A 144179-nucleotide genomic window follows, 5' to 3' on the forward strand; every position below is an offset into this window, starting at 1 on the left:
GTAGCTAGGTTCTGAATGTTCAATGGATTCCTGGTTCTATATAAATGTAGACTTTGCTGACCAGTTCACTGAAAGTATTATTTTACTAGTAGACGGTATGCTGTTAAATATCCGAATGTAAATAAATAATATGTTGTTAATTGACTTCTTTTAGTTTTTGTGTGCTGAGTGGAGCCTAGTAGACTGATGGAAGTAAGTGGGGAGATTAATGTAGAATGGAATTGTGTTGATGAATATGTTGGTGACCCACAGTATGTGCATAAATCGAATGCTAGTGGTATGATAATATTTTGGGTTATTTACGAAGATATTTATCGATGTGTGCTATGAAAAGCTTAAAAATGTCTAGTAAAATTATAGAGTAGGTCTCTTGTTTCGGAGACTTTTGTCGTAAGGCTTAACAAGGATCGACCCTGAAGGGTTAGGATTTTGAAGATGTGTGGTACTGAGCATGTCTTGGCTGTAGCTATATCAGCACTGAAGCTCCCCTGAACTGTAGATGAGAGGTACAAAAAATAATTGACTTTGGACCTATCCTGGTATCGGATAAAATAATTTAGTCATGTGATGTAGAAATTTGGAGTCAGTTGGAGGTTATGTGTAGCTGTACATAATAAAATTTACATTTGAGTAGTTTAAATTTTGTTTGGATTCTGAAAGTTCCATTGATTACAGACTCTTGCTCCTCTTGTAGGTCTAAATGAACCTTGTATGTATGATGTGCGATTATTTGTTTGAATATATAATTTAAATTCTTATTCCTTGAAATTCCTAATTTTTTTAAAGTAATAACAATGAATGATGTATTGACTTGTCTGCATATAAGTCTGGTATATGAATATTGATGTGTATCCGAACTCAATGGTAGCAACGTCGAAATCGGTACAAATCCCAATTGTGGCGGGCTCAACGGTTGCAGAGATCTTGGCGGAGGGTCTCGTGTCTTCACCGGGGTCCCTGACGACGGAGGCGATGATGAAGAAGCAGATCCCTATGACAACGATGAGGGAAACTCCAGAGATTCCGATGGTAACGAAGCTACCATCTCCAGAGATCCCGATGATGGCTGTATCTACTGTCTCTTCACTCCAAGAGACTTCATTGTGTTCATTATCGAACGCAGAGGAGACTCCGATACCTGCAAATACACCGCATTTCGTAAATAAAACATTTTGTGAGCAATTCCCAGCTTCTGCATCAGTCGTGTATACTTCAGATTCTTTGACAACCAGTACAGATGATCTGTCAATGTCGACTGGGAAATCTCCAGCTCATGCAACATACGGGACTTCGTCGCCTACAACGGCAGTGCACATTGAAAGTAATATACTTTCCGAGCCGTCGGTGACTAACGGTCTAACGACGAGACATCTGTGTACGTACTGTAGAAAAAGTTTTAAATACCGACAACATGCAAGAAGACATGAAAATCATGTCTGTAGAAGAAACGTTAATCGTTTGACATTTCCGTGTGAGCCATGTGGTGTACATTTCACAAACAAAAGTAATTTTGATTAGACATTGTAAAAGCAAAGTTCATTTGCAAGTTGTACATCGGGGAAGCGATGGTAATTGCGATGAGTATCTGTATCAGTGCCGCTACTGTGGTAAACGTTTTGAACGAGTACGAAGTACACGCATCCATGAAAGGCATGGCTGCAGAAGAAATCTTGACCGTGTAAAATTTCTGTGTGAGAAGTGCGGTGTACAGGTTACACGAAGATTTTACTTGAAAAAACATTATAAATTTTGTAAAGGAAGGTCTCTAGCATCAACATTTCTGGTCCTCTAAGGTCTTAGAACTGATGTATCGTGATCTGTATGAATTATTTGTAATTCTTCACTCTTACTACGAACTATAATAATTTATTTTAATAATATTGAATGTCGCATGGACTGAGAAATGTAAAATATATATATATACAGTGTTAGATTTTAATGTGTATAAATGTACAATTTAAAATAAATTATAGAATTAAAGAATTTTTTATTTATTCTTCTTAACCTGCATCGTTTATCTTAATGTAATAAACTACATGTGACACGTAATTTAGGTCTGGTTTGTAATGTCCGTTTTGGCTTGTTTGTGTGTATTATTTTTTTAACAATAATGCTGAAGACAGTTTATTTTGCTAAAATTATTTTTGTCTGAGTATGTCATCTGCATTCTTAGGACTTTGTATGGGAGATGTTTTGGTAAAGTGCTGGTGTATGTAATACCGTAACATTAGAGCAAATCTGATAGGAACTTGACTTATTATTTCTGAGAAATAATTTATTACTTCCCGAAATAAAACTAACAGACTTGTGGGAAATTTATGGTCTTAAATCGCAACCTGTCATACATTGGCGTACACTACGGAGGTGATATTAAAAAATTAAATAATGTTAATCAATTGATCATACTTCGGGGTACTCTGGTGCACTGTATGGGCTGTATCAGTAAGATTCTAGATACTTGGTAAGCGGTTCTTCGTCAAAGTTACTCACTCCTTCGTTGCTGATTACTAACATGAATTTTTACAACATGGAAAAAAGAATGTATACTGGCCGAGGTCTTGATTTAAAATATTTTGCTGCATATAATTATCAGAGTATCGGCTTTTACAGTATGGTATGTAGGGAACGACTCCTCTCATATATGTGCTACAAAGTTTTTTTTTTGTTGGTAGCAAGTTATACGTACGTAGGCTGATTTTCTGCTCTGGTTCAGTGATGCATACTTTAAACTGATTTCTACAAGTACTTTACATGAGCTTGATTATGATTTCAACCATGTGTTTCTTTTACGGAATGCCGTCATGTCTAGGCGAGTAGGGCTGTGTGTCTCGTGCGAACATCTGCCGGCCGTGACAGTCTGCTGGCTTGTAGGTCTCTCCCCGCACGCGAGGTTTCAATGTTAATTTGCAGGTGTCTGTTTCCATATCTCATTCGACAACCTCTGTCTCTAGCCTCGAGAATTTTTAAAAATCTTTGAAGTTAACGAGCTTGGATTTAAATTCTTTGCCTGGTCGTACGTGAATAAGTTTAAATTCGTATGCATTGTAAGATATTTTTCTACATGAGGTAAGAAAAATACATAGATGCTACATTGACTGAGATAGGTATCGAACTCTTGGTTATTGCCCTATGGGTGTTTAGCACTTGTCGTTTGACCTATCTCATCTAACCCTCTTTTACTATGTAATATAGATGGGACATGGTTGTTTTCAGAGGTGATGGTTAAAATATCTTGGGTAAAGAGTCCTTTGTAGAAATTACTAGGTGTGGTAATTATTTTAGTCGAAGTGATAATTTAGTAAAACACGTAAAAATAACGCGATGATTTTTTTCTCTATTGAGTAAACAAATTATTGGTAAGATGGATTTGTATGTAGAACTGGTAGTATACCACATCTCTTGAAGAACACTGCATGTAATATAATGAAAGACTCTTGGGCTCAAGAAACTATACTATAGGTGGAAAGGATGAAGCGGTTCCTATGATTAAATGAAAGGAACTTTGTTGATGTTTTTTTTATATACTATGATGATTTAATTTTGTTTGGGATGATGGGTTGAAGGATTAAATAATAAAACTGAACATATAGGCTTTTACAGAAAATGAGAATGGAGCTCACAAGATCATAGATTGTGGTTAATCTCTGACAACTGAAATGTGGAAACGATATCATAAAATGAGTGATATTGATGCAGCTCATGATAATATTGATGACAGCTACGATGATGATACCTTTACGTCTGTGATAGTGACACGAATGCGGAGATTTTAAGACAAATAATATATCGAGTTCTTGCAGTAATCTGGGTGAAGACGTTGTCTTCTACGGTGATTGCTACAGTGACTCTGAGGCTGTTTACAAAGGCATAGACTGTGATGCAGAACCTAAAGCTGACAAGATCGAAGAATGTGGTGGTGTCCTGAGACCGAAGCGATGGCAACGTCGTGTTATAATAAATAAATCTGATCAAGCTTGTGATGATCGCTGGCTAGATGATGAAAGTAACCCTGAGGTTGGTGTTAAAACGGAAGACACCAGAGATCATAATATTTATAATAAACAAGCAATGAATATGGTGGCAGAAGAGATTGATTCCACGACCAAATCCGAAACGCAGCTACAATGGTAGCACCAAAAAGAAAAGCATATACAAGTAACGAAGAATTGGATCAACTAATAAAGCAAATAAATAAAATCAGAAGACAAAATCAAGCATACAATGACCCTATATCTAAAAACCGAATAAAATAATTAAACAGCGAAGTAAAACAAAAGGCAGCTGATCACAAGAACAAAAGTTGGGAAGACATGATAAAGGAGCTAATGAAAGACAGAAACATCTGGAAAATCAACTGTAAATTAGCAGGCAGAAAAATAAAAACACACACTCCAGTAATACATGGGGAAAATGGTCTATGTTATGCACCACAGGACAAAGTGGAAGCCATAGCTGATACTCTAGAAAAACAGTTTGAACCAAATTATGAGCTAGTAGATGAAGAGCAATTGGACGAAGCCAAAAAAATAATAAAAAGAGCAGAGAAAAACCTTAAACATGAAAAATTCAAGGGAATAACATTAAAAGAACTTCTCACCATATTTAAAAAAATCCCAAACAAGAAGTCACCCGGAATCGACAACATTCCTAACGAAGCAATCAAGAAACTGCCACTCGAAGCGATTGAACATCTATCGGGAATCTACAACAATATATTGGTAACAGCAGAATCCCCAACCGCATGGAAGCAAGCAAAGATAATAACCATACCAAAACCAAATAAAGATCCCAAATTCCCACAAAACAGGAGGCCAATAAGTCTTCTGAAAACTATGGCCAAAATAATGGAAAAAATAATCGTACAAAGGCTAGTTAAAATAGCAAGAAAAAGAAAGCTACTACCTAATCAGCAATTTGGTTTTCGACTAAACCACTCCACTATACAGGCAATTACTAAGGTAGCAAAATACATTTTGCTAGGACTAAACAGAAAGAAAACAACACTAGCTATGTTTGCAGATATAGAGAAAGCAATTGATAAGGTTCACCATACCTACTTAATACAGAAGCTTATTCAAGCGAACATACCAGAACCTTATTGGAGACTGCTGCAAAACTACCTAAGGGACAGAACCTTTCAAGTGATCCTGGATGGTCACAAATACACAAGCAGGAGCCTTATCACCATTCCTCTATACTTTCTACACAAGAGATATTCCAAAAGGAGAAGGGACAAAGGAAATTAAATACCTAGGAGTGTATCTAGATACAAAACTAAAATGGATGGAACACCTCAAGAAAGCATCGCAAACTGCCAAAGGAAAAATGCTCAAGCTATACCCATTAATTAAGTCAAGCAATATAAAACTTCAAACCAAACTGTTATTACATACAGCTATCATAAGAACAGCCAAGCTATATGGATCAGAAGTATGGGTAAGGGCTGCAAGGAGCCACATCCAACCTCTCCAGATAAATCAGAACAAGTATTTAAGAGTTATACTGCAAGCTACAAGATAATACAACTAACGAAGAATTACATGCAAAAACCAAACTGAAAACAATACACCAAATGATTGAAGAGGGAAGGAAAAAGTTCTACCAGAACACTAAAGACCATACAAACCCTGCTGTCCGCAAGTTAGGGATTTATAACAGAAAGGACAAAAAGAAACTCAGATAATACATCACACCCAACAAGGACGATCTGGAGGGAATAACCTAAGTAGGGGACTGCCTGGCAGAGCCAGTGCCGGTGGTATCACCCACGAGCGCCACGCTAGCCGGAGGGGCCTGCCAGGAACCCTGAAAAAAGGGGACAACCAACAGGCACAGGGCACAAACCACAAATAAATAATATTCAACCACTTCCTTAAATTAATAAATAATGTTAATTGTAAATAACTAGCTAGTAGGATTTTTATTTTCAAATAAAAAATAATAATAAATTAACAAAGCAGCACCCCATATGTAGGTTTTAATCTCTATATCCTGACGCCGCCAATAGAGCCCAGTAGGAAAGCCCCATCTAGGTGCATTATTACCTAGGTGGGGGTAGGCATAGAGTAAGGTATCGTTTTGTGTAAGCATATAGAATTTAAGTATTATAGTAAACTAGGACACAGGGACATACTTACCAAAATGGTAAAAAGGAGATATAGGTATTTATTTAAAAAAAAAAAAAACATGGTATTATATTCAATAAATATATGTAGTAAGTTGACTACTCGATGGCCTGCCAATCAAGAGAGTGGTAGGCAGCAGAGTATGAGACTAATTAATTTCAAGTAGGCATAAGCCATTAATAGAAGCATAGGAACCTTTTAAGTTAAATTCAATCACACAGGCAGGAGGTAAAAGTCCAGTGGACCAGGTACTCCAAAGCAAAACTGCACGAGTCTCTGGGCGGCACTCTACACGAGAGCTGGCACAGGACTGAAGCAAACAAGCAAAAAAAAAAAAAACCCTTCCACGTCTTACGCGGAAGCCACCTCAAGCGAAAGCGCACCGTGGCGCTCAGCGGCGGAAATTGTGCAGGCTCGCGTAGAGAAAAGCCAGAACAGAACCGCAACTGCGCCAGAAGCACACCAAACAAACAACATTTCCAGTCTCGCGGAATTAGCTGAGATTCTTCGCATGTGCGATAACTGGAATCTGGTTAAGGCCCTAGAACCGTACTACACGCGCATCCGCTCCACCGAGAGCATTAAACAACGTCAAACCATTTTATTGGAAGCACTAGCGACAGTGCTCCAGTAAATAACCGTGAAAATGGGGAATACACTATCAATCCTAAACTTTAATGCATGTGATCTCCGCCTTCGGTCTTACGAGTTGGAACAGTGCCTTTTAATATATGGGATTGATGTGGCATTCATTACCGAGACTCACCTATCACCGCACCATCGTTTTAATATTTGTGGCTACACCACTTACCGCACTGACCGCGCCACTCGTGGGGGCGGCACAGCCATATTAATTAAACACGGGATTCATCACCATCCAATAGAAATAACTGGCTTAGAGCACCTAGAGGCCACCAGCATTAATATTCGAAACAAAAAAGCGCATGTCTGCATGTCGGCAGTTTATAAACCTCCAGATAAGCCACTACTTTCTAGGGATTTAAATAAATTAATTAACCCACAGCAACACTTTTTCATAGCTGGCGATGGCATGCCTGACATTTTAGATATAGCAGTTACAAACATACCAGGTGCGCAGGTTACTTCAGAAAAATTAGATGAGCTCGACTCAGATCATTTTCCGGTACTAATTCAATTAACTTTCAATGCTCAATTTTGCGCAGCGATATTCAGCCGAACTTTTGGTATCACCAACAGGGGCAATTTCCGCGAAGACATGGAAATAACTTATTCAGAAACTCCAGAGGTAGCTACAGCTGATGAGCTCGACACTCACGTACAACTTTTCACTGACACAGTTACAGACGTGCGCAAAAAACACACGAAATTCGTAAATAAAAGGGAATGTACAAGAATAAACTACCCAGATGTAGACATGCTAATCGTTTTAAAAAGTCAGGCGCGGAATACTTTTCAACGAACGAGAACACCGCAGGCTAGGGCAGAATATAATCGCCTTAAAGCACAAGTATCGCGAAAACTTAAAGATTTAAAAATAGAAAAATACGGAAACCTAATCACAGAATGCGAAACTCAACCTCGACAAATGTGGCGGCTCACACGGAATTTACGAGGAAAAAATTAATTTATTTCTACACCAGCCATTGTTACAAATGCGGGCATCAAATACGACGCGATAGATAAAGCCAATGCTATAGCCGACATTTTTGAAAAACAATTTTCGCCAAACGAGGACATTAATGATACAAATTTTACTAGGACTACGACCGTAGCTGTTAATAATTATTTACAAATCGTTACACAAGCCGAGCCGGAATTCGTAACAATTAAATAGCTCTAAGAAGCAATTCACTCCCGACCAAAAAATAAAGCAGGCGGACCTGACGTAATCAATTACCTTTTCAGGGTATTCAATATTTTCTTAAAATGGTAAATGCAATTTTTCTTTTAAAATCCTACCCATCGTCTTGGAAACTCGCTTAAGTTATAACCATTCCTAAACCGGGATAAAATGCGTCCCTACCACAAAACAGGCGACCTATTTGCCTTTTAAATAGCATGAGCAAAATTTTCGAAAAAATCTTACACAAACGACTTCAACACCATGCGGATCAACACAAAGGCATTCCAGATAACCAATTTGGTTTTAGAAGTGGCCACTCTACCTCTCACACCTTAGTTAAGCTCATTGAAGAGGCCACTGACGGTTTTAATTCAAGAGCGAAATTTACGGTCGCAACTATGCTCGATGCGGAAAAAGCTTTCGACAAAGTTTGGATACCTGGCTTAATTCAAAAACTTATTACATTTAACTTTCCAGATATGTATATTCATCTGGTGGCCCACTATTCATAGCGTCGCAAATTTTTTTGTGTCAATAGAGGGGGCGAAATCATCCACTCGGGAACTGACAGCAGGAGTGCCGCAGGGATCCCCACTCTAGCCCTTTTTCTATAATGTTTACACAGCTGACATCCCGCGGGAACATGCTTATGTACAATTATATGCAGACGATAATGCAATAATTTATCAATCCCCGAATCTAAAGTTCACTTTAACCAAAGTTCAGAGGCAGCTTACCTCACTCGAACAATGGTACACTCGCTGGCGCATTAAAATAAATGGAGCCAAGTCCACAACTATAATTTTAACTTTAAAAAATACACCGCACACGATCGCGAATTAAAAATTTTTAATCAAGCCATCCCATTCGTCAAATCGGCTAGATATTTAGGATTAACCCTTGACACAAGGCCCATCTGGAAATTTCACACCACAAAGATGGCACAGATTGCGCAGGACACTCTGCGCAGCCTACATTCAATGTTTAAGGCCCCACAATTCCCTAGAAGGAAAAAATTACAACTATATTTAGAAATAGTTCGCCCCCAAATATTATACACTTGCGAAATCTGGGACTATGCAGCAAAATGTCATATCAATAAACTCCAGGTAACCCAGAATAAATTTCTCCGAGCCATTGCAGATTGCGGCTGGTACACCAGCACTCTAGAAGTACACCAGCTACTCAGAGTAGAATATGTAGAGTATTATATTAAACGGCAAAACAGGTCTTTTTATGGCCAGCTCCCTGAACATGCCAATGTTTTTATGAATTCAATTCCTGATTATGACCCATCTTCACGACGACTGTTTAAAAAACCGCGACTTGCCTAAGCCAGGTTTAACTAGACTCCACACATCCCATGTACGCAGGACAACTTAGCGAGAATATTAGTCGTGTTTTGGCCTCGATGTGCATGTCTACGTCCTGCGGTGCAAATAAGCAACATTGGACTAGCCAATGATTGACATGCCCAGGACACATAAAAAATTGCGTCAACACTACTTTTGGCCCAGCGGGTCTCTAATATCAGCGACAACTCAACCACAGACCCAAATTCCTTGGAATTACCAAATATTTCCTTCCCCCACCTCCTCAACTAGTCCTTGATAGTTGTTTTCCCCAGTCCTAATTAATTAATTAATTCAATGTAACTTTTATTTTTATTTTGCTAATTCAAAATGGTGCGAAGCGCGCAGGTGTATGTGTTGACCCCCGGCGGTTCACTGCCTGTGCTGTTAGGGCCGACTCCCTATGCCTGAAGGACATGGCCCGCCTGACAGGCTTCACATTCAGTGTCGGTTGTGTTTCGGTAAGACATGGGATTTTGAATTGCAAACCTATATTTAAATTCTTGAGACTATAACCAACCTACGTTCTCTCCTAAATCGGAAAACTTACACGATGATATGCCTCCGAGTGCGACTGGCCGGGTCCAGGCTTGGTGTGTCTGAGAATTGACACTACATGTTGTCAGCCTGACTGTCGAGAGCGGCCTTGGAGCTTTACACTAAACGCACGAGTTTAACTAGGCCATTTTGACACAGAAAATACTACAAGCCTCTAAACACCGACAACACGACACTCACATGCATCAGTTACTTCATGTAAGTTTTTGGACATACGCCATTGCAAAGCACTTATTCTGTAAAAGAAAACTAAAAAAAAAAAAAAAAAAAAAACACAGACTAAAAACGCAAATTAAGCAAAAAATTGCTGTTGTCAACAAGATATAAACTCCACAAAATATTCCGTAACAGGAATATGGTCAACAAACAAAGAAAAACAAAGAAAAATGTACTAAGAGAACAAAAAAAACACAAATGATGACGACACAAATATATTGAACCCAAAAAAATTCAGTAAAACGGTTATAATGAGAAAAAACACGACAAAACGAAAAGACGAAACAAACACAATAGTATTCCAAAACAGAATATAACGATAAAAAACCCCACAAATGATGACAGCACAAAAAAAATATTGAACCCAAAAGAATTCAGCACAACAGTTGAAACGAGACAAAAACACGACAAAACGAAAAGACGAAACGTTATGGGAAGTTATGGGAACATAATAGTTCCTGGTATCGCTGTCACACGCTCCCAGCCGAGCATATGAAGTAACGGCGGCGGCCAGTGTCCCACCGAGGGCAGACGATTCAGGGATTGGCAGCCGACCAGACAACATGTAAGCTCCGGTCCTCAAACAAACAAAATCCCACCAAGTAACCCTTGTTTTCAGTTTTGAACTACCGCGCGCGACGATGCTTCGTAGGGTCTAAAACTGAGTGTGTGACACCCGAGGCTCAGAGCCTCTTGCCTAGCCGCGAAACCCTGGCTAACTCAGTCCCAGGGCGGGTCGGATGTGGGTGCTCCACTCCCTTCTCTTTTGTTAGGAAACTCGTAATTGCCATTCAGCAAAACTGTCAACGAGTGTATCAGATGACAACGATATTGGAATGGCGGCCATATTGGATTATTGCGCTCCCGTAGAGTGGTAGACTCCTATCCATCGTTTTTATAATGTATTTTTCATTGAGAACCCGTTGACAGAAATTCTATTACAATTAGTTCTAGGTTAAATGCTATTTGGCCTGGACTAAAGGACAACATGTTGTTCCCACCGAGCTGCCAGTCAGCTCGCGTACCTAAATTAAAGGAAGAATGTTATATGTAGTGTACGCACGATGATGTTAATTGCGTTAATTAATCGCAAGTATTGGCACTGGGTCGTACTCCGGAACAGACATAGCTTCAGGTCGCCTGTCGCTAAGATGGCAGTCGGCAGATAGAGAAATTGCCTGATCCGTCATTGCAAAACCCTAGCCGCAACATCTACGCTATGAAGCTACGAATAATTAATTTAAATTGTGTTACCCGCAAGTTGATGTGTCGGGACACACTCTGGAGAGGACATAGTTTCAGGTCGCCTGTCGCCAGCAAAATGCAGTCGGCAGTTAGAGAAATTGCCCACTCCTTCATCGCGGGTCCCTAACAACAACTCCTACGCTTTAATTTTAACGGTGTTGTACGAGCGGTGTGAGTGCTTAATCTAAGGGTTTGAACTGCCAGCATACTTGTGTATTATGTGCTGAGGTATTTAAATACGAGCACATTTCCCCAGCGGCATGGCCGCCGCCGATTCATCATATTGCTATCCGGGGCAGTAAGAGTGGGCGAGGCCAGAAACCGAACTTTCTATAACTCGCTAAGTGCATAGTAAATCAGGTCCACTCCACACTGGTGAAGAATCATTTGAATCGACGGCGGGGGTGCGTGTCTTGTGGGATAAGTTTGGCATACGGGCCTGTGTGTGCGCTGTTAGGTTGTGTAATGCTATAAAAGTTACATGTACCTAATTCGGCGGGGGAGTGAATCTCCCCACCAGTTAGATCGGCTAACTGGCGTGATGTAGAGTCGTGATGGTGTGTATTAGAGGCTTCTCTGTGTGCTGTAATTTCAAGTGACCTAGTTAAACTTGGGTGTGGCGTGTAGTGTAAAGCTGTGCGAGCCGCTCCTACGAACCCCTGGGAACACAGAACATGCATGGGTATTTAGCCCATTAGTGCATGTAAAAGGTAGTTCAGGCCGACACTCGCACAGGCATATAATCGTGTGGTCGTGTTCGTAAAACGGTAAAAGAAATTACATGGATTAGTAAACTTCTGGCCGCCTTAGGGACCAACATAGCTCGGTCAAAGTTAGGCTAAGCCAGTGTTGCTGTAGTTAGCCCCCTGGCTGTTGTCTGCTAGAACCTGTAAAATAGAGTGTGCAGTTAGTGGATTGTATTCCCAATGAAGGTCGTCCTATTTTATTATTATTAGGGCGGAGAAATGGTAGGCAACAGATATGTCACGGATAGGACATCAAAATCCGTTCCCTAAATATAAGGGACTTTCCGTGTCCGATCGTGCACTATGAATACGGTTATTGTAGGGTACAGGTGTAGCATATTTAACACCTAAACCCTTATTTTTATGTCTTGGCATACCACCCTTAAGTTTACTTGCAAATACACCTAAATATAAATGTCAAAAGGAGTGCGATTTGCATCTGGTGAAAGTATGATGATCATGGTAAACATAAATACACACTATATACACATTAAAAAAAAGTAGACTATTAAATCAAAAATAATAATTCGAGCAGCACAACCAATACTTCCTAATAATGAATAATTGTAATTGTGGAGCCCAAGCCTCGTCCAGAAGATTTTTGTTTTATTTTATTTTTAATTTTTTTAATTTTATTTTTTTAAAATAAAATCTAGACTTAAAGCCACTGTACATGCCCCCAGAGCCCTGCCCTGACAGGCATGCATGCCTCTCGGCCCGGATCCCCAGCAAGGGCTGGGGCAGCTCCCTCTACCAGTTCACCTGCATGATTCTGCCTTGACAAGGTGCTACGACTTGTGTGTGGATTGTCGCGCGTGTTGTAGTGGTGCGGCTGTAAAATTTTACGTACCCCGGGGAAGGGAAAGATATTTATTAGGTGATGAGAAGTTTACGGAACTAGCTTTGTTAATTCAAAATCCCATGCCTTCCGAAACGCGGCCGGCACTGGAGGTGTAGCCTGCCAGGCGGGTCGCGCCCTTCAGGCATATGGAGTCAGATGTAACAACACTGGCAGTGAACCCGAGGGGGCCGTACATACACCTGCGTGCTTCGGACCATTTTAAATTGTATAGGCAGTGTAATCTTTAAACTTTAAACTGTAGGCTCCGCGCGGTGTAAACACGCCCGGAGCTGGAGTGTGACTTTCCTGGGGACAGACGGAAAAATAGTTTTGTTTGGCGACCCTCGGCAGCCCGGCCAATCAGCGCGCTCCAAGGCCTGTGATTGGTCGGTCCCCCGCAGGCCAACGCACGAGGTGTTCGGAATGCTATTTTATGAAATTTTAAAGTTATTTAAGGCCTTTTAATTACTGAATCCAAGTCGCCATTCTTTACCGAGCACTGGTTGGAGTAGGTAGTCCTACTCTTAGCCTAGCCTGGTTTCCTACAAAAGAAACTCAGATCAGTGGCCAGTGTGTAAGGTGTTAGGTCGGGCAGGCAGTTGCGATAGTGAGTACTGTAATTGCGACGCGAGACACCGCGGACGAGACAGGAACGGTGGTCCCTGCTTTTTTCAAAGCAGGGTGCCAACCTTCAGGGATGGAGGAAGGGGAGGAGATGGATTGTGGCGAGCCACAAAACGCGCACGAGACGACAGTGACTCGGATGTCACCGCAGCGAAAAAACCTTCAGGGACCCAGATCCCACAAAACTCAGACTCGGACTGCGAGAATGATTTTACAACCGTCAAAAGCCGCAGCAGTAGGCGCAACAATGCACCGCGCGCGAGCACTTCTAACAACTTTCAAAGCGCAGAAGCCCCAAAATACAAACGGGTCCCATTTGTTATTCGTGATTCGCAGGTCATCGGCAAAATAGGCCCTGTTTTTGCTCAAATTGGCGTCAAACACCGAATGAGCCTAAACAAAAAACAGGAAGTTAGCACAACTTTCGACGCCAAGTCAGACCAGGGCAAGGGTGTGGCCTGGCTGAATGCAAATGGAGAGCCACACCACACTTTCTCGCAGCCCAGCAAAAGGGGGGAAAAGGTGGTGATTCGGGGCCTCAGTAAGTTCACGCCAGTCGATTCCCTCAAAGAGGAGCTAACTTCACTCGGCTTTGAAGTTACGTTCATTAAGCAGCTGAATGCGAAACTCACGGACAGGTCTACAGGCCAGGTATACTACGAGCTTTCTCCCTCATTCATTGTGAATGTTGCGCCGAGCGCACGGGATATCTACTCCGTCACGCACTTGTATTATACAAGCGGCATCAAAGTGGAAAAGTATGTGAACCACGCGGAAGACATTCCCCTGTGTAAGCGATGTGGTGTGTTCGGGCACACAACAGGAAACTGTAGGGAAACCCCGAAATGTATCAGGTACTCTGGGGCGCATCCCAGGAGCGAGTGTCAGGCTTCGGAGGAAGCGCCGAAAGTTTGCCTGAATTGCAAAGCCACAGGGCACACCGCGGCGTGGAGACAGGCCGCAGGGTAGAGGCCAGGAAGCGAGTCGAGGCCGAGCAGGCAGCCCAGAAGGCAGCCCGTGTACCTCCGCGAGCGCCCGCGCTGACAACTGAGCACTTTCCCCCCCCCCCCCCCCCCCCCCCCGCGCGGCCGCAAACCTACCAGACAGGTAGCTCGTGCGACCTTCGCTTCCACTGTCGCTGGGCCCAGTGCACCGCGCCGCACTGCCGAGGAAATCGTGCAGGCGCGAGTCGACAAAAGTCAGCAAAGAGCGGAGACTCGTACAGACGCACACAAAACTTCTTCACTGTCAGGCCTTGGGGAACTCGCGGAAATTCTCCACTTATGCGATTATTGGAATCTTGTGCAGGCCCTCGAGCCATTTTACGTTCGCATCCGCGCCGCGTCGACAACAAAGCACCGCCAGACCATTTTGTTGGAAGCCCTTGCGAAAGTGCTCCAATAAATGGCTGTAGACATGGGGAAAACACTGCAAATTCTAGATTTTAATGCAAATGGCGTCCGTTCAAAATCCTACGAGTTAGAACAATGTTTAGTCGTGTACGGGATAGATGTGGCATTAATTTCGGAGACAAAATTAAAGCCTCACCATCGTTTTAATATAAGTGGTTATACAACCTATAGAACCGACCGCGACACTCTAGGGGGCGGCACGGCCATCCTTATTAAGCACGGAATAAATCATCACCCTATAGAAATAACTGGCTTAGAGCATATTGAGGCCACCAGCATAAATATTCGTAACAAAAATGCGCACGTCTGTATGTCGGCAGCCTATAAACCACCGAACAAGCCTTTATTGTTTAGGGATTTAAATAAATTAATAAATCCAATGCAGCACTTTTTCATAGCAGGTGATCTAAATAGTAAAAACGAAGACTGGGGTTGCAGAAATACCAACCCAGCCGGGAGAAATTTAACTGAGCATGCGGCTCGAAATAACTACGAAATTTTTGCTCCAAATTCGCCGACTAGCTACCCAACTAATGGGGGCATGCCGGAAATTTTAGATATAGCCATTACCAACATTCCGGGAGCACAGGTTACTTCCGAAAAATTAGATGAGTTAGACTCCGATCATTTTCCTGTATTAATACAATTGACTTTTGATGCCCAGTTTTGCGCGGCAATTTTTAGCCGAACTTTCGGAGTTACCGACTGAGACAAATTCCGCGAAGATTTAGAAACAATTTTTATTGAACCACCACCGATAAATACTCCAGATGAATTTGACACACAGGTTAAGTTGTTTACTGACACGATTACAGATGTGCGCAAAAAACACACGAAATTAGTAAACAAAAGAGAATTTACACTGATTCACTATCCAGATGTTGATATTTTAATCATTTTAAAACGTCAGGCGCGAAATAACTATCAACAAACACGAACACCGCAGGCTAGGACTGAATACAATCGCCTAAAAGCCCAAGTTACTCGAAAACTTAAACAATTAAAAATAGATAAATTCGGGAATCTAGTCACCGAAGTCGCAACACAACCTCGTCAAATGTGGCGCCTTACGCGCACACTAAGAGGCAATAATAAATTTATTTCTACTCCCGCGATAATTACAGACACAGGCATAAAATATGACGCAGCTGACAAAGCAAATGCTATAGCTGATATTTTTGAAAAACAATTTTCGCCAAATGAGGATGTAAATAACCCTCAGTTTACTAGAACCACTACAATAGCAGTAAATAATGTAGTCGCAACGTTTATAGACGTAGAAAAAGCCTTCGACAGAGTTTTTCATGCGGGGCTGATTTATAAACTCTATCAAACAGGATTTCCAGACTGCTACATCAAGCTAGTCGCGTCCTACCTAGCAGACAGAACATTCGGAGTATTCACAGAAGGAGCTCTATCAGACATCAAACAAATACGAGCAGGAGTACCACAAGGTAGCATTCTAGGCCCTGTCCTACTTAACATATACGTAAGCGATATGCCACGCCCAACACACCGACATGTCAAACTAGGCTGCTATGCAGACGACACGGTGCTGTATAGCAGGTAGTAGTATAGGAATGGGCATACTGGGACATGGCGCTGGCGCGTGGATTGTGATTGTCGGTCCGCCATCTTGGATTGTGACGTCACGGCGGCCATCTTGGATGGTTGTGACCTTGACCTTTGACCTTTACCTTGAATTTGATCCTCAAAACGGGTCAAAATTTGCCAAAATTGGGCAAAATTTGCCCAAAATTCCTCAAAATTTCCATTTCTGTGAAAAAAAATTCCGCCAAAAATTTTTAAAAAATTCCACAAATTAAAAATTTCTCTTTTAGAGGGAAAAATTCCCGTTTCGAGGGAAAATTTCTCGTTTTTAGTCCTTAAAAATCCCGGCGGCTAGAAATGTCCATATGTAGGCTTAAGCATCCATGTCGACAGCCTCCGATAAGCCTCACATCATCATGAAATATGTCATCTTGGATGATGACGTCACCGTTGCAGTTTCCGTTACGGCCGCCATCTTTAAAATCTTCATTTACTATCCGATTTCAAGAAAAAAAATTTAAAATTTATTAAAAAATCAATTTAATAAAATTTTAATAAAAAATATTTTAAAAATATACTTTTACGACACGGAGTTCGGAGTCCACGGTTCGAACCCGGTGAGGGCAAAAAAAAATTAAAAATGGCAACCGATCCTTCCCTCACTATGGACACAGGCAGACTGACCCCCACCACTTTTCTTAAAGCATATATATCGTCACCTAGTATGACGTCATGTCCGCCATCTTGTCTTCGTTGCTGGAGACCACCATCTTGTTTTCGTCGGCGAGAGTGCGCTGACGCCATGTTAGTTTAGTTCTTATCCGCTAGAGTGCAGTAATCATTTATTACTGTGACACCCGCCATCTTGAAATTTGGCCGCCATCATGAAAATCTGTAATTATTTAGCTATAAATACGGGAAAAGTTCCAAAATTCATTAAATAAATCACTCATTTATTTACATATTGATTCGATCCGCTCCTGTCCTCGGTTCGATACCCGATCGATGCAAAAAAACTTTAATTTTATGTAAAAAATAATGATTTCAATAAACCATGTTCAACATTCGTAAAGAGACTTTAAATCCTCTACTACCATCATCATATCAGACATCAAGTCCACCATATTGGAAATTCGTAATTTTAATGCTAGAGATTCGGGAAAAAGTTCAAAATTCATTAAATAAATTTGTAATCTATATACTGATTGATTAGATCGAATAAGGTCCTTGGTTCGATCCCTGGCCGATACAAAACAACTTTAATTTTAAAAAATACCACAAAAGCGACAGGTTTGAGAAAATAAAAACACCGCAAGTTCTTATAAAAAATTTTATTACATAAATCCAATACACTACAACAAGTACAAAAAAAAACACTGACAAATTACTAAAGCCTTTTTGGATTCCTCGATTCAAACAGTCTTCTTATTGTACAGACTAAGCCTTTTACATGACTTTAAATGTCTATCCGATCCGTTCATCACCGCAGCCAGAGACGGACTGAAGTTCATATCACTTATATAGTCTCATTAGCCGGTACAACACATGAGTCAAATAAATAACCATGTTCATTATACGTCTCGGAGCATTTTTTATAATGACAATGTAAGCTATCGAGACGTGAAATTAGTTTATTGCACTTATTGCACTGAAATTGTATTCTTTGAACATTATTAGAACAACCGCTTCTTTCATGTCTGCGAGCATTTGATGTGATAGTAAATGATGCACCACAGTATTTGCACTGATGCGAAGTACGCTCTTCATTAATTGAAGTATTCAATGCTGATGAAACTTCAGCTGATGGCGGAACAGCACATATCGAAGTCTCCTCCAGTGTTGTCAGAGGCGTTGCCAACGGGATCTGCTCCAACATCGTCGGCGCTGACGTCATGGTTCCCGTAGTCGATGGTACATCCTCCATCGAGTTCGACGTTAAAGTCGGTAAAGATGCCATCGAAAGCCTCAAGAACAGGCAATTATACGACTTATACACCAGAATAAACAAACTAGGTGATCCGTACACCGTCGACGGCAGTAACAAACTAAGCATCCTGCTGTCTAGGACTCGCTTATATACATGCACCGGATGGAATAATACGCTAGTCAAATCAAGAACAATTTATTATAATACTAGAGTCAAAACAACATTAAAAAAATAGAAGCACCATCAACAAAAAAAGGAAGCACATTTGGAAGCACCGACAACGAAAAGGCAGCACATTTGGAAGCACCGTCAACGAAAAGGCAGCACATTTGGAAGCATCGACAACGAAAAGGCAGCACATATGGAAGCACCGACAAAGAAAAGGCAGCACATTTGGAAGCACCGACAACGAAAAAGGCAGCACCATCATCGAAAAGGCCGCACATTTGTCATTGGCTCCAATATTCATTGGCTCCAATATTCATTGGCTCCAATATTCATTGGTTCCATCAGTCTATTGATTCTATCAGTCTAGTGACTCCAACAGTCATTGACACCAACAACCTTTTTCTTCATCAGCTCCAATGATATTTGGCTAGAATGCTACGAGTCTAAGAGACTATGAGGCTACAATTCTACGAGTGTACAAGACTCCTCCAACTACCTTCAAGTGTATAAAGCTCCAAATGCTCCATAAGCTCCAACACATAATGTACGCAATGTACGCGCAATACATGCAATTTACACACAATAAATGTAATGATTACACAGTACACACAGGAAACGGAACGTACACACCGTACACACACAGGAAACGAAAACGTACACACAGTACACACACACAGGAAACGGAAGTACACACAGTACACACAGGAAACGGAACGTACACACAGTACACACAGGAAACGGAACATACACAGTACACACAGGAAACAGAACGTACACACAGTACACACACACAGGAAACGGAACGTACACACACACAGTACACACACAGGAAACGGAACGTACACACAGTACACACAGGAAACTGAACGTACACACAGTACACACAGGAAACGGAACGTACACACAGTACACACAGGAAACGGAACGTACACACAGTACACACACAGGAAACGGATCGTACACACAGTACACACACACACAGGAAACGGAACGTACACACACACAGTACACACACAGGAAACGGAATGTACACACAGTACACACAGGAAACTGAACGTACACACAGTACACACAGGAAACTGAACGTACACACAGTACACACAGGAAACGGAACGTACACACAGTACACACAGGAAACGGAACGTACACACAGTACACACACAGGAAACGGAACGTACACACAGTACACACAGGAAACGGAACGTACACACAGTACACACAGGAAACGTAATGATCACACATACAGTAGCGGAAACACACACAGGCTTAGTTGGAAATCAGAATACAAGAAATAAAAACATTAAATTTTTACTTTCAATATTTTATTACTTCTCAACATTACACAAATACAAGTATAAGAAGCCATTATTGTATGTAGCCATCTTTCCTTAGTTCTTTGAGTATGAAGGATATTTCTTTGATGCACGGATAGTTTCCTGCACAAAGCGAGCCATGTAGAAGTCTTAGCCGGTCAACCAATATGTTTGGATCTTTCCATGATGTGTAATCAATCTCTTCTACCACCATCTTACTTGCTTGTTTATTATAAATACTTTTAATATCACAATCGTCCCAGTGATCATAATAAGCATTATCAGATTTATTTATTATAACACGACGTTTCCATCGTTTCGGTCTCAGGACATCGTCACATTCTTCGATCTTGTCAGCTCTAGGTGCTTCATCATAGTCTATGCCTTTGTCAACAGCCTCAGAGTCACTGTAACAATCACTGTAGAAGACTATCGATCGCAAAGGGAGGTTGGCTTCGATAGTATCCAAGGAGAAAAAAGTTCGTCCTTCCTGCTAGTGCTTCTCAGATTTCTCACGGTCCGCCATCTTGGATTACGTCGTCACGGAGGCCATCTTGGATGGGTGTGACCTCGACCTTTGACCGAAACCGCAGGAATGATCGCAAGCACACGGATTAACCATCAAATAATTGATAAGAATAATCAGAAGCACACGGAGAAAACCATCATAATATTGGCAAGAATAATCAGGAGCACACGGAGAAAACCATCATAATATTGGCAAGAATAATCAGGAGCACACGGAGAAAACCGCCACAAGTTTTCTTTGATATCATTAAAATACAAAAAAAAATTAATAGAAAATTAAAAATAAAAACGAAAAAAAATTCAAACATTCTGCTAGCTTGTGAACTTCTCATTGTTGAGCAAAGATAGAGTTCTAGTACAAGCCAGAATGTTTGAATTTTTTTTCGTTTTTATTTTTAATTTTCTATTAATTTTTTTTTTGTATTTGAATGATATCAAAGAAAACTTGTGGCGGTTTTCTCCGTGTGCTCCTGATTATTCTTGCCAATATTATGATGGTTTTCTCCGTGTGCTCCTGATTATTCTTGCCAATATTATGATGGTTTTCTCCGTGTGCTTCTGATTATTCTTATCAATATTTTGATGGTTAATCCGTGTGCTTGCGATCATTCCTGCGGTTTCGGTCAAAGGTCGAGGTCACACCCATCCAAGATGGCCTCCGTGACGACGTAATCCAAGATGGCGGACCGTGAGAAATCTGAGAAGCACTAGCAGGAAGGACGAACTTTTTTCTCCTTGGATACTATCGAAGCCAACCTCCCTTTGCGATCGATAGTTAGCGTTCCGCATCCCACATTAATGAAATAGATATTATTTACCTGCAAGCAACATGTGGCGCCATCTGTTGACGACAACCGGAACTACTTGCATCAATTTGCTTTGCATTAGATAACTTAACTCTCGCTGATGTAATATTTCAAAAACTCTATTTAAGAAATGGTTCCAATTGGAGAAAACTGACAGTTTGTATCTAACATTAGTCACAGAAGCTACCATGGATCGTGGTTTGTTATCTGTAGCTGAATCGGAAGGAAGCCGCTGTAGATACTGTGACAAGGATTTTGTCATGAGAAGGAATGCTAGACGTCATGAGAAGAATGATTGTGTTAGAAACCCACTACGCAACATGTTAAGCTGTAATCGTTGTAGCAGGTTGTTAACACGAATTGACAGCTTAAAAAGACATGGTAGAACATGTAAAGTCAAGACTACTTACGGCATAGAGGACACCGATGGATCCACTAGACTAAAGAAGAGTGATCTGCATTATGACAATAATTTTCCTTGTCTTGAGTGTGATGGTATTAGCTCACCCGATCGTGAGGAAGAACATAAATTGAAGGATGCTAATGGCTTCGGGAAGACTGAAACTAATGGAAGTATCAACATCGTGAACAGTGAGAATACATTCAAGCCTATATTCAGTAGGTCCTCCATTCTTTGTAAAAATGATGGACTCCTAAAAAGGAAGCATGAAGACGATGAAGACACTTCGACATCATCGATAGCGAATTCATACGGTAATCTGGGTGAAGAGGATGTCTTCTACAGTGATTGTTACAGTGACTCTGAGGCTGTTGACAAAGGCATAGACTGTGATGAAGCACCTAGAGCTGACAAGATCGAAGAATGTGACGATGTCCTGAGACCGAAACGATGGAAACTTCGTGTTATAATAAATAAATCTGATAATGCTTATTATGATCACTGGGACGATTGTGATATTAAAAGTATTTATAATAAACAAGCAAGTAAGATGGTGGTAGAAGAGATTGATTACACATCATGGAAAGATCCAAACATATTGGTTGACCGGATAAGACTTCTACATGGCTCGCTTTGTGCAGGAAACTATCCGTGCATCAAAGAAATATCCTTCATACTCAAAGAACTAAGGAAAGATGGCTACATACAATAATGGCTTCTTTTACTTGTATTTGTGTAATGTTGAGAAGTAATAAAATATTGAAAGTAAAAATTTAATTTTTTTATTTCTTGTATTCTGATTTCCAACTAAGCCTGTGTGTGTTTCCGCTACTGTATGTGTGATCATTACGTTTCCTGTGTGTACTGTGTGTACATTCCGTTTCCTGTGTGTACTGTGTGTACGTTCCATTTCCTGTGTGTGTACTGTGTGTACATTCCGTTTCCTGTGTGTACTGTGTGTACATTCCGTTTCCTGTGTGTACTGTGTGTACGTTCCGTTTCCTGTGTGTACTGTGTGTACGTTCAGTTTCCTGTGTGTACTGTGTGTACGTTCAGTTTCCTGTGTGTACTGTGTGTACGTTCCGTTTCCTGTGTGTGTACTGTGTGTGTGTACGTTCCGTTTCCTGTGTGTGTGTACTGTGTGTACGTTCCGTTTCCTGTGTGTGTACTGTGTGTATGTTCCGTTTCCTGTGTGTACTGTGTGTACGTTCCGTTTCCTGTGTGTACTATGTGTACGTTCAGTTTCCTGTGTGTACTGTGTGTACGTTCCGTTTTCTGTGTGTGTACTGTGTGTGTACATTCCGTTTCCTGTGTGTGTGTACTGTGTGTACGTTCCGTTTCCTGTGTGTACTGTGTACGTTCCGTTTCCTGTGTGTACTGTGTGTACGTTCCGTTTCCTGTGTGTACTGTGTGTACTTCCGTTTCCTGTGTGTGTGTACTGTGTGTACGTTTTCGTTTCCTCTGTGTGTACGGTGTGTACGTTCCGTTTCCTGTGTGTACTGTGTAATAATTACATTTATTGTGTGTAAATTGCATGTATTGCGCGTACATTGCGTACATTACGTGTTGGAGCTTATGGAGCATTTGGAGCTTTATACACTTGAAGGTAGTTGGAGGAGTCTTGTACACTCGTAGAATTGTAGCCTCATAGTCTCTTAGACTCGTAGCATTCTAGCCAAATATCATTGGAGCTGATGAAGAAAAAGGTTGTTGGTGTCAATGACTGATAGAATCAATAGACTGATGGAAGCAATGAATATTGGAGCCAATGAATATTGGAGCCAATTAATATTGTAGCCAATGAATATTGGAGCCAATGACAAATGTGCGGCCTTTTCGATGATGGTGCTGCCTTTTTCGTTGTCGGTGCTTCCAAATGTGCTGCCTTTTCGTTGTCGGTGCTTCCATATGTGCTGCCTTTTCGTTGTCGATGCTTCCAAATGTGCTGCCTTTTCGTTGACGGTGCTTCCAAATGTGCTGCCTTTTCGTTGTCGGTGCTTCCAAATGTGCTTCCTTTTTTTGTTGATGGTGCTTCTATTTTTTTAATGTTGTTTTGACTCTAGTATTATAATAAATTGTTCTTGATTTGACTAGCGTATTATTCCATCCGGTGCATGTATATAAGCGAGTCCTAGACAGCAGGATGCTTAGTTTCTTACTGCCGTCGACGGTGTACGGATCACCTAGTTTGTTTATTCTGGTGTATAAGTCGTGTAATTGCCTGTTCTTGAGACTTCGATGGCATCTTTACCGACTTTTAACGTCGAACTCGATGGAGGATGTACCATCGACTACGGGAACCATGACGTCAGCGCCGACGATGTTGGAGCAGATCCCGTTGGCAACGCCTCTGACAACACTGGAGGAGACTTCGATATGTGCTGTTCCGCCATCAGCTGAAGTTTCATCAGCATTGAATACTTCAATTAATGAAGAGCGTACTTCGCATCAGTGCAAATACTGTGGTGCATCATTTACTATCACATCAAATGCTCGCAGACATGAAAGAAGCGGTTGTTCTAATAATGTTCAAAGAATACAATTTCAGTGCAATAAGTGCAATAAACTAATTTCACGTCTCGATAGCTTACATCGTCATTATAAAAAATGCTCCGAGACGTATAATGAACATGGTTATTTATTTGACTCATGTGTTGTACCGGCTAATGAGACTATATAAGTGATATGAACTTCAGTCCGTCTCTGGCTGCGGTGATGAACGGATCGGATAGACATTTAAAGTCATGTAAAAGGCTTAGTCTGTACAATAAGAAGACTGTTTGAATCGAGGAATCCAAAAAGGCTTTAGTAATTTGTCAGTGTTTTTTTTTGTACTTGTTGTAGTGTATTGGATTTATGTAATACAATTTTTTATAAGAACTTGCGGTGTTTTTATTTTCTCAAACCTGTCGCTTTGTGGTATTTTTTAAAATTAAAGTTGTTTTGTATCGGCCAGGGATCGAACCAAGGACCTTATTCGATCTAATCAATCAGTATATAGATTACAAATTTATTTAATGAATTTTGAACTTTTTCCCGAATCTCTAGCATTAAAATTACGAATTTCCAATATGGTGGACTTGATGTCTGATATGATGATGGTAGTAGAGGATTTAAAGTCTCTTTACGAATGTTGAACATGGTTTATTGAAATCATTATTTTTACATAAAATTAAAGTTTTTTTGCATCGATCGGGTATCGAACCGAGGACAGGAGCGGATCGAATCAATATGTAAATAAATGAGTGATTTATTTAATGAATTTTGGAACTTTTCCCGAATTTATAGCTAAATAATTACAGATTTTCAAGATGGCGGCCAAATTTCAAGATGGCGGGTGTCACAGTAATAAATGATTACTGCACTCTAGCGGATAAGAACTAAACTAACATGGCGTCAGCGCACTCTCGCCGACGAAAACAAGATGGTGGTCTCCAGCAATGAAGACAAGATGGCGGACATGACGTCATACTAGGTGACGATATATATGCTTTAAGAAAAGTGGTGGGGGTCAGTCTGCCTGCGTCCACTGTGAGGGAAGGATCGGTTGCCATTTTTAATTTTTTTTTTTTTGCCCTCACCGGGTTCGAACCGTGGACTCCGAACTCCGTGTCGTTAAAGTATATTTTTAAAATATTTTTTATTAAAATTTTATTAAATTGATTTTTTAATAAATTTTAAATTTTTTTTCTTGAAATCGGATAGTAAATGAAGATTTTAAAGATGGCGGCCGTAATGGAAACTGCAACGGTGACGTCATCATCCAAGATGACATATTCCATGATGACGTGAGGCTTATCGGAGGCTGTCGACATGGATGCTTAAGCCTACATATGGACATTTCTAGCCGCCGGGATTTTTAAGGACTAAAAACGAGAAATTTTCCCTCGAAACGGGAATTTTTCCCTCTAAAAGAGAAATTTTTAATTTGTAGAATTTTTTAAAAATTTTTGGCGGAATTTTTTTCACAGAAATGGAAATTTTGAGGAATTTTGGGCAAATTTTGCCCATTTTTGGAAAATTTTGACCCGTTTTGAGGATCAAATTCAAGGTCAAGGTCAAAGGTCAAGGTCACAACCATCCAAGATGGCCGCTATGACGTCAAAATCCAAGATGGCGGACCGACAATCACAATCCACGCGCCAGCGCCATGTCCCAGTATGCCCATTCCTATACTACTGCAGGTCTCATAACCTCCAGTTAGCCACAGACAGACTACAAGTCGCACTCACAGAGTTCCAACACTGGTGCACGACCTGGCGAATCAAAGTAAATACAACAAAGTCCGAAGCAATTGTGTTTACCCGCAAACGCATTACTCCTGCCGACAACAGGCCACACATTAGTTTGTTTGACGAAAACATCCCTCACAAAGACGTAGTTAAATATCTAGGCGTACATATGGACAGGAAACTGCTTTGGCGCAATCACATAGACGCCAAACGAACGCAAGCGCAGGCTAGAATCAGTGCCCTATACCCAGTCATGAGTAGGCGACGCGGCAGCACAGTCAAAAATGGCTTGCTGCTTTACAAAGCTCTTATCCGCCCCATCATAACATATGCAGCCCCTGTCTGGGCAACCGCAGCTCGCACACACTTGCTGAAACTACAGCGAATTCAAAACAAATGTATTCGAATCGCTACAGACGCCCCAGTGTACTGTCCTGTAGAAGCTTTGCATCGCGAAACGGAATCGAAAACTTTGCAAGACTTTTACATTCGTACAACACAAACATTTTACGATAAATGCGTAAACAGCTTAAATCCGCATGTTTCATCACTTGGAAATTATGATCCAGACATAACACAAAAATACAAACGCCCGAAATCAATCCTCGCGCATCGCCCCCCGTAGCGATGCGCGATTGGCTGAGCAGCCGGCCAATCACAGCTGCCTGCGACGGCCGAGGCCAGACCCCAACTACGTGGTTGCGGACTGGTGGGAAAATTTCGCACATACACTCGTGCTACTGGCAGTACGTCATAGATAGATTTAGTAACTAGCTGTAATCACACTAAAAATTTCGCGTTAAACATGCGAAACTCCTCCCCTACCCCTGAAAAACACACACAATTTAGATTATAGGTGCCAAATATATATATATATAATAGTTTTAGGCATTTAGCTTTAAGTACATAACATTCTGCGTTAAACATGCGAATTCACACACCACAACACCACCAGCGATAATAAGGACACACAGTGCCAATTCAAAATAGTGTGAAGCACGAAGGTGTATGGTCGGCCCCTGGGGGTTCTCTGCCTGTCGTGTTAGTGCTGACTCTCATGTCTGATGGCATCGCCCGCCTGGCAGGCCTCACCTCCAGGGCCGGTTGTGTTCTGAAAGGCATGAGATTTTGAATTGCAGCTTTAATAAATTAACTAAAATTTCCTTCTTCGTAATATTAAGTGGGCTGGCTGGCAGCCTGGCGGGAAACGACTATGTCGCCCCCGAAACAACCAGTGCCACCCAAAACAATGCGGACAGCAATGTCCAAGCCCCCAACCCCCCCCCCCCCCCCCCCCCCCCCGCATGGTAGACTCTTTTCTACTCTGTCCAACTCTTCTTCCAGATCCATCCTTCTGTTTTCCCGTAAGCCTCCTGCTTGATATTAATGCATGAAATTTTGCATCCCGCATGTCTGAGCCCAGGGTTTTCCCTGTGTCTATGCAGGTTTTACCTGGGCCCAACTTATCTAGTTTTAGTCTAGTATAGTCAGTGAGGGGAGTTAGTCATGGCGCCAATCGCTGCCATGGCTGGCCAATCCCCTCCTAGCACATGATGCATCTACCCCTCCTGCATGGCTAATACCCTGCATGATTAGAGCGTATGGGCTTCGGCCTGAGACGCACTTAGTCTCCCTCCCTAACCCGGAACCCTCCCCAACACACTTAGATTTAATTTAGGTTAGGAAAAAAAAATTGTTAGAGGGAAAAAGTTTTCGAGCTGCGCTGCCGAGGAGAGAGGTCGTCTGACGGAGCTACTCTGCCAGACCATCCAGATCTTCAAGGAGCTGCACTGGAGTAACGTGCGAAGAGAATCAACAATTTGTGCTAGCACTTATTAGTGCTACACAGCCACCAAACACAGTTCCTGTGCGCCCAGTGCGCACAGGTGAAAGGTTTAAGCTGCTGTTAACTACAGACTAAGACTCAACAGTGCTAGCAACACTGATTACACCCGGGGCTCAGTCCCCCTTGGCCTAGCCGCTTGCGGTCAGTGGGTGATTCGGTGCGAAAGGCAGCGACGGACACGGACAAAGGAGCACCGAAATGGACACTTCGGAGACGGCTCCCATGATCTCAGGCGACGACACGAGTGACTGCCCATGGCAAACGGTCCAGGGCAAGCGGCCGAAACGGAATCATGACGATATGACAGACAGGCGTGGCCGGGGGCCCCTCACCTCCCGCGCCCTCCGCAGCGCCCTCAGCGCCCGGCGCGCCCGCAGCGCCCGCACAGCCGCAACAGGCAGCGACCAAACCTGGACTGAACCAAATCAAGCCGTTGTACGCGATTGTGGACGCCACCCACAACTACCCGGCAATTTACCGTGCCTTGAAGGGGTCCCTTCAGGACAAGTTCACGGTGTACAACCGTGAACGCGACCAGCTACAGATCCAGACCGCGAGCGTGCCCGAGTACCAAACCACGATTAGGGCCCTTAAGGCCATCGGCGCCCAGTTCTCCGTCCTGTTGCAAAAGGACGAGATACCAAATAAGTTCGTGTTCAGGGGTGTCCACAGGGAGACCCCAGCCGAATTCCTCGCCGAAACGTTCCAAGACATGCGGCTGCCCGTGCAGTCGTTCTGGTTCTTAGAAAACCGGTACTCGCGTCAGAAATGCGATAAGCTCGTAGTCGAAGTCCCTCAGACTTGCGACAGCAACCAAATCCTTGCCATCCGGTAATTCGCGGGTATGAGTATCCGTGTTGAAAGCTACCGCCACCCGGAAGGGCCAATTCAATGCAGCAATTGCCAGCGCTTCAACCACGTGGGCAAGGGCTGCAATTCCAAATCTGTCTGCCGCTGGTGCAGCGGCCCGCACCGCGCTCCAGACTGCCCACACGGGGGCAGCCGCGAATACGTACGCTGCGCCAACTGCAAAGGGCAGCATGCAGCTAACTACCGGGGCTGCCCGGTCTACAAGGCTGAATCGCGCCGTCACCTTCCGCCACAGACACGACGCGAGCGAGAGCGGCAATCGAAATACGAAATGAGGGCAAATCGGCGTGCTGCAGCGGCAGCACAAACACCGCCCCAGCCACAAGGCCCCTCAAGCCAGCAACCTGGCAACCCGCGCCAGTACTCGGGCCCACCGGAACCACCCAGGCACTGCCCCTGGGGGCCCCCTGCGCCCCCCAATTGGGGCAATACTTCCCCCAACCAGCACAAAACAGGTTCGCGCCCCTTGCGCAGGATCCAAACTACCGCGAAAAGGAATGGCCAGTCTACGCGAACGACTACCGGCCACGTCGACAACACCATGGCCAGCCCGTGCCACACTTCAAGAAGCACCCGAGCGGCCACAAAAATGGCAAGGGTGCTTCACGCCAGCCACGCAACACACCTGCGCCACCCGCAACGCAGACACCCCGCCAAAACTCGCAGCGAGCCGCAGAAGGACCCCCTGCTCAGCCGCAGCAGGCCTCACCTGCACCTGCCGACGCAATGGCAGTCGACGCCACCCCTGGCCCGTCACTAGCACCCCAGCCCACCCCCGTGCCCACACCAAAACAACCAGTGCTGGAGGACTTCCTGCAGGTCTTGGAGAAATCTGAGACCTTCAAGTCAGACCCCAACCTGGCAGCGACCATCATGCCAATGTGCCAACTCATGGCCATATGGTGCAATCCGCAAACGGAGCTGCCAGATAAAATACAGGCCACAATGGACTTTGTAAAGCTCCTGACTGCTCGCCTCAATGGCAGCAAATAATTCCGGACCATACCAAACACAATCGGCTGGAAATACTAATAATAGTTGTGCACTTGTTGTGTGGGCATGCGCCCATTATTGCTTATATGTTGTTTAATTAAATGCAAACTGGGAGGCTACTTTTTTTATTATATCTTATTGCAATACCTAATTGTTTATTTTTAACTTTTTGTTTATTTGAAGTATAATGAAATTATTATTATCTTAAGTATCAAGTTGTAAGAAATAATTGTTTTTGTATAAAAATCTTTTTTTTTTGTTAAAATATATTTATGTCTTTGTTAAGCTTTGTGGATTTAAAAGAAAAACATATGGACTTCAAAAGACTTTAAACATCATAAATTAATTTTTCCTTTTGTTTATATTAATATTGTGGTTAAGATTAATTATTGAGCTATTGCACTTAAGTGCAGGAAAGAGTAACATTTTAAGTTTCTCATCTCTACGTATTGTCATATCTATGGTCATCTTCTTATTGGAAAGGAAAAGGTAGTACTTTCCTTTCTGTTTTTGTCAGCCATAATGTAGACTTCAAAATTTTTGTGCTCGTCACGTATCCATCGACATCCATGTCGAAAGTTGTGTATTTACTACCGCATTAGCGGTCCGGGAGTTGGCGACCTCTCGCTGCCCCATGCCTGAGGTGTGATCCATAAGCTTCGCCCATAACATCTGGGCACCCCAGGGCTTGTCCCGTGGTTCTACGGCGATGGGAGCCGCCAACAAATATCCCAGGAAAGTTTTCGACGACTAAATCCTAAGCATGCAGCATGGGTAGTTAACCTGTTTCGGCCACGCGTATCTTGCAATTTCATCGACTATTTCATCAAACTACCCCTTTGGCATCGTAATCTACATTTAATTCCTGAGCAATATTTTAATTCTTTCTGTATCTTAAATTTACGTTAATTATTTTGAAAATGTAACTAAGTAATAATTTTTTTTTGAAAATGTAACTAAGTATAATTTTTTGTTTGGGGCCCCATTTTTGTTTTGACTGTACGAATACTCAATTAATACTCTTTATTGTGTTTTAAATAAATATGTTTTGTTATGGCTGACCCGATATCTGTGTTTTTTATGTTGCATTTACCTAACCTTTTTATTTAATTTCTTACCTATATAAATTCTTAACAGGTTATCAACTTTTGTTCAGTAGTTTTCCCAGTCGGCATATTTCCTCTCTACTCATTATTTATTCAATACAACAAAGTGCCGTGCCATTGAGCCTAAGGTCCTGGAGTCTTCCGTTGTGATTTACCTTGGTGAGGTTTGGTAAACTGAGCCAAGAGTAAATAACGGCTCATAGTCTATACAAAATCCTTTTCTGGAATGCACGTGGAGTTATAAATAAAATATCAGAATTTATTCATCACCTGAATAACTTTAAAATCGATATCGCGGCAATAAATGAAACATTTTTGCAACAGGCAGACCGACTTACTATATTAAATTATGTCATTTATAGGCACGATCGGGATAACGGCGCCAGACGCGGAGGCGTAGCTCTAGCTGTGCATAGGCGCATTAAACATACAGAATGCCAGCTCCCACAGTTCCCTAACTTAGAAGCTGTAGGCATTAACGTGGTCATTAATAGACAACAAGTTAAAATAATATCCATATATGCTAAACCAGGCCGATCACTTACCGTAGCAGACCTGGAGGCTTTATACAATATAGGCCCATGTTTCCTGGCTATCGGGGACATAAATGCTAAGCATATAGAGTGGAACTGCAGGCGCACTACTACGAACGGTAGACTGCTCTATACGCATCAACTTAACAGAAATTACCATGTGCATGCTCCCTCAGAGCCTACTCATGACACAGGCCGAATAAATTCTTTTCCTGACATACTGGACATAGTTATTAATAAGCGTTTTAATACAGGTTTCGAGCTGGAAGTGGTACATGAAATGTCCTCAGACCACTTCCCAGTTCACATTCTATTTGATAATGCGAACACAGAAACCAACACGCCCCGAAAAAGTAAAGACTATCACCGCGCCGATTAGAGGGGCTTTAAAAAACATTTAACACATGCCTTGCATGACGCTACAGAGCTTAATATTACAACAGGCAATGAATTGGAGGCAGCAATAGCTGACCTCACAACAAAAATACAAGACGGGATAACCGCGTGCATACCAGAAAAGGAGATTAGGTTAGAGCATGACGAGCTGCCAGCATACATCTCGCAATTAATAGCACAAAAAAGCCGCCTACGTAGAAGGTACACGAGACATAGACAGGTCGAAACCAAGCGCCGAATAAATGAATTAAAGATGGTAATATCGGAAGAAATAGACCTCTGGCGAGCCCGCACATGGGAACACAAAATTTCTAAACTTAAAATCCAGGACAATAGCGCCTGGACTATGACGAAACGCATACTTAATAAGTTACAGAAAATTCCTCCCCTACAAACTGACACAGGAATAGCATTCAAACCCGCGGACAAGGCAGAAGCCTTTGTAAAAACACTGGAAACTGCATTCCAGCCGCACAACGAGCCTTGCAATAGGCAATTCACTTCCCATATATACAGGGAACTACGCACTAAACTACAACAACCAGTGCTAGTGGAACCGACACTCACCTTCGCACAAGAAATTAAACGGGTCATTAAGCGAATGAAACCCAGAAAAGCCCCCGGAAACGATAGCATCTAAGCTATTGTTTTAAAACAACTCCCAGACGAAATGCTGGAATACATAGCTGCGTGTATTAATGCAATTTTAGTATTACAGCACTTCCCTACGCAATGGAAAGAGACAAATGTCATTGTCTTTCACAAACCAGGGAAAGACAAATCCCTCCCGCAAAACTACAGACCAATAAGTCTCTTAAGTACGCTGTCAAAAGTAGCCGAACGTATTATATTACATAGGTTAAATATACACATACGTGAACATAACATCCTGCTCAACGAGCAGTTTGGTTTTCGCGCAGCGCATTCCACAATACAGCCACTAGTTCGCCTCACAGAGGAAATAACTAGCGCATTCAATGTCGAAGATTATGTAATTGCTACATTCCTAGATGTTGAAAAATCATTTGACAGTCTTTCACGCAGGTTTAATACACAAGCTGTACGAAACAGGTTTCCCTGACTGTTACGTAAAATTAATAGCATCATACCTGGCCAATAGAACATTTAGAGTAACTGCGGAAGGCACTAAATCTACACTCAAACACATACATGCCGGCGTACCACAAGGCAGCATTTTAGGGCCAGTATTATTCAATGTGTATGTAAGTGACATACCCAAACCAGAACACCGCCTCGTGAAACTAGGCTGCTATGCAGAAGACACGGTTCTGTATAGCAGATCACATAATCTGCGCCTAGCTACGACTAGACTGCAAACCGCGCTAGATGCAATGCAACAGTGGTGCACAAAATGGCGCACTAAAATTAATACCACCAAGTCAGAGGTAGTAATATTTACACGCAAAAATCTACCGAAACCAAACAACAGGCCACAGCTCACCTTATTTGGCGAAAATATACCGCACAAGGATGCAGCTAAATACTTAGGAGTCATTATGGACCGTAAACTACTATGGCGAAACCATTTAGACACCAAGCGCGGCCAAGCATATGGGAGAATGAGCTCACTCTACCCAGTAATTAGTAGGCGCCTGGGGGGCATTGTGTACAATGGCCTGGCCCTGTATACTGCCCTCATCAGACCTATAATTACATATGCAGCCCCCGTGTGGGCCAAAACAGCCAAAACACATTTACTAATTTGCAGCGAATACAAAATAGATGCATTCGTATCGCCACAGACACCCCCAGATACTGCCCAGTAGAGGCACTCCATCGGGAAACAGACATGGAGACATTACACGATTTCTACATTCGAACTACACAAACATTTTACGATAAATGTGCGACAAATCAAAACCCACTTGTTTCATCCCTCGGACAATATGACCCGGATGAAATAATTAAGTTTAAGCGACCGAAAATGGTACTCGCGCACCGACCACCGTAGTGACCTGTCATTGGCCGGACCCTTCGGCCAATTACAGCGCGCCTACGCGGCGACTTGGCCACGCTCGACGCGGCTTTCCCGAAAATGCCATACCCCGACCAAACGGTTGCGGACTGGCGAGAAAATTCTGCCCTATCCTTTAACATAGCGAGGGCAGGCGTGTTTTTAAAATGCACAGTTCTCCTAGCGCACTTCACACAAGTATGCTGGCAGCTCTTAAACACATCTACAGTTAATACTACACGCGCACAAAACCGTAGAAAATCAAGCGTAGAAGTTGGGGCTGAAGGGCTCGCGATGAAGGAACTGGATAGTTTCACGACCGACCGACTGCCCTTACTGGCGACAGGCGACAAGCGCTGTGTCCTTTTCCTGAGTGATTCCTGACGCGCCAACTCGCGGAAACACTATTTAAATTAATTACTCGTAGCTTTGAAGCGTAGATGCTGTGATAAAGGGTTAAACAATGACGGACGAACTAATTTCTCTAAGTGCCGACAGCCATTGACAGGCGACAGGCGACCTGAAGCTATAGTTTCTCCGGAGTAAGGACCTTGTCTCAGCTCGCGGGTAATTAACATATTTAAAAACATTTAATGCCCACACATGCGCTACAACACATGTCAAAATAGTATTAAGATTCAGCTGGCTGGCAGCTGGGGGGAAACGACTAAGTCGCCCCCAAAAAAACCAGTGCCCCTAAACACCACAAGCGGACACAACCGTCCAAGCGCCCAACCCCCGCATGGTAGACTCTTTCTACTCTAAAAAAACTCTTCATCCTGAACCATCCTTCTGTTCCTGTAACCAACCTGCTCGTAATTAATGCATGAAATTTTGCATCCCGCATGAAAGTGCCCAGGGTTTTCCCTCTGTCTATGGAGGTTTTACCTGGGCCCAACTTATCTAGTTATAGTCTAGTATTAAGAAGGGGAGTTAGTCATGGCGCCAATTGCAGCCATGGCTGGCCAATCCCCGAACAAGCACACGATGCATGCTCCCTTGTCTGCATGGTTTAAACCCAGCATGAATAGGCGTAAAGGCTTCGGCCTGGGACGCACCTAGAGTCTTCCCTAACCCAGACCCTCCCAAACAAAATACAGTTAGTTTTTAGTTAGGTTTGGAAAAAAAAATTGTTAGAGGTCGCCTGACGGAGCTGCTCTGCCAGACCATCCAGATCTTCAAGGAGCTGCCCTGGAGTGACTTGCGAAGAGACTCGACAAGTTGTGCTAGCACTTATTAGTGCTACACAGCCACCAAACTCGGTTCCTGTGCGCCCAGTGCGCACAGGTGAAAGGTTTAAGCTGCTGTTAACGACTGACTCAGACTAAACAGCGCCCAACACACTGGTTACACCCGGGGACTAGTCCCCCTTGGCCTAGCCGCTTGCGGTCAGTGGGTGAATCGGTGTAGATAGGCTGTGACGTACTCAGACGACAATGGAAGTGACGTCGTCGGCACACATGTCCCGCGCGGAAAGCGACAGCGACGAACCATGGCAGGAAGCGCGCGACACGAGGGCCAAGCACACTCACGACCAAATGGCAGGTCCGGTGGCGGGCCCCCCGCCCCCCGCACCAGCAAACTACAGCAGGCAGCAACCAAATTGCAAATCAAACCATTGTTTGTGTTTCTCGACAGCGAGCACAACTACCCCCGAATCTACAACCGCGGACGATATCAGCTGCAGGTGCAGACGGCTAGCAACGCCGAATACCATGCAGCCATTAAGGCCCTTAAGGCCATTGATTCACAACACTCGATCCTTCTCCAAAAGGATGAGATCCCACAAAAATTCGTTTTTCGAGGCGTCCACCGAGACACACCGACCGAATTTATTGACCAAATCTTCTCCGACATGCGTTTGCCAGTACAGTCCTACTGTTTTCTGACCAACCGACAGACACGTCAAACGTGCGATAAACTAGTAGTAGAGGTCCCTCAGACCTGTGACATGGAAAAAATCCTCGCGATTCGCGAATTCGCAGGACTCACCATCCGAGTGGAGGACTATCGCCACCCTGCGGGTCCCTCTCAATGCAGTCACTGCCAGCGCTTCGGCCATGTTGGCAAGGGCTGCAGTGCCAAAGTCGTGTGTCGCTGGTGCAGCGGTGCACATCGAGCCCCTGACTGCCCACACGGCGGAAATCGGGACTTCATCAAATGCATCAACTGTGGCGGACCGCACAGCGCGAACTATCGGGGCTGTCCTGAGTACAAGAACGAGACAAGGCGACACCTGCCACCGCAGATCAGGCGCGAGCGCGAACAACAATCCCATCGCGCGATACGAGACAACAGGCGCGCTGCAGCCACCGCTCAGTACCAGACACAGGCCCCTGGCCCCTCTGGCCCGCGCCCTGGCCCGCCAGGCAAACAAGGACCACCGAGGCCCCACCAATGGGGACCTACTGGCTATCCACAGCCCAGCTGCTATGGTCAGTATCCAGCACAGGCCAGCAACAACAGGTTTGCACCCCTCGCTGACCAACCGGGCTACAATGAACTCGATTACCCTGTGCTGGCCAACACCTACAAGCCACGCAGGCAATTCCAATCGCAACCGAAACCGCACTTTAAGAAACATCACAGCGGCCACAAAAATGGCAATACAGCTAAAGATGCTCCACGCACGCAGCCAGCCCGCAAACAGCAACAAACCACTCCCCCTAAGCAGGCTCCCCCAATGCAACCTGCCCCCGCAACCATGGAGAGCATGGCCGTAGATGTGACTCAAATGCAGTCATCCGCGCCCCACGCCCCACTACAAGCCGCGCAATCCTGCGCGCCTGCGACCAAACCCGAACTGTCCGACTTCGTGAAAGTACTGGAGCAATCCTAAACCTTTAAGTCTGACCCGAAACTGGCCGACACTATTGTGCCAATGTGCCAGCTCATGGCCATTTGGTGCGACACAACAGCTCAACTTAAAGACAAAATTCAAGCCACAATGGGCTTCGTCCAACTGCTTGTCGCCAGTATAAATGGCGGCAAATAATCAGGGACCCGACACAACACACTCGACCAATAACACCAATTTACACAAAATCCTTTTCTGGAATGCAAATGGAATTAAAAATAAAATGAAGGAATTTATTCATCACCTCGACAAATATAACATAAATATTGCGGCAATAAATGAAACTCACTTGCAACAATCCGATCGGTTCACAATTTTAAATTACGTCACAAACAGATGCGATAGGCAAAATAATAGAGGAGGAGGCGTGGCCTTAGCAGTGCATAAGAGTATAAAACACTCGGAATGCCAGCTTCCTCCCTTTCCAAATTTGGAAGCAGTAGGAATAAATAAATAAATAAATTTCTATTTATGCGCGACCAGGCAGATCACTAGAAGTAGCAGACCTAGATTTACTATTTGACCTAGGCCCTTCGTTTTTAGCTATCGGCGATATAAATGCAAAACATATAGAGTGGAACTGTAGGTACCAAACAGCGAATGGTAGGCTACTCTACATGCATCAATTAAATAGAAACTATCATGTCTATGCTCCTTCAGAGCCCACGCATGATCCTGGTAGACAAAACACGCGACCTGACATTTTAGATATTGCGCTTAATAAAAGAGTAACTACCGGATTTGAACTTGAAGTTGTACATGAAATGTCTTCCGATCACTTCCCGGTACACATTGTATTTGATGACGCAAACATAGAGTCAAACACGCCTCGTAAAATCAAAGATTATAAAAAAGCCGACTGGGGGGGTTTTCAAAATTATCTCCGCAATAATCTACCGGACGCGGCCGAAATAAATATAACAGACAGTGAAAATCTCGAGGCAGCAATCACTGAATTAACAACAAAAATTCAAACCGGAATAACCAGGTGCATTCCAGAAAAGGAGATTAGGTTAATGCATGACGAGCTGCCAGCATACATAAGCCTATTAATCACACAAAAAAGTCGACTGCGCCACAAATACACACGACGTAGAACGGCCCAAACCAAGCGCCGAATAAATGAATTACGAATAGTAATATCAGACGAAATTGCCCTTTGGCGAGCGAGCACATGGGACGCAAAAATATCTAGGCTCAAAATCCAGGACAATAGCGCATGTACTATGACCAGATGTCTCCTAAATAAAACAGAAAGAATACCACCACTACAAACATACACTGGTATTGCCTTCCAACCCCATGATAAGGCTGAGGCCTTTGCTAACACACTTGAAACTGCGTTTCAGCCACACAATCAGCCGTGCGACAGGCGATTTACAGCCCACATTTACAGGGAACTGCGCCTAAAACTACAACAACCTGTAGTGGCGGAACCAGTCCCTACACTCGCGCAAGAGGTCAAGCGAGCGATTAAATGCATGCGACCTAGGAAAGCCCCGGGAATGATAGTATACAGGCTATCGTCCTAAAACAACTTCCCGATGAAACACTCGAATACTTAGCTGCATGCATAAATGCAATTCTAACACTACACTACTTTCCGACACAATGGAAAGAGGCAAATGTTATAGTATTTCACAAGCCAGGGAAAGAAATCCTTACCGCAAAATTACAGGCCAATTAGCTTACTAAATACACTCTCTAAAGTAGCAGAATGTATACTATTAAACCGACTTAAAACACACATACGAGAAAACAACATTCTGCCCAATGAGCAATTTGGTTTTCGTAGTGCACACTCCACTGTACAACAGCTAGTCCGCCTAATGGAAGAAATAACTAGCGCATTTAATGTCCGGGACTATGTAGTAGCTACATTCCTGGACGTAGAAAAAGCCTTCGATCGAGTTTTTCACGCAGGCCTAATCTATAAAATGTATGAAACAGGCTTCCCTGACTGTTACATCAAGTTAATTACGTCATACTTGGCCAACAGGACATTTAGAGTCACCACAGAGGGCTCTAAATCAGACATCATACCTATTAATGCAGGCGTACCACAAGGCAGCATTTTAGGCCCTGTTTTATTCAATATATACGTGAGCGACATGCCAAAACCCGCACACCGCCTTGTAAAACTAGGCTGCTATGCAGACGACACAGTCATATACAGCCGATCACATAACCTACAATTAGCCACAAATAGACTACAAACCGCACTCAGCTCCATGCAAGATTGGTGCACAAAATGGCGCATAAAAATAAACACTACAAAGTCTGAAACTGTAATTTTCACGCGTAAAAATCTACCACCACACGATCGCAGGCCTGTTCGGCGACCAAATTCCCCATAAAGACGTTGCTAAATACTTAGCTGTTCAAATGGACCGCAAACTACTATACAGGATTCACATAGATTCGAAGAAGGGACAGGCACATGGCAGAATGTGTGCATTGTACCCAGTAATGAGTAGGCGCCTCGGAGGCACAGTTAAAAACGGACTGCTGCTCTATAACGCCCTCATCCGCCCAATAATTACATATGCAGCCCCTGTGTGGGCTATAGCAGCAAAATCACACCTAACAAAACTACAGCGAATACAGAACAGATGCATTCGCATCGCCACAGACGCTCCCCGATACTGCCCAGTCGAGGCTCTCCATCGGGAAACGAACACAGAAACATTACATGATTTTTACGTCCGAACCACACAGACATTTTATGACAAATGTGCAACACACGAAAATCCACTTGTTTCATCACTAGGACAATATGATCCAGATGAAATAATTAAATTTAAGCGACCGAAATTGGTACTTGCGCACCGACCACCGTAGAGCACTATGATTGGCCGGACCCTCCGGCCAATCACAGCGCGCGCGATTTTTTTTCCTAGCCTAAATTAAATCTAAGTGTGTAGGGGAGGGTCCAGGTTAGGAGAGGACCTAAGTGTGTCTCAGGCCGAAGCCTATACACTCTACCATGCGGGTTTTTAACCATGCAGGACAAGGGCGCGTGCATCGTGTGCTTATTGGGGTTTACTGGCCAGCCATGGCTGCGATTGGCGCCATGACTGACGCCCCATTGGTCGCCTAGCTTAAAAGCTAGCTAATGTGACCCAGGTAAAACCTGTATAGACACAGGGAAAACCCTGGGCCGGTTCATGCGGGGATCAAATAACATGCATTACGCAAGCAGGTAACTACTGGACAAGAGGAAGAAGGGTCCAGGTAAGAAGAGTTGGAGGGAATGAAAAATCAACCTTGGTGGAGTTGGGTGCTTGGGCCTTGCGGCCCGCATTTAAAGTTGGGAGCTCCTGGGTTATTATTAGCCAGGGGCGCATGCGCCCCCAAGGGCGGGCGACTTCACGTCAGCCCAGCCACAGCTGCCCAGGCAGCCAAAGTTAAGACAGAAGTGGGCAGACGAGCCAGTAAACCGGCTCGAACTGCTGGCTCTCGGAGCGAAAGGCAGCCTGACATTGCACCATCTTCATCTTTCATCTTCCTTCTTCCAGTCAACAGCCAACGACCTTTCAAGCCAGGGTGGGGGTAAGTCGTTCAGGCGAATGAAGTATCTGGCGAGTCGGACCCTCTTGCCCCCCAAATTCCCGGGTCGGTTGAAGGTCGCGCCGCCCAGGCTACCACTGGCTCCAACAGGGCCCAAACTTGAAGGCGCCGCCATCTCTTCCTTCAGAATTCCGATGCTGTTCAGTTCCGTTGCGCGCGCGGCAGTCCACAGCTACGCAAGTTCGAGCCCGCAGTTCGTCTACACTTCGCATCCAGGGCACATCGAGCTCCCCTGCGGTGCCTTCGCCGACGAAGCTGCTTTCTGCCGCGTGCCGAGCTACATTCAGGCTACCTTTCTCCCCGACAGCCGTGATAACGACTCCACAGGCCGGCCATTGGTCCGCGGACTGCTATTGGTTATTCACAGCCACCCTAGCGAGATTGAAACTCTCGAGCTGGGCTCCCATATCCGCCACCAGCGGGACGCGGTCGGTAGCAGTTGGCGCTGCTAGGCCGCCCCCAGCACGCACACAAAACCCACACGCACTGCCAGCCTTCGGTTACCCAATAGGTCGCAGGGAACTCCCAGCCAACAGCCCGCGAGAGATATGCGCACGCCCCGAGAGACGACCACCGACCAAATGGTTGCGGACTGTTCAGAGAATTCCGTCCAGCGCCGAGTGTGGCTATACTGTAATGGGTGGCCATGCCGCTGGGCACAATACACGAGCCTGCTGGCAGCTCAAACACTTACATCAAGCTCTCACACAGCCCGTACAACACCGTTAGAAATAAAGCGTAGAGTTGTTGTTAGGGACCCGCGATAAAGGAGTGGCCAATTTCTCTAACCGACCGACTGCCTTTTGCTGGCGACAGGCGATCTGAAGCTATGTCCTCTCCAGAGTGTGTCCCGACACATCAACTTGCGGGTAACACAATACAAATTAATTATTCGTAGCTTCATAGTGTAGATGTTGCGGCTAGGGTCTTGCAATGACGGATCAGGCAATTTCTCTAACTGCCGACTGCCATCTTGGCGACAGGCGACCTGAAGCTATGTCTGTTCCGGAGTACGACCCAGTGCCAATACTCGCGGTTAATTAATGCAATGAACATCGTGCGTACACAACATATTACATTTCTTCCTTATTTTAGGTACGCGAGCTGACTGGCAGCTTGGTGAGAACAACAACATGTTGCCCCTAAAGACCAGTACCCACGAAAACAAATGCGGACAAAAGGTCCAAGCTCCCAAATTGCTTAGTAGAATTTTTCTATCTGCCCAACTCTTCTTCCAGGACCATCCTTCCATTCCTGTACTCACCCTGCCTGCTAATAATGCATGATATTTTTGCATCCCGCATGAAAGTGCCCAGGGTTTTCCCTCTGTCTATGGAGATTTAACCTGGGCCCAACTTATCTAGTAATTAGTCTAGAATTAAGATAGGGGAGTTAGTCATGGGCACCAATTGCTGCCATGGCTGGCCAATCCCTGTGCAAAGCACACGATGCATGCCTCCCTTTCTGCATGGCTTAAACCCAGCATGATTAGGCGTAAGGGCTTCGGCCAGGGACGCACCTAGATTCTTCCCTAACCCAGACCTCTCCCAAACAAAATACACTGAGTTTTAGTTAGGTTAGGAAAAAAAAAATTGCTGACTGAGGATCACAAATAGTTCGAAGATTTTCAGAGGAGTTCCAGCTGCGCTTCGGTCGAGGACGGACGTGTCCCGGAGCTGCTCTACCAGATCTTCAGTTGTGGCTCGCACCTAGTGCAGCCCATACAAGTGATGTCAGACGAACTCAGCAACACCCGGGAAGTTAGATCCCCTATAGCTTAGCCTGAACCCGGCTAACTAGCCCCGGGGGACGGTCAGTGGGTGGAACTGAGCGGCAGGAGACTAACCAGAAAAAGACAATGACCAGCGAAACAATAGACATGGTAGTGAGCGAGGCCCCTTCAGGGCCGAGCTCTGACAACGCATGTGGGTGGACAATGGCCACAGGAAAGCGCACGAAACGCCTGCACGCGGAGGTGTCCGGTGCAAGCAGTGACGACGAGGCGGGCCCCTCACCCCCCTCGCCGCCAGCCAACTACATGCCATGCCGCCGGAGCTGCGGCACTGCCCAAAAAACACAAAGTGAAGCCCCTGTTCGTCTTCTTGGACAAGGGGCACACGTACCCAAGGGTGTACACCGCCCTCAAGCAGGCCCTGACAGAGAAGTTCACCTGCCAGAACCGCGGCAAGAACGAGATCCAGGTGAATCCTGCGTCCGTCCCTGACTACCAAAGGGCAGTCCAGGCCCTGAAGGCAATAGGCGCCCAGTACTCCGTCCTCCTTCAGAGTGACGATGTGCCAAAAAAATTCGTGTTGTTCGGAGCACACCGCCACACCCCGGCCGATTTCCTCCAGGAGGAATTTGCAGACCTGAACCTGCCTGTTCAGAACAACTAGTTCTTGGAGAACAGGCAGCGCAGGGAGAAATGTGACGCCCTAGTGAATGAGGTGCCTCAGACATGCGATTCTGAGCGCATCTACACCCTGACCGAGTTCGGCGGCATGCTGGTGCGTGTCGTCGACTACAGGCGCCCCTCAGGCCCCGCCCAATGCAGCGTCTGCTAACGCTACAATCATGTTGGCAAGGCCTGCCACGCAGCCTCAGTGTGCCGGTGGTGCAGCGGGCCACACCGCGCCCCAGACTGCCCTAATGGGGGCAACCAAGAATACAATAAGTGAGCGCACTGCAAACAGCAGCATAGCGAAAACTAAAGAGGTTGCGAGGCCTATAAGAAGGAGACTCGCCGTCACCTGCCCCCCGACGTCCGCAAGAGGCGCGAGCAGCAGTCTCGCCGCGACGTGCGGGATAATAGGCGGGCTGCACAGCAGCAGCAAGCCCAGCCTCCACAGTCAGGCCCCTCAGGCCACCAGGGCCCCCCCCCCCCCGCAGAATCCCTGCCCCCCCCCCCATGGTACCCACCGCCCGCCACTTTCGGCCAGTACATGGCCCAGGCTGGCGTCAACCCCTGGACACCACTGCAGCAGTGCAGCCAGGGGTACAACGAGCTGGAGTATCCAGTACTGGCCAACATCCCTTGGTTGTGCAAGCCAAGGGGGCCACAGGCGCCCAAGAAAAATGCCACTGGCCACAAAAATGGCCAGGGCAAACCACAGCAGCCCCCCCAGGAGAGGGCACAGCAGCCTGCTCGCGATAAGCAGCCTGCCCAGCCCAAGCCGCTGGCCACCAGACTGGTTCCAGCAGCCCCGGCGTAGCGAACGCCCCCGCCCAGGCAGACTCAGGTAGCACCTGCACCCGAGGCTGACATGCTGATCGACCTGGCCCCAGAGCAGCAGTCAGCCCCGCCCATGCGCACGCAGCAACCAGCCCAACCTGGCATGGCTGACTTCATGCAAGTGCTGACAAAGTCGAGTACCTTTAACAAGGATTCGACTCTGGCCGAAACAATCGTCCCCATGTGCCAGCTGATGGTAATATGGTGCGACCCAGCCATCTCCATGCCCGACAAAGTCCATGCATTGATGGGCTTCGTTCAAACACTAGCTGCCAAACTTAATGGCAGCTCATAATCAGGCCCAGTGTTGCATACCAACCGCGGCCCATAGTCTTAAGTCCCTCCTATTCTGGAATGCACGCGGCATTAAAAATAAACTACCGGAATTAATTCACTACTTAGATAAATACAAAATAAAAATAGCTGCGATCAATGAAACCCACTTAACTCCGACTGATAGAATTACTATATTAAATTATGTAATCTATAGGCGCGATAGAGAGAATAATAGAGGCGGGGGAGTAGCCCTTCTTGTTCATAAAAGTATAAAACACACAGAGTGGCAGCTCCCCGTTTTTCAGAATCTAGAAGCGATAGCCATTAACCTAACCATTAACAGGCAAAACGTAAAACTTATTTCTATGTATGCGCGACCAGGCAGGTCCCTAAGTGCGGCGGATCTGGACGCCCTGTATGGGGCGGCCCCGACCTTCCTCGCAGTAGGAGACATAAATGCAAAACACAGAGAGTGGGGCAGCAGGCGAGCCACACCAAATGGTACAATCCTTTACAACCACCAACTAAATCATAACTACCAAATTCACGCTCCCTTAGAACCCACACACGATACAGGGCGTGTGGGAGTTCTCCCAGATGTACTAGACATCGCTATTAATAAACGTGTGAACTCGGGATTCGAACTCGAAGTTGTACACGACCTAACGTCTGACCACTTCCCTGTTCACGTAATTTTTGACGACGCAAATGTCGAATCAAACCCACCTCGTAAAGTTAGGGATTACAAAAATGTGGATTGGGCCGGTTTTAAAAATTATGTGTCACTAAATCTTACAGAGATTGATGAAATAAATAATAGTGATAATCTAGAAACCGCTATAAACAATTTTACCAAAAAATTCTAGACGGAATCAGCCGGTGCATCCCAGAAAAGGAGGTTAAGTTAGTGCATGACGAGTTGCCAGCATACATTTGCGATATGATATCGCAAAAGAACAGAGTCCGCCGCGAATACACACAGCGACGCACGCACATTATTAAACGCAGAATCGAGCTTCAAACTGCTATATCAGATGAACTCTCGTTGTGGCGAAGCAGCCAGTGGGAAGCCAAAATCACAAAGCTCAATGTACAGGATGGGAGTGCCTGGGCAATGACTAAGCGAATTTTGAATAAAGTAGATAAAATTCCACCCCTCCAAACAAATAATGGACTTGCCTTTCTTCCCCAGGACAAGGCGCATGCTTTCGCAAGCACCTTAGAAACAGCATTCCAGCCCAATTTGCAGCCTTGTGACAGGCCATTCACTGCGCAAATCTACCGCGAACTCCGCGCTAAACTGCGCCAGCCCTCAATCTCTGAGCCTCTCCCCACCAAGGCCCAAGAAATTAAGCGCGCTATCAAGAATATGAAGCCGCGAAAAGCCCCTGGGAACGACGGCATACAAGCAGTTGTTCTCAAACAGCTCCCAGACGAAGCCTTAGAATATCTGGCTGAATGCATTAATGCAATGCTCAGACTGAATATTTTTCCCTCCCAGTGGAAGGAAGCTTATGTAATAGTCTTCCACAAGCCGGGCAAGGACAAAACACTGCCCCAGAACTATAGGCCAATAAGCCTCTTTAGTACTGTGTCTAAAAATGCAGAGCGCATAATTTTACACAGACTTAACGTACACATACACGAACAAAACTTGCTGCCAAATTAGCAATTTGGCTTTCGCAGTGCTCATTCGACTACCCATCAACTGGTCCGTCTTACCGAAGAGATAACCAGCGCATTTAACGTCCAAGACTACGTTGTTGCTACGTTTCTCGATGTAGAAAAGGCCTTTGATAGAGTTTTCATACAGGGCTCATACATAAAATGTATGAAGCAAACTTCCCGGATTGCTACACTAAACTCATAGCATCCTATCTATCAGGCAGAACCTTTAGAGTGTCAACTGAAGGGGCAACGTCTGATCTCAAATTAATTAAAGCCGGAGTGCCACAGGGCAGCATCCTAGTCGCTGTACTATTTAATATATATGTGCGAGACATGCCTCGCCCCGCACATAGACTAGTCAAGCAGATGACACTGTACTGTATAGCAGGTCTCATAACCTACAACTAGCCACTACCAGGCTCCAGGCTGTGCTCACTGCAATCGAACAGTGGTGTACAGCCTGGCGCATAAAAGTAAACACGACCAAGTCTGAGGCGACTGTGTTTACACGCAAAAACCTCCCGCCAGCCGACAACTTGCCACAACTACGCCTATTTGATGAGGTAATCCCTCACAAGGACGTAGTTAAATACCTAGGAGTCCACATGGATAGGAAACTCCTGTGGAGACAGCACATTGACATCAAACAAACCCAAGCTCAGGTTAGAATGCGCGCATTATATCCTGTAATGAGCAGGCGATGTGGCAGCACAGTTAAAAATGGCTTACTGCTCTACAAAGCTCTCATACGCCCGATAATCACATATGCAGCCCCAGTCTGGGCCACTGCAGCATACTGCCATCTAATAAAACTGCAGCGAGTTCAGAATAGGTGCATTCGAATCGCTGCAGACGCCCCGAAATACTGTCCAGTAGAGAACTTGCACAGTGAAACTAACACTGAAACTTTGCAAGACTTTTATATCCGCACAACCCAAAATTTTTACGATAAATGCGTAAATAGTTTAAATCCGCATATTTCCTCCCTTGGAAACTATGATCCAAATGATACACAGAAGTATAAGCTGCCGAAATCAATCCTGGCGCACCGCCCGCCGTAGCTGCGGGCGAGGCGCCCCCTGATTGGCCGAGCCTGACAGCCTATCAGCGCGCGACCCCCTCCAAACAAAACTAGTTGCCGGCATTCGTAGCAGCGCTGAGGAGGGAGGACTGACAGTCGTCAGAGCAACATGTATGTGCTTCGCTCCCAGACAAATTTCCGCCAAGTCACCCTAGTTTTTCCAGTTTTGTACTACCGCGATTCTCCGAGCTACGTAGGCAGTAAATAAGAGTGGCACACACCCAGAGGTGCAGCACCTCGCTGCCTAGCCACGGTCCTGGCTAACTAGTCCCAGGGCTGTTGGTCAGTGGGTGTAGTCACTCCCTTCTTTCTGTTAGGCGAGCCGTAATTGCCCCTCAGGCACCCCCCCCCCCCTCACCAACATGCACGAGGGCGCGCTTTTGCCCCAGGCGGGGTTGAATGACCCACAACCCAGCACGAGCACCACTCCGATGCACACGGACGGCCCAGCCGACCGCAAGCGCAAGGCCACAGACCTTTCTGTCCAGGTCACAAAAATCCCCGGACTCGACCACCATGTAGTCGCGGACACACCTGCCCCAACAACTAGCGCGCACGACGTTCCCGCGCCTGTGACGCAGCAAAACGATGACGAAAATGAAGGGCTTGCACAAGAACTGCAGCCCGGGCGCGCGGCGTTTCAGTCGGCGCCTATTACTGTAAAACACAATGCCAACTTGCCCTACGAGGCTCTCTACAACGCCCTCCAGGCACTCAACATACCATTCACGCCCCGCGATACTGCGCGCGGCACGCAATACACATTCACCAGCATCGCGCACTACCATGCTGCGTTAAAAATAGTGCAGGCAGGGAAATATGAACACTTCCTGACGAGGCACATCACCGAGAAGCCCACCAAGCTTGTCCTCCGCAACATACCCGCAGGCACGAACACCGAGCGGATAATGGCCGACTTAAAGAGGCAGCAAGTGCCTGTCATTGTCGTACATCAGATGTACGACAAATACAAATATCCGCTCAAGATGTATCAGCTTGATGTACCGAACAGCTACACCGATTACAATACAATCATGCACGTCCTAGGACTGAAAGTTCAAGTCGTGGCGTACCAATATCCAGCAGGCCCACTTCTCTGCGGCCACTGTAATCAATTCGGCCACATCACCCAACAATGTGGCTTCGCGCCAGTGTGCAGATACTGCGCCGGCGCGCACCGAACTATCAACTGCACAGCCACTACAAAGAGGTGTGCCCACTGCGGCGGCCCCCACTGTGCCAATCACAGTGGCTGCCCCAAATACAAGGAAGAGCTGCAGAAACGTTTCCCGCAGCAGTCACATGACCAGCGACCACCAAGGCAGCAACAACGCCCAGAACCGCTGCGCCACCAGCAGCAGCGAGCCCCACAACCTGGCGAATGGCGAACAGTGCCACCGAAGCCTCGCACGAATTACTGGCAGCAAAGGGGCCCGTCACAACAGGCACCACCAGATCATCAGACCCCCAGTGTCCCGCAGCACAACCGCTTCGAGGCCCTGTCAACAGATGATTACGACTACCACTACCCCAGTCCAGTCGACCCGCGCCTTCGCCGCGCCCCTCGCACTGGACAACAAGTGCGCCAGCCGAGAAGGGCCCCCAGGCAGCAAACGCACCTCCAGCAGCAGCAGCAACCACAACACCACCAGCAGCAGCTGCAACAGCACCACCAGCAGCAGCACCAGCTGCAGCAGCCACAGCACCACCAGCAGCAGCAGCCACAGCACCACCAGCAGCAGCAGCCACAGCACCACCAGCAGCAGCAACCGCAGCACCACCAGCTGCAGCAACACCAGCAACAGCTGCAGCCACAGCACCAACAGCAGCAGCCGCAGCACCACCAGCCACAGCACCAACAGCAGCAGCCGCAGCACCACCAGCCGCAGCACCACCAGCAGCAGCACCACCAGCCGCAGCACCACCAGCAGCAGCTACAGCACCAGCAGCAGCGACAACACCATCAGCCACAGCCACAACAGGCTGCCCAGGCGCCTGCACCACGACCCACATCGCAGCAACCACGCCTCGAGAAGGCCCAGATGCAGTACCACACACAAGAGGACACCAGGACACACCACGACACCAGGGACACCATCGCCGACGACACCACCGCCATGGACACCGCCATGGACACCGCCATAATGCCCCAGGAGATGATGGCAGCGACACCACCACCAACAGCACCACCAGCGCAGCAACCACGAATGGCACAACGAGGGATCGCGCTAACTTTACCGAAACCACCAGCACTTAGCCAAGAGGAAGCCACCACTGCCCTCAACAGCAGCAACACACTCTACAATGAGCTCCAACACCGACAGGAAGCCAACCTGACAGACGCCAGTCGCCAGTTCGCCTTGGACCTCTGCAATCTCCTGGCAGCATGGGCCGACCCCGCAATACAACAAAAACACAAACTACAGATGGCAACTGACCTCGCCATGAACATTTTCGGTATCATCTCCCATGCGCAGACAAACCACTAAGACACCAAACACAGCACCACTTCACACACTGGCGACATGGAATGCGAGAAGCATCAAGACAAAAACACTAGAAACACAAGACTTTCTCCGCAGACCCAATGTACAAATACTCGCCATACAGGAAACACACCTGCATCCCTCTGACACACTGACACTTCCAGGCTTCAAAATATACCGCACAGACAGACCACTTACAGTTTCGCAGCAGACAACACCACAGCCCCCTCAACCACAACCCATCCGAGGTGGAGTAGCACTAGCAGTCTGCCATGATATCAAGCACCATGAAGTCAAACTCCCTGATATGGGGAAAATTGAGGCTGTCGCTGTGTCCACCACAATAAATGGCCGGCCGTGCACCATCATGTGATTGTACGCCCCCCCAGGAAAATCTATCACTGCAGCCAACCTGAGGAACTTTGCCAAAAGCTCCGCCACTTTCCTGGCCCCAGGGGATCTAAACGCCAAACGCCCCTCCTGGAACTGCAAGGCAACAACACAAAATGGCCGCCTCCTCTACAACCATCAACAGAGGAACACGTACATGGTCTGCGCCCCCTACAGCCCCACACACTATCCTGACATCGCCAATCACACCGCCGATGTGCTCGACTTCACCATCTACAAGAACACCACATTCATCTATGAACTGGATGTCATCAATGAACTACACTCAGACTACCTCCCAGTCTTCGCAACACTCGAAGACGCAAATGCTACCATCGAACCTGCTACACCAACATTGAACTACGACAAGGCAAACTGGAAGAAATTCAACAAGCATATGGAGCAGCACCTCCGCCTCCCAGACCCACTAACTACACCACAGGCCGTCGAAGAAGCAGTGCAGCACATCACAACTACACTCCAACAGGCCATCAAGATTGCAATCCCCACGAAGAAACCACCGAAGACAACCGGATACTCTTCCAGCACACATAGTAACACTCATCACCACCCGCAACCACACACGCCGCCTGTGGCAGCGCTATCGTCTTCCAGCCTACAAGACAGAAGTTAACAGCCTACAAGACCGCATAAGGACAGAATTGGCTGCACACAGAGCCACAGAATGGGACACCACAGTTGCGGACCTCTGCTCTGGTGACAACACACTCTGGCACATGACCAAACGCCTAACTAAATCAAATGTAAATATCCCCCTTCTCCAGACTGGGGACACCAACTCACCAACTGCATATACACCACAGGACAAAGCCAACACTCTCGCGGACACACTACAGCAAGCCTTCTGCCCCAACGACACGCCCTCGTCTCCAGGCCACACCACCATGGTGGAACAGCGACTCAGGGAATTACTACACCAACCACCTAAAGACATACCAGCACCAACCTGCAACAGGGAAGTTGCCAGAATTATTAAACACATGAAGCCACGAAAAGCACCTGGGGACGATGGCATACAGGCGATCGTCCTGAAGCAGCTCCAGGACCACTCCATCAATGCCATCACCACATGCATCAATGGCATACTCACTACACACACCTGGCCAGCACTCTGGAAACCAGCCAAGGTCATACTGTTTCCAAAGCCTGGGAAAGACCCCACCTCCCCTCGCAACTACAGGCCGATCAGCCTACTTAGCACCATCTCCAAAGTGGCGGAGAAAGTGCTACTGTCCCGCCTGGAAGCACACCTGAAGACACACCACACCATCCCGAACCAGCAATTCGGATTCAGGGCACACCACTCCACCACTCACCAACTCGTCCGCATTGTCGAGCACATCACCACTGCGTTTAACAAGAAGCAGTACACCGCCGCAGCATTCCTGGACATCGAGAAAGCATTCGACAGAGTATGGCACCAGGGACTGCTATACAAGCTACATCAAATCACACTACCAGACTGCTACAACAGCTCCTCGCATCGTATCTCACAGACAGGACATTCTACACAAGTCTCCCCGGCGCAGAATCCACCAACAAGCCGATTCTCGCAGGTGTACCACAAGGCAGCATTCTTGGCCCAGTTCTCTTCAACATCTATGCACACGACCTGCCTGTTCCTGTCAGAGCACACACGGCCTGCTACGCAGATGATACCATGATTTTCGCAAGCTCCATGTGGCTGTATCTTGCAGTCCGCAAAGTCCAGGAAGGACTACGACTTGTGCAAAAATGGCTGACAAAATGGCGAACAGCTGGCAACGTAAGTAAATCAGAAGCGATTTTATTCACCAGGCGTAGAGCACCAGAACGTCTACACCGACTACACCTCCTCGGCGAAGACATTCAGTACAAATCCAGCGTAAAATACCTTGGCATCTTCATGGACTCGAAGCTGACCTGGAAACTCCACATCTCGAACCAAATGGCGGCCTCATACGCCCGCATGGCGAAACTCTATCCACGAAGCACACTAGACCATCACACTGCCACTCAACTCTACAAGACATGCATACGCCCAATCTTCACATACGCAGCCCCAGCGTGGGGCTACGCAGCTGCACAACACCTCAAGAAGTTACAACTGACACAGAATAAAGCCTTAAGACGCATAGCTAAAGTCCTGCGCTACGTGCCGACAATCCCACTACACAGGGAACTGAAAATTAACACAGTACGAGAAGCAATTCAAGCTCAAGCAGAGAAATTCTACAAATCTATTCCAGCCCACGAAAATCCACTCATTCGTGCCCTAGTACAATACAACACTACAGCAAAGTGTAAACACCGAAGACCGAAGCACCTGCTCGTCCCGAAGCCACCATGAATACATCAACTACACCACTCCACATTTCTGCCTCGCAGCTCAAGCGCAAGACGGACCACACACTGCGCACCACCGCGAAAGCTACACGACAAACAGCATTGATATGCAAATTAACCTTCACCTGCTCACACCACTACTTTCAACCGACACGAATCGACGCACTGAACTGACAATCACCGATTCATTCACGAATCACCTGGCTCAGACTCGCATGGACACCAACCATAGTGCCTGCTCATCAGATTCGCTCTGTTTCGCACCAAATCCCCTCACCTAATAATGGCTTATGCCTCCCCTCACCTAATAATGGCTTATGCCTCCCCTCACCTAATAATGGCTTATGCCTCGGCAGTGCTTACAGTGATAAATCGATTATATAATTTCCTTTTTAGTGTTAATATGTATGTTTTTTCGCTACCTAATCCTTCACCACAGAGCACAAACTAGCACCTATTGCTCCTCACGTACTATTAACCCCCACCCAGAGACACCAACCGCAGTGCCTGGACAAGGCAGCAAACATAAAAAATAAAAAATAATAAAAATTAGCTAATAGTATTAGTTTTAGAGTTCTTTGTTGCAGGTCGCGGCAATCAAACCGCAGCCCTTGAGTAATCTCGGGGCAAACCAACACGACGTTCGGCAAGCCTGCTGCCTCAACTGCCTAAATGGCGCAACAAATGCCTCTGCGACACATATCCCTGTCGCAGAGGCACAAAACCTATCCTATATTCCTCGCTCCCGCCTTCTCCGGTCTGCTGGGCGCGAACCGCGTTTACAATCGAGCTACATGTTTCCTCCAGTGCGTTCGCTGGTTTACTGTAGCCATCCCACTTTGCAACTTCCATATGGCTGCCGGGGCGCTAATTGCCGCGCCCCTGCAGCCTTATTCTAGCGCCAGACGCACGGGGGCCACTGAGTCCTCACCCACGAGAGTGAGGGAGGGCTCAGGCCATTGTTACTTTCTACGAAACGCGTATAGGCTTCGGCCTGGAACGTATTAGGAACCTCCCGTAACGTAAAATCACTCCCATTTTGTTAGGAGGGCTCGCAATCACTTCGGTTGTGTGAGACTGACTTCAGCGTGGAGGGGCTGTTGTCAAAAAAAAAAAAAAAATTCGTAGCAGCGCAGTACAAGTCGCGACTCGAAGCGGCAAGGAGGAGGTCGCGGATTGAAGAGAAGGCGAAGACGAGGTGTAGCGAAGAAGGGGAGAGAGAAGAAAGGAAGACAGAAGAGAAGAGTGGATCCAGATTAAGGAGGAAAATCGAAGGAAGTGGAATATCGGAAAAACAGTCAATACAGGATACTCCCTGCCAAGCAGGGAGTACAAAAGGCAAAGTCAACAACGAGTTTACCTCACAGTGGTTTCACAGGATATGTCCCAGGAAGTATATTAGATAGCACAGGGAAAATGAGAAAACTGACAGGAGAAAAAAAAGGAACTTACCATGACAGCAAGAAAATCTGTTGAAAAAGCTGTTCGGAACATGAATGCAAGCAGTAAACAACAAACGGCAGTCAGCAATCAACAACGCCAACAGCAAGGACAGAAAAAATCACAGCAATCACCACCAAAAAAGGACCAATGCCATTCAAAGGACAATCAAATAACTGCTTCGGCTAATTCCACTCCTCCTGGAAACCTTGCGGTGTTAACGAAGGAGGCAACAACAACACCTGTAGAAACCCAGTCGGGGCCAGGCCCCCTTGACATAGCCTCTGAATGGTCAGTGGCTGGGCGAAACAGGAAACAGAAAGGGATATGCAGTGCTCAGACAGACAAAGTACAGTCTGAACTGGGCCCCACTCTGGGTGCTACGCCCTCTGCGGGAATAGCCCCTCTGCACTCTGAGGGCCCCTGGAGTGGTACAGGCAACACACAAAACTCGGTAACACAGGTAGCCGGGAACCTCGGGCAAGGGGCGACAGCAACACAAAAACGGAAACACAGCCCTCTATTCGCAACCAATAAAAAATTGGATAACAAAGCCACACCACCCATTAAAACTGTCACAGAGCCCATAGTGGCAGAAGAAGAAGCAGCACCACTACCAAAACCACGGCGACCACCTCCAATCATTGTGACATCTTTGGCACTCTTCAAACGCTTTGCCAAAGTAATAGCAAGTCAGGATAAAGAAATACAATTAAGCTACACAAAAGAGGGAGGTAAAATCATCTGCCCTACAATAGAAAGCTTAGAGAAATGCAGGGAAATACTTAGCAACCATGACATTCCCCATTTCACATACAGGCCAAAAACTGACATGTACACAGCGGTACTGAGAGGGCTCCATTCCTCATTTCCAGCCCATGAGGCCCAAGAAATGCTTGAAGAGGATTTCACATCAAGTCCATTGTCCAACTAAAGAATTCAGCAACATCCCAGCCGTATCCCCTATACAAGGTGGAAATTCCTACGGCACAAAAAGGACAATTCCTAGCACTCACAAGTCTTCAAGGAGTCAGGGTGAAGATAGAAGAGTACAGAAAACCACCACGGCTGCTACAGTGCTACAAATGTCAGGCTTACGGCCATCACAGCCACTGTTGTAGCCAACCCGAAAAATGCGTCAAGTGTGCGGGCAACCACCACACAAATGAATGTACAGCAGGGGAAAGACAATACACATGTGCAAACTGCAAAGGCGCTCACCCCGCCAATGCCCCCATCTGCCCAACAAGAGTAGCTAAGCAACAAGAGCTAAGATCAAGGACAAATACCACTCAAGAGGATAGAACAAGCTCAGCACAAAGACTGGACATGCCTCTTTCAAATGATCGAAATAACTTTCCAGCTATACCACTACGATGGGTAAAAGCACCGACAGAAACTAATCCATCAGAAAAGAAAATAAAACAGACAACAACACACCACTTCAACAGTGAACCACAGCGAATGAACACAACAACAATATATGGCCAGAACAACACAACTATGGAACAAGTACAAGAAGCTATTGAATTTTCACATACACCTGAGTTTCAACAGGCCATACAATTAATTTTCTCCATTAAGAAGAGGGTGCAGACATGTACTACAACCCAACAAAGAACTAATGCAATAGCAATGGAACTCATGCTGCTATCACAAGATACGACTAAAGAACCGGAGGCCAATATTCCAATCACACAACAACCGAAGATCGCACCTGCAATAACAACCAAGCAGCCTGAGAGACAGATCACCAAGGAAACATTACACAAAATGGACGAACAGGGCAACAACGACACACCAGGCATAACAGAGAAGAATAAATCTATAAAAGAACAAAGCACGGTTGCGCACCTCGAACACAGGGCAACCCCAAGAAGACTACTCTCTCTTTCACCACCAAGGAAATCATCATGGGTCATGTAAACAGCCCAGCTAACACACCGAATGAAATGAAAATCATGATATGGAATGCCAATAGCTTTCGCAACAAAGACTACGAATTTGCACGCTTCATGTTGCAACATGATATAGATATTGCACTACTACAAGAAACCAAACTACAGAAGAAGCATAGGTACACACTCCAGAATTACATTACATACAGAACCGACAGGGAAGACAATAATGGAGGAAAGACAGCAATAATAATTAAAGAAAATATACCACATACACCTATAGGAGCCAAACCAGATACCACTAGCCTCCTACTACCTACACCAAATGGAGATCCCCACATTGCATCCCTGTACAGTCCACCAGGGAACCACAACTTAATCGAAACTATTGAACACCTAATACAGCAGGCAACATCATACATAATAGCAGGAGACTATAACAGTAAATCCCCAGCATGGGGAAACAGGATTTATAACAAAAATGGGAGGGACATAGAAAATTTGGCAGAAGCTTATGATTACATTATCAAAGCACCTACAGAACCCACTTTCTATCCCACTCAAAATGACTTCCTACCAGACATCCTAGATTATGCCATCACCAACACTCAGATGATCATAGACATGGAAGTCATACAAGACCTCACTTCAGATCATTTACCTATCATTATGACAATCAGACTGCCACAATCCCAAATTCAACAGAAAGCAGGAAGGAAAAGATTCATTACTGACTGGGACAAATACAAGCAATATATAAGTGAGTACCCCAAGGTAGACGACTTGCCAATTGAAGACATAGAGCTCGAAGTTCAATTAATTACAAACACCATACAAGAAAATTTAAAAAAGGCAACTACAGTATTGAAACAAACCTCAAGACGCTTGAACAACAACCCAGAACTAGACGAACTAATCAGAGAAAGGAACCACACCCGGAAGCAATACCAGACCACACGAATTCCGGCATACAGACACAGAGTAAACCAACTAAACCAACAAATACAACACAAGACAGCTCAGCACAAAAACGAACAATGGGCTGCAGCCATATCTGAGGTAACACAAGACCGCAATAAAATGTGGAAATTACAATGCCGACTGGCAGGTAAAAGAATAAAAATTCACACACCTATAATTCATGGCGAGAGGGGATTGGTGTATTCACCCAAGGACAAGGTCGACGCAATAGCTGATACATTAGAACAACAATTCGAACCGAACCATGCATTAATAGACGAAGACCAGCAACAAAACTCCAAGAGAATCATCCAAATTGAAGACAGGAAACAACCTACGACCAGAACCAAAGAAATAACACTAAAGGAGCTCAATCAAATAATTAAAGCACTACCTAAACGTAAGGCCCCAGGGCCCGACAAGATCGCGAACGAAGCCATAACCGGCCTACCACTGGATGCACGTCTCCACCTCCTGGCCATATACAACAAAATATTAGACACCTCCAGCTTCCCAAAATCATGGAAAGTCGCAAGAGTGATAACACTTCCCAAACCAGGGAAAGATGCAAAATTTCCACAAAACCGACGCCCAATTAGTTTACTCAACTCCATGGCAAAAATTTTTGAAAAACTGATATGCAACAGAATGACCAAAATAGTAAGAAATAACAAACTTCTACCCAATCAACAAATTGGATTCCGGGCGCACCATTCCACAATTCATGCTGCTACAAGAGTAGCCAAATATGGCATCAAAGGACTTAATAGGCAACAAACCACGGCGGCAATGTTCATGGACATCGAAAAAGCTTTCGATAAAGTACACCATACATTTCTAATACACAAACTAATTGATGCAGGCTTTCATCACAACTACTGGCAGCTAATTAGAAACTACCTATCCAACAGGAAATTCCAAGTTGCACTTGATGGTAAAACATCCACCACAAGAGAAATTCCAGCAGGAGTCCCTCAAGGAGGTGCTCTTTCACCACTTTTATATGCTCTGTACACTAGAGATGTGCCAACTACAAACCAAACTAACATAACTCTCTACGCTGACGACACAGCAATCTACGCTAAAGATGCTAAACCATACCTAGCGAAAGCAAAACTACAGCAACACATTCGAAAACTGGAGCAATACTGATATAAATGGGCCATAAAGGTGAACCCTACTAAAAGCGCATTTATCATGTTTACGAATAAAAGGAAAGTAGGCAATGCACCAGTAAAAATATACGAAGAAACTGTGCCCCAGGTACAGATGTGTAAATACCTCGGAATACATTATGATTCAAAGCTAAGATGGCATGAACATGCTAAAAAAGTGGCAAATGCGGCAATGGGTAAATTCATTAAATTGTACCCACTACTTAAAGCACAGGAGCTTTCCACAAAAAACTAAATACTCATCTATAAAGGTATAATAAGGCCAGCTATGCTATACGGCTGCGAAGTGTGGGGCAACGCGGCCAAAACACATCTCAAACCCATGCAAGTTATCCAAAACAAGATACTGAAAAGTGCACTTAACAGGCCACCAGACACACCCACGCAAGTCATCCATGCAGAAACAGGTCTCCAGTTAATCACGGAATTTATTGCAGAGGCGAACCAGAAGTGGTACACAGCACTTCCAGTTCACAAGAATCCTGTACTCAAGACACTCGGTACTTACCATGCAAGAGATAAAAGGAAGCTAACACTGTAGGAACACTTTACAAGGACAGTCGGGTTGCGCGCACTAAAGTAGGGGACTGCCTGGGGGGGACAGTGCCGGTGGTGAGTATCACCCTCGAGCGCCACGCTAGCCGGAGGGGCCCCCCAGGAACCCTGAAAACTAGAAAACCAAAGCCCGACTACCAAAGGGGAAACATAGAACAACAATTTAAAAATCTACAAATGAAATTTGTCTTTTATTTTTAACCTCAGATTCATTAACCTAGATAGGCACACACAAAAATTGAGAAAGGGCTATAAAAAAACCTCACACAAATGAAATCACTCACTCATACTCAATACTACATACACACAAATACCATAAACTGTACAAATACACAACAAACATAAAAATAAAAATCTGATGGAGACATTGCAGTACAGCAACCCGAATTTTTAAGTAGGCTCATGCTGTTTTAAAATCAAGAAGGGAAGCCCCATCTAGGCGCATAATTACCTAGGTGGGGGTAGGTATAGGTATAGGTATAGAGGTTAAAAATACAAAAAAAAATTTAAAAAAAATTAATAAATAGGACAAGGGTAACACAAAACAAAGAAAGTGCATGTTTAGATATTAAGTTAATATTCAATTAATGGAACAAGTATTAACAAAACATATGTATATGCAATCAGGTAAAAAAAAAAAAGTGCAACTAAGGTAAACTTATCACATTAATTAGAGCAATTAACAGAGGTAACCAATTCTTACATCCTATATCAAAAGGTGTAGGCCCAATTAGGCAGGAGGTACGACCGCAAGGTCAGGTACTCCATATCAAACTGCAAAGGTCCCTCGGGAGCCAATCGATAGGTTGGTTCTCGGAGGACCCAGGCAAACAGAGTTCACTCACTCACTCAGCAGCGCAGTACCTCTCCGGCTCCGTGCGTGCATCCTCGCGCGCGGAGCTCGCGTCACCCAAGCAGCTCATAAAACATATGAGTAGAGCCTTCCCACTAGGCTTACACGGCGCCCACCAGTCAACACACAATTACACGCACGACCAAACTGTTTGAATGCTAATTCAAAATGGTCCGAAGCATGCGGGTGGTGGTTCAGCTCCCAGGAGTTCACTGCCTGACATGTTAGGGCTGACTCTCTATGACTGATGGGCATGGCCCGCCTGGATGGTTTCACCCCCAGTGCTGGCTGTGTTTCTGAAAGACATGAGATTTTGAATTACTGGCTACTGCTTTCGCATAGGCATTTAACCTGCGAGGTTTCATTTCAACTCATGGCTTACTTAAATAATTGAATTATTTAAACCCACACAAGGCAGCTCGAAACGTAATTTAAAATTTATTTAAATAATCGGGGGGGCTTGATTAATTTAAATAATAGCAATTAGGTGCTACCTTCCTGTGCCTGCCAGCTGCCAGTGCAAAAACACACCGTTGAAGCTGACCTTGCCAACGAGTGGAATGCTGCAGCAATGGTGGGTGCAGTTGGGTGGTATATTACATACTATTTTATTTTTAATTATATAAGTGAGCAGACTCACCAATGGTTTATAGGTGTTTGACCGTGTGTCTGACCACGCCCAGAGGTGCAAATAAGCAACATTCGACTAGCCAATGATTGACATGCCCAGGCTGGCAGCACAATGTGTCGGCATACATGGCTGCGGCAACTGGGGCAACCTGGGAGCTGCGGACATATAATTATGTTATATAATATTATTAAGTGAGCAGTTTCACCGCCGTTTAATAGGTGTCTGACCATGTGCCTGACCACGTCCTGCGGTGCAAATAAGCAACATTGGAATAGCCAATGATTGACATGCCCAGGCTGGCAGCACAAATTGTCGGGCATACATGGCCGCGGCAACTGGGGCAACCTGGGAGCTGAGGCCATATAATTAAATTTAAAATTTTTTTCACTTCCTTGGCTGGCTGGCTGGCAGCCAGGTGGGAAACGACTAAAGTCGCCCCCGAAACAACCAGTACTGCCCGAACAATGCGCACAGCAATGTGCAAGCCCCCAACCCCCGCATGGTAGACTCTTTTCTACTCTGTCCAACTCTTCTTCCTGAACCATCCTTCTGTTTCCCGTATACAACCTGCTTGCCAATAATGCATGAATTTTGCATCCCGCATGTAAGTGCCCAGGGTTTTCCCTGTGTATATGCAGGTTTTACCTGGGCCCAACTTATCTAGTTTTAGTCTAGAATAGTCAGTGAGGGGAGTTAGTCATGGCGCCAATTGCTGCCATGGCTAGCCAATCCCCCTCCTAGCACACGATGCATGCTCCCTCTCCCGCATGGCTAACCCCTGCATGTATAGAGCGTATAGGCCTCGGCCTGAGACGCACTTAGAGTCTCTCCCTAACCCAGACCCCTCCCAAACACACTTAGTTTTAATTTAGGTTAGGAAAAAATATATAAATTGCTGACTGGGGGATGGAGTTCGCCTTCGGCAGCGGTTGGAAGCGGACGCCTGGGAGAAGCTCTGCAAGATCTTCATGCAGCATTGAAGAAGTTGAAGAGATCTACAAAGCTGTGTGCACTTTTAAGTGCTACTCAGCCCGTCGAGTTTTCCTGTGCGCTTCTAAGCGCGCAGGGGGTAACTACTGCTGATAGCTGACTGACACAGACAACACAGCGATCATCAGTACTTCCAACACCCAGGCTGTAGCACCCTTTGGCCTAGCCGCGACCCTGGCTAACTAGTCCCAGGGAAGCGGTCAGTGGGTGTGGCAGTGCAGTTAGGCTGTCCCTGACCACAGACAACGACATGAGTGAGGCCCCTTCAGGGACAATGGAAAGTGACCATACAAACAGCGAACCGGACACTTGGCGCAAAGTGCCGGACAAACGGTTCAAAAGGAACCACGAGGAAATGGTGGACCAGGGCCGGGCCCCTCAGGCCCCTGCGTCCACAACCGCGACCAAACAGCCGCAGCAGGCCACTCAAAAGCCCAGCAAGGCTCAAATTAAACCGCTGTTCGCCCTGATCGACAGCCAGCACAAGTACCCCGACATCTACCGGGCACTGAAGGCGTCCCTTAAGGACAAATTCACTGTGTACAATCGGGGACGCGATCAACTTCAGATCCAAACTGCGAGCATCGCAGAATACCATGCCGCGATTAGGGCCCTTAAGGCCGCAAGAGTACAGCACTCGGTCCTCCTTCAGAGGGACGAGATACCTCAAAAATTCGTAATCAGGGGTGTCCATCGCGAGACACCGAACGAATTCTTGTCAGAAATATTCCAGGACATTGGACTGCCGGTGCAGTCATTCTGGTTCTTAGAGAACCACTTCTCGCGACAGAAGTGCGACAAGCTTGTAATCGAGGTCCCTCAGACCTACCACGCGACCAAAGTGTTCGAAATTCGCGAACTCGCAGGCATGGTAGTGAAAGTAGAGGACTACCAGCACCCATCGGGCCCGAACCAGTGCTGCCACTGCCAGCGGTTCACGCACATTGGCAAGGGCTGCGAATCCAAGCCAGTGTGCCGCTGGTGCAGTGGCCCACACCGCGCCACAGACTGCCCACACGGCGGCAACCGGAAGTATGTGAAGTACGGAAACTGCAAGGGAGACCACGCCGCTAACTACAGAGGCTGTCCCGCCTACAAGGAGGAATCGCGTAGGCGCCTCCCGCCCCAAACACGGCGAGCTAGGGAAAAGCAATCCAAATTTGACATGAGGGCAAATCGGCGAGCAGCCGCGGCGGCACAAACGCTACCCCAACCCCAAGGCTCCTCAGGCCAACAAACTGGTAATCCACGCCAGTACCCAGGACCACAGGGACCCCCCAGGCACCAACCCTGGGGCCCCCCACCGCCCCCGCAACTAGGGCAGTACTTCCCGCAGGCTGCCCAGAACAGGTTCGCGCCACTGCCGCAGGAGCCGACCTATAATGAAACAGAATGGCCTGTATATGCCAATGACTACAGGCCACGCAGGCAATACCAGGGGCAACCAAAACCAAAACCCCACTTCAAGAAACACCCTACAGGCCACAAAAATGGCAATGGTGCCTCCCGACAACAGCCTGCGCCCTCAGCGCCGCCACCACAGGCCAAGCAGCGCAGCAAGCCCCAGCAGGACCCCCCCCCCCCCTGCTCAATCATAGCAGGCCCCACCTGCACCTGCCGAAACGCCGTTCCAGGGCCGTCATCGGCACCCCAGCCGACGCCTGCGCCAGTACCCAAGCCACAACCAGTGCTAGAGGACTTTCTGCAGGTCCTAGCGAAATCTGAGACCTTTAACTCAGACCCCAATCTGGCTGCGACCATAATGCCTATGTGCCAACTCATGGCCATATGGTGCAATCCTAACACGGAGCTGACAGAAAAAATACAAGCCACCATGGGCTTTGTTAAACTACTCGCTGCTCGCCTTAATGGCAGCACATAATTTAAGACCGAATGTAACACAATTGGCCGATAATCTTAATCTACACAATATCCTTTACTGGAATGCACGTGGAATCAAAAATAAAATATCAGAATTTATTTATCACTTGAATAACTATAAAATTGATATCGCGGCAGTAAATGAAACATTCTTGCACCAGGCAGATAGATTTACAATACTAAATTATGTCATACACAGGCACGATAGAGACAATGGCGCCGGTAGAGGTGGCGTTGCACTAGCTGTACACAGGCGCATTAAACATACAGAATGCCAGCTCCCACAGTTCCCTAACTTGGAAGCTATAGGCATAAATCTAGTCATCAATAGGCAACAAGTCAAATTAATTTCCATATATGCTAAGCCAGGTAGGTCACTTGCAGTGGCAGACCTGGATGCATTGTATAACATAGGTCCTTGTTTCTTGGCCATCGGGGACATAAATGCCAAACATATAGAGTGGAACTGCAGGCACACTACAGCGAACGGCAGGCTGCTCTATATGCATCAACTTAATAGAAACTATCATGTGCATGCTCCTTCAGAACTCACACATGACACAGGCAGAATAAACAGCATCCCAGACATTTTGGACATAGTTATTAATAAACGTTTCAATACAGGCTTCGAGCTAGAAGTGGTACACGAAATGTCCTCAGACCACTTTCCTGTTCACATATTATTTGATAATGCCAACACAGAATCGAACAAGCCTCGTAAAGTTAAAGACTATAACCGCGCTGATTGGAGGGGTTTACAAAACCACTTAATACATGCCTTACCCAACGCGACCGAACTCAATTTAAATACAGGTGGCGACCTGGAGGCAGCGATAACTGATCTAACAATAAAAATACAAGACGGGATAACCGCGTGCATACCAGAAAAGGAGATAAGGCTAGAGCACGATGAGATGCCAGCATACATCTCACAACTAATAGGACAAAAAAGCCACCTATGCAGAATGTACACAAGACACAGGCAAGCAGAAACCAAACGCCGAATAAACGAATTACAGACGGTAATTTCTGAAGAAATAGCCCTATGGCGCGATCGCACCTGGCAAAACAAAATTTCAAAACTCAAAATCCAGGACAATAGCGCCTGGAATATGATGAAACGTATTTTAAATAAATCACAAAAAATCCCACCCCTTCAAACTGACACAGGAATAGCATTCAAACCAGCGGACAAGGCGGAAGCCTTTGTAAAAACACTGGAAACCGCATTCCAGCCACACAATCAGCCATGCGACAGGCAATTCACTGCGCAAATATACAGGGAATTGCGTACTAAACTACAACAGCCAGTGATAGCCGAACCGGCTCCCACTTTCACACAAGAAATAAAAAGGGTTATAAAACGCATGAAACCCAGAAAAGCCCCCGGAAATGATAGCATACAAACTATCGTCTTAAAACAACTTCCAGATGAAACACTGGAATATTTAGTTGCGTGTATTAATGCGATTTTAAAATTGCAACACTTTCCCGAACAATGGAAAGAGGCGAATGTAATTGTCTTTCATAAACCTGGGAAAGATAAAACCCTCCCGCAAAATTACAGACCAATAAGCTTATTAAGCACACTGTCAAAAGTAGCCGAACGTATAATTTTACACAGGTTAAATATACACATAAGAGAACATAACATTCTGCCCAACGAGCAGTTTGGTTTTCGCGCAGTGCATTCCACAATACAGCCACTAGTTCGCCTCACAGAGGAAATAACTAGCGCATTCAATGTCGAAGATTATGTAATTGCTACATTTCTAGATGTTGAAAAAGCATTCGACAGAGTCTTTCACGCAGGATTAATATACAAATTGTATGAAACAGGCTTCCCTGACTGCTATGTAAAACTAATAGCATCATACCTGGCCAACAGAACATTCAGAGTCACTACGGAAGGCACTTAATCCACACTAAAACACATAAATGCTGGCATACCACAAGGCAGCATCTTAGGTCCCGTGTTATTTAATGTGTATGTAAGCGACATACCTAAGCCAGAGCACCGCCTCGTAAAATTAGGCTGCTATGCAGACGACACGGTTCTGTATAGCAGATCACATAATCTTCGCTTAGCTACGGCTAAACTGCAAACCGCGCTAGACTCACTGCAACAGTGGTGCACAAAATGGCGGACAAAAATCAACACAACTAAGTCTGAGGTAGTGGTATTTACAAGAAAAAATCTACCGCCTCCAAACAACAGGCCACAGCTCAGTTTGTTTGGCGAAAACATACCGCACAAGGACACAGCTAAATACTTAGGAGTCATCATGGACCGCAAACTACTGTGGAGAAATCATATTGAAACTAAGCACGGCCAAGCATATGGTAGAATGTGCACACTCTATCCAATAATGAGTAGGCGCCTAGGAGGCACAGTATATAATGGTTTGGCCCTGTATACTGCCCTCATTACTGACTGGACTCGAGCAGCAGCAGCGATAGGAGCAGGAGCAGCAGCAGCAATCGAGGAATTAGCAAAGTGCAGAAGAAAGTTCTTGTGCAAACAAGAGGCAGGTTGCCATTGGACCTGGGAAGGGGGGTGGCCTCCTCGGAGGCTCGCTCGCCTCCCTCGCGCACAAGAGTTGGGAGGGGAGTGAGATACTACCGCGCGCTGGAGGGGGGGGGGGAGCGCCATGATTGGCCGAGCCTCTCGGCCAATGGGGTGCGACCACCCACCTATAAAGAGAAGCAGCACCCTCGGGGGAGGGGGGATTCTGAGCTGCGCTGCCGAGGAGAGAGGATGTCTGACGGAGCTGCTCTGCCAGACCTTCCAGACCTTCAAGGAGCTGCACTGGAGTAACGTGTGAAGAGACTCGCCAAGTTGTGCTAGCACTTTAGTGCTACACAGCCACCAAACTCAGTCCCTGTGCGCCCAGTGCGCACAGGCGAAAGGTTTAAGTTGCTGTTAACTTGACTCAGACTAAACAGCGCCCAACACACTGGTTACACCCGGGGACTAGTCCCCCTTGGCCTAGCCGCTTGCGGTCAGTGGGTGAATCGGTGTAGATAGGCTGTGATGGACTAAGACAAAAGAGCACCATGATGGATTCTATGACGAAGGCTCCCATGCCCTCCGGCGACACCACGAGTGACTGCCCATGGCAAACTCTCCAGGGCAAGCGTCCGAAAAGGAACCACGATGACATGGTAGGCGTGGTGGGGGCCCCTCACCCCCCGCGCCCTCCGCAGCGCCCTCACCGTCCGGCGCGCCCGCAGCGCACGCACAGCCGCAACACGCAGCGAACAAACCTGGCAAAAGCCAAATCAAGCCGTTGTACGCAATAGTGGACGCCACCCACAACTACCCGGCAATCTACCGCACCCTGAAGGGGTCCCTATAGGAAAAGTTCACGGTGTACAACCGTGGCCGCGACCAGCTCCAAATTCAGACCGCGAGCGTGCCCGAGTACCAAAATGCGATTAGGGCCCTTAAGGCTATTGGCGCCTAGTTCTCCGTCCTGCTGCAAAAGGACGAGATACCCAACAAATTCGTGTTTCGGGGAGTCCACAGGGAGACCCCGACAGAATTCATAACCGAAACTTTCCAGGACATGCGGCTGCCAGTGCAGTCGTACTGGTTCCTGGAAAACAGGCACACGCGACAGAAGTGTGACAAGCTCGTGGTCGAAATTCCATGGACCTGCGACAGCGAACAAATACTTGCCATCCGCGAATTCGCAGGTATGCACGTTCGCGTAGAAAACTACCGCCACCAAGAAGGACCGTGCCAATGTAGCAATTGCCAGAGGTTCACCCACGTGGGCAGGGGCTGCAATTCCAAATCTGTCTGCCGCTGGTGCAGCGGCCCGCACCGCGCTCCGGACTGCCCGCACGGGGGCAATCGCGAGTACGTTCGCTGCGCCAACTGCAAGGGGCAGCATGCGGCCAACTACCGGGGCTGCCCGGTCTACAAGGCGGAGTCACGACGACACCTACTGCCGCAAACACGACGCGAGCGAGAGCGTCAGTCAAAGTACGACATGCGCGCAAACAGACGTGCTGCGGCGGCAGCTCAAACACCGACCCAGCCACAAGGCCCATCAGGCCAGCAACCTGGCTACCCGCGTCAGCACTCGGGCCCACCAGAGCCACCCAGGCACCGCCCCTGGAGCCCTCCAGCGCCCTCGCACCTGGGGCAATAATTCCCCCAGCCCACGCAAAACAGGTTCGCGCCCCTCGCGCAAGAGCCGACTTACCGCGAGACGATGTGGCCTGTCTACGCGAATGACTACCGGCCACGTCGACAACACCATGGCCAGCCCGTGCCACACTTCAAGAAGCACCCGAGCGGCCACAAAAATGGCAAGGGTGCTTCACGCCAGCCACGCAACACACCTGCACCTCCCGCGCCGCAGACACCGTCCAAAACGCACAGCGAGCCGCAGAAGGCCCCTCCTGCTCAGCCGAAGCAGGCCACACCTGCACCTGCCGACGCAATGGCAGTCGACGCCACCCCTGGAACTCACTGGCACCCCAGCCCACCCCCGCGCCCACACCAAAACAACCAGTGCTGGAGGACTTCCTGCAGGTATTGGAGAAATCCGAGACCTTCAAGTCAGACCCCAACCTGGCAGCGACCATTATGCCAATGTGCCAACTCATGGCCATATGGTGCAATCCGCAAACGGAGCTGCCAGATAAAATACAGGCCACAATGGGCTTCGTAAAGCTCCTGACTGCTCGCCTCAATGGCAGCAAATAATTCCGGACCGTACCAAACGCAATCGGCCGGAAATACTAATAATAGTCTATACAAAATCCTTTTCTGATCACCTGAATAACTTTAAAATTGATATCGCGGCAATCAATAAAACATTTTTGCAACAAGCAGACCGACTTACTATATTAAATTATGTCATCTATAGGCACGATCGGGATAACGGCGCCAGACGCGGAGGCGTAGCTCTAGCTGTGCATAGGCGCATTAAACATACAGAATGCCAGCTCCCACAGTTTCCTAACCTAGAAAATGTAGGCATTAACCTGGTCATTAATAGACAACAAGTTAAAATAATATCCTTATATGCTAAACCAGGCCGATCACTTACCGTGGCAGAACTGGAGGCTTTATACAATGTAGGTCCGTGTTTCCTGGCTATCGGGGACATAAATGCTAAGCATATAGAGTGGAACTGCAGGCGCACTACAGCGAACGGTAGACTGGTCTATACGCATCAACTTAACAGAAATTACCATGTGCATGCTTACTCAGAGCCTACTCATGACACAGGCCAAATAAATTCTTTTCCTGACATACTGGACATAGTTATTAATAAGCGTTTTAATACAGGTTTCGAGCTGGAAGTGGTGCATGAAATGTCCTCAGACCACTTCCCAGTTCACATTCTATTTGACAATGCGAACACAGAAACCAACACGCCCCGCAAAACTAAAGACTATCACCGCGCCGATTAGAGGGGCTTTAAAAAAACATTTAACACATGCCTTGCATGACGCTACAGAGCTTAATATTACAACAGGCAATGAATTGGAGGCAGCAATAGCTGACCTCACAACAAAAATACAATACGGGATAACCGCGTGCATACCAGAAAAGGAGATTAGGTTAGAGCATGACGAGCTGCCAGCATACATCTCGCAATTAATAGCACAAAAAGCTGCCTACGTAGACGGTACACGAGACACAGACAGGCCGAAACCAAGCGCCGAATAAATGAATTACAGATAGTAATATCGGAAGAAATAGACCTCTGGTGCGCCAGCACATGGGAACATAAAATTTCTAAACTCAAAATCCAGGACAATAGCGCCTGGACTATGACGAAACGCATACTTAATAAATCACAGAAAATTCCTCCCCTACAAACTGACACGGGAATACCTTTCAAACCCGCGGACAAGGCAGAAGCCTTTGTAAAAACACTGGAAACTGCATTCCAGCCGCACAACCAGCCTTGCGATAGGCACACATATATAGGGAACTACGCACTAAACTACAACAACCAGTGCTAGTGGAACCGACACTCACCTTCGCACAAGAAATTAAAAGGGTCATTAAGCGAATTAAACCCAGAAAAGCCCCCGGAAATGATAGCATCCAAGCTATTGTTTTAAAACAACTCCCAGACGAAACGCTGGAATACTTAGCTGCGTGTATTAATGCAATTTTAGTATTACAGCACTTCCCTACGCAATGGAAAGAGGCAAATGTCATTGTCTTTCACAAACCAGGGAAAGACAAATCCCTCCCACAAAGCTACAGTCTCTTAAGCACGCTGTCAAAAGTAGCCGAACGTATTATATTACATAGGTTAAATATACACATACGTGAACATAACATCCTGCTCAACGAGCAGTTTGGTTTTCGCGCAGGGCAATCCACAATACAGCCACTAGTTCGCCTCACAGAGGAAATAACTAGCGCATTCAATGTCGAAGATTATGTAATTGCTACATTCCTAGATGTTGAAAAAGCATTTGACAGTCTTTCACGCAGGTTTAATACACAAGCTGTACGAAACAGGTTTCCCTGACTGTTACGTAAAATTAATAGCATCATACCTGGCCAATAGAACATTTAGAGTAACTGCGGAAGGCACTAAATCTACACTCAAACACTTACATGCCGGCGTACCACAAAGCAGCATTTTAGGGCCAGTATTATTCAATGTGTATGTAAGTGACATACCCAAACCAGAACACCGCCTCGTGAAACTAGGCTGCTATGCAGACGACACGGTTCTGTATAGCAGATCACATAATCTGCGCCTAGCTACGATTAGACTGCAAACCGCGCTAGATGCAATGCAACAGTGGTGCACAAAATGGCGCACTAAAATTAATACCACCAAGTCAGAGGTAGTAATATTTACACGCAAAAATCTACCGAAACCAAACAACAGGACACAGCTCACCTTATTTGGCGAAAATATACCGCACAAGGATGCAGCTAAATACTTAGGAGTCATTATGGACCGCAAACTACTATGGCGAAACCATTTAGACACCAAGCGCGGCCAAGCATATGGGAGAATGAGCTCACTCTACCCAGTAATGAGTAGGCACCTGGGGGGCACTGTGTACAATGGCCTGGCCCAGTATACTGCCCTCATCAGACCTATAATTACTTATGCAGCCCCCGTGTGGGCCACAGCAGCCAAAACACATTTACTAAAACTGCAGCGAATACAAAATAGATGCATTCGTATCGCCACAGACGCCCCCAGATACTGCCCAGTAGAGGCACTCCATCGGGAAACGGACATGGAGACATTACACGATTTCTACATTCGAACTACACAAACATTTTACGATAAATGTGCGACAAATCAAAACCCACTTGTTTCATCCCTCGGACAATATGACCCGGATGAAATAATTAAGTTTAAGCGACCGAAAATGGTACTCGCGCACCGACCACCGTAGTGATCTGTCATTGGCCGGACCCTTCGGCCAATCACAGCATGCCTACGCGGCCTCCCGGCCACGCTCGACGCAGCTTTCCCGAAATGCCATACCCCGACCAAACGGTTGCGGGCTGGCGAGAAAATTCTGCCCTATACTTTAACATAGCGAGGGCAGGCGTGTTCTTAAAATGCACATTTCTCCTAGTGCACTTCACACGAGTATGCTGGCAGCTCTTAAACACAAATACAGTTAATACTACACGCACACAAATCCGTAGAAAATCAAGCGTAGAAGTTGGGTTAAAGGGCTCGCGATAAAGGAATTTGACAGTTTCACGACCGAACGACTGCCCTTACTGGCGACAGGCGATAAGTGCTGTGTCCTATTCCTGAGTGATTCCTGACGCGCAAACTCGCGGATACACTGTTTAAATTAATTATTCGTAGCTTTGAAGCAAAGATGCTGTGATAAAGGGTTAAGCAATGACGGACGAACTAATTTCTCTAAGTGCCGACAGCCATTGACAGGCGACAGGCGACCTAAAGCTATAGTTTCTCCGGAGTAAGGCCCTTGTCACAGCTCGCGGGTAATTAACATCACTAAAACATTTAATGCCCACACATGCGCTACAACACATGTCATTTAGTTTTAGAATACAAAATAGTATTATTTTCAGCTGGCTGGCAGCTGGGGGGAAACGACTAAGTCGCCCCCAAAAAACCAGTGCGCCTCAACACCACAAGCGGACACAACTGTCCAAGCGCCCGACCCCAGCATGGTAGACTCTTTCTACTCTGACCAACTCTTCTTCCTGAACCATCCTTCTGTTCCTGTAACCAACCTGCTCGTAATTAATGCATGAAATTTTGCATCCCGCATGAAAGTGCCCAGGGTTTTCCCTCTGCCTATGGAGGTTTTACCTGGGCCCAACGTATCTAGTTATAGTCTAGTATTAAGATAGGGGAGTTAGTCATGGCGCCAATCGCAGCCATGGCTGGCTAATCCCCGAACAAGCACACGAAGCATGCTCCCTGGTCTGCATGGCTTGAACCCAGCATGAATAGGCGTAAAGGCTTCGGCCTGGGACGCACCTAGAGTCTTCCCTAACCCAGACCCTCCCAAACAAAATACACTTAGTTTTAGTTAGGTTAGGAAAAAAAATCGGGGGAGGGGGGGCCATTCTTTACCGCATGCTGGTCGGAGAAGGGTCAGCCACTCTCTTTGCCTAGCCTGGCGTTCCTACAAAGGAAGCTCAGGTCAGTGGCCAGTGTGTAAGGTGCTAGGTTCGATAGCTAGTTAGGACGCGGCGATTCGTACAGACAAACACGCTCGATAGTTTAATCGACACGCCTGTTGTGTGCCCTGCTTGCGATGGCGAACAGCGATGATGAAATGGAGGTCGGCACGGCGATAAAGCGGCTGCACGAGAGCAGCGAATCAGACACCGAACAAGCGAGTCAAATCAAAAAACCGTCAGGGCTCCAGCCAACAACAACAATCGATGACGACAACAGTGGCTTCACCACTGTTGTGTGTAAACAACGCAGGCGTAACAGCAATGTGTCGCAAACAGCACCGACACCGCAACAACCGACACAAAGTGACGAGGCTCCGCGCTACAAACACGTACCATTCGTAATCCGTAACAGTCAGGCAATCGGCAGCTTGGGTCCTGCCTTCGCGCGACTCGGCATCAAAAACCGAATGACGCTGACGAAGCGCCAAGAAGTGCGCATAACTTTTGATGGCAAATTGGACCAAGACAAAACGACCACTTGGTTTAAGGCAAACAATGTGCCATTTCACACTTTCTCCCAGCCCAGCGAGCGAGGGGAAAAAGTAGTGATAAAGAATTTGAGTAAATTCACGCCGGTTGATGCGATTTCTGGTAAGCTCACCGCGCTCGGGTTTAAAGTAAATTTCATTAAACAGCTCAGTCGACGGCTAACAGACCGCAACTCAGGGCAAGAGTTTTTCGAGCCAACACCGTCATTCGTGGTGTGCGTGGCACCTAGCGCGCACGACATCTACGCTGTCAAACACTTGTACTATACAAGTGGTATAAAGATCGAGCGGTACACGACTCGCGCGGAAGACGTCCCGCTTTGTAAGAGGTGTAGTTCCTTCGCACACACCACCGGAAACTGTTCAGAAGTACCTAAATGCATCAGGTGCGCGGGTTCGCATCCCCGCAGCGAATGCCCAGTCCCAGAAGAGGCACCAAAAGTGTGCTCCAACTGTAAGGAGACAGGCCACACCGCAGCCTGGCGACAGTGACCTGCGTTTTTGAGATTAGTTGAGTCTAGGCGACAGGCCGCCGCGGAACAAGCTGCACAGAAAGCTGCGCGCACAGCCTCGCGAGCGCCACCGGCCGCACCGACGCGGGACAGTTTCCCCCCTCCCCACGCGCCCACCAGGGAACACGTGCACCGTGCAACAACAGAGCGCAGTCCGCGAAGCCCGCCGATTCTGGGAAACGCACCGCCCAGAAGCAGGCCAGCCAACCGGACAAAATTCAATCGCAGGCAGTAGCTTCCACGTCATACGCGGCAGCTACGTCAGGCGTAGGCGCACCGCGGCGCACGGCAACGGAAATTGTGCAGGCTCGCGTCGAGAAGAACCAGCAGCATAGTACAGAAACCGCGCCAGAAACACCAACAAATAATATCACTAGCCTCGCGGAACTCGCAGAGATCTTACGCATGTGCGATTATTGGAATTTAGTGAAGGCAGTCGAACAGTTTTACGCGCACATCCGCTCCACCGAGAGCATAAAACACCGCCAAACCATTCTATTGGAAGCACTCGCGACAGTGCTCCAGTAAATGGCAGTAAATATGGGGAAAACACTACAACTCTTAAACTTTAATGCATGTGGTCTCTGCCTTCGGTCTTACGAGTTGGAACAGTGCCTTGTAATATATGGGATTGATGTGGCATTCATTACTGAGACTCACCCATCACTGCACCATCGGTTTAATATTTGTGGTTACACCACTTACCGCACTGACCGCACCACTCGTGGGGGCGGCACAGCCATATTAATTAAACACGGGATTCATCACCATCCGATAAAAATAACTGGCTTAGAGCACCTAGAGGCCACCAGCATTAATATTTGTAATAAAAATGCGCATGTCTGCATGTCGGCAGTTTATAAACCCCCAGATAAGCCACTACTCTCCAGGGATTTAAATAAATTAATAAATCCACAGCAACACTTTTTCATCGCAGGCGATTTAAACAGCAAAAACGAAGACTGGGGATGTAAAAATACTAACCCAGCAGGCAGGAAATTATTAGATCATTCGGTAGCAAATAATTACGAAATTTTTGCTCCAGGCTCGCCAACTTGCTATCCAACGAATGGTGGCATGCCTGACATATTAGATATAGCTGTGACAAACATACCAGGTGCGCAGGTTACTTCAGAAAAATTAGACGAGTTTGACTCAGACCACTTTCCAGTGCTAATTCAATTAACTTTCAATGCTCAATTTTGCGCAGCGATATTTAGCCGCACTTTTGGTATTCCCGACTGGGACATATTTCGCGAAGACCTGAAATTAACTTTTACAGAAACTCCAGTGATAGATACAGCAGATGAGCTCGAAACTCACGTAAAACGTTTCACCGACACAATTACAGACGTGCGCAAAAAAACACACGAAAATAGTGAATAAAAGAGAATTTACGCGAATAAATTACCCAGATGTAGACATTGTGCCGTTAATTACTAATTTCGACACGATATATTTTAAATTTTTATTATGATTTTAAATTTTTTTGTGTGGAAATTTTATTTGCTCTACTATAGTGTGATTTTACTTTGTTAGTCTGGTGTACTCCTATGAGTTAAACTTTGTCTCAGTGCTCTGAAGCCCCTTTTCCATCGGCGTATCGGATATTTTGCTGGCCTAATCCCTGACTGGCAGACAGCGTACCTTTTCCCCCGCCTTCAGTCACGCCTCAAGCCTGTAATATCATTTCTCTTCGTGACCCTAACTGCATAGACAAGCCTGTAGCTTGCAGGCGACCAGTTCTCAGAGACAAGCTGAGATTGGCCTTTTTCATCACATATTAGTGTTATGTTCGCCCCTCTGCTGCCACGACGGGGCGGAGATTCCCAGCAGCGTTGCATTTTACCCCCCCACCCCCCTCCCGCTTTCACAGTTCCAAGTAAGACCAATGACCGGTCGTAACCCCCTGGAACAGTGACCGTTCTCAAGGTCTCCGCGCAAAAACGAGTGCCCTAAAACTGAGCACAAGCGCTACCTAGTGACCAAGTCGCGAACTTCTCCGCCTGCCTGCGAGTCGACGAGACTCTGCAAAACTTCCATCCGGCCGCAACCGACTATGTAGTCGCCTAAATGAGGGATGCTATCCCTATAATCTTTTTCAAGTAGTTTAGTCCGTCTGCGTAGTATAAAATGTAATAGTTATTTTTTTTTAGCTTTAATTTTTTTTTTTGAAATTAGAAATCATCCGCGTCCTGCCGCGCAATTCGCGAGCTCCAGACCCTGGCTGACTCCACGACTGCAGCGTGCTGGGAAACTCCCCTGTTTTGGTGAGTGATAATTCGCGACCCCACCTTTTTTTTCCCTTAAATTTTTTTTGGGCATTTCCTGCCCCATAGACTGCCTGTATACAAGTTCTAATCAGTTTTGATTTGGACTGTTGCAGACAGGGTCGATGACAGGGAGAGACTGATTGCTCCCATCTCGTGGCCCCCCCCCCCTTCCTGTTCCGTGGGTCACATTAGAAGAAACGTTTCTACTACCCGACGTGATCGTTTGAAGACCCCGGGTGGTAATGTAAATTCAACATTTCCCCCTTACCTAGCTACGAACTATCTTAAGCGGATGACCAACCCACCAGCGACCAGTGTTTTCCTTAAGAACATGTAGAACGAATAGAACTAATTATCAATGTAATCATCGGATTCATCCAATTTTGGGTGTGAAACTCATAATGCAAATGTTTATATTTCAAACTAAGAATGTAAATTGTTTTAAATAATCGCGGGCCGGCCCATTTTCGTTTTTCTTTCTGTTAATCTTTGAAACTTGTTAAAATCTTTTTTATGTAAAATAATGGAAACAAGATAATTCATCAGGGCAAATAAAACAGGGAAACTATAGATCAAGTTAATCGTGTAGTTTTTATTTATTGATTTTAACGATCCACCCACTTCCTCCTTGCTTGTTACAGGATGTTCCTAAATTTTGTTTGTTCCCCACCTCGTGTCGCCTCTGGTAATTCAATTTATTTAACTTTTTTTTCTTACCCAGCAGTTTCCAAGGCTCCTTTTAAAATAATTCAATTTTGAGGCACGAGGGGTGTTACAACATGCTAATCGTCTTAAAACGTCAGGCGCGCAACACTTATCAACGAACGAGAACACCGCAAGCTAGAACTGAATACAATCGCCTTAAAGCTTAAGTCTCGCGAAAACTTAAAGATTTAAAAATAGAAAAATACGGAAACCTAATAACAGAGTGCGCAACTCAACCTCGGCAAATGTGGCGGCTCACACGGAATTTACGAGGGGAAAAAAAATTTATTTCTACACCTGCCATTGTTACAAATGCGGACATTAAATATGACGCGATAGATAAAGCAAACGCTATAGCAGACATTTTTTAAAAACAATTTTCACCAAACGAGGACATAAATGAGCCTCAGTTTACTCAACCACGACAGTAGCTGTTAATAACTATTTACAAATCGTTCCACAAGCCGAGCCAGAACTCGTAACAATTAAAGAGCTCTTAGAAGCTATTCACTCGCGACCCAAAATTAAAGCAGGCGGACCTGACGGAATAAACTTTGATCCCTTAAAGAAATTATCTTTTCAGGCTATACAATATTTTCTCAAAATAATAAATGCTATTTTTATTCTTAAATCCTACCCATCGTCATGGAAACTAGCTAAAGTTATAAACATTCCGAAACCGGGAAAAAATGCGTCACTACCACAAAACAGGCGACCTATTAGCCTCCTAAATAACATAAGTAAAATTTTCGAAAAAATTTTACTCAAACGACTTCAACACCATTCGGACGAACACGAAGTCATTCCAGATAACCAATTTGTTTTTAGAAGTGGCCACTCTACCTCTCACCCCCTAATTAAGCTCATTGAAGAGGCCACTAACGGTTTTAATTCACGAGCGAAATTTACTGTCGCAACGATGCTCGATGCGGAAAAAGCCTTCGACAAAGTTTGGATACCTGGCTTAATTCAAAAATTAATTACATTTAACTTTCCGGATACGTATATTCATCTGGTGGCCCACTATTTATGGCGACGAAAATTTTTTGTGTCAATAGAGGGGGCGAAATCATCCACTCGGGAGCTGACAGCAGGTGTGCCGCAGGGGTCCCCACTCTCGCCCTTTTTCTATAATGTTTATACAGCCGACATCCCGCGGGAACATGCCCACGTGCAATTATATGCAGACGACACTGCAATAATATATCAATCCCCGAATTTGAAGTTTGCTTTAACCTAAGTTCAGAGGCAGCTTACCTCACTCGAACAATGGTACACTCGCTGGCGCATTAAAATAAATGGAGCCAAGTCCACAACTATAATTTTAACTAAAAAATACACCGCCCCCGACCGCGAATAGAAAATTTTTAATCAAGCCATACCATTTGTTCAATCGGCTAGATATTTAGGTTTAACTCTAGATACCAGGCTCACCTGGAAAGTTCACACCACTAAGGTGACACAGGTTGCGCGAGGCACTTTGCGCAGCCTATACTCAATGTTTAAGGCCCCCCAACTTCCTAGAAAGAAAAAATTACAGTTGTATTTACAAATAGTTCGCCCTCAATTATTATATGCTTGCGAAATCTGGGGCTATGCAGCAAAATGCCATATCGATAAAGTACAGGTAACTCAAAATAAATTTCTTAGAGCCATTGCAGATTGTGGCTGGTACACCAGCACACTAGAAGTACACCAGCTACTCAAAGTAGAGTATGTAGAGGATTATATAAAACGGTAAAACAGGTATTTTTATGGCCAGCTCCCTGAACATGCCAATACTTATATGAATTCACTTCCGGACTACAACCCAGCTGCACAGCGACAGTTTAAAAAACCGCGACTTGCCTAAGCCAGGTTATACTAGAATCCACACATCCCATGTACGCAGGGCAACTTAGCGAACATAGCAGACGTTTCTCTCTGGCCCCGATGTGCCTGTCTACGTCCTGCGGTGCAAATAATCAACATTGGACTAGCCAATGATTGACATGCCCAGAACTCGTAAACATTGCGTTAACACTACTTTTGGCCCAGCAGGGCTCTATATTATTGCGTCAACACTACCTTTGGCCCAACGGGGCTCTAATTATAAACCAGCGACAACTCGACCGGAGGCCCACTTCCTTATAATAACCAAATCTTTCCTTCCCCCACCTCCTCCACTAATCCTTGCTAGTTGTTTTCCCCAGCCATTATTAATTAATTAATTGATGTAACTTTCCTTCTCTTGCTAATTCAAAATGGTCCAAAGCACGCAGGTGTATGTACTAACTGACTTCTGGGTTCACTGCCTGTGTGTTAGGGCTGACTCCCTATGCCTGAAGGGCGAGACCCGCCTGGCAGGCTTCACCTCCAGTGCCGGCCGCGTTTCGGAAGGCATGGGATTTTGAATTGCAAAAAAAAAGAAAATCAGTGTCACTAATCAACCTGCACTCTCTCCTACACATCGGTAAACGTACACGATGATATGCCTGCTTGGTCAGCCGGGTATGTGCGGCCTTGGAGCTATACACTACACTCACACAACGAAATTAATTAGGCCATTTTTGCGCACACTCCACACGCCTCTAAATACAGACATCACGACACTGTCATGCATCAGTTAGCCAACTAACTGAGGGGAAAGGGTGACCTCCCCCCGCTTACACCTACACTATTAAAAATAGAGCCAAGCAACATGCGACAGCTATTTTACTTCTTTCTGGACCGTGAGCCACCCTTAATCTTAAAATCGCACACTTCGCGCCCCGCCGTCGTTTCAAATGATTCGAACAAAGTGACGGGGTTGCACTATTTATATTGGCGACCACATAGCGAGTTATGGGAACGTAAGAGTTCCCGGTATCGCTGTCACACGCTCCCGGCCGAGCCTATGAGGAAACGGCGGGGGAGGGGGACACTTCCTTTACAGCTACCGAGTCGTGAGCATCGTCGGAGTACGGCCCTGCCTCCTCTCTGCGCATCGCTTCGATTCGTTAGCTCGCGGACACAAGAGTGACAGCCAGCCTGAGGGAGGTTATAAATCCTGAACGGCCACCTCGAGCCTAGCCCGTTTGGGTCAGCGGCGAGTCCTCTTACAGCGAAATAGAATTACAACACTTTATTCAGACTGCCAAGAATACAGAACACAGGACACTCCCGTGGCTTCCTGCCCCTCCCACGACCGGGCCTTAGGGCCGGGCCTGAGGGGGGTTGGTGGAATGAGCGAGCAGGGACCCCCAGCCAGGTCCATGCCAGACAAAATACCACTCGGCGCAGCCTATCCTGGCGGCAGTTTCCAGCCCGTTAGGCAAGGCACCATATCTCTAATTGTTTCCTCCCAGGACAACACGAACGCAACCATGGACACAGGAACATACCCCGACTCTGACTGCGAATCTGTTGCCTCCAGGACCTCAGTTAATTCCATGACAGTCACAGCGGAATTGTACGCAGCATTCTTACGAGATAGTGCAAAGATGGACAGGGAGCACCCCGAGAATACCCAGGATTGGCAACATCAGACCAAAAGACAACGAAAAATTCCGCAGGCGACCACGCCTCGGCCCCTTGCGGTCTCGAACCGATACGAGCCGCTCGCTGACACAGCGGGCTCCCCCTCCACCCCCACTGCAGGGTCAGCTCTAGAGTCAGCTTCTCCCGCAACTCAGATCACACACGGCGCTATCACACGTGAGCCTACATCAGCAATTGCGACCGCACAGGAATTGACATCACAGAACACTGCAGGCCCCCCTGGCACAAAGGGCACAGCAGCACAGCCTGCCACCCCGCGCGCCAAGAGAACTAACAAGCACGCTCTGAGGCTGGTCATACCCGATACCAGTCTTTACAACCAACTCGTCACTCGCGTGCGAGTCTTGGCCCCTGGCGGCGCACAACTAGCCCTTGTGCGGGAGGGGCTTCAGATTGCGTGCGAGAGCGAGCAGTCATACCATCTGATTAAGCAATATCTTGACTCGGCCCCTATACCATACTACACCTTCAGCACGGCCTCAGAGCTGCCACAAAAAGTGGTAATCAAAATGCCAAAACAGACACCCACAGCCGCAATCAAAGAGGACCTCGAGGCGCGCGGGTATTCAGTCCTCGACGTTTACCAATTCAAGGCACGAACCACTGACCCTGTCGACCCAACTCACTCCTGGGAGGAGCCCCTTGCCTGCTTCTGTGTAACGGCTAGCAAGAATGACACCCTGCCGCCTCTCACGACACTATCTGTTATCAACATGACGAGAGTAGTCGTTACTCAGTACAAAAAACGAGTGTCTGATGTCGCCCAGTGCAAAATCTGCTGGCAGTTTTCGCACACCAAAAACTTCTGCCGCCTGGCGACACGTTGTCAACACTGCGCTGGGCCCCATACTCACGCCGCCTGCCCAAATATCGACAAGAACCCTAATTGCGCAAATTGCAAAGGGAAAGGGATTCATGAGGGAAATTCTAAACTCTGCCCTGTATACCTCAACCTAGTCCAGGCCAGACAGGATTCCGCAAACTTGCATGCTGAAAAACTTAAACAGAGTGTCCCTCAAGTCTCGCCAGCCAGCTTCCCATTCCTCTCGACAGCTCCACTTTCAAAACCAGTTCAGACCACATTCTCCTACGCACAGGCGGCTAACAACAGCACAAAATCTGCCGTTTCCTCAGCTCGCCCCTCCACTCCCCGCCCCGCCCCAGGACCATCCTCTCGCGGCGACTGTAGTGGCATCCCGTCTGCACTTTCCGACCTCCAGGACCTACTAAAATTCCTCCGCGAAACCAACTTTGCCTCCTTCATGTCACACCTCAAACCATACATGCTCCTCGCCAATACAGTCTCCGATCCTTCCATGAAAATCCTCCTGCTCGTTCAGGCCCTGACGACCTTCACGGGCTGCGAATAAGTTCGTAAACTACCTGACAGTACCGCCAATACCTTCTCCTACGCCACGGAAAATCCAGCACCGCGTCTCAATACACGAAAAACTCCGCGGACAGCCCGCAGTGCGGACTGTGCTGCGATTGGCCAGAGCCAAAGACACACAGCCAATCAGAGCGAAGCACCGACTTCGACACTATTAGCCAGTTTTTTCACCACATCTTCTCGTACCCACAAATAAATTAACGAATAAATTCATACACAATCAGATAATAAAATTAATATTATTCAAAAATCCGCACAAAATTAATAATTCAATTCTAAGCAGAGGCCAGAGCCAATTTCCTTCCACACCTCACGAAGCACCGACTTCGTCACAGCCAAGCCATAAAATTAATTTAAAGCCAACACTAATTAATTAATTAATTAATTAAATTACTTACTCATTATATTATATTTTTGGAGACCAGGACGCATTCCCCGACCACCGACTAGCTTGCAAATAACACTTTCGGCTTAATGTTTAAATTCACCAAAACAATAAATAAATAAAGACCCACGACTATTCTAAATTTCCGACTGTCTTAGGGCAAATGCGCAGGGGGGGTAAACCTGCGTTCGACCTCATCCTCAGTGGGCAGAGGGGGGTAGAAAACCAAAAGGAAACCCGGGGGAAACGTGGCAACATTTTTCCCCTGTTCGAAGATCAGCTGGGAGTGTGCTCGCTTCCAGCCAACACTACAAACTTGACAAGAGGGGGACGGGGTTAATTCCCTCTACCCCTTCAAAACCTGTATAATGACAAAAAGGGAGGACAAGAGCCCCTCAAAAGGCTTGTACCTCCCCCGCGCTGAGGGGCTTCGCCCCAGTGATGAAAAGCGGCGGCGGGGGAGGGGGAGAAGAGATTTCGTCGCCCGGCTGCCGAGCAGAGAGGACGTCCTGACGAGCTGCTCTACGAGACCTTCAAGCCACAGCGTGGAGTGAAGAGTGGAAGAGAGCAACAAGCTGTGTCTGCACTTTTTAGTGCCGCACAGCCCGCAGAAGCTTACCTGTGCGCTTCTCAGCGCACAGGGGTAACAGTTATGCTGTTGACTAATGACCACACAGCAATCAGCGGCACTGCTTACACCAATGGTGCAGCACCCTTTGGCCTAGCCGCGACCCTGGCTAACTAAGTACCAGGGAAGCGGTCAGTGGGTGAGGCCAGTGCAGTTAGGCTGTTCCTGACAACTGACACAATGGACGCATCGACATCGTCAGAACCGCAACTGAAAGACAATGGCGTAGGAGAATGGCAAACCGTGCCCGACAAGCGCCTTAAGCGCAACCATGCAGCGATGGACGGCCAGGACGGCAGTGACCGACAAGCCTGCACAGGCAGCGACCAAACCTGGCAAAAGCCAAATCAAGCCGTTGTACGCGATTGTGGACGCCACCCACAACTACCCGGCAATTTACAGCGCCTTCAAGGGGTCCCTTCAGGACAAGTTCACGGTATACAACCGTGGCCGCGACCAGCTACAGATCCAGACCATGAACGTGCCCGAGTACCATACCGCGATTAGGGCCCTTAAGGCCATCGGCGCAAAGTTCTCCGTCCTGTTGCAAAAGGACGAGATACCAAATAAGTTCGTGTTTCGGGGAGTCCACAGGGAGACTCCGACCGAATTCGTGACGGAAACTTTCCAGGACATGCGGCTGCCAGTGCAGTCATTCTGGTTCTTGGAAAACAGGCATACGCGACAGAAGTGTGACAAGCTTGTCGTCAAAGTCCCTCAGACTTGCGACAGCGACAAAATTCTCGCAATAAGAGAATTCGCGGGAATGAGCATACGCGTAGAGAGCTACCGCCATCCGGAGGGACCGACTCAGTGTAGCAACTGCCAACGATTCACGCACGTGGGTAGGGGCTTCAATTCGAAGCCAGTCTGCCGCTGGTGCAGCGGCCCGCACCGCGCTCGCGACTGCCCGCACGGGGGCCACCGCGAGTATGTACGCTGCGCAAACTGCAAAGGGCAGCATGCAGCAATTTACCGGGGCTGCCCGGTATACAAGGCTGAGTCGCGCCGCCACCTCACACAGCAAACACGACGCGAACGAGAGCGACAGTCGAAGTTCGACATGCGCGAAAATCAGCGTCCCGCAGCTGCAGCGCAAACACCGCCCCAGCCACAAGGCCCCTCAGGCCAGCGACCTGAAAACCCGCGACAGCACTCGGGCCCATCGGAACCACCCAGGCACCGTCCCTGGGGCCCCCCAGCACCCCCTCACCAGGGGCAATACTTCCCGCAACCTGCACAAAAAAGGTTTGTGCCCCTCGCGCAGGAACCGACCTACCGCGAAACGGAATGGCCAGTCTACGCGAATAACTAACAGCCACATCGACAACACAATGGCCAGCCCGTGCCACACTTCAAGAAGCACCCGAGCGGCCACAAAAATTGCAAGGGGGCTCGCCAGCCGCGCAACACACCTGCGCCTCACACGCCGCAGACACCGGCCAAAACGCGCAGCGAGCCACAGAAGGCCCTTCCTGCTCAGCCGAAGCAGGCCACACCTGCACCTGCCGACGCAATGGCAGTCGACGCCACCCCTGGGCCGTCACTGGCACCCCAGCCCACCCCCGTGCCCACACCAAAAAAACCAGTGCTGGAGGACTTCCTGCAGGTATTGAAGAAATCCGAGACCTTCAATTCAGACCCCAACCTGGCAGCGACCATCATGCCAATGTGCCAACTCATGGCCATATGGCCATATGGTGCAATCCGCAAACGGAGCTGCCAGATAAAATACAGGACACAATGGGCTTCGTAAAGCTCCTGACTGCTCGCCTCAATGGCAGCAAATAATTCCGGACCGTACCAAACGCAATCGGCCGCAAATACTAATAATAGTCTATACAAAATCCTTTTCTGGAATGCACGTAGACTTATAAATAAAATATCAGAATTCATTCATCACCTGAATAACTTTAAAATCGATATCGCGGCAATAAATGAAACATTTTTGCAATAAGCAGACCGACTTACTATATTAAATGATGTCATCTATAGGCACGATCGGGATAACGGCGCCAGACGCGGAGGCGTAGCTCTAGCTGTGCATAGGCCCATTAAACATACAGAAAGCCAGCTCCCACAGTTTCCTAACCTAGAAGCTGTTGGCATTAACCTGGTCATTAATAGACAACAGTTAAAATAATATCCTTATATGCTAAACCAGCCCGATCACTTACCGTGGCAGACCTGGAGGCTTTATACAATGTAGGTTCGTGTTTCCTGGCTATCGGGGACATAAATGCTAAGCATATAGAGTGGAACTGCAGGCGCACTACAGCGAACGGTAGACTGCTCTATACGCATCAACTCAACAGAAATTACCATGTGCATGCTTACTCAGAGCCTACTCATGACACAAGCCAAATAAATTCTTTTCCTGACATACTGGACATAGTTATTAATAAGCGTTTTAATACAGGTTTCGAGCTAGAAGTGGTGCATGAAATGTCCTCAGACCACTTCCCAGTTCACATTCTATTTGACAATGCGAACACAGAAACCAACACGCCCCGCAAAACTAAAGACTATCACCGCGCCGATTGGAGGGGCTTTCAAAATCATTTAATACATGCCTTGCCTGATGCTACAGAGCTTAATATTACAACAGGCAATGAATTGGAGGCAGCAATAGCTGACCTCACAACAAAAATACAAGACGGGATAACCGCGTGCATACCAGAAAAGGACATTAGGTTAGAGCATGACGAGCTGCCAGCATACATCTCGCAATTAATAGCACAAAAAAGCTGCCTACTTAGACGGTACACGAGACACAGACAGGCCGAAACCAAGAGCCGAATAAATGAATTACAGACAGTAATATCGGAAGAAATAGACCTCTGGCGCGCCAGTACATGGGAACATAAAATTTCTAAACTCAAAATCCAGGACAATAGCACCTGGACTATGACGAAACGCATACTTAATAAATCACAGAAAATTCCTCCCCTACAAACTGACACGGGAATACCTTTCAAACCCGCGGACAAGTCAGAAGCCTTTGTAAAAACACTGGAAACTGCATTCCAGCCGCACAACCAGCCTTGCAATAGGCAATTCACTGCCCACATATATAGGGAACTACGCACTAAACTACAACAACCAGTGCTAGTGGAACCGACACTCACCTTCGCACAAGAAATTAAAAGGGTCATTAAGCGAATTAAACCCAGAAAAGCCCCCGGAAATGATAGCATCCAAGCTATTGTTTTAAAACAACTCCCAGACGAAACGCTGGAATACTTAGCTGCGTGTATTAATGCAATTTTAGTATTACAGCACTTCCCCTCGCAATGGAAAGAGGCAAATGTCATTGTCTTTCACAAACCAGGGAAAGACAAATCCCTCCCGCAAAGCTACAGTCTCTTAAGCACGCCGTCAAAAGTAGCCGAACTTATTATATTACATAGGTTAAATATACACATACGTGAACATAACATCCTGCTCAACGAGCAGTTTGGTTTTCGCGCAGCGCATTCCACAATACAGCCACTAGTTCGCCTAACAGAGGAAATAACTAGCGCATTCAATGTCGAAGATTATGTAATTGCTACATTCCTAGATGTTGAAAAAGCATTTGACAGTCTTTCACGCAGGTTTAATACACAAGCTGTACGAAACAGGTTTCCCTGACTGTTACGTAAAATTAATAGCATTATACCTGGCCAATAGAACATTTAGAGTAACTGCGGAAGGCACTAAATCTACACTCAAACACATACATGCCGGCGTACCACAAGGCAGCATTTTAGGGCCAGTATTATTCAATGTGTATGTAAGTGACATACCCAAACCAGAACACCGCCTCGTGAAACTAGGCTGCTATGCAGACGACACGGTTCTGTGTAGCAGATCACATAATCTGCGCCTAGCTACGACTAGACTGCAAACCGCGCTAGATGCAATGCAATAGTGGTGCACAAAATGGGGCACTAAAATTAATACCACCAAGTCAGAGGTAGTAATATTTAAACGCAAAAATCTACCGAAACCAAACAACAGGCCACAGCTCACCTTATTTGGCGAAAATATACCGCACAAGGATGCAGCTAAATACTTAGGAGTCATTATGGACCGCAAACTACTATGGCGAAACCATTTTGACACCAAGCGCGGCCAAGCATATGGGAGAATGAGCTCACTCTACCCAGTAATGAGTAGGCACCTGGGGGGCACTGTGTACAATGGCCTGGCCCAGTATACTGCCCTCATCAGACCTATAATTACTTATGCAGCCCCCGTGTGGGCCACAGCAGCCAAAACACATTTACTAAAACTGCAGCGAATACAAAATAGATGCATTCGTAACGCCACAGACGCCCCCAGATACTGCCCAGTAGAGGCACTCCATCGGGAAACAGACATGGAGACATTACACGATTTCTACATTCGAACTACACAAACATTTTACGATAAATGTGCGACAAATCAATACCCACTTGATTCATCCCTCGGACAATATGACCCGGATGAAATAATTAAGTTTAAGCGACCGAAAATGGTACTCGCGCTCCGACCACCGTAGTGATCTGTCATTGGCCGGACCCTTCGGCCAATCACAGCGCGCCTACGCGGCGACTTGGCCACGCTCGACGCATCTTTCCCGAAATGCCATACCCCGACCAAACGGTTGCGGACTGGCGAGAAAATTCTGCCCTATACTTTAACATAGCGAGGGCAGGCGTGTTCTTAAAATGCACATTTCTCCTAGTGCACTTCACACGAGTATGCTGGCAGCTCTTAAACACAAATACAGTTAATACTACACGCACACAAATCCGTAGAAAATCAAGCGTAGAAGTTGGGGCTAAAGGGCTCGCGATGAAGGAATTTGACAGTTTCACGACCGACCGACTGCCCTTACTGGCGACAGGCGATAAATGCTGTGTCCTATTCCTGAGTGATTCCTGACGCGCAAACTCGCGGATACACTGTTTAAATTAATTATTCGTAGCTTTGAAGCGTAGATGCTGTGATAAAGGGTTAAGCAATGACGGACGAACTAATTTCTTTAAGTGCCGACAGCCATTGACAGGCGAAAGGCGACCTGAAGCTATAGTTTCTCCGGAGTAAGTCCCTTGTCTCAGCTCGCGGGTAATTAACGTAACTAAAACATTTAATGCTCACACATGCGCTACAACACATGTCATTTAGTTTTAGAATACAAAATGGTATTAATTTTCAGCTGGCTGGCAGCTGGGGGGAAACGACTAAGTCGCCCCCAAAAAACCAGTGCGCCTCAACACCACAAGCGGACACAACCGTCCAAGCGCCCAACCCCCGCATGGTAGACTCTTTCTACTCTGACCAACTCTTCTTCCTGAACCATCCTTCTGTTCCTGTAACCAACCTGCTCGTAATTAATGCATGAAATTTTGCATCCCGCATGAAAGTGCCCAGGGTTTTCCCTCTGCCTATGGAGGTTTTACCTGGGCCCAACTTATCTAGTTATAGTCTAGTATTAAGATAGGGGAGTTAGTCATGGCGCCAATCGCAGCCATGGCTGGCCAATCCCCGAACAAGCACACGAAGCATGCTCCCTTGTCTGCATGGCTTGAACCCAGCATGAATAGGCGTAAAGGCTTCGGCCTGGGACGCACCTAGAGTCTTCCCTAACCCAGACCCTCCCAAACAAAATACACTTAGTTTTAGTTAGGTTAGGAAAAAAAAAAAACAAAGAAAAATCGGGGGAGGGTGCATTCTTTACCGAGCACTGGTTGGAGTAGGTAGTCCTATCACTTAGCCTAGCCTGGTTTCCGATAACGGAAGCTCAGGTCAGTGGCCAGTTGTTAAGGTGATAGGTATGTCAGTTAGCTAGGACGCGGCGTATCGTACAGACAATCACGCTCATTAGTTTAATCGACATGCCAGTTGTGTGCCCTGCTTTTTTCAAGGCGGGGCACCTACTTGCGATGGCAAGCAGCGACGAGGAGATGGAGGTCGGCACTGCGACGAAGCGCACGCACGAGGGCAGCGATTTAGAGACTGAACACTCTGTTCACTCTAAAAAACCGTTAGGGCTCCAGCCCACCACAACCGAGGACGACAACAGTGGCTTCACCACTGTTGAGCGTAGACAACGCAGGCGAAATAGCGATGCGTCGAAAGCGGCATCGACACCGCAACAACCGCAACCGATTGACGAGGCTCCGCGCTACAAACGTGTCCCTTTTGTCATTCGCAATAGTCAAGCAATCGGCAGCTTGGGCCCTGCATTCGCGCAACTAGGCGTCAAAAATCGTATGACACTGACGAAGCGACAGGAAATAAAGATCACATTCGACGGGAAAACCGATCAGGACAAGGCGACCGCGTGGTTTAAGGCCAACAATGTGCCCTACCACACCTTCTCCCAGCCCAGCGAGCGGGGCGAGAAGGTTGTAATAAAAAATCTTAGTAAATTCACGCCAGTAGACGCGATCTCCAAGGAGCTTACCGCGCTAGGTTTCAAGGTAAACTTCATCAAACAGCTTAGTCGGCGGCTCACAGACCGCAACTCAGCGCAGGAATTTTTTGAACCAACTCCGTCATTCGTGGTGTGCGTGGCACCTAGCGCGCACGACATCTACGCCGTAAAACACTTGTACTACACAAGTGGCATAAAGATTGAGCGCTATACGACTCGCGCGGAAGACATCCCGCTCTGTAAGAGGTGTAGTTCCTTCGGACACACCACAGGAAACTGCGCAGAGGTACCGAAATGCATTAGGTGCGCGGGTTTGCATCCCCGCAGCTAATGCCCCGTCCCAGAGGAGGCACCAAAGGTGTGCTCCAATTGTAAGGAGACAGGCCACACCGCGGCCTGACGACAGTGCCCAGCGTTTCTGAAATTAGTAGAGTCGCGGAGACAGGCCGCCGCGGAACAGGCAGCTCAGAAAGCTGCGCGCACAGCCCCGCGAGCGCAGCCGGCAGCACCGACGCGGGACAGTTTCCACCCTCCCCCCGCGCCCATTAGGGACCACGTGACTCGCACAGCAACAGAGCGAAGTCCGCACGGCGCGCCGATTCCGGGAAACGCACGGCCCAGCGAGCAGGCTAGCCAACGGGAAAAACAAAATCGCAGGCAGTAGCTTCCACGTCATACGCGGCAGCTACGTCAGGCGAACGCGCACCGCGGCGCTCGGCGGAGCAAATTGTGCAGGCTCGCGTCGAAAAAAGTCAACATAGAACAGAAACCGCGCCAGAAGCACAGGCAACAAATAACATTTCAAGCCTCGCGGAACTCGCAGAGATCCTGCGCATGTGCGACTATTGGAACCTAGTGAAGGCACTCGAATCGTTTTACGCGCGCATTCGCTCCACCGAGAGCATAAAATACCGCCAAACCATTTTATTGGAAGCACTCGCGACAGTGCTCCAGTAAATGGCAGTAAATATGGGGAAGACACTACAAATCCTAAACTTTAATGCATGTGGTCTCCGCCTTCGGTCTTACGAGTTGGAACAGTGCCTTGTAATATATGGGATTGATGTGGCATTCATTACCGAGACTCACCTATCACCGCACCATCGATTTAATATTTGTGGTTACACCACTTACCGCACTGACCACGCCACTCGTGGGGGCGGCACAGCCATATTAATTAAACACGGGATTCACCACCATCCGATATAAATAACTGGCTTAGAGCATATAGATGCCACCAGCATAAATATTCGTAATAAAAATGCGCATGTCTGCATGTCGGCAGTTTATAAACCCCCAGATAAGCCACTACTTTCTAGGGATTTAAATAAATTAATTAATCCACAGCAACACTTTTTCATCGCAGGCGATTTAAACAGCAAAAACGAAGACTGGGGATGCAAAAATACTAACCCAGCAGGCAGAAAATTATTAGATCATTCGGTAGCAAATAATTACGAAATTTTTGTTCCAGGCTCGCCAACTTGCTACCCAACGAATGGTGGCATGCCTGACATATTAGATATAGCTGTTACAAACATACCAGGCGCGCAGGTTATTTCAGAAAAATTAGATGAGCTTGACTCAGACCATTTTCCGGTACTAATTCAATTAACTTTCAATGCTCAATTTTGCGCAGCGATATTTAGCCGAACTTTTGGTATTCCCGACTGGGACAAATTTCGCGAAGACCTGGAATTAACTTTTTCAGAAACTCCAGCGATAGATACAGCAGATGAGCTCGAAACTCACCTAAAACTTTTTACCGACACAATTACAGACGTGCGCAAAAAGCATACAAAAATTGTGAATAAAAGAGAATTTACGCGAATAGATTACCCCGATGTAGACATGCTAATCGTTTTAAAACGTCAGGCGCGCAACACTTATCAACGAACGAGAACACCGCAAGCTAGGACTGAATACAATCGCCTTAAAGCCCAAGTCTCGCGAAAACTTAAAGATTTAAAAATAGAAAAATACGGAAACCTAATAACAGAATGCGCAACTCAACCTCGGCAAATGTGGCGGCTCACACGCAATTTACGAGGAAAAAATAAATTTATCTCTACACCTGCCATTGTTACAAATGCGGGCATTAAATATGACGCGATAGATAAAGCAAATGCTATAGCAGACATTTTTGAAAAACAATTTTCACCAAACGAGGACATAAATGAGCCTCAGTTTACTGAACCACGACAGTAGATGTTAATAACTATTTACAAATCGTTCCACAAGCCGAGCCGGAACTCGTAACAATTAAAGAGCTCTTAGAAGCTATTCACTCGCGACCCAAAAATAAAGCAAGCGGACCTGACGGAATAAATTTTGATACCTTAAAGAAATTATCTTTTCAGGCTATACAATACTTTCTCAAAATAATAAATGCTATTTTTATTCGTAATACATACCCATCGTCATGGAAACTAGCTAAAGTTATAACCATTCCGAAACCGGGAAAAAATGCGTCACTACCTCAAAACAGGCGACCTATTAGCCTCCTAAATAGCATGAGTAAAAATTTCGAAAAAAATTTACTCAAACGACTTCAACACCATTCGGACGAACACGAAGTCATTCCAGATAACCAATTTGGTTTTAGAAGTGGCCACTCTACCTCTCACCCCCTAATTAAGCTCATTGAAGAGACCACTGACGGTTTTAATTCACGAGCGAAATTCACTGTCGCAACGATGCTCGACGCGGAAAAAGCCTTCGACAAAGTTTGGATACCTGGCTTAATTCAAAAATTAATTACATTTAACTTTCCGGATACGTATATTCATCTGGTGGCCCACTATTTATGGCGTCGAAAAATTTTTGTGTCAATAGAGGGGGCGAAATCATCCACTCGGGAACTGACAGCAGGTGTGCCGCAGGGGTCCCCACTCTCGCCCTTTTTCTATAATGTTTATACAGCCGACATCCCGCGGGAAAATGCCCACGTGCAATTATATGCAGACGATACTTCAATAATATATCAATCCCCGAATTTGAAGTTTGCTTTAACCAAAGTTCAGAGGCAGCTTACCTCACTCGAACAATGGTACACTCGCTGGCGCATTAAAATAAATGGAGCCAAGTCCACAACTATAATTTTAACTAAAAAATACACCGCCCCCGACCGCGAATTAAAATTTTTTAATCAAGCCATACCATTTGTTCAATCGGCTAGATATTTAGGTTTAACTCTAGATACCAGGCTCACCTGGAAAGTTCACACCACTAAGGTGACACAAGTTGCGCGAGGCACTTTGCGCAGCCTGTACTCAATGTTTAAGGCCCCCCAATTTCCTAGAAAGAAAAAATTACAGCTGTATTTACAAATAGTTCGCCCTCAATTATTATATGCTTGCGAAATCTGGGGCTATGCAGAAAAATGCCATATCGATAAAGTACAGGTAACTCAAAATAAATTTCTTAGAGCCATTGCAGATTGTGGCTGGTACACCAGCACACTAGAAGTACACCAGCTACTCAAAGTAGAGTATGTAGAGGGATATATAAAATGGCAAAACAGGTCTTTTTATGGCCAGCTCCCTGAACATGCCAATACGTTTATGAATTCACTTCCGGACTACGACCCAGCTGCACAGCGACAGTTTAAAAAACCGCGACTTGCCTAAGCCAGGTTATACTAGAATCCACACATCCCATATAAGCAGGGCAACTTAGCAAAAATATCAGACTTCATTGGCCGATGTGCCTATCTACGTCCTGTGGTGCAAATATTCAACATTGGACTAGCCAATGATTGACATGCCCAGGACACTTAAAAAGTGCGTCAACACTATTGTTGGCCCAGCGGGGCTCTAATTATTTGCGTCAAAACAACCTTTGGCCCAGCAGGGCTCTAATTAATTGCGTCAAGACTGCTTTTGGCCCAGCGGGGCCCTAATTATAACTCAGCGACAACTCGACCACAGGCCCAAATTCCTTAAAATTACCTGTTTTGATGTATAAACTCAACAACATCTATTGCCGGATAATGTATTTTATTTTCACCACAACTAATTACAAACCACTAACACAAACCGCCATCTTGCTAGACTCCTTGTTTGTTTTCCCACAATGCCAAGCACTACAAACAAGTCAATATGATGAAAAGAGAAAGGAGAAAATTGTCTATGTCCTGTAAATATTCACACATGCGTGCACATACCGCGCACCAAAAAAATGACATTTTTTTTCCATACTTCATACATAACCTTGATACTAAAACACAAAACGAATAAGATCCAACATCACAAAAGCTCCTGATTATGTCCATAAGTTTAGGAGATTGGCAAAGGGCAAAATTTTGTCACAGGTCTCACAATTTCACCAGTAGAGGTTCTCAGTGTGACAACTCTTACAACACCATCTCTACCCGGGTGAGTTTTGATAACTCTGGCAGTTCTCCATTTCAAGGGTGGCAAGTTCGAGTCCTTCACTAACACTAATGCATTCTCCTTAACATTGGGTACTGCAGTATTCCACTTTGTCTTTTGATGGAGCGTGTGGAGATACTCGGTGCTCCAGCGTTTCCAGATGCACTGCTTCAGTTTGGTGATGAGCTGCCATCTATCCAAACGATTCTCCAAAAGGTGGGATAGATCCTGTTCCGGTATGCCAACAAGAGGAGCGCCAATCAAAAAATGTCCAGGAGTCAAAACATCAAATTCTGAGGGATCTGCTGACAAAGGGCACAATGGTCTTGAGTTTAAAATTGCTGAGATTTCAGTAAAGAGTGTGGTCAGTTCTTCAAATGTGAGTATTTGATTGCCAATAACTCTTTTCATGTGCACCTTTGCCGACTTGACAGCTGCCTCCCATAGACCTCCAAACTGTGGGCCAGCGGGAGGATTGAAGTGCCACACAATGTTGAGGTCAGCTAGGTGATCTTGCAGCATCTGCCAGGCAGGCTCAGTAAACAAGGCTTGACGAATTTCTTTCATGTGTCTGTCAGCCCCAATAAAGTTTTTACCTTGATCTGAATGTATGTCAGATGGTGTTCCTCTCAGAGATACAAATCTTTTTAGAGCAGCTAGAAATGCTTCTGTACATAGTGAGGACACAACCTCCAAATGTGTTGCCTTACTTGACATACACACAAACAAACAAAGATAACTTTTACTGATTGGGGCTTTACGTGTTTTTGTGGCCTTAGAAGAAAAGGGTCCAGCAAAGTCCACACCAACCTTCAGAAAAGGACGCACTTGTGAGAATCTTACACTTGGGAGATTCCCCATTAGAGGTGCAGGAGACCTTGCAGTCAACCTGAAACATGAGATACACCGATAAATACAGTGCCGAATGAGATGTCGAGCACCCACAATCCAAAACTGCCTTTGAATGAGAGATTGAGTAGCTTGAGTTCCTGCATGGAGATATCTGTCATGGTAAAAGGTTACAATAAGCTTTGAAAGATAACATTTTCCTGGAAGCAATACTGGGTGTTTGGTACTTTCAGGCAAACAAGCATATTGCAAACGTCCGCCCACCCTGACAATTCCGAGGGAGTCAATAAATGGATACAAACTCCGCAAATTACTGGAACATTCATTGCGCTTCAGGAGTTTGATTTCTTTCATAAAATACTGATGTTGCACTACATGGATCCAAAACATCAGTGCAGACTGCATCTCCTCACACTTCAATATCTTAGAATCACAATGCGGGAGTTTTGAGAATACACTTTTGGCTCTGAGTATCCATGCTGTTACTCGCTTAAGTTTTGAACATGATGAAAATGTTTTCAACAATTTCACCAATTCATTTTGTCTGTCCTCTTGCACTGCAAGGGCCTGACTTTGCACCGGCTTGCATTCTGGAAGCTCTAGGAAAGGTGATACCTCAAATTTGTTTACAGGCCATTCTGTGTCTGAATCTACCAACCAATCTGGACCATGAAACCACAGAGAACTCTCAATCAATTGATCAGGATAAACACCTCGGGATGCTAAGTCAGCTGGGTTGCACACTGAGGGAACATAGCGCCAAATTCCTGGGGGTGTGATAGCTTGAATCTCGGACACACGGTTTGCTACAAAGGCCTTAAACTTGTGAGGAGATGATTTAAGCCATGACAACACAGTCGTTGAATCTGACCACATGTACATAGTAAAATTGTCCAATCTGCTCTCAAACAATGTGTTCACATATAACCACAATTTAGCAAGCAGCATAGCACCCAATAACTCAAGTCTGGGGATGGACAATGTCTTTAGCGGTGCCACCTTTGACTTGGCGATTACTAGATGGGTTGAGACCATACCAGTTTTGTCCACAAGTCTTACATAAATCACTGCAGCATATGCCTTTTCAGAGGCATCACAAAATCCGTGAAACTGAATGCAGCAGGCATCCAGAAAATGGATATATCGTGGAATCCTTACATTAGTCAGGGAAGACAATGATGTTCTGAAGTGTAACCACTGTTGAGCAACCTCTGCAGTGACTGGCTGATCCCATTCTAATCCCAGTGTCCAAAGAGTCTGGAGCAATATTTTAACCCAAACTATAACTGGGGACACCCATCCACATGGATCAAACAAACTAGCAATGGTGGAGAGAATTCCTCGTTTTGTGACAGATAGATGGGGTACATTGATGTGGTACATAAACTCGTCAGTGATGGGACACCAATGAATGCCCAGAACCTTAAATGCTGGACTTGTGTCTTGATCAAAGCTTCTGAGAGTCTCGCAATGTGCTACAGGCATATCCTCCAACACACTGGAATTGTTGGATGACCATTTACGTAACTCAAATCCTCCTTGAGCTAACAAGTCCACGAGTTCACACTTAAGTTGCACTGCCTCTTCTACAGAATTTGCTCCTGTTACAATGTCATCTACAAACACATCTCTTAACAATGTTTTTGATGCCTGAGGATATTTCTGGGCTTCGTCCAAGGCCAATTGCTGCAAGGTTCTCAAAGCTTGGTAAGGAGAAGATGCTAAACCATATGTGACAGTCTTCAGTTGATAAACATGGACACTTTCTTCGGGAGATGGTCGCCATAGAATGCACTGGTATTTCCAGTCATCAGGATGAATTTGAATCTGTCGATACATCTTACAGATGTCTGCAGTGAAAACAACAGGTCTAGTTCGAAAGTTCAAAAGAATATCACCAATGTTTTTATGAAGTTTTGGACCAGTAAGGAGAAAATCATTCAATGAGATGCCTTTAGAAGTTGCTGCTGACCCATCAAACACCACACGAAGTTTTGTGGTAGAACTTGATTCCTTGAGTACAGCATGATGAGGAATGACATAGGCTATTTCATCATCTTGACCCTGAATATGCTGAATGCTTGTCATGTGGCCTAAACATTCATATTCTTTGAGAAACTGGCTATATTCCCTCGCGAGATCAGGTGACTTCTTCAACCTACACTGTAGGCGCTCAAATCTTGATAAAGCAGAGTGCAAAGAATGACCCATGTCCTTCACCTCCTGATTGAATGGTAAATGAAGTATGTATCGCCCTTCAGCATTGCGTTCATGTGTTGCAAGGAAGTGGTCTTCACATTTCTTGTCATCATCTGATATAAGGTCGACTGATGGCACTTCTTCAATTTCCCAAAACTTCTGTAATTGTACATCTAGGTTAGTTGTTCTTATCAAGCATGACACAGGTGGGTTCACATGTGTTTCACACTTGGCCTTACCACTCACAACCCAACCAAACAGAGAGTGGAAAGCATTAGGCTCCCCTGTTAATTTAGCTCCAGTCACACTTCACTGACGATATCAGCTGAAAGGAGCATGTCAACAGGCCCAGGTTTGTCGAATGATGGATCTGCTAATTTTAAACCCTTGAGGTGAGTAACTGAGCCTTGTGAGATTCTTGAACAAGGCATGGGATGTGTTATTTCAGATAGAACTGTGCCCTTTACATTAAACTGAATATGTTGAGAATCCACTGGTTTTATTGAACAATGGACAATGCCTCTGGCCCCTGGCACAGGAGTCTGACCAACACCAGCAATTTCGACATTCTGACGATGACGTTTCAATCCCAACCGCTGTACACAATCTTCAGTCAAAAATGTAGTTTGTGAAGCACCATCTAGCAAGGCTCTTACCACTTGAAACTGTCCACTTCCATCTCTCACATGCACAAGAGCAGTGGTTAATAAAATGGTAGTTGATTGATCCTGATTATCACCTGACAGATGGAGCGATTGTAATTTATTTAGAAATGGTTCATAAGCTGGCGTATCATTTGTATTATTTTGAGTACTCTCTGGCTGAGTTGGGTGATTGTTGTGGTTGAAGTGCAAAACTGAATGGTGTCTCATTTGACAATGATTGCATGAAAATTTTGATAAACATCTATGAGCATAATGATGTTTTTTCAAACAATTAAAACACATATTTTGCTCCTTCACAAACTGCATCCTCTCATCAATGTTCTTAGACAAAAAATGTTCACACTTACTAAGTGAATGATTTTCGTTACAAAATGCACAGCACATAACATTTCCAACTGCTACGAGGGCAGTGCTTCGGCCACTGGTTGGTCTAAAGGGTGGTTTCACACTAAATGTTGCAGTCCTGTTGTAGCTACGACCAACTGTAGAGGTTTTAACCTCATGATTCCCTTGAACACTAAGTAGTTTAACATTTTCATTCGCCACAGCACGACGCTCTAAGAATGCAAGGAGATGGTCACAAGTGGGCAAATCTTGCTCCACAGCTATTTCAAATGATTCACGTAAATTTGAGTCTAGTTTCTCAAGAAGAATATTCAGTAGGAGAAAGCTCCACTCAGACACTGGAAAATTATCAGCCCTTAATGCATTCAAATTATCTTGCACCACACTAACAAAGCGGGATAATGAGTCTGGTGGGTTAGAATGCACAGATGGAAGATGAAGTATTTTCTGAACATGAATGGTAGCAGCAATGCGTAGATTCTGGTATTTCTTTTCCAGCAATGACCAAATTACTTCGTAATTTTCGTTGGTGATGGGTAATTACTTACCAGCTCTCTTGGCTCATCTTTCAGGCATCCAATAAGATAATGCAGTTTCTGCATGTTGCTGAGTGACACATCTTGATGCACAATGGATTTAAAAAGCTCAGAAAAGGATGCCCATTCTGCCCTGCTTCCTGAAAACATCGGCAAAGGAAGTGGAGGCAGGACTGCACGTGAGAATGTTGCACGAGAGGTTAGGTCTGACGCTCTAACTGTACACCGATTATGTTCAATACGAAGCTGCCTAAACAACCTTTCGAACGTCACAAAGGCTGTCCCCAATTCATCAACTGTTCGTACTTCTGGTTTCGGCGGTACTGCACACAAAGCAAAGTAGTTAGCCAGCAATTCGTCTTTCTTTTCTGAGACTTCTTCAAACGCAATTGCAAATTCTTCAAAAAGATCTGGAATGTTGGCTGTTTCCTTTAAAATTGCACTAACTTCGTTTACTTTGTCCATAACATATTCAAAAATGATAAGCTGTAACTCGGTTGTTGAAGCCGCCATGACAGAAATGTTTTTAAAACTGGTTGCTCATATCTTTTATCCGGCCCGGAGGACCAAAATTATGTTTTGATGTATAAACTCAACAACATCTATTGCCGGATAATGTATTTTATTTTCACCACAACTAATTACAAACCACTAACACAAACCGCCATCTTGCTAGACTCCTTGTTTGTTTTCCCACAATGCCAAGCACTACAAACAAGTCAATATGATGAAAAGAGAAAGGAGAAAATTGTCTATGTCCTGTAAATATTCACAGATGCGTGCACATTACCAAATCTTCCCTTCCCCCACCTCTTCCACTATTCCTTGATAGTTGTTTTCCCCGAGTCTCTTCTTTATTAAAAAAAAATAAATATACAGCCATCATTGCAGTGTTACTAATCATATGCGTTCTTTCACTCACCGGACTATACCTACATGATGATATGCCTGCTTGGTCATCCGGGTATGTGCGGCCTTGGAACTATACACTACACTCACACAACGAGATTAATTAGGCCACTTTTGCGCACACTCCACACGCCTCTAAATACAGACATCACGACACTTTCATGCATCAGTTAGCCAACTAACTGAGGGGAAAGGGTGACCTCCCCCCGCCTGACATCTACACTATTAAAAATAGAGCCAAGAAACATGCGACAGCTATTTTACTTCTTCTGGACCGTGGGCCACCTTTAATCTTAAAATCGCACACATCGCGCCCCGCCGTCGTTTCCAATGATTCGAACAAAGTGACGGGGTTGCACTATTTTTATTGGCGACCACATAGCGAGTTATGGGAACGTAAGAGTTCCTGGTATCGCTGTCACACGCTCCCGGCCGAGCATATGAGGAAACGGCGGCGGGGGAAGGTGCAGATGCTCTTGTCATAAAAGGTTATAAGTTAAGCAAAAACTGCAGCAGCCAAATCTTCAAGACTACAAGCATGAAGGAAGAAACGAAGAACGCAAGCAGTGGAAACAAGATCTACAGAAGCCAGAACAGCGGCCAAACCAGCAGCCAGAACAGCGGCCAAACCAGCAGCCAGAACAGCGGCCAGACCAGCAGCCAGAACAGCGGCCAGACCAGCAGCCAGAACTTCCAGATCTTCCAGACTTCAGCATCAGCAAATCAGCCCCCAGGCAACCTAACGGTGACAACAAAGGGGGCTTAGAATAACCCTGTTGGTATGCTGTCGGGGTCAGACCCCCAAGGCCTAGCCCCATGTGGGTCAGTGGCAGCTGCCAACCAGGTACACAAAGAAGGTCGTGTTCGTCCAGCCAAAAGTCAGGCTGAGGCGGGCCCCACTCCAGGAGATACACCCTTTGAGGGCTTAGCCCCTGTGAACTACAAGGGTCCCTGGAGTGGCTCAGGCACACTGCACAAAGGAGAAAAATCGCAAGTTACATTCAAATGCCACACACACAAAGCATCACACTCAATAAACAAAATCAGAAATTCAAAAGCACACAGTAAAAAATCCCTAACAAACGGACAGCAGGAAACACTCGAGAATAATGAAAAACAAAAACGAAAAGCAAGCCCTCAAACTGAGAACATAAACAAAAAAATTAATAACCAACCCACACCAACAAAAACAGAAAGGGAAGCGATAACTAATGAACAAGCCAGTGTACAGGAAAAACGACCTCCGCCAATTCTAATAACATCACTTGAAAAATTTAGGAAGATTGCAAAATCAATCGCAGAAAACACAACTGAGGAAACCAAACTCATATTCACTAAACAGGGAGGGAAAATAGCATGTCAAAACACAAGCTCGCACAAAAAATGCATGGAAATATGAAAGGAAAACAATATTACAAGTTTCACTTACAGAAATAAGCCGAATACCATTGTAGGAGTACTGCGAGGTCTGCATTCAACAATTAATGCTGAGGAAGCCAGGGAAATGCTCGAAGACGAAGGCTTTGAAGTTGTAAATATAGCACAAATGACTAAATGGCAAAACAGGGCAGGGGAAAACACAAGTGTCCCAATGCCATTATACAAAGTGGAACTACCACAAATTGAAAAGGAACATTTTATCCAACTGACAAGACTCGGTGGTTTCGCTGTAAAAACTGAAAAATACATCAAGCCTCAAAAAATACTACAATGCTACAGGTGCCAGGAGTATGGACATCACAGTAGTTGCTGTAATCAAGAAGAAAAATGCCTGAAATGCGCCAAAACACACCGAACAAATGAATGTAAAGCAGACACATCAGCATACAAATGTGCAAATTGTAATGGGAAACATATTTCCAACAGCAAGGAATGTCCAGCAAGGCAAGAAGCAGAAAAGAAACTTAAAGCAAAACAGGAACAAATACAGGAAAAATCAGGACGAACAAAGAAAGCACAAGAAGTTCCAAAAACAACACTGCAAAACTTCCCAGAAATTAAATTAAATTAAGCAAACAAAACTACAAAAAACAACACAGAAACACAAAAGGAGAAGACACAAATAGAAGCAAACAGGACGCAGGTGCAGGCTCAAGTTGAAACAATAAAAAACATGCAAGAAGCTTTTGACTTTCTTCAGACAGAGGAGTTTCAAAATGCAATCAGTACAATCCTCAAGATAAAAGAAAAGGTCAGTAAATGCAAATCAAAGGAAGATAAGGAAAATACAATAACAATAGAATTATTGATGATGTTTCAAAACTTAGATGAAGTAGACAACAAAACAAGAAACGAGGAAAAAATCGCTGAACAAACCCACAAGAAACACACTAAGCAAGCTGAACAAAACAAACAAGTGAAACCAAAAGAACAAGCCGAACTTGCAAACCAAGCAAAACACATAGAACAAATGGAACCAACTGAACAAATGGAACAAGGAGAACATGAGGAAGAAGATCAGGAATATGTCGACATAATAACAGTAGGCAATGAGAAGCCAAAAGACAGAATTAAATCACATACAAAGAACAACCCAAAAAAGGATAAAATAAGGAAAGCAATATGGTCAACATAAATCAACAAAGAAACAAAAACATGACCGAACTTAAAACCATGGTTTGGAATGCAAATGGAATAAAATCAAAAACATACGAATTTGCCACCTTCCTATTCAAGCACAACATCGACATAGCACTAATCACAGAAACTAAATTACTGGAAAAGGATAGATTATATATACCAGACTACAACTTTTATAAAACAAGCAGGAAAGATAAAATAGGAGGAGGGACAGCCCTTTTAATAAAAAAAGGGAATAAAACACATGCCAATAGGAGGAAATGATGAAAACACCACCATAATAATACCAAACAGAACGGGAAACCTTAGCATATCAGCCTTCTACAGTCCTCCAAAAGCTACAAACATGAGCGACAATATAGAGCATATTATCAAACAAGCCCCACACTTTATAATGGGTGGTGATTTCAACAGTAGGTCACCCAGCTGGGGTAATCAAACCTATAACAAAAAGGGAAAAGAAATGGAACATCTGGCAGAGGCTTACCAATTTATAATACAGGCACCTGAGCAACCGACCTTTTAACCCACAAATCATAGAAGTGCACCAAACATACTCGACTACTTCATAACAAATACAGAACTCATATCGAAATTATAAGTACTACAAGAACTAAGCTCTGATCATATGCCTACAGTTGCTTTCATAAATATTCCAACAACAATAGACAAAATAGAAAGAAAAATAGCATATACAGACTGGGAAAAGTTCAAAGAAAATATTCAAGAATATCCACAAGCAAAAAATCAACAAATAGAAGACCTGGACACAGAAGTTAAAATTATAACCAATACGATTCAAGAACACATCAGAAATGCAACTAAAATGGTATCACACCAAAAAGAAAAGCACATGCAAATAACAAAGAATTGGATCAACTTATAAAGCAAAGAAATAAATTCAGAAGACAAAATCAAACATACAATGATCAAATATCAAAAAACAAAATAAAAGAACTAAATAGCGCAATTAAACAAAAGGCAGCTGAACACAAAAATAAAAGTTGGGAAGACATGATAAAGGATCTAATGAAGGACAGAAACAACATCTGGAAAATCAATTGCAAATTGGCAGGCAGAAAAATAAAAACACACACTCCAGTGATACATGGGGAAAATGGTCTATGTTATGCACCACAGGACAAAGTGGTAGCCATAGCCGACACTCTAGAAAAACAATTTGAACCAAATCATGAGCTAGTAGATGAAGAACAATTGGACGAAGCCAAAAAATAATATAAAAAGCAGAAAAAAGCCTCAAAAATGAAAAAGTCAAGGAAATAACATTAAAGGAACTTCTCACCATAATTAAAAAACTACCAAACAAGAAGTCACCAGGAATAGACAAAATTCCTAATGAAGCAATCAAGAAACTACAACTAGAAGCGATAGAACATCTACTGGCAATCTACAACAAGATCTTAGAAACAGCAGAATTCCCAACAGCATGGAAGCAAGCAAGGATAATAACCATACCAAAACCAAATAAAGATCCCAAATTCCCACAAAATAGGAGACCAATAAGTCTTCTGAATACTATGGCGAAAATAATGGAAAAAATAATAGTACAAAGGCTAGCAAAAATAGCAAGAAAAAGAAAGCTACTACAGAATCAACAATTTGGTTTTAGACAAAAACACTCTACTATACAGGCAATTACTAAGGTAGCAAAATACATTTTGCTAGGACTAAACAGAAAGAAAACAACAATAGCTATGTTTGCAGACATTGAAAAAGCATTTGATAAGGTTCATCATACCTATTTAATACAGAAGCTCATTCAAGCGAACATGCCAGAACCTTATTGGAGACTGCTGCAAAACTACTTAAGAGACAGGACCTTTAAAGCGATCCTGGATGGACACAAATCTACAAGCAGAAAAATAAGTGCAGGAGTACCACAGGGTGGAGCCTTATCACCATTCCTCTATACTTTCTACACAAGAGACCTACCAAAAGGACAAGGGACAAATACAACCATATATGCAGATGACACAGTTATTTACGCTAAAGACAAAAACAGAAAATTCGCAAAGAGCCTGATACAACAACATATTAACAAACTTGAGAAGTATTGGAAAAAATGGGCTATTAAAGTAAACCCCACAAAAAGTGCAGTAATAGAATGCACAAGAAAAAGATACCCTGACAACACAGTAATCAAACTTAACAAAAAACCAATACCCACAGTTAAAGAAATTAAATACCTAGGAGTGTATCTAGATCCAAAACTACAATTGATGGAACACCTAAAGAAAGCATCGCAAACTGCAAGAGGCAAAATACTCAAGCTTTATCCACTACTTATGTCAAGCAACATAAAACTGCAAACCAAATTGTTGTTATATACAGCCATCGTAAGAACAGCCATGCTATATGGATCAGAAATATGGGGTAGGGCTGCAAAGACCCACATCCAACCTCTTCAAATAACTCAGAACAAGTTCTTAAGAATTATACTGCAAGCTACAAGATATACAACTAATGAAGAAATGCATGAAAAAACCAAACTGAAAACAATACACCAAATAATTGATAAGGGAAGGAATAAGTTCTACCAGAACACTGAAGACCATTCAAACCCTGCTGTCCGCAAGTTAGGGATTTATAACAGAAAAGACAAAAAGAAACTTAAATAACACAGCACACTAAACAAGGACGATCTGGTGGGAAGAACCTAAGTAGGGAGTAGGGGACTACCTGGCAGGGACAGTGCCGGTGGTGAGTATCACCCGCGAGCGCCACGCTAGCCGGAGGGGCCTGCCAGGAACCCTGAAAAAGGGAGACAACCAACAGACACAGGGCACAAACCAGAAATAGACAATAGTAAACCACTGTAAATTGTAAATAACCAGTTAGTAGGGTTTTAATTTTTCAAACAAAAATAAATAAAAATAAATTAACAAAGCAGCACCCCATATGTACATGTGTAATCTCTATATTCTGATGCTGCCAATAGAGCCCAGTAGGGAAGCCCCATCTAGGTCCATTACTACCTAGGTGGGGGTAGGCATAGAGTAATATATATTTCTAAGTAAATATATAAAAAAAATTAAGTAACATATTATACTAGGATACAGGGACACACTTACCAAAGTGGTAAAAAGCAGATGTAGGTATGTATATATGTAAAAACAAAATAATAAAATACAAATAAATTAAAAATAAAAATAAATTAAAAAATAGATATAAATAAAAGCATAAAAACAATGTATTGCAATATATAAATATGTTAGAACTGACTACTCGATGGCCTGCCATTCTAACAGAGTGGTAGGCAGCAGAGTACAAAACCTAATTATCACTAAGCAGGCAAATAGCCATTAATAGGATATGGAAATTTTTAGTTATAACTTTAAAATCAATCCCACAGGCAGGAGGTAAAAGTCCAGTTGACTAGGTACTCCAAAGCAAAACTGCACGAGTTTCTGGGCGGCACTCTATACGAGAGCTGGCACAGGACTCAAGCAAACAAAAATAATTCAGCAGTACTGCCCTCATTCGACCCATAATTACATATGCAGCCCCTGTCTGGGCTATAGCAGCCAATTCACATTTAATAAAACTGCAGAGAATGCAAAACAGATGCATACGCATCGCCACAGACGCTCATAGATACAGCACAGTCGAGGCTCTCCATCGGGAAACGGACACAGAAACATTACACGATTTTTACGTCCGAACCACATTTCATGATAAATGTGCTGTACACGAAAATCCACTTATTTAAACTCTAGGACAATACAATCCAGATGAAATAATTAAGTTTAAACGTCCGAAAATGGTACTTGCGCACCGCCCCCCGTGAGTGCCCTGCCATTGGCTGGACCCTCCGGCCAATCACAGAGCGCCTACGCTGCCACCCGGCCGCGCTCGCCTCTGCTTACCCGAAAAAGCGGTACCCCGACCAAACGGTTCCGGACCGGCGAGAAAATTCTGCCCTATGCCTTAGCATAGCGAGGGCAGGTCGCGCCTTCAAATTACACAAAAACACTAGTGCACTTTACACAAGTATGCTGGCAGCTCTCACGCACATCACAGCTAATATTTAAGAGTACACAAACTCGTAGAAAATAAGCGTAGGAAGTTGCTGTTAGGGATTTGCAATGAAGGAGTGGGCAATTTCTCTAACTGCCGACTGCCTTTTGCTGGCGACAGGCGATCTGAAGCTATGTCCTCTCCAGAGTGTGTCCCGACACATCAACTTGCGGGCACACTATTTAAATTAATTATTTGTAGCTATTGATGCGTAGATGCTGTAATTATGGGTTAAGCAATGACGGACGAACTAATTTCTCTAAGTGCCGACAGCCATTGACAGGCGACAGGCGACCTGAAGCTATAGTTCCTCCGGAGTAAGGCCCACGTCTCAGCTCGCGGATATTTAATGTAATTAAACCATTTTAATGTCACACGTGCACTATACACAAGTCACGTAGTTTTTAGAATACAATTTAGTTTTAAGTTCAGCTGGCTGGCAGCTGGGTGGGAAATACTAAGTCGCCCCCAAAAACGAGTGCAATCAAACCCCCCAAAGCGGACACAACCGTCCAAGTGCCCAAACCCCGCATGGTAGACACTTTTCTACTCTGACCAACTCTTCATCCTGAACCATCCTACTGTTCCCGTAACCAACCTGCCTGCTATTAATGCATGAAGTTTGCATCCCGCATGTCAGTGCCCAGGGTTTTCCCTCTGTCTATGGAGGTTTTACCTGGGCCCAACTTATCTAGTTATAGTCTAGAGTTAAGATAGGGAAGTTAGTCATGGCGCCAATTGCAGCCATGGCTGGCCAATCCCCAAACAAAGCACACGATGCACGCTCCCTTGTCAGCATGGCTTAAACCCAGCATGAATAGGCGTAAAGACTTCGGCCTGGGACGCACCTAGAGTCTTCCCTAACCCAGACCCTCCTAAACAAATACACTTAATTCTAGTTAGGTTAGGAAAAAAATATATAAAAAAATTGCTGACTGGGTTTTTTGGATTTTTCGGATTCCGAGCTGCGCTGCCGAGGAGAGGTCGTCTGACGGAGCTACTCTGCCAGACCATCCAGATCTTCAAGGAGCTGCACTGGAGTAACGTGCGAAGAGAATCAACAAGTTGTGCTAGCACTTATTAGTGCTACACAGCCACCAAACACAGTTCCTGTGCGCCCAGTGCGCACAGGTGAAAGGTTTAAGCTGCTGTTGACTACAGACTAAGACTCAACAGTGCCAGCAACACTGATTACACCCGGGGCTCAGTCCCCCTTGGCCTAGCCGCTTGCGGTCAGTGGATGATTCGGTGCGAAAGGCAGCGAAGGACACGGACAAAGGAGCACCGAAATGGACACTTCGGAGATGGCTCCCATACCCTTAGGCGACGGCACGAGCGACAGCCCATGGCAAACGGTCCAGGGCAAGCGACCGAAGCGTAACCACGATAACATGACTGGCATGGCTGGGGGCCCAACACCCCCCATGCCCTCCGCTTCGCCCTCAGCGCCCGGCGCGCCCGCAACAGGCAGCGACCAAACCCGGACGGAACCAGATCAAGCCGTTGTACGCACTCGTGGACGCCACCCACAAATACCCGGCGATCTACCGCGCCCTGAAGGAGTCCCTTCAGGACAAATTCACCGTTGTGCGGTAACAAGACTTCCCACACAGTAATTGTTTATTATTATTTATTTTTATTTAAGAGTAATGAATTATGTTATGTTTATTTTCCACATTTGTATGTTTACAGCTACCGACTAAATTTTACAAACACTAATTGCTCCAGTACGACGATATAATAACAGTTGAAGATATTTATTTTCGAACACTAACCTATAATATTGTTTGTTGTTGTATTTGTTTTCAGCACAACTTTTTAATACGTTTGTAATATCTTTGGGTTCAAGTAGGTTTTTAAACTTAATCATTTTTCTTTTAAATTTAATTATATCTTACCTGATTCTTTGCCGCGGGTTGTTGTCTGAAGGCCATATGTTTTATATGTTCTTCAGCCAATCAGCAGCCGGTTCAGGTCAGGGAGATGAATTAAATTCTGTTAGTAAGGAGAATGAAAAATAAGGCGTCTGCATCGTATGGTTGTGACCAATACGCCACTTATTTTAGTGATTGAACATGTAAGAATTAACTTCAGTGTTCATATATATATGTAAAAGAATTCACCAGACGTCACATAGTTTTTGTGAGTATTAATTATGACATCCTTTGACAGTTCAGTTCCGTATTTAGCGAATACTTTTTTCGCGTCGTAAGGGACGTGATTTGGAACATCATCCTGGACATTTATACATGTTAAATTCTCCAGTCCGGACCTGAATTTCCAACCAATTAGAAACATTATATGTGTTTGAGTAAATTCAGTTAAATGGTATAGAATATTAACATTTGCAGTTTGGAAAGTAGAATTCGAAAACCAGAGGTCTGATTTAATAGTTTCTCGAAGCTGACCCTGAGTTAATAGCCGTGGTAATAGTAAATAATTTTCATAGAACCCTCAAATATTATAACTTTAATAATTCTAACAACCTACACAGTGAATGAAAGCAAAAGGATTTAATAATTGTTAATAATAAACTCTTGAATTTGTATTTCTGTGCCAACCTTAATTCCTGCAATTGATCCAGAATATAATCAAACCTCATGACACGAATTTCAATTTAATATTATTAATAAGTTAATTAATCATTTTATGGAATGTGCAATACCTATTGATGTTATGATAATAAATAATAGGTTATCATAGAAATTACATAAAGAGTATCCTTGCTATTATTCCTACTACGGTATGGGTAGTTGTACGATTAATGATTGTTTAGTTTTATTAAACCATTCATCATTCTAGTAATATTATTAATATTAATAAAATTAATAAATAAAGACCAGTAACGTTGCAGATAGGTCGTCTGGCACACCAAAGTGGGGCCTACGCAACAGAGAATTCTTATTCCAGACTGCCATTAACAACATAAATCATGTCACTTCCTAAGGTATACAAGCTCAGGAGTAGGAGTGAGATGAACTCAGTCCCATTAGAGGATTCTGAGAACACAACTGAAACCACTTCGAACACAAACAACCAACTAGAAATCAGCCAGGATATTCCTACTGAAATGTTCCACCATAACCTAGAGGTAGCTGAGGAACAACCAGCCAGGGAAATATACACACTACCATCCAGTGTACCAGTTGTAACAGAGTCAGGCGTAGCAGCACCTGCACCTAGTAATACAGATGCTGGGACGGCTGAGAACCTGGAAACCAACATGGAAACTTCACATAATCAGATCCAGTCTCCAGGCCCAAGCAACTCTTCAGCTATATCCATGGACCAGCTGGTACAATTAATAGGACAAATAAATACCAGCATGGATAACAAGATGGAGCAATTGTGCACCAACATGGGGGAATTGAATGCGAACATCAACAGTCGCATGGATGCCAACATGGGGGAATTGAGTACCAATCTCAACAGTCGCTTGGATGCCAACATGGGTGAACTGAATGCAAACATCAACAGTCAGATGGGAAAACTGCAGTCTGAACTGGGTCAAATCAGAATAGAAGAATAGATGTGAGTGCTAGACTAGAACAATTCGAGTCTAGATTGGAAAGTGTGGACAGCCGTGTTCAAGCAGGTTTGACAGACCTGGAAAGCAAGATGGAAGTTCAACGACAAGAACAACATCAGGCCGTTGTACGCTTGGCTGAACAGGTGGGGAACAGCCATACAAGAGTAGAAGCAATGGAAAAGCAAACTACTACACTACTATACTACTCCAGGAAGCCACTAGGGAGCGCCAAGGTATCCATGATAGCGTTCTCATACTGGACAACAGGCTAGAACAAGTTGAATACAGCGCTACATCATTACAATCCAGAATGAACCAGGTAGAAGCTGAAGCCAAGCGAGCTGCAGAGAGGGCTGCCCAGTCATGTGCAGTCACCATACAGCACCAGATGGAGCAACAGTTGGAAGAGCTACACAGCCGTGTTTCTAACCCCAGCTTGCCATCAGCTGACCTACCATTAACAACACCTACACAAACTACACCTTTGACTGAGCCAACCGCTGCACCAATTCATGCCTCTCATCGTACCACCTGTTCTACACCACACATAGATCAGGCAACACTCATCCATAATCCGGCAAAACACTGGTCTGAATCAATACCCACATTTGCAGGCAAGTCATCAGAAAATCCCATCAGATTTTTAAATAAATTTGAGGAGTATGCTCGCACATTTGCCTTAAGTGATAGCGACAAAATGAAGTGTCTCAACTTAGCGTTAAAAAGTACAGCTTTTTATTGGTGGGAGCTCCAGAGTATACAAACCACTAACTTTGAACAATTCAAAGAGAAATTCAAAACACATTATTGGAATCTCAAGGTCCAAGGCAACCTAAGGGCCCAACTCCATGCTGACAAGTTTGATAGTCGTAGGGGAGGTTCATTGGAGGCACACATTTCCTCCATGTATGAGAAAACCCGGTACCTAGATATCACAATGTCTGATGAGGAGTTTGTAGCAATCATGTTGACCCAACTCCCCATCTCATATCAAATGCAAATGGCAGGCCACGTTTATAAGGACATTACAGAGTTTCGAGATCACCTATTGACCGTCGACAAACTACAGAAAATACAGCGAGGTCAGAACGGGAAAGAAGAAACGGACCGTCCACAACATCAACATCAACGTCAGAATCAGCAAGTTCCAGTCAATAAGTATTGGTAAAACAAAACCAGAGAGGACCGCCATGCCAACGTACACACCTTGACATGGAATAAAAATCCTGGATATACCCAGTCAGAAGCTGGTGGTGCATACCGTGGTAATAGGTACCAGAGCAGGTACAACAACCGCTACAACAAGGGGAAACCCTATTACAAGAACACATGGTGGTCTAACCGACAACGTAGGAGTAGTGAAGGTGAAGAGGACCACAACAACAAACAAAGGAAGAGCGAAGATAGTAAACGGCCTCCCAGGAAATCCTACTACAGGCAGCATTACTCGTACTCAGATGATGAAGCTGACTACAGACCAAGCAGTCAGAAGAGGAACGACATGTACCGCCAGAGCCAGATGCAGGATTACCGCCAGCCACATCACAAGATCCCTGCTGACCAAGGTCAGAGCTGTGGAAACAACAAGAGTACCAGCTCACCTGTCAGCGAACAAACTCATCAATCATTCCCACATCAACAAACATTTTTTCCTTCACCCAGTAAACAGCAAGCTGGATATTTCCAGAGGAATGAGCCTCTCAATCCAGTTGCATTGGAATTTCAGAATGCAGTGGTTAATGCAGCTAGAAGACAGGGTAACTGTGGGCAGTACCAACAGACCGGTGCTACCATGCCACAGGGTAGCCAGGACTGTTCTAGCCACACATTAAACTAAAACGGGTCCTGGTTGAATCGCCCCTAACCTTGACCCATCCAGACCAGGGGGTAAAACTAAATAAACAAGTGGAGCAAAGTAATCTGTATGGGTACATAAGTTACCGTAACTATGTGTGTACTGTGTTATTAAGAGAAAATGAGCGTGATTTTTTATTTCGAGAAGTATCGGAAGATGAGCTACCTCAGCTTCAAACTATTTGCCCTGAAATTATGCTAAGTATTTATGGTGTAAACACACCTGCATTGATTGATAGTGGTGCAGAAGTGTCTTGTGCAAGTCATTATTCAGTTGGAACACTTAGGGATTCAGCTACCCAAGATTCCCGTACCTGCACTAAAATTAATTGGTGTCACCTCTAGAGCAAGTCCAATAGTTAACCGTCAAGTGTTATTAGAAGTCTCAGGACTGGGTCAGCCTAAACAAGTGTTTGCCCTAATGGTAAAAGGACTAGCCAAGTCACTAATTTTAGGAACAGATTTTCTGTCACTGTATGGAGTAATTATTAACTTCAAGCTTTGGACCATAACCGCTAGCGATTGTAAAAGTGAAATACCATTATCTGAAAAATGGAGTGTGAGAGAAAAGCTAGTAGGTTTAATAACTGATGTGCAACTACCAAAACAAATGTACAGCTGTCAGGCTCACAATAACCTCATAGCAACTTTGGAAGAACTACATGCTGCAGTTGTAGGAATTGCCACAGTAGATTCTAGTCAAACTGAGGAATTGTACAAATTACTGTCCTACTATCAGCCAGTATTCTCTGACAAGCCAGGCCTAAATACTATCAGGCTAAGATACAAATTCATGAGTCTGAACCTTTTCACAGGAAATCATACCCTATCCCAGCCAAATACCTGTTGGAAGCTACGGAATACCTGAAGCTGATGTTAAATTGGCATGTTGTGAAAAGAGAGGCAAGTCCTTACACTAATCCCATCGTTTGTGTAGGAAAGAAAGACGGCACTGTCAGGTTATGCCTGGATGCTAGGGAATTGAACCGCATCACAGTGAAAGACCGTGAAAGCCCTATTCAGACCAGCGAAATTTTACGCTTGTATCAAGGTGTGAAATATTTAACCACCCTTGACTTGTCCTCTGGTTATTGGAAAATCCCATTGGAAAACAACTCCAGACAATACACTGCATTTTTATTCCGAAATCACCAGTATGTTTTCCAGGTGATGCCATTTGGCTTATGTAATGCCGTGGCAGAGTTCACCCGCTGTCTAGGTGCAACTCTGGGGCCAGAGTGCAGTGGTTTTGCCAGGGCATACGTAGATGACATCCTTATCACCTCAGCCACCTTTGAGGAACACTTGGTTCATTTTGGTATAGTGTTGCAAAAATTACAAAAATCAGGCATGACAGTGAAATTAAAGAAATCTGTGTTCTGCAGAAATGAATTGCCATTCCTGGGACATGTTTTGACCCCTGAAGGTATCAAGACAGCACCAGATAAGCTACAGGCAATACAAGATTTTAAAACACCACATAACGTCCGTCAGCTGAGAGCTTTCCTAGGAATAATAGGATTCTACCGTAATTATTCTGATAGAGTAGCTCAGGTGGCAGTACCTCTATTTGAGTTGCTAAAGAAGAATACAGTTTGGGATTGGACTGACCAACATGCCGAGGCGTTTCAAAAACTGAAATTGTTATTCCTAGATGAACATGTAATATACCATCCAGTACAAAACCGTGATTTCTACTTATATACTGATGCTTCAGACACTGCACTTGGATGTAAGTTAGCACAGCAAGATGATTCAGGTACTGAGAAAGTTGTGGCAATGGCTAGCAGAACACTCAATAAAGCTGAGCGCAATTATACCGTTACTGAGAAAGAGGCACTAGCTATTGTGTGGTCCCTCCAGAAATTCAGGGATTTACTTCTAGGAGAGAAAATTATTTTGTTGACTGACCACCAAGCATTAACTTGCTTGAAAGCTGGCAAATTGTTTGGAAGCCGCTTGACTAGATGGTGCCTCCTGTTACAGGAGTATGATCTGAACATTCAGCACATTAAGGGCACAGCTAATGTAGCTGCAGACTGTCTTAGCAGACTAGCTGAAATTGAAACAGATGCTACACATACTTCCAGTCGTACCAAGGAGTTTCTAGTAGCACCCACTACAACATCTGTCTTGCAATCGAATCATAACATCCAAAAGATCCTACAAGACCTGAAAATTAAGCAAATATCAGATGAATTTTGCAGCAAAATAAAACAAGATTTGGCAACTAAACCTGAAAACCACAAAATTCACCAACACTTTAGTGAATCCAAGGAGGGTATACTGTTTGCTCAAACGAAGAGTAGGAGTGTTTACGCAGATAATTGGAAACCAGTGATACCTGCATGCATGGTGAACCCCATCCTTAAAGAAATTCATGAAAGTCTAAATCACATTGGAAATAAAAAAATGTATGAAGCAATCAGTAGACAACTATACTGGTCAAATATGCCTCGAACAGTGACAGCATATACTAGAGCTTGTGACCTATGTCAAAAGTCAAAAGCTCCAAATGAAAATTTACATGGTACATTACAAGCCATCATTCCTAGCAGACCAATGCAATTGGTATCTGTAGATTTGTTCGGACCTTTGCCTCAGTCCAAAGGAGGTGTGCAGTGTATTTTTGTTATAATGGATGTATACTCTAAGTATACAAGACTGTATCCGATCAAACACGCTACAGCTAAAACTGTATTGAAAAAGCTACAACAATTCTGCAGTGAAGTTAAGAAGCCTGAAGTAGTCATATCAGACCACGGAACCCAGTTCCAGAGCGAACTGTGGCAATCAGGGCTCAAGAAAATGGGAATCCTGCCTACTATGTCATCCATCAGGCACCCACAGAGTAACCCTGTGGAGAGGGTTATGAAAACATTAGGCATTACTCTTAGAATATTGTGTCACCAGTCACATCAGTCCTGGAGAGATAAGATACCTGGGATAGAATGTGTCATAAATCACACAGTACACAGCTCCACAAGTTTTACCCCACATGAGACTCTTAGTCTGGATAGGTCAGTGACGATTAACCCTTGTTACCTACCCCGATTGGACGAAGACACCGATACAAATTAATGGCCAACAGGAGAAGAAGTGGAACAGTTAATTAATAAGAAGTTACAGCTAGAAGCAGTGGCCAGACAGAAACGTAATGCTGCTTCAAGAGTAAAGAAATTTAATTTAGGTGATTTAGTACTTTGTAAAACTGCACGTGTGAGTAAAAAGTGGGACCATGTCACCAGAAAATTATTCCTGCTATTTGATGGACCCTACAGAGTTACCAAGGTCATCAACAACAACTGTTATGAGCTATCTGAATTAAAGAGCAATAGCATCATAGGCCGCTACAATTTAACACATTTGAGGGTGTACAGCCAACCCATTGCAAATGCATAGAATTATGTGATCACTGAGTATCAGACAAAATGAGAATGTGAAGGCTAATATAAGCATAAGCAAACAACAGTTATTTATTTTATGTGAGTTGAGAAAATCCTTATATGTATAAAAAGGATATAAGCATCTTTATTGAGCAATGGTGTGATGCTGTTATTATTTGTGTCCAGCCTAAGTGTTCTGAATGAACACTAGCTAACTGTATGCTGTGTGTTATAGTGACATAGTGTGCACTATTTATTGGTAGTCCGAGGGACCTAAATCCAATGTGTCCTGTGAAGAGTTCCAAGATAATATATTACTCTCACTGGGATGTTGTTACAGTGTCTAGCTAAGGGCTAGATGTACAGTTAGCATGGTTTTTGTTTTTCTTAGTTGGCTGCAATGACACAGGATACACACTAAAGCCTAGCAAGATGTGAGCTATGGTATGATAATGTTTAACTGTTTGTTTACCATTGTGTATGTGAACACCTACATAGCCTACAAATTATTGTCTGAAAATATATTGATTCTAATGTGTTCAGTTTAGCCTATCAGATGTATAACCTCAGAAGCATAACAGTCATGGAAGCAGTTACTACAAGCCATAGTACTCTTGCACTACTAAGCAGACATGCACACTCTTAAAGCTAAATTACCTTGATTAAGTGTAATCCGTCTCGTAGCACTATTTTTTTACAAGAAAATAAATAAATAAATTTGACATTTTTTTTATATATAATACTGAACTTGCAATGGAAAGCACTTATTATGATTGAACACTTGTTATGAAAAGCAGGAAGTATGATTAAGAACACTTAATTTTATTAACTGCAATCAAGAAAATATTTTATTAATTACTCATGATAATGGTAATACAGAAGCACTGATTTTATTACGCACTGTATTTATTGTAAGCACTATCACACGAGTTGTTTGGTTTTTGCAATTACTTGAAGATTTGTGGTACCTACAGTTGGGGTCTGTCTTCTTGCTACAAAACAATCACATGAAACACTGGTGTCGCGAGAATTTAACTGTTATGTACTCCACCCAGTAGAATCCAACAGCCTTAGTGTGAGAAATGAGAATATTTAAATACAATGCTGCAAAACACTGTGTTATCATGACATCAAGACGCATGATTAGCTTGAGCCAGTAGCTAACAGCTGTTCCCAGCAAGTAGAGGAAAAAGAAACATGAACTGAACACTAGCAAGATTAGACTGCTTATCTGTACTTGGAAACAGTACTTGTATCGTATTACAATTCTACAGCTGCCAGCTAGTCATCCTGTTGAAAAAGAAATTAAAAACAAGTAACCAGACAGAAAATTAAGTTTCATGAACTGTATCACATGTTTTGAATTGTAATTATGTTTATGTTGTATATATTGTTTGTATATAATTATGATTATGAAAGAAGATAAAACCATAAATTTCAAATACATTTTAAGTCATGTAAATTTACTGCTTAAAACATACAATTTAATTTAGCTGAATGTAAACAGCAAGAAAATATGGTACGATACCACAAAAACTGGAAATGAAAAGGTTAAATAATAATTATATATTAAGTAATCAAACTTTGTTAGTTATATTGTAAGCAAGATACTAATGTACTGCAACAGTACTACCATGTTTCAGTAAATAATACTGATAATATAAATTGATAGGAAGAATTTTGAAAGGTGATTTTAGGCCTATAGTATGTAAGTGATAATTACGGTACTTGGACTAAGAATTATGGTATGCTACCACAATAATATGGTACCGCAACAATACTATGTCCTAGCATGTAAATAAACATTTTGTTACATCCAACAAAAGCTATCATGAACAATTATCATGATAAAAATAATGTAATATGAATTTATGGTATGATTATCAACATACATTTAATTTTATACCAAAAGTTTAAGTACATTTAATTTTTATTTGCATTACATAGGTTATTGTTGTAAATTACATCACCTCCAAACGTGATGATTGTTGTTTTTTAATTGATTATATATTAAGAATTAATGATGTTTATATTTTAAATTTTCTATGAAATTCCGTGACATGGGTTTGATTATATTTTAGAAGACGACGGGAGACTACTAGGTGGATACTAATAATATATGCACAGAACTGTTAGGTTGAACTATGGTGTTACTGCGGTTAACGAGTGTAAAACTTAGGACACGCATGTGTTGTGCCTAAGTAAAGAAAGAAAACGCAACACGAGTGAGTGATCGGCAGTGTAGTTACCCCAAGGTAATTAAAGTAGACCCTTCCGACGTGACGTACTTGTGCTGAAAATCGGTGGACGATCGTTAAATTACATAATATTAATAATTCAAACGACGAAAATATGATTGAAAAGTCAAATCGATGGTTGTTCCAATCGAGTGGAAAAGAGATGCCACGCATGCGTACAATGAGCATAACAGGACACATCCGTAATGGGACAATGTGCGTTACGGGACACTTTTATGCGTGCAGCTAGCGTTCGTCGATTTATTAGACGTTGTCATGTCAAAATGGCTGCATAAATGGCGAACTGCAGTAAACATGGCAAATCAGAAGCTATCCTATTCACTAAGCGCAGACCACCAGATCACCTACAACGGCTACATCTCTTCAGCGAAGAAATAAAATACAAGGACAGTGTAAAATACCTCGGCGTTTACATGGACACAAAGGTCACCTGGAAGCTCCACAACACCACAAAACAGGCTGGAACATACGCCAGAATGGCTAAACTATACCCCCTGATAGGAATACGAAGCACAATGAATCACCCCAATGCCATACTGCTCTACAAAACATGTGTGCGCGCTATCATAACATATGCAGCACCAGCCTGGGAATACGCTGCTAAAACACACATGAAGAAACTACAACAAGCACAAAACAAGGCACTGCCCCCAATCGCCAAAGTACCACGATATGTACCAACAATACCACTTCACATAGAACTAAGGATCAACACTGTAAAAGAAGCAATACAAGTACAAGCCGAGTGCTTCCACAAGACCGTCGCAACACATCCCAACCCACTCATCCGGGCTCCAAGACAGTACGGCACAACAGCCAGATGGAAATACAAACGCTCGAAACATCTGCTCGTTCCGAAACCACCTTAATCAACAAATAAAAAGACTATACATCACTGTCTCGCAATAAACACACACGGGAATGACCACTCAACACAACTCTCCGTACGAGCCACAATACCAACGCTACGAACATAAAAATCGAAATATCAACACTTCAACACATCGAGAAAGACTCATAAAATTTGCATCATAATTGAATAATTATAAAAAATTGAAACTAAATCAGGGAAAGATCGCTTCCTTTCCCAGCAAAATTTGCTCTCTGAATGGTCCGCAACGAAACACAACTTCGCCCGGCTCGCCGCACACTGCAACAAAAGAGAGATCTAGCTGCGCTTTGGTGGAGGACGGATGTGTCCCGGAGCTGCTCGTCGTGAACATCGAGATCGACGCTTCAGCTGTGGCCAGCACTTCTTAGTGCTGCCCAGCGCTCAACGCCCAAGCTGTGGTTAGCACTTATTAGTGCTACCCAGCGATAAATAAAGGTGAATGTGTGCTAAATGCGCACAGGCGGTAACAGTTAGCAGAGTAAGTGAAAGTGTGAATACCGACGACCTTGGCAACACCCGGGGAGTTAGATCCCCTGTAGCCTAGCCTGAACCCGGCTAACTAGCCCCGGGGGATGGTCAGTGGGTGGACCCAAGCGGTAGGCTACAAGGACAATGACAAGTGAAACTGTAGAGGTGGCAGTCAGCGAGGCCCCTTCAAGGCCTAACAACAGCGACGAATCCAGCGTCTGGACAGTGGCCGCTGGCAAACGAGCGAAACGCCTGCCCACGGAGGTGTCCGGTGTGGGCAGCGATGACGAGGCCGGCCCCTCCCCACGCACTCAGCAGCCAACCCCACGACCGAGGGCGCCAAGAGGGCGCCACGCACCAAGCCCCTGTTCGTTTTCCTCGACCAGGGGCACAAGTACCCGAGGGTATACACCGCTCTGAAACAGGCTGTCCTGGAAAAGTTCACGTGCCAGATCCGTGGACGTGACGAGATCCAGGTGAATCTCGCGTCCGTCCCCGATTACCACAGTGCAGTGCCCTGCAGGCAATTGGCGCACAGCACTCCGTCCTCCTTCAGAGGGACGAAGTGCCTAAAAGGTTCGTGCTGCGCGGAGTGCAACGCCACACCCCATCTGAGTTCCTCCAGGAGGAATTCAGCGCACTCATCTGCCAGGTCCAGAACCACTGGTTCCTTGAGAACCGGCAGCGCCGCGAAAAGTGCAATGCACTTGTCATCGAGGTGGTCAGAGCTGCGACTCTGAGCGCATCTACGCCCTAAAAGAGTTTGCCGGCATGCTTGTGCGTGTCGACGACTACCGTCGCCCCTCAGGCCCCTCTCAATGTAGCGTCTGCCAGCGCTACAACCACATTGGCAAGGCCTGCCACGCGGCCCCTGTGTGCCGGTGGTGCAGCGGGCCACACCGAGCACCCGACTATCCCAATGTGGGCAATCTTGAGTTCAAAAAGTGCACACACTGCCATGAGGCGCACTGTGCAAATTACAAGGGCTGCCAGGTCAACAAAAAGGAGACCCGCAGGCACCTCCCGCCCCAGGTGCGCAAGCAGCGCGAGCAGCAGTCTCGCCGAAACTTGCGTGACAACAGGCGGGCTGCAATACAGCCCCAGCCGCAACCGTCGCAAAGGGCCCCACAGAGCTACTTCGGCCCCCCAAGGCAAAACCCCTGGAGAACCCCGAGGTACCCCCCTCCCCAGAGCTTCGGCGACTACCTGCAGCAGGCAGGTGGCAACCGATTTGCGCCCCTGGAGCAGCACTGCGAGCCTGGCTACAATGAGCTGGACTACCCAGTGCTTGCGAACAACCCCTGGCAGCGGAAGGGGTACAAGAAGCACCCAACGGGCCATTAAAATGACCAAGGCAAGACCCAGCGACCCAACCAGGACAGGCCCCCGCAGCCTGGGCCAGACAGCTCGTGGCAGCCAAGGCTGCACCAGCTCCGGCGAGGCTCACGACCGCGCTCACCCGGCCGCAGGTAGCTCCCGCACCTGAGGCCAGCATGGCGGTAAACACTGCACCGCCCGCGCCCCAAGAGCAGCCAGCCACGAAACCAGGCCTAGCTGACTTCCAGAAAGTGCTCGAGCAGTCGCGCACTTTTAACACAGATGCAAATTTGTCGGCCACAATTGTCCCCATGTGACAGCTTATGGTTATATGGTGCGACCCATCTGTCTCACTTACAGAAAAAGTCCATGCGATGATGGGCTTCGTCCAGTCACTGGCTTCCAAGCTCAATGGCAGCCACTAGACAGGCCCCATGTTGCATAACAACCCCGGCCGATAGGTTAAGTCTACATTCCCTCCTTTTCTGGAATGCATGAGGCATTAAACATAAATTACCGGAATTCATCCACCACATGGAAAAATATAAAATCAAAATAGCTACGATTAACAAGTGCATAGGCGACTACAACCCCGATATAAATCGCTCTTTAAAAAGCCCAAAAATGACACCTAAATAATAATTGAACTAGCCACAAAAACCCAGTGCTCCTCTCACATTTTGTAGCGCGGTTCATATAATTAATCCTATTATTACTTAACATTAAATTCAACTTTATTACGTAACACAGCTTCACTGTCTGCCCTTGGCACCACCTACAGCATAATTCTAGATGTAAAATCGGGAATCTCACCCAACTTTCGGCAAACTTTAAGACATGCCACTAGACCAGACCTACAATATTCCAAATTTTAATAGCCACCAACGGGGCAGGGATGTTTTACTCTGCCTCCCCTTCCTTCCCTGGTAGGCAGGACAGGAGGGGGAAACCAAAGGGATTGGAAGGGGGACTGAAACTGTGGCACTCAGTACTCCTATCTGCACATTCAGCTGGAAATTCAGCCCGTACCACAACAAAAGACGAGGGGGGATGGGAGGGGCTATCCTCATTTCCTCCATCTTATAATGATGACAAATGGGAGGACAAGAGCCCTGCCGGGCTTGTACTTCTCCCGCACTGAGGGGCTGCGCCCCAGTGATGAAAAACAGGCCCTCCGGGGGACAGACCAGTTGACGAGTTTCAACAAGGGCGGAATAAGAAAACCAGCCAGCAGCCTTCGAGCGACCAGAATACTACAAGCAGCCAGAAATCTTCATGCAGCCAGCGGAAATCATCATGCCAAAATCTACCCCTGGGAAACCTTGCGGTGCTAACAAGGGGGCAGAAAGCACACCTACTGGACTGCTGTCGGGGACAGTCCCCCAAGGCCTAGCCTCTCAGAGTTTATTGGCAGCAGCCAGGGAGGCACACAATAATACAAACAAGGAAGGTCGTGTCCAGGCCGCCGCAAGTCAGGCGGAGCTGGGCCCCACTCCGGGAGATACACCCTTTGAGGGCTTAGCCCCTGTGCACTATAAGGGTCCCTGGAGTGGCGTAGGCACACAAGCCACAACCAGCAAATCTCAAGTCACATTTAATTGTATTACTAAGAAAGCCACTCACATATTGCCCAAGACACCCCTAAAAAGTGTACCGCAGGGAACACGAGTCTCAACAGAAGCAAACAAAAGAAAAGTCAGCCCACAAGAAGGGAACAACAAAAATACCACTACTAGTACAGTACAAAAGCTAAATGAAACAACAACAAACACAGAGCAGGAGAAGAGACCACCACCAATAGTAGTCACCTCCCTACAAGAATTTATAAAAACAGCAAAACTGATAGCAAAACACACCGATCAAGCAACAAAGTTGATATTCACAAAAGGAGGCAAGATTTTGTGCCCCAACATCAGCACACACAGCAGTAGTATATAATAGGGGCTCCTGCGCCTGGCTTCTGGCTGTGGTGCCTGTGGTGCCGACCGCCATCTGGTATTGTGACATCACGGCGGCCATCTTGGATGGTTGTGACCTTGACCTTTGACCTTTACCTTGACCCCGACGGCTTACTGATGATGTAGCAACAAACGGTCCATTAAAATATAACTTGTGGTTGGACTGTATATATGGAAAGCCGTATCCATTCGATGACGAAGTGAAGAAGTGTGCATTCAAGACATCGGCTGCAGTAATTTACAGTTCTAACGATGTGCAGCAAACTGTTAAAAACGGTATCCAGAAACTCTGTCAAGAAGAGGAGGACTATGTCTGTAAAGGTTCTGGCTGGACTCTTTCTAGTGTAAGCAGATTGGAGCTAAGAATTAATCATTTCACGCCTATGCGGACCTAAATGTTTATAAGATTGCTGGCTTTCGCAAGTGATCCTGTAGTAAAGTACCGTAAAACGGGGTTACTTTGACTTTAAGGGTAACTTTGACAGTTTTTGGGGCTACTTTAACAGAGTGCCAAAATAAGGTGTAAACGTGTGCGGAGCGAATTCTCGTGACTTGTGAGGCAGAAAGGGAGTGCTGTGTGTGCTGGGAATGGGTTACTGCGGGGAGTGGGGAAGTGGGACGAGTTGTTGGTGGGGGAAGTGGGACATGTTGCGGTGGGGGTAGCTTGGTGAGGGGGGCGCGGTAAGGGGGGCGCGTGTGTTGTGTTGCGATCACCTGACTCACCGACTAGTCCGAGCGTGTTCGTCGTTAGTGTTTGTAGTGTGGTGCGTAAATACGTCTTAGTTCAGTTTGGATGCTTAGTTTTCGGTAAGTTTATAGTATTATTTACGTAATCATATATAGTTTTTTGGTAGATTAAGATATAAATGTGTGCATATGTGATTTAATCGGTGGTAGGTATATAAGGTTTTTCTATTTGTTATAGGTTAACCTTGTGTTTATTTGCATTACAGATGAGTCACAATGGTGCGAACTTATAAAAGAAAACTCGGTGCCCGAAACTATAGACATTATAGTGATGAAGACCTTGCTAAAGCTGTTGCAGAAGTGAGAGCGGGGACACTTACTCAGGCAGGTGCTGCCAAGAAATACAAAATTAATAGGACCACAATTCTTAACAGGATCCATCACAAGCACGAAGGAAAGCCAGGCCACCCCACTGTTTTGACACCTCAGAGTGAAAAATTAATAGCAGATACCTTGTGTGTACTAGCAGACTGGGGGTTTCCTTTCACAAAAGCTGACATTCGAACAATCGTTCAAATGATTATCAACAGGGAAGGTAGAGTTGTAAAACAGTGGAAAGACAATTTGCCAGGCTATGACTTTGTGAACGAATTTGCAGCTCGGAACAACCTCACGCAGAGACTGGCCACAAACATCAAAACTTCAAGGGCATCAGTGGGTCCTAACGAGATAAAAGAGTTTTTCGAGAATCTGAGACCAGCTTTAGAGGAGACACGTCCCGCTCTCATTTATAATTATGATGAGACAAATATTACAGACGACCCGGGTGCGATAAAAGTCCTAGTACGCCGAGGGCACAAACGTGTGGAAAGAGTCCAGGAGCATTCAAAATCATCTATCAGCATCATGTTCTGTGGCACAGCAGAAGGACATTTGATTCCTCCCATGGTTGTCTACAAATCGAAGCACCTTTACGACAACTGGACACTGGGTGGGCCACCTGAAACTATTTACAGGAACAGCAGCAGCGGCTGGTTTGATATGAACCTCTTCGAAGTATGGTTCTTCAAAATATTGCTACCGCACATCAAGGAACACAGAGAAGAAAATGAAAAAGTCGTTGTCATTGGTGACAATTTGGCGTCTCATTTTTCACCTGAAGTCATCAAAACTGCACTAGAAAACAACATTTATTTTACAACTCTGATCCCTAACTCGACGCACATGATGCAACCACTGGATGTGGGTATCTATGGACCATTAAAGAAACAATGGCGGAAGGTTCTGGATAGCTGGAGAAAAGAATCAAGAACACGGGGCGCCATCCCAAAGCCACAGTTTCCCATGCTGCTAAAGAGATTGATGGATGCATTGGCTCCTAATATAAAAAAAAATCTACAGAGCTCCTTCAGAACTACAGGTCTTTGCCCTTTTGATCCGGAAGCCGTTTTGAAAAAGCTTCCAGCAGATCGCTCAGAAGAGTCTGGACGTGTCCTCGACAGCAGTCTGCTGGAGTTTTTAAAAGAGACAAGGGGCTACAACTCTGAAAGAATTCGACACAGAAGAGGAAAGAAAGTCGTTCATAAACCAGGTACACAGATCTCTATAACAACCCAAGATGTCCCAGCATTCGATGATGCTCCAGAAATGGAAAATGATGTCTCAGTTGAAACTGTCTCAGCTATCGAGGATGACCCGACCTTCACATCAATTCCCTCAACATCTCGGGTTCTGCCTGAGACTGACCAGACTTCTTCAGATGAAGGTGTTCCTCTAAGTGATTTGTCTCGTAAGATGGAAATAACGGGCAAAAAGAAGCGCAATAAGAAAGGCAAGAACAAGGACAACCTCTGTTACATTTGTAAGTGTGACTTCAGATTCTACCACCATGCTGCTGACTGGATTTGCTGCATCACTTGCAACAAATGGATTTGTGGCATGTGTAACAAAGGCTCAACCAATCCTGCCTATGAATGTATGGAGTGCGAAGATACGGATTAATAATTAATTTTAGCTTTTTATATTGACAAATTTGTTACGTTTATTACTAAAGTTGATTGTAATAATGCTTATGTTAATTATGATTTCAAAGATAATTGCAAGACTGATTATGTGCCTATAATTGTAACCTAAGTGTTTGGTATTATTGTGTTAAATAAGTCTTTAATAAAAATGATAAATTGTTTTAAAAAACTCGTTTTTACTTTTTATTTTTGTGTATAATGTATAAAATATTAATATTTGTTTATCTAAATAATGTCAAAGAAACCTTTACGCTTTAGATCTTTGACATCAGTGGCATTTAAATGCCTTGTCAAAGTAACCCCACACTCGGGGTAACTTTGACACTTTTTTAAAAATATAAATAAAATTTTGGGGGACTAGTGGGGAGTAATATTGATATGAATTGGATAGCCAATGAACACATTGTTCTGTTGGATCAAATATATAATTAATTTTGGATGTTAAAAAAATGTAACCACCAAAAAACTTCCAAAACATGTCAAAGTAGCCCCGTTTTACGGTAGAAATTATGTAATAAAGTTTATTTTGTGAAAGAACTTGTGTTGTTTTATTTCTCGAACCTGTCACTATTATGTTAAATTGTTCTTATATTTAATTTTTTATCAACTAGGATCGTACCAAGGACCTAAGTCGACCTAATTAATCAGTTTATTGATGATAAATTTATTTAATGAATTTTGGTATTATACCCTATTTTGTACGTTAGTTATTTTGAATTTTCAAGATGACATCCAAATTTTAAGATGTCGGGCACCTCAGTAATAATAAATGATTACGTACTCTAGCGGGTTAGAATAAAACTAGCATGAAGGTAATGTTGGTAATGATGGTAAGACTAGTACACACAAGATGGTGGCCACCAGCAGACGAAAACAAGATGGTGGCAATGAGCACTAGCAGGTGGTAGCTCCTGGTAGCATGTACTGAACATAAAATGTCGGATCCATGATGGTTAACAAGGACAAGGTCAAATTTCAAGGTCAAGGTCAAATTTCAAGGTCAAGGTCAAATTTCAATGCCAACAGTCGAGGTTAAAGGTATGGTGAACAGGAAATTATTCTAACATGTCGCCTGCACACTCTAGCAGACGAAAACCAGATGATAGTCTCCAGTGGATGAAGCAGTTCTGCGGAAGCACCCGGGCTGAGCAGTCGTGTTTTTAGCAGTTCCGTCGCGCAGGAAGAAAGAAGAGAAGGGGAAAACGTAAGACGGAAGGGTCGAGGCAGACGGCTGCCTCCCCTACTCCCCCCCTTACACCCCGGGTTAAATCCCCGGGGCACCGCGGGATTCAACTCAGGGTACAGTGAATGTTCAACGCAATCACGTGTTGACTTGGGACTCCCAGAAAACCCCAAAGTGTGCGTACGGGTGAGAGTGTGTAATTATAGCGTGTGTGAGAGTGCGTGCGTGCGGGAGTGGTTGAGAGTGTGAGTGTGAGAGAGAGAATTGAGTCGTGCGTGTGTGTGCGTGAGTGAGTACGTGCACGAGCGTGAGAGAGAGAGTGTGGGTGTGAGTGCGGGAGCGTAAGGTGGTTGTTAAGTGCGGTGTGCGAGCGAGAGAGAGAGTGGCTGCGGGCGCACCCTCACCCACCCTCACCCCGCATACTCCTGGCCCCAGCGCCGGGAGTAGCGCGACCAGCAATCAGCGCCATGGGGCGAAAAAACAAGCAAAGCGTGTCACGCTCGCTGCCGAGCGCAGACAACAGCACAGACAACACGGGGAAACAGACCCACGATACCACCGCGACCCTCAGGGCAGGCATGACACCCCCCAGTTCCCCAGGGACACCAGGCAGCGACGTAGACGTATGTAACGTCTCGCCAGACGCAGACAAAGCAAACGAACAAATTGACGCGGCAGACCTGAAAGACCTCTCGGACCTGTACCCCCAGACCAGTGACATGACCAGCACAAACACGGAGGACGCGCCGCCCGGGGCGCCCGCCAGCCGGGGGGCCGACGGCGCGGGCCGCTCGCGCCCCCGCAAGCGCGCCCTGTCGCCGGGCTCCCCGGACTCGCCGCCAGGCGGCCCCGGAGACGCGCCCCCGCTGACATCGACACCCACGCGACTCTCAACGCCGCAAAGGACGCGTGACCAGGCTCCCGAAACCACCCAGACAACAGACCAGGACGGCTTCGCGGAGCCAAAACGTAACTTAAGACAAAAGAACAAAAAACGCAGAGCAACAGCGGCAGGCAGCCCCTCAGGCGCAGCCGAGGACACTTCTACTTCTACGGTGACGCAACCAGCGCAGACACGTGACGAGCAGACCAGACAAACAGGAAAGTACGAATTCGAAATATACGAAGGGGAGTACTACCAACAAGTGTACAAACTTTTTAAAGACAACTGCAAGGCGTTTTTCGATGTGAAATTCACGAAGGGAAACAGACTACGAATGCGAGTACAGACACGTGAGGACCATGCCAAAATGTCCCTGGAGCTGCGGAAAACAAACATCCCGACAGTCTGGCACCCGGCTACACGCAGCAGGCAAACATTCGTGGTATTACGTCACGTGCCACCGTGCGTCACTCCGCAGGAGCTGCTGGAGGCACTGCAGAGTGACGACATTCCGGCGGACCACTGCGAGCAGTTTACCAGGGGACGGGAAGACATGACATCAGGTCAACACGTGAAAAGCAGGTTGCCACTATTCAAAGCCAGATTGTCACAGGAGTATCCAGTAGAGCAGCTTTTCTCCAGACACAGGGTGGGCCACCTGAGGTGCAAGTTTGAACCGTACAAGCCAGCATCCCCAGATTTCCCGCAATGCCACAGATGCCAACGGTGGCAACACACAAAAAATGGTTGCAATATGCCAGCGCAGTGTGTAAAATGTGCCAAACCGCACCCAACAACTGAGTGCACAAAACCACACACGGAACCGGCAACATGCGCAAACTGCGGGGGCCCCCATCCAGCCAACTACAAGCAGTGCCCCAAGTACCAAGAGCTGGTGCAAAAATCGCTACAGGCACGTAGACCACAGCAAACCAGGGATCAGATACAGGCAGCAGACACAGCTCAAGGTCACGCACGAGGGACAACGGGCGCAGGGCCGGCGAGAAGCGTGGGAGAGCCCCCCCGCAGTTTCGTGGAAGCCGCGAGTAACCGGGGAAAACAAGCGACCACGTGTTCGGGAGAGGCAGGGCTGCCGGGGAGGGTGGGGGGGGGAGAGACTGGAGGCGCGGCCTGCCATTTCCCCCCGCTCCCCTTGCCCAGCGGTCTCCGGCACGCAGCGATGGCCGCCACCCCCACCACCGCCCCGCGCGAGCAGAACAGCGCTCCCCTTCCCCCTTGTGCTGGAACCCCGGGCGTTGCCATGGCAACGAGCAGCGAGGAGCGAGCTGTGAGCCCCCACCCCTCCTCACAGGGCGACCACGTGACCGCGCAGCGGGCGGAGTCTCGCCGCCCCCCACCCCACCACCCCGCTCCGCCGCTGCAAGGCCGGGCGGTAACCATGACAACACAGGGCGCGCAAGGAGAGGCGCACACCCGCCCCTCCTCCCACCTTGACAACACAGGGCGCGCAAGGAGAGGCGCACACCCGCCCCTCCTCCCACCTTGACAACACAGGGCGCGCAAGGAGAGGCGCACACCCGCCCCTCCTCCCACCTTGACAACACAGGGCGCGCAAGGAGAGGCGCACACCCGCCCCTCCTCCCACCTTGACAACACAGGGCGCGCAAGGAGAGGCGCACACCCGCCCCTCCTCCCACCTTGACAACACAGGGCGCGCAAGGAGAGGCGCACACCCGCCCCTCCTCCCAGACGGGTCACGTGACCCGAGCGGAGGCGGAGCTCGGCGGCCACGAGGAGGGCCCCGCCCCCTCCCTGCCGCACCACCACCCCGGCCCCAGCGCTGAGCGCGCCGCGAGAGGGGAGGGCCGGCCGGCGCCAGGCTGTCTAGAGAGCGCCCCGGGCCAGCCTCCCGCGCCGCGAGAGCAGCGCGCACAGCAGACCACGGGCGTGCCCGCCGCCACAGAAACTCCGCCAACAATGGCGGAAATATTCACCCTCATTACTGAGCTGGACCTCCCCAGACTACAACAATGCTTTGCGCGCCACATGACAGCAATAAGGACTGCAGACACTAAGCTAACGAAGATTAATGCAGTCCTACTGGCAATGGGAGAATACTACACGGGCATCATTAATGACTGACACAACACAGACTGACGTACAACCAGACATACGGACAAGCGAACAGCTAAACGTACTCTACTGGAACGCAGACGGACTAAGACCACAGCTAAGAGAACTAGGACATGTACTGCACACGTACGGCATTGCGGTGGCACTCATCACTGAGACACGGATGCCGCAGACGGGCCGCGCCAACCTCCCCGGGTACGTCACGTACCGAGACGACTCGGGGCGCGGCGTGGCGGTGCTGGTGAAGCACGGACTGCGGCACTACCAGGCGCCGCGACCGCAGCTGCGCGGCATTGAGAGCCTGGCTGTGGTTATCCCCGCAGCCGGCGGCGAGATGCTGCTGGCGGCGGTTTACCGGTCGCCAGGCAAGCCACTGCAAGACGCAGACTTGACAGAACTGACGTCCCGCTACCACACGTTTGTGCTAGCGGGTGACTTAAACGCAAAACATACCAACTGGCACTCCCGGAGTATAAACACCGCGGGCAGACGGCTGGACGACTACGCTACGACAAATGACTACACAGTACTGGCCCCGGAGACCCCCACGCACTACCCGTACCAGGGGGGACCCGGCGACGTACTAGACGTGGTAGTTACGAACAGCACGAGTCACGCCTTCACGTTGACGTCACTAAGTGAACTGGACAGCGACCACAATCCGGTACTGTGCGAAATGACAACACAGACACACGCAATACAGAACAGAACACCCAGACTGATACACAAGACAGACTGGACGATGTACAACATGCTGCTCGATGACATAGACTACCCCACGGCGGACATTGTGACACAAGATGACGTGGACTTGGCCGTGGAATGCATCACGGCCACACTCAAACAGGCGGAACGGGACGCAACTACGTCAGCGCCGCCCCGGGTGCGTCTCAGAGAGGAGAACCCGGAGGTGGAGGTACTAATTGCCCACAAAAATGCGGCTAGACACACGTACCAACGTACCAGACTACCAGAACATAAAAATACGTACAACAGACTGAAGACCAGACTAAGACGGCTGACGCATAAACTCCGAGTGACGGAGTGGGAGAACCAAATACAGACGCAGAGCCAAACCAAAGGAGGGGTGTGGAGGCTTGCCGCGTCACTCAAGGGAAACGCAGCACACCGGCCAACTCCCGCCATCCACGGAGTGCGCGGCATGGCCTACACACCAGAGGACAAGGCAGAGGCCATAGCAGAGACGCTAGAGAGACAGTTTACACCCAATGACGACCCACAGGATGACGACTTCACAGACGAGACAGAGGGGAGGGTCCACCGACAGCTCAGTAGAATAGTGGCGCCGCCCCTCGACGACACCGAACACGTCACGCCAGCCGAAGTGAGGTGCGCGCTCAGGGAGCTGCCGCCAGGGAAGGCGCCGGGAGCGGACAGGGTGTCCAATATGATGCTCAAGAAACTCCCGGACAAGGCAGTGGACTTCCTGGCGGCACTGCTCACGGCGATTCTGCGCACCGGGTACTTCCCGCAGGCCTGGAAACAGGCTCATGTCATCACGCTGCCGAAGCCAGGGAAGGACCCGGTGTTCCCGCAGAACCGCAGGCCAATCAGCCTCCTGAGCGCCCTCAGCAAGCTGGCGGAGAAGATAATTCTCTTCAGGTTGAAGGGCCACGCGGCGGAGTTGGGAGTGATCCCGGACTTTCAGTTTGGCTTCCGGGAAGGTCACTCCACGGCTCACCCGCTGGCCCGGCTCACTGAGACTGCCACCCAGGCCTTCAACGACAGGGAGCACGTGTTGGCAGTGTTCCTGGACGTGGAGAAGGCCTTCGACAAGGTCTGGCACGAGGGCCTCCTCGCCAAGCTGCTCGATTGGCAGTTCCCGCCGAGGTACGTCCTCCTTGTTGCTAGTTTTCTGGCGGGACGGTCCTTTCGGGTGAAGGTGTATGTGGCAGACATCCCTACGTCACCGGACACCCAGACGCAGCTCTTCGCGGATGACACTGCGATATATACGCGACAGGCTGGGACGCCGGGGGACTCCGGGGGACTCCGCGACACCGTACAAGACCACCTGCACCGACTGGAAGAGTGGCTGGAGCGCTGGCGAATTAGAGCCAACGCCGAAAAGTCAGCCTCAGTCCTCTTCACCCGTCGCAGGCCGCAGCCCCCCGCACCTCTCACACTACACAACAGGGCCATTCCGGTGGCAAAGACAGCTAAATATCTGGGTCTAACGCTGGATTCAAAACTGCAGTGGCACACACACATTCAGGGCAAGGTAGTGCGGTGCCGGCAGATGGTGGGGGCGCTGTACCCCCTCCTGAAGGGGAGGTCGCTGCCCATCCGGACGAAGGCCCGCGTCTACCAAGCCATCATCCGCCCAGCTATGCTTTATGGCGTGGAAACGTGGGGCTTCGCGGCCCCCCACGTCATAAAGCAAATGCAGGTAGCACAAAACCGGGTGCTGCGTATCATAACTGGGAGTAGTCGCTACACAAGAATCACCACACTTCATGCAATCACACGCTGCCATACCATAGCCCATACCGTCACCACCCAAAAGGCACGCTTCTACGGGAAAGCAGAGGCCCACAGAAACGCCCTAGTGCGAGAGCTTGGCGACTACGACCCAGACGAGGAAGTCTCCTACCGCAGACCAAGACTACCGGCACCTGACTAAGAAAGATGCAACAGGACGGACAAAACACCACCAGACCCAGGACAACACACAAGCCCACAGAGGGCGACGCAACACAGCAGGCACGAGCCGAGGGGGGCTGGATGCCCCCCCCCCCCCCGCCGCGGGGGCCAGGCGACCAGCACGCAGCGGGGGAGGACCCCGGGGGATTGGGCACCCCTGATAATTTCCCTGTGCCAAGGGCGGTACCCGCGAGGGCGGCCGAGGCGTGCCCCCCACAGCGCAATTCGGCCGCGGACGCATCACCAGGCAGCTGCGGCTGTGGCGGGGGCGGCTCGCTTCAAAACCGGGCCGGCCACCGTCACAATTAATGGCCAAACCAAGTCCTGAGGGAGTAGGGGTGTCCAGCTCCAAACACGTCAGTGTGGGTCAGGCCGTCTGCGGTCGGGGGGGGGGGGGGGAGGGCGTGGCGGGGGGAGGGCGTGGCGGGGGGACCCGGCCGGTCCCTCTTGCCGCGCCCTCTACCATGCCCCTTAGGCGCCGCGGGACAACTCACTGACACATACGAAAATCAAAACAAACCACCAGAACAGACTGCCAGCAGAAGATGCACTGGTGCGGGGAGTGTTTCCCCCCCCCCCCCCCCCGTGAGAGCACAACTCTTTCTGGGGGGGGTGGGGGGGGGGGTGCCTCGGCGGAACCTGGAAGAGTGACAATACCACAAACTCATAGAAAATCACACACCATCATCATCCGGATAGATCACGCATAAAAGCAATCAAAATCATTCACTCACGCACACACATAATTCATACACACACACGTAACAACACAACACAGCATCACGCTAATCCTCTCACCAGGACAACACTCATTAACCAAAAAGCCAAAACAAAATACACAGACTCAACACAAGAGGTAAGGGGCGGCAGAATGCGGCCTGGGACTCTTAGCGAGCCACTGGTTCGAGGCCACAGACAGGCACTCGGGCCGGCGGCTCGCCACTGGCAATGATGACATATCAGTATTGCGACACACATGTCGCTGACTGTGTTGTCATTATTAGCAACTGAACTGAGCCAGTGGATGAAGCCAGGATGGTGGACATGACATCATATCGGTTTACGATATATACCTTGTTACTGATGGTAAGTCAGTCTGTAGGTAGCTTCCGTGGAGGAAGGATCTGATGTTTTTTTTCTTTTTGCCCTCACCGGTTTCGAACCAAGGACAGGAATCGATCTAATCAATCCGTTTTCTAATAAGTTAATTTTTTTATAAATTTAAAAAAAAAATTCATTAAAATCGGATAGTAAATAAAAACGTTAAAGATGGCGACCGTAACAAATTGATCAACGATCTAGAATCCAATATGGTCGCCAGGGTCACGATCAAAGCTCCCTACAGCATGCGGCTTAGAGCGGCTTGACCATGGGGAATTTAAGCCACTATGGGGACATTTCTAGTTTTTTTAATTTTTTATTAAAATTGTATTAATTGAATTTTTTTAATAATTTAAAAAAAAAATTCATTAAAATCGGATAATAAATAAAAAAGTTAAAGTTGGTGACCGTCACAAAATGAGCGATGATCTAGAATACAATATGGCCGCCAAGTTCACGATCGAAGCTCCCCACTGCATGCGGCTTAGAGCGGCTTGACCATGGGGAATTTAAGCCACTATGGGGAATATTTCTAGTTTTTTTTTTAAATTTTAAAATTTTTTTCATTAAAATCGGATAATAAATAAAAAAGTTAAAGATGGCGACCGTAATGATCTGTGGTTTAAAGCATTATTTTATTTAATTTTTATTATTTTATTCGATTAGTTAATTTTTTTAATGATTTTTAAAATTTTTCCATTTTTCTAACATAAAAATTACGGATTTTCAAGATGGCGGTCATGACATCATACTAGGTGAAGATATATAGGGGAAGGTCGGGTAATACCGGACAGCGGGTGATACCGGACAGTACCAGTTTCCAGAGGTGCGCGCTAGGGGCAGCACCAGTCGGTCGTTTGTCTCGTAGGTCTCTGTGAAGGACACGCAGTGTCGCCATTATGAGTTCGTGCGTTGTCTGCTTGTTGAGTAGTGCTACGTTTTATTGATTTTAGGCCAAGATCTTCTGCACGAAGATAACTTTGCCGGGTTGTTACAACATAACAAGTAAGATATTTATAAGTTTAAGTATAGTAACTTGTGTACTAACCATTTATATATTACCATACAGTGTAACATCTGTGTGCGACAAATACTAAATATTTTATGACGTAATTTCGATGGCATGTCCGTCGGGTAATATCGGACAACCTGCTGGAGGGTTATATCGGACGGTTGCGGGTGGTATCGGACACAATGGTAGAGTAATTTCCCGTCTATTCTGATTCAAGTATTCTTTCTATTTGCAGAAAATGGAGAAAAGAAGGGGAAGGTGGAAAGAAGAAGATATGAAATTAGCAGTAGAGCATGTTATAAATAAAGAAATGAGCATTAGAGAAGCAAGTGAACAATTTTCTGTTCCGAAGAGTACACTAGGTGATCGACTCATTAAACTTGGTTCGGGAAATGAGGCAATTATGAAACCACACATGGGTACTTTCAGTAATACATTCAGTGATGCACACGAGGAGCAGTTATACAACCATGTTAAAGCTTTAGATAGACAACTCATGCCATTAACTCGAGATGAATTTCTTAAATTATCTTTTGACTTGGCAGAACACCTAAATATTGATCATCGCTTCAATAAGCAAAAAGAGAGGGCTGGGAAAGACTTCTATTATGAGTTCATGAAGAGGCACCCCGATTTGAGCCTAAGGTCTGCAGAATCCACAAGTTTGCAGCGAGCTGCAGGATTTGATAAAGAACAAGTTGATCGGTTTTATGAAAAGCTGACTGAATTAATGGACAAATATTCATTTAGTCCATCGCGGATCTTTAATGCAGATGAAACTGGGGTATCCTGTGTTCACAACAATCAACTGAAAGTCATGACAATAAAGGGAAAGAAACAAGTGGGGAAATTAACATCAGGCGAAAGAGGAAGAAATGTAACTGTTCTCTTATGCATCAATGCTTCTGGAGACATGTTTGTTCCCCCACTCTTTGTTTTCCCCAGAGTTCGCATCGATAAGGATCTCACTAAAGATGCTCCTGTTGGAAGTGTGTTTGACGGACAACAAAGTGGTTGGATAACCAAAGATGGATTCCTAAAATGGTTCAAATTATTTGTTGAACGAGTTGTGCCAAGTGAAAAGAACCCTACACTGTTAATTGTTGATGGTCATTCAAGTCACAAGGACTTAGAAGTGATTCTGTTTGCTCGTTCCCACCACGTCCATATCCTGAGTTTACCACCTCATACAACTCACAAAATGCAACCACTGGACAGAGTAGTTATGAAGCCATTTAAGAATGCTTTCAATGAAGCATGTTCTTTGTGGATGCAAAAATATCCAAAGCTGAAAATTGCTCTCAAGGACATAGCTGGACTGGTTAACTATGCATTAGCAAAAGTCTGCAGAATGGAACTCGCTCAATCAGCATTCATGTGCACTGGAATTTACCCACTCAACCGTAGCATATTCACAGACTTGGATTTCCATACTAGTTTGAATGACTTACCAATCACTGTTCAAGAAGAATCTCCACCGTGTGTTCGAAGACAGAGTTCACCAGAGCCTTCAACTTCAGATCAAGCAGTAGGTCTAACAACACAGCAAATGTCAACTCCATCATGCTCCAGAATGGAAGGTTCTGAAAGCACTGTACTGCACACTTCAGCCTTCAATGTAGTAGAACAAATTTCTCCACTTCCTAGCAGTGCAGTTGCCAAGTTGGCCTCACGAAAACGACGGGGAGACAGAAGTGAAGTTCTAACATCTAGCCCATACAAAAATGAGCTTGAAGCAAAAAGATGCAAGTTGAATGTGAATCAAAAGTCGCAAACCACTAAGAAACTAAAAGGGAAACATCTCAGAAAAACATCAATGCATAGAACACCCCAACCAAAAGTTCCATGTGCAACAAACGAAGAGACTACTGACTGTATCATTTGCGGTGAAAATTTCAGTGAGGATTGGATACAATGTACCATATGTAAAGGATGGGCACATGAAAACTGTGCTGACCTTGAAGGGGATGCTGTATTTTATAAGTGTGATGTTTGTAAGAAAACCTAAATGTTATTTACAGGCGGTATTTTGTAAAAATCTGAAGGGGAAATGACTGTCCGATATAACCCTCCAGTTTACTGAAACTTCCAAATACCACTGTTTGTTCAAATGTAAAATACTAATATTTCTAAATGTTTTGGCCCATTTTCTTTATTAGGCATTATAAATAATTAAAGTACAATTCCAGAGACATATGTACATTTAATTTTTTGCAGTAAGTTATATTTTTATTAAAAGAAAACCTAAGGTGTCCGGTACTGCCCGACCTTCCCCTATACTTTGACATAAGTGGTGGGGGTCAGTCTGCCTGCGTCCACCACGGGGGAAGGATCGGTCGCCATTTTTATTTTTTTGCACTCGTCGGGTTCGAACCGAGGACTCCGAACTCCGTGTCGTTAATGTTTGTTTTTTAAATATTTTTATTAAAATTTTATTAATTGGATTTTTTTATAATTTTTAAAAAATTTTTCGTTAAAATCGGATAGTAAATAAAAAAGTTAAAGATGGCGACCGTAACGGAAATTGTAATGGTGACATCATCATCCAATATGGCGGAAATCACATCGCCGGAATGTTCGGGAACACAATTACGTCATCCAAGATGGCGGATCCAAAATGGCCATTGGGGTCAAGGTCAAGGGTCAAAGTCACAACCATTCAAGATGGCCGCCGTGACGTCACAATCCCAGATGGCGGTCGGCACCACAGGCACCACAGCCAGAAGCCCCTATTATATACTACTCACAGCAAATGCCTAGAAATTCTAAAATCACAAAACAATCCCAGCTACACATTCAGGGAAAAGCCGAACTACATAACAGGCGTTTTACGAGGCCTCCATGCAACAGTAACTGCAGAAGAGGCGCGGGAACTACTCGAAGAGGAGGGATTCGAAATAATCAGCATAACACAAATGACAAATTGGCAGCAAAAGGGAATGGAAAAAGTCTGAGCTTCCAACACAAGAAAAAGAGTATTTCATAAACTTACACAGACTGGGGGGGCTTCGTCGTAAGCACCGAAACAACAAACCTAAAAGAATATTACAATGCTACAAATGTCAACAGTATGGACACCACAGCAGCTGCTGCAATCAGCAAAAAAAATGCATGACATGTGCGGGAAACCACAGAACAAAAGAATGCACAGCAAACCAAACAGAACAAATATGCGCTAACTGCAAGGCACAACACACTGCCAAACAGCATGGCATGCCCAATCGGAAGAAGTGAAGATGAAAAAATACGAGCCAAATGGGAACAGGGGGAAAAATACCGAACCAAGCAAACCCCACAAGCAGCTCCGAAACCAACATTAGAAAACTTCCCGCAAATTAAACTAAAATAGGCGGACATTCAGGCAAATTAAAATACACAAACAAACGAAAATAAGCAGGAAACCTACCAACCAACGAAAAATTCGCAGCAAACGAAAACCACAGCATTACAAGACCTACAAGAAGCCATGGAATTCATCAACACAGAAGAATTCAAAAATGTAATCAAAAAAGTACTGCAAATCAAAAAGAAAGTTCACATGTAAAAGCAAGCAAGAAAAAGAAAACATAACACTACAAGAATTACTTTCCCTAAGCAATGAACCAAACAGATTGCAAATAAACCAGAACAAGAAAAACAAGACAAAGAAACCACAATGAACAATGTAACAACAAGAAATACACAAAGGACACAACGTCAAATAATGGTATGGAATGCAAACGGACTCAAAAACAAGCAATACGAACTAGCCACCATTCTGTTTTAAAGAAAATATATACATTGCTCTTATCACAGAAACGAAACTACAGGAAAAAACCAGGTACTACATACCAGACTACAACATATACAGAACAGCCAGTAAGGAAGCAGCAGGAGGAGGAACAGCCATCTTCATAAAAAAATGGAATAAGACACATGCCAATTGGTGGACAAGAAGACAATACAACTGTCATAATACCAAACAAACAAGGAGACATTAGCATCACAGCCTGCTATAGCCATCCCAAAGACAGGCAGAAGTCTATAATTTAGGATACAAGCACCAGAAGAACCCACTTACTAACCTCCGAACCACAGAAGTGCACCAGATATACTAGATTTCTTCGTTACAAATGCAGAATTAATAACATAAATCTAAGTCCTACAAGAATTAAGCTCTGACCACCTACCAATAATTACAAAAATAATCATATCATGCACAATAGACAAACTGGAAAGGAAAATAGGCAAACAAACTGGAAAAAAATTCAAAGACAACATACAAGACTACCCCCAGATAAATGAACAAGTAGAAGACATAGAGACAGAAGTAAAAATCATTACAAACACCATACAAGAGCACATGCGGCAAGCAACCGAAATGATATCGCCAAAAAGAATAAATTATGAAAACAACGAAGAACTAGACCAACTAATAAAAAACAAGAAACCGAACCAGAAGATTAAATCAAGCCTACAGCAATCCAATCACACGAAAGCAGATATTAGAATTAAACAGAGAAATAAAACAAAAAGCAATGGAACACAAAAACAAATGCTGGGAAGACTTGATCAAAGAATTAAAGATCGGAACATTATATGGAAACTAAATTGTAAACTGGCGGGACGAAAAATAAAAACGCACACACCTGTTATACATGGAACTGGTCTCTGATATGCGCCGAAGGAAAAACCAGAGGCCATAGCAGACACATTGGAAATGCAATTTTAACCAAACCACGATTTATTGGAAGAGGATCAACTAACGACAGCAAAGAAAATAATAAGGGCAACACATGAAAACTCCACAAATGAGGAAGTACCCGAAATAACACTAAGAGAACTTCTAGAAGCTATTAAAACACTTCCTAACAGGAAGGCAGCAGGTCCTGACAAAATCCCAAACGAAGCAATTAAACGACTACCACTTCAGGCACTTGAACATCTTTTGGCAATTAATAACAAAATAATTAAAACAGCAAATATTCCCACAGTCTGGAAACAAGCAAAAATTATAACATTACCAAAACCAAACAAGGATCCGAAATTCCCACAGAACAGAAGACCAATCAGCTTATTTAACACCACGGCAAAATCACTAGAAAAAATACTGGCAAAAAGAATAAAAAAGATAGCAACAGAAAAGAAATTATTACCAAACCAGAAATTTGTGTTTAGGCAAAACCATTCCACCATACAAGCAATAAGAAAGGTCTCCAAATTTATACTGAAAGGCTTAAACAGAAAGAAATCAACCATTGCAATATTCCTTGACATAGAAAAGGCCTTTGATAAAGTGCATCACACTTTTTTAATACAGAAACTAATACAAGCAGCCATACCAGAGGCATACTGGAAATTGATTAAAGATTGCCTAACAAACAGAACATTTAAAGTGAACTTAGATGGAAGCAAATCAACCACAAGAAAAATAAAGGCTGGGGTACCACAAGGAGGAGCCCTTTCACCTCTTCTGTATGCACTATACACCAGAGACATTTTGAAAGGCGAAGACACAAACATGACAATCTATGCAGATGATACTGTCATTTACGCCAAAGATAGGAACAGAAAATTTGCAAAAATGTTGGTACAATGCCACATACAAAAGCTTGAAAAATACTGGCAACAGTGGGCCATAAAAATAAACCCCACAAAAAGTGAGATTCTAGAATGCACGAAGAAAAGAAAACCTGACAAACACGAAATCACCTTATACAACAAAATGGTACCCACAGTAAAATAAATAAAATACTTAGGAGTCTACATAGACTCGAAATTAACATGGAAACAGCACCTAAAAAAGACAGCACAAGCTGCAACAGGGAAAATGCTTAAATTATACTCCTTGTTAAAATCAAACAACATAAAAATGAAAACGAAATTACTTCTGTACTCATTTGTAATAAGAACAGCCACGTTATATGGCAATGAAATTTGGGGAAAGGCAGCAAAAACGCACATACAACAGCTACAGGTAGCCCAAAATAAATGCCTACGAATCATTTTACAGAGCAAAAGAGGAACCACCAACGAAGAGTTACACAACAGAACAAATATGAAAACAATAATGCAAAAAGTTGAAGAAATCAGGGAAAAATCCTACCAAAACATCAAAGGACACAAGAACACTGCTGTATGCAAATTAGGGGTGTACAACAACAAAGACAAGAAAAGACTAATATAAATAGCACACAACACAACACAAAACAAGGACGATCTGGAGGGAATAACCTAAGTAGGGGACTGCCTGACAGGGCCAGTGCCGGTGGTGAGTATCACCCTCGAGCGCCACACTAGCCGGAGGGGCCTGCCAGGAACCCTAAAAACAGGGGACAACCACTGGGCCACCAGGGTAACTGAATAACAAGAAATAGTTTCAATTCAATCTAGTAAGGCTCAACTATTGAAGACAGTAATGACAAAAATTGTGTAGAGCAACAATCCCATGACGCCTACACGCCGAACGAAAAATTGTATGACATTCTTACACAACTTGGTCTCAGCTTTGAGGTCAAGAACACCCAGCGAGGTACCATGTACTATTTTAGCACTGCAACACAGTACCAGGTAGGCCTCAAGGCCATCACAGAGAGCGGAGTAGAACACTTCGTAACTCGCGCCACAGAGGACAAGCCACTTAAATACGTGCTCAAAGACATACCGGCAGGCACCAGCATTGCTCGCATCACGAGCGACCTCGTGAACCAAAACGTCCCTGTGCTTTTAGTACACCAGCTATACGACAGCCGGCGCCAGGCGCTTCAACTAGACGTACCACAGGGCTGTGAGGAACAAGTAAACACACTTACAAAAGTAATCGGACTCAAAATAAATCTGTGTCGTGGATTACAGGCATCCCGATGCGCCACTACAGTGCGGCAACTGTTGTCAGTTTCGCCACCTAACCAAACAATGTAGGCTCCGAGTAGCCTGCCCACAATGTGCAGGTCAACACAGGCATGTACAGGACTGCGCAAATCCGCCGCGATGTGCGAACTGTGACCAGGCGCATAATGCCAAGTACCGAGGGTGCAAAGACATGGTGGCCACAGAAATCTGATTTCTAGATTCAAGAACATTTCCAGGATTTCAAGGACATATAGCGAATTTTCAAGGACAATGGCAATTAAAATAGAATAAGAAATCTCTGTGCAGATTTTGCCATTCAATAAGGTAATATAATAAATTCAATCAGAAAAACATCAGCTAATAGTACATATATAAAAAAAATTTAAGTACATAAAAAAGAACAAAATTGTAGGTAACTTACCAAAAAAAAAATTCTGCAAACGAGGGTACGTAACAATTTGTTCACATAGAACACCTGTTCTTTAGGTCTACTTCAAAGCACTTATTTCGTCGTCAAAAGCAGCTGCAATTTTTCTTGCGTCTTCAAGAACCTTCATTTTTTTGTTCATCAATTCTCGTAATTTGATATTCTTTCTCTTCTTTTCCTTTTCCTCATCTTTAGCAGGTTCTTCTTTACACTGAAGAGATTTCTGAGCCTCCTTGTACCGTTCTCATGCATTCTTGGCATAGTGAATCAACGATTTTGAAATCTGCAGATTTTCTACTCCTCCAGCATTCATGACCGAATCATACACAAGCCTCTGGGCAGTAATTGACTCTTCTTTCATATTTTCAATCAATACTTCTTTGTTAACAGAAAAGCCCCTCTCAAGTGCCGCATTTCCATGGGACAATATAAGAATCATCTTCATGAACTTGCCCAAGTCTGCACAGTGTGGGAAGAGTGGCAATATCTTCTGTAACCACAGGTGGTCAAGCCTATCTTAATTTCTTGAATATGAATTCAGCAACGAATTGACCTCGTCAGCCACAAATAAAGTTTGGAACTGCCTCTGAACTTTGTCTGCTGTTGTTCCAGTTAACCACTTATTTTGTACAAAAATGTCCAAAGTGGAAACCAGCCGCTCCTCTCTGACAGTTGGCTTCTTTGAAACATTAGGATCAAAAAAAGAGATACCCTTGGTGAGTTTGTACTTGAGTGGTGAACGCTCTATGAATTTGTTGCAAAGTTTTACCAAAATAGTGCAACAGTCTTTTCTAAAACCTAAAACATCACACAGTTTCAAATCTTTTGTAAGACGCAGAGCATCTTTAGTAGCAAAGCCAAGTTTTATATCTTTGATGTTTAGCAAGTTTTCTTTCTGGGAAAGATCAACAGAACAAAAATTTTGAGCAGAATCAATTATCTCTAGCTTTACAAACCTTTCCATAAGACACTTTAAAATGTTTGTAAGAGATTCAAACAGGAAGGGAGCAAGAGGAGCATTAGACTGAAATTCACTCAGAAAACCTTCAAGATCACTAGCAACAGATAAAAAAAATGCTAGCTGTGCTCTTAACAGAACATCCTGCATTTTACTAGCTACAGTTTTGAAACTGTTACAGTTTGGGACCTTCTTGTCTCGCTTCACGCCTTCTGCATATGCAATGATGTGGGGTAGTATTTCTATGGTATGCAGAGCTACGTGTTTATTCCCAACTATCTTACTTCACAAAATTTGAGCGGAAATTTCTTGGAACGAGAATGTGTGAAATCTGCTCTGCGTGCAGGAACATTGTGAAACAGGTTATAGGCTGCTCTTAAGAAATTTATAATGTCCCACTGAACTGCTTTCATTCCAGTCTTGAATACACCATGGAGGACATGGAGGCCACATGAACCTATGTTCAGCAATGTTGGAGATTCTGGTTCAGTTTTCAAAAACTGTTGTAAATCTCTGAGGAATTTAATGTTTACATTGGGACCATCCATGGAAATTTGTAATAACTTGTGGAGGTCTAGGTCTTCAGTTGAATTTGTGAAAGCATTCAATAAATCTGATGTGCTAACATGACCCAGAAATTCAGATTTAAGGTAACGAGTCGAAACCTCATTAGAAGAGCTGTCCCAAAACCTCACACTTATATCTAATTGACACTTCTGAGAAACCTTGTTCAGCGACTCGTCAAATCCTAACACTAAATATTCGCACTTCCCGCACATCGTAAAAAGCTCATGTTCAAAATACTTTGCGATCCCATGTACTATTGTGTAACCCAATTTTGTTCTGCCTAATGTAATTTTCTGTGCAATGTCAGAATCTGGAAACATAATTTTAAATAGTGAGGCACACTGTGCACTTCCTCGGACAGATAAATGCTTAGTTACAGTATTAAGACACCATATTATTTCTGCTTTTGATACATTTTTCACCAACAACGAAAGAGTTAATCGAGCCAGGTGAACTAGAATGTGAGACACAACTGGCTGACAATGGTAACGTCGCAATTCTACATTCAGGCAGGTTTCTTCCACTACATGATGATTCAACATTAAGTTCTGATGCTGCAGAAGTTGATGCACATGTCACAAAGTTTTTAATATTACATGATGCAGATTTTGATTCCTGTGCATTATGAGATTTGGCCACCATATGAGATTTTAAAGCGGATCTCCCCATGCTTGCTATAGAAAAAAATGTATTGCAGAGCTGACATTTTGCCACTGAACTATCACTCTCTACTTTTCTCAGCCATGGCGAAAACGGGTCATGCAACCATGATATTTGTAACGAAGTTGTCCGAGCCGAAGACATTGTAGAAATACCAGAAAACCAAGCAAAAAAATTCAACTGTTGCAATACGAATACCCACTTCATGGATATACTATAGTACATGAGCACATAAGCCCAAAATATGTCTCGAAATTTGTATGTATAAGTATGATTAGTAACATTTATTGAAGTTATGATAATTAAACCAGCCAACAATTATACAGTATACTTCCGATTATCCGGGTGCAGATTAACCATGCCATATTTCACTTTACAAACCATAAAAGCAAAAATTAATTTTTAACCTTTTATTTTTGTGATGGTAACGGCACTTGTGTAACATTAAATACATGAAACGCAATGATTTAGTAATGCAACAAATTAATAATGTAAAGTATCAACAAACAGTATTTTTCTCTTACCTCAAAAGCTATTCGCTTCCTTCATTTCATAAATATTTCTGACGGAGTGCAAGTATTATGCAAATGTTTATATGTATTTAGCCATCCTGCATGTCAACAGCTCTAGAGACAAATGCCAGAATCTTTTTGGGCTAGATTACCTCACGGAAACGAGGATGCAGTATTGTCAATGGCAAATATGGTCATACACGCATTTAGTAAACAAGCAGTGTCTGTAATTACATTACAGATTAAATAATCAATAATCTTTGTAATAAAAACAGCTTTAAGTTTTTGATATTTTAATTCTTATTAAAACTGAAATATAACGTCTATATAAACACCTAACGTTTGCATCTCAGAAATGTTGGTACTTGGTAGCGCCTATAATGGAACAAAAAAAGTTATACCCACGGCCCAAGCTTATTATGTAAACAACATTGTTCGTAAGTTTTATTTTAGGTTGCTTAATCTGTAAATGTTATTCAACATTAATTTTAAAGCACAAAAAATGCATCTAGATGTGTACTAGTACTGTACCGTACATTAATTTTAATATGAGTTGTCTCTTTATCAAAACGGTAGTCAGCAATCACAATTACGTAGGCTATTTGAGAAACAAATTATTTTGATTAAACTACATGCTCTCTTACTGAAAAAAAAATATTAGCATTGTTTTCATTAATGATGTTTTACTGGAATTAATTAGGGCGTTACTTTGAAGGACGGGTGTTACCGTCGGGATAAAAAATGTATTTTGTACTTTGCTTTAACCGTGTTTTCAGATTATCTATGGACCATCTTGCCAGTTATTACACCAGAAAATCGGGAGTCTACTGTATAACGGATTATGTTATCGTCTCAAATTCTATAAATTTACTGACGTTCATTTATGGAACACAAAAGTGTAACATGAACAGATTATTATGGTCAATTGGAGAGGACCCACTATCATCCCTCCTATACTACTCCCGACGGGCGATGTAGCATTCACGCCTCAGGCAAAGGTCACAGCTCTAGCTGACTCGCAAGAACAGGCTTTCCAGCCAAACATCCATCCTAATAATCCTACAAACTCCCTGCGAATTGCAAATACTGTCGCGCTCCCAGGAACTCTCCCCTTCAAACTGAACCACAACTGACAGATGCAGAGGAAATAAGGAGAATAGTAAAATCGCTTAAAAATAATAAAGCACCAAGTACGGACAAAATCCAGGCAATCGTTCTAAAACAGTTGAAACAGCCTGCGCTACATGCCATAGCAACATGTAGAAATGGCATCCTCACGACCAACACCTGGCCTGACGTATGGAAAAATGCATAAGTCATCCTTCTTCCCAAACCTGGCAAAGACCCCAGGCTCCCATCCAGCTACCGTCCAATCAGCCTGTTAAATACGCTGTCAAAAGTGGCGGAAAAAACACTAGCCCGTCGCATTCAACAACACCTGGACACACACAACACTCTGCCTGACTATCAGTTTGGATTCAGGGCTGGCCACTCCACCACACATCAACTCGTGAGAATAATTGAGCAAATCACCCTAGCATTCAACAGGCGCCAATACACAGCTGCGGCCTTTCTCGACGTTGAAAAGGCGTTTGACAGAGTCTGGCACGACGGCCTACTATTCAAGCTGCAAGCTGCCAAACTCCCAGACAACTACATCAAGACTCTCGACTCCTACCTATCCAACCGCCTCTTCCATGCCAATATCACAGGAGCCACCTCCACTCCCCAAGCCATTAAGGCTGGTGTGTATCAGGGCAGTGTGCTAGGTCCGATACTGTTCAATATATATGTGGCTGACTTTCCCACATTCCCACCTGGAGTTGAAATCCCATGCTATGCAGATGACACTATGCTATACTCCAGCTCAATCAGACCCCGCCTCACCTTAAGCAGAGTGCATGCAGCCCTAGACCTCCTACAATCCTGGTTCACTAATTGGCGAACAGCAGTCAATGTAGGAGAATCAAAAGCAATTGTCTTTACTCGCCGTCTCATCCCCAACAACTTGCCACAACTCACACTCTTTGCCTCTCCCATCTCCTTTCATCCCTGCATCGAATACCTCGGAGTCAAAATGGACAATAAACACACATGGAAGGTGCACACTCAAAACAAAAAAGCAAAGGCCACAGCAAGAATGGCTCAACTCAACCCCCTCCTCAACAGAAGAAGCACTCTCTCCACAGCAAACAGCAAGATGCTATTTAAAGCATGCATAAGACCCATCATCACATATGCAGCGCCGGCTTGGAACTACGTTGCAGCATGTCATCTCAGACCACTACAAGTAGTGCAAAACAAAGCACTCAGAAGAATAGCATGAGTCCCCACATATGTCCCTACAGCCTTAATCCACAAGGAATTGCGCATCGAAACACTGCAGCAAATATACACCAAACAAGCAAAATCATTCTACCAGAAAACAAATACACACAGGAATCCACTTATACGCCTCGGACAATACAAGCCTGAAGATAGCAGAATGTACAAGCGACCGAAACACCTAATGTGTGAAAAACCAACGTAAATATTAATCATATGCAAAATGTCAACCACAAGAAACACATCACTACCATCGTACAGCTTTTCATTCTATCAAGGACAGGAGCAGCGCTGATTGGCTGCAAGCCAGGCGAGGGGCGGGGCCTCACTTTAGCCCCTCGGCGTTGCGGACGGAATAGAAAACTTTAACATAGTTTAGTACGGCCGATAAAGTGAGTTTTTCATAAGAACTGTGCATTTCTGGAGAAAAGCATGAAACTTTCTCAGGTTTATATATACACATGTCTGAATCATTTTTGAGGTAGGGCCCAAGAATTATGGCCGCCATTTTGAAACTAGTTGCCGTAAATGATAAAAGGAAAAAAAAGGTTTAAAATTATGATAATGAATTTCTGCAGTTGAAGTAGCTAAAAAATAAATTTTAATTATTAACAAATATTCATAAAATAAAAAACAAATACCTAGTGTTTAATACGAAAATGTATAATGTATCACAAAGCCCAACAAAGGTGTCCAACTGAATTGTACAAATCAATTAAATATTTATCATTGCTAACTTTCAGTTTTACACATTATACATTCCTGTATAAATAGGTGAATTTTCCGTTTTTTAAGTTAATCAATATACATAACCACCTGTTAATATTTGTAAGTAATCTCCATAGAACCCATTTTGCAGTTATAGCCCTGGCAAAGCAACTTTTGCAGCAGCTCGTAAACTTGGCATTATATAAAATTGATTTAACTTACCATTACATCAATAGGAGTACACAAGTCAGTTGAATGTTTGTTTAATCTGTGCAATGAAGTTCTGTGGTTGAAAAATAACACTAAAACATAAGTCAACAATGCTAACAGTTAATGCTACAGCAATGATTAAAATAATGTGTTCTGTAAATTTGCATTAACATCATTTTCACAGTTACTGCACTTGCAGAATATTGAACAGCTAAGCAATGCTTTTTTACACTTGCAGCAGCTTGTGTTACAGTTCTTACAGGAACAGTTAAGTAGCTCTTTGCATGATGCTGATGCCTCTGGAAAAGAGA

The sequence above is a fragment of the Bacillus rossius genome, chromosome 10 (genome assembly GCF_032445375.1).
Source record: "Bacillus rossius redtenbacheri isolate Brsri chromosome 10, Brsri_v3, whole genome shotgun sequence".
NCBI lineage: Eukaryota > Metazoa > Arthropoda > Insecta > Phasmatodea > Bacillidae > Bacillus > Bacillus rossius.